The sequence below is a fragment of the Chaetodon trifascialis genome, chromosome 18 (assembly GCF_039877785.1).
Source record: "Chaetodon trifascialis isolate fChaTrf1 chromosome 18, fChaTrf1.hap1, whole genome shotgun sequence".
In the NCBI taxonomy this organism is placed as follows: domain Eukaryota; kingdom Metazoa; phylum Chordata; class Actinopteri; order Chaetodontiformes; family Chaetodontidae; genus Chaetodon; species Chaetodon trifascialis.
Window position 1 is genome coordinate 9878990 of NC_092073.1, and position 119613 is coordinate 9998602.

At 44.6% G+C, this 119613-nt stretch overlaps 3 protein-coding genes across 6 annotated transcripts; all 3 read left to right on the plus strand.

Annotated features, from left to right (window-relative positions):
• Window positions 1-9524: 9524 nt before the first annotated feature.
• nrp1a (neuropilin 1a) lies at window positions 9525-70098 on the plus strand. 4 transcript variants are annotated; one of them, XM_070986151.1, is made up of 18 exons: window positions 9525-10056; window positions 11341-11770; window positions 13136-13310; window positions 30383-30564; window positions 37711-37938; window positions 40925-41080; window positions 43623-43789; window positions 53025-53180; window positions 55166-55310; window positions 58984-59315; window positions 60627-60771; window positions 62989-63078; window positions 63818-63868; window positions 65779-65922; window positions 66038-66315; window positions 66437-66533; window positions 66662-66715; window positions 66834-70098. In XM_070986151.1, the coding sequence occupies exons 2-18, from the start codon at window positions 11704-11706 to the stop codon at window positions 67118-67120; spliced, it is 2754 nt and encodes a 917-aa protein (XP_070842252.1). In that variant the 5' UTR covers window positions 9525-10056; window positions 11341-11703; the 3' UTR covers window positions 67121-70098. The 4 variants fall into 4 exon arrangements, with proteins under 4 accessions (XP_070842252.1, XP_070842248.1, XP_070842249.1 ...); XM_070986147.1 differs by having other exon boundaries at window positions 9556-10056; window positions 62989-63099; XM_070986148.1 differs by lacking the exon at window positions 9525-10056 and having other exon boundaries at window positions 11084-11770; window positions 62989-63099.
• A 4467-nt stretch (window positions 70099-74565) lies between these two features.
• Window positions 74566-97901, plus strand: itgb1a (integrin, beta 1a). The gene is made up of 16 exons (XM_070986001.1): window positions 74566-74962; window positions 88058-88124; window positions 88505-88590; window positions 89291-89510; window positions 89602-89772; window positions 90536-90774; window positions 91098-91253; window positions 91369-91464; window positions 92025-92114; window positions 92343-92483; window positions 92830-93032; window positions 93159-93397; window positions 93477-93699; window positions 94572-94807; window positions 95003-95169; window positions 96664-97901. The coding sequence occupies exons 2-16, from the start codon at window positions 88058-88060 to the stop codon at window positions 96727-96729; spliced, it is 2400 nt and encodes a 799-aa protein (XP_070842102.1). The 5' UTR covers window positions 74566-74962; the 3' UTR covers window positions 96730-97901.
• A 734-nt stretch (window positions 97902-98635) lies between these two features.
• On the plus strand, window positions 98636-108705 carry LOC139346935 (ras-related protein Rab-18). The gene is made up of 7 exons (XM_070986312.1): window positions 98636-98845; window positions 101180-101235; window positions 104053-104114; window positions 104416-104488; window positions 105329-105447; window positions 105964-106030; window positions 106766-108705. Exons 1-7 carry the CDS (start codon window positions 98778-98780, stop codon window positions 106933-106935), a joined length of 615 nt encoding a protein of 204 aa, XP_070842413.1. The 5' UTR covers window positions 98636-98777; the 3' UTR covers window positions 106936-108705.
• Window positions 108706-119613: the final 10908 nt, after the last annotated feature.

The following is a 119613-nucleotide window of genomic DNA, read 5'->3' on the forward strand; positions in this document are numbered from 1 at the left end:
TAGTGAGTATTTGCAGCAGCGGGATGTGTGTGTGGGATTCATTCAAAACAAACTGCAGTGTGTGTTCGCCCAGCGCAGCACTTCGGCTCACTGATGTCTCGTTAAAGCAATGCAGCTCTGTGGCTCAGAGATACGTGGGATTTGTTGACAATAAGGCAAAATGTAGACTATCACCAGTCTTTTCCTTTTTAGATTTAATAGCGCTGAATATTCTGCAGCATCATTTTGTTTAGTTGATATGCATCTTACACAAAGATGTGTTTACAGTATCCTCTTCTGATATGTGACTCCCCTGCTCTGTTTCTCTGTCTGCATCCAATTACATTTTTCCCCTCTCCCTGTCAACCTCCATTTCTCTCTCTCTCTCTTTCTGTCTGCATTCAACTCCAAATCTCTCTATTTCTCTCTCCCTTGCTTTCTGTTTCTCTGCCTCTGCTGAGCTCCACCTCTCCCTCTACACCCAATTCCATTTCTCACTCTTGATGTATAGAAATTCCTCACTCACTGTCCCCTCTGCTGCATCTGACTCCAAATATTTCCATCCCTTTCTCTTTCTCGCCCTGCCACTATTTGTCTGCGCCTGTCTCTTCCTCCTCGCAGTCTCTTTCCTGCTGCATCTCTTTCTCTCGCTGTCTGTCTCTATTTGTCTCAGTGGACAGGTTGGTTTCTCCGAGGGCTGCACTCTGACATGGTGAAATGGAGTTAGTTTGTTCCTGCAGTGATGGCGGCACTTTGCAGTCAGGATAACAACTCCAGATATTGACGGAGAGGAGGGGGAGGACTTCAGGGGTCACCGTGAGCTGGCAGGAAGGAGAGGTGAAGCTTCAAAGCGCTGCACACATCAGACGTAGACACAGTGGCATATACGTGAGCCTGAGATGAACTCCTTTTTCCTTACTTTATATCAGGTATGATAACGTGGTACTCATCACATTCATTGCTGGAATATGGAACATGGCAGCATCACTGTAATAGCCTGAAGGGCCAGAGAGAGTTTAGCCAGATCATCTGAACCACTTTCTTTGGAGGTAAAAATTGTGCTTTCTCCTAACATTCCCTGACACCTAAAGTGATTGTTGAGGGTTAACACAGCATGAAGCCAGTTGAAAATCCAGTTATCTTCTCCCTTTCAGTCACACGCATCCAGCAAGGCCATCTGCATTGCAGACCTTCAACCCAGTGAATGAAACCTTGGAAATGCTGCAGTCACACAGCAGTGGTCTGCTATTCACTAATAGCACAACGCTACATGGAAGTCTGCAAGTGACACCAGATTGTAAATGATACATCCAGTTAAATTCCAACAATGAAGTGTAAATCACACCTACGCCGTAGGTATCTGTAGCAGGACTGTTGTGTTGAAGTTTAGATCCAGCTTTATAATGTACAAACAGTCTAATGTTGCCAAATAGTATGTTTAGTTACCTTGGCGCTCACTCAGATACCCCACCGACATTTGCATCTGTCTCACTGAAGATGTAATTTGAAACATCTTCCAATAACTGACCTGTCAGACAGTTGACAATCTGAATGTGGCAGACATAAACCCATAGGAAGTGAGGAAGTACCAAACTGAACGATTCTCTCTCTGCCACTATCAGAAAGTAATTAAATACATTTAGTCAAGCACTACACTTTATATAACAGTTGACACTACTTTATAGTTTGACTCTACAGTTCAGAGGGAAATATTGTACTTTTTGCTCCACTACATTTACCTGTCAGCTATCATTAGTAGTGACTCTTCTATTACAATTTTTATACAAAGGAAAATATGATGAGTTAAAATGTTGTTTTAGAAGAAACACGTGTTTTGAAACCTTTTTGGCTTGTGCAAAGCAAGAAGTGTGTTGTATGGGCTCCTTCTCGTGTTTCAGATGTTGTTATCAGTTTACCCCAGACATTTCTCCTTGAAACTCTCACTTCTTTTTTTAATTTAATAGTAATGATTCAATATTTCATGAAAAAGGAAGAAAGCAAAAAAAACAAAACAAAACAAAAAACCTGAAAACAGAATTTGGCATCACAACTTTATTTTTTCTTCTTCACTCTCCCATTAATCATCTCACACTTTATTGTGACCTCTTGGAGGAGCGCGGCCCTATGGGACTTAACTAGATAATTGTATATAAAGTAGTTAAAACAAAGTGATAATGTCAGATATAATAAGTATCAGTCACAGGGACAAAGACTCATACTTCTATTTTGATACTTTAAATACATTTCACTGCTAATACTTCTGTACTTTTTATGAATCAGGATTTTCCATGCACTGTTACTCATAATAGAGTATTTTTACATGTTGCTTTGGCACTTTTTCATAAGCAAAGGCTCTGAATACTTCCTCCATCACTGCTCTCAGCTACCATGAAGAGCGCTTCGGCATCACCTCCAAGTAGCTGCTCTGAAACCAGCTTTGGGCCAGTGTTGGATCAGGAATCAGACCGCCAAATGTCAGCCCGACATTTTGGATTTTTCTCTGCCATTCTGACCACACAGGAGACACTGAAAATAAAAACTGCAGAGCCAAGTCAAAGTACACAAGCCAGAATGCTCATTTTAAAAACAAAAACATGTCACATCACACAAGTAGAGAGGAAGTAACCTTATCCATAACTGAACAATATATTCCACAATGTAGCCACACCTTAAAGTCCCAGTCAGCTGTGCTGAGGAGAACAGAGAGCCTTTTAGCTTCTCAGGGTGATTTGGACAAATTCATTTGAAGAAGTCTTGCCCATGCACAGCCTGAGGATGATGATGATGATGCATCCCGCTGCATGTGATGTGACATGTGCAACCGTATGTGTGTCTTGTCGAGCTCTGCAACATAAATACATCTGATATGAAAGTTCCTCTCAGTCGTTCTGCTTTCTTTTTTTACTGATTGCTACCATTGTGCAACTACTCACTTCCAAGTTAGGTCTGAATCAAACATTTTGGTCTCCTCAGTGAATTCCAGCCTCTTAAGTCACATCCTGTCTTCGGTCACATCCTGTCAGCCCTCTGTAAACAATCCAAGACGAGATCACCAGTCCCGTCACATGATGCAGCGTTTAGTCAGCGGCAGCTTCTCGACCGCAGTCGGACGTTGTGTCAAAGACACAAACAAAGGCATTAAAATAGCCTCATGAAAAATCAAATCTAGATCTCAGCATGACAGCGCACATACTGTACGAGTGCTCGGTGTCCACTCACACAAACAGAGATCAGATACCTCCCACCCCTGCAGCAACACACCCTCACATATAAATGCCAGTGTCTCATGTTCCTCAGCAGCCCATCTCACCGTTTCAGCTAATCTTTACCATCACAGGCCAGGCCGCCATTGTTGAGGTTTCCTCCTCTTAATTACTAGGACACTATGCTTTGTGCTTACTGTGCCGGTGTTTCTGGCTCCATTTCTAACCCTGTTGTGTGTACCTTTAATCCCATGTGAGGTTGGAGGGCCAGAGGGGCAGCCAGGTTTACCACCTGTTGTGGCAATTACTGACGGAACAAAGCATGGAAGACAGGGAGGGGCCTTATCTCACCTGTCAGGGCTTTGTATTTGACCAAGAAGGAGGAAAACTACCATATCGGCATTAAAGCTGTCATAGATTTCTAGAAATCTCTATAAATATCTCATCACGAAGTGAGAAGAGCACTTCTCCATCCACAAAAAGTGATGTTTCAGCCCTTCAGAGAGGAAAAACAGCTTTAACAATGACTCCGTGTGTTCCACCACCTCCACCCTCACCCAGGACTTCTGTGTCTGAGGACATGCAGTTTAATGGTTTCATGTTACATGATTTCTGAACAGGAGCAATGTGAACAGCATAATAAGCCTTTATTAGTCGAACAGCGTGTCCATGAGATGATCTTGAAAACAGTTTCAACCTCCATAGATGTGCGTCTGGGTTGAAAGCAGAAGAGAATTAAAGCAGTTCAAAGAGAAAAATTCATGGAGATTTCTTTTTTATACACAATATTCTGAGGGCTGATAAGCATTTTTTAATGCTGCTCATTGTTTGAAAAGAATTGCTTTCTGTTGCTCTTGAGGAAGAGCAACTTGTTGAATGACACTCATCACCATGCACCTGTCGTCCCAATTATCCAATCTTCCTTGAATGATTGTAGAAAAATGGAACAGATGCACTTTTATCAAGTGTAACCATTAGCACAGACTCATGCAAGCAATGTGTGGTTTTGTACTTTTTTTTTAACAGGTAATTCCCGCAGACAGCTGTTTCAATCACACACACCTCCTGTAGTTTATATGATGTGAACGGTATCTATAATGATTGATCAAAGCCCCATGTTTCGCTCTGAGCTGCTGCTACTCGCCACTCACGTCTTACTTTTGATGTGATATTTCGATTGCACAAATTCCAAATGACATCTTCCCACCGCATTAGCTCTGAAGAATTACATTTGCATTGTACGAATATTGTGCACCTCACCATCTGCAGGAAGTAGCGTCCTTTCTGTAGAGAATCTCCAGATTTAAGTTTGTGTCTCCTCCTTTTTTTAATCCACCACAAGCTTGACCATACAGTACATCAGCAGCCTTGCGAAGATATTGAGGTTTTTGGAGAATTGTCCAATATCAATGCGAGGTTTGCTCTTGCTGTGATTTGCTATTTAATATACACACAGTAGGAAATTATGTCAGCGCCAACAATGTGGAAGTGGAGCTTATATGTGAAGGACACACCTTAATATAGAAACTGTACGAGTAAGGCTTCTTTGAAAAACTTGGACTGACTTTAAGTGTATATATTGGCCAATATACTGTATAGATCTGTACCGTATAGATCCCCCTGAGAGCAGAGGGTTTCTGCTGCAGTCCCCAAGGTGATTTTAGGGAGGGTAATCTCTCATAATTCAAGTCGGATGGATTCACCGGAAATCAAATCAGCTTCCCAGACTGTGAGCTGAGAAGGCAATATCCCAGTGCAATTCTTCATTGACCTACATAGCATTTCTCCCTGACAGTTCCCTCCTGCTCTGCTCCTCCCTCCCTCCCCTCCATTGCCCTGATCTCAGGGGCTTCTCCCTGTGCGTTTGATGATGAGCAGCACAATATTCATCATCTCAGCCTCCGAACTGGAGGGGGAAAAAAGCAAGTGGAGAAAAGAACATTAACCAAGCCAAAAAAAATTATATATATATATATATATATATATCTCGACACCAAAAATTGGAAGTTGCCGTGCGGTTTGCTCCCTGGCTTTCCAGAAATGTGATTAAGCATCAGAGACAATCGTGAATCTGTGTGTCTCCAAAAAATGTTCGCTTGATTAGGTATCGAGGATTGGGTAATTTCCATCAGTGATGATGTGAAATTGGGGTGCTGCAAGAGTGAGTTGGATATGCGAGTGTGTGCGAGCTCTCACACACACCCATTTGCAGTTAAATGCTGTCACATGTGCAGACACTCATGCAGACCCACATGCACACCCAGAGACAGACAGTAGGCTCCCTCATCATTAATTCAGGAGCCATCACTCTCACCCCTCCTTCTGCCCCTGAGAAGCTCTCGATGCTTCCCGGCAACATTATGCATATTTATTCATACATCCCTGCTTCACTAAATGTCACTGTAAATGTTTCTACTTCTAATGAAGCCATTTCTTTATGTTTTTGTTCTACTCCCTCTGCCCCGCCCTCCTCCTCCTTCCTCTGTGTTTCCTGTTTGAGTGAGGATATCCCTGAAAATGTTTCAGCTTGGTTGTGCTTTCTTTATTACCATAATGTCTCGAAACTTCAGAGGCGCTTGATTCAGCCCTCTGCTAATTCCATTCACACTTAGTTTCACCTCGCTCCAAACGCCTCAGAGGAGAAATGCTGCCTTTGTAGCAATTACTCCAGACCTTGATCTGACTCAGCCCCCCCCTCCCATCGCCACCTCCGCCCCTTAAGAGACAGCAGTGCAGGGATTTTTCAGGGTTCTCCTCTGTTTCCCATGTCTTCACCCAGAGTCTCAGAAAGCGAATGTACTTTAAAGCCAGCTCAATTTTGCCACTGTTTGTCTCACTCCTCTTTGTTTTCGAATCCATTCCCCCCTCTCTTTCCCCATCTCCTCTCACAACCACACTCATTCCACATTCCTGTGAATGAAAAAGAGTATGTGAAGCATTCTTTGGCTGGTAATTAACAGCCGCAGAAATTGTGAAACAGGTACAGCAGCTTCTATACTGTGAGGGCTATATGGTCCCTATTCATGTGCACGATAACCTTTCAGCCTGTAGCTGTCTCACTGCGGTTGTCATGGAAGAGAAACTGGAACACAGTGTGATTTGTAGGTAACAAGGTCTTTTAAAAAGTTCATGGTCCGCACCTCTAATCCACTTTGTAATGCAGTGGAACAGGAACATGCATTTAAATATTCCTGCTGGTGGAATAAATGCCATATCTGTCATCTCATACCAAACTCATAAGTTCAGAGAATGTGCCACAGTAATGTCCCTGATGCACTCTGTTGCAGACAGAGTACTTGTTGTTTTTACAGAGGAAACACTGCCAAGATGGATATGGTGTAGATCATATCAAAGGTTGGGGTTTTCGGTGCATAAATCCAATGGATTAAATGGTCCATATGACACAGCAGCAAGCAAGCCCCAGTGTCTGACTGAGATCAGTGCAACATGCATTGGATGATATGACATCAGGACTGGCATCCTGCACCCAGTCATTTGGGGCAGCAGGGCTGAAAATATCAGGTCTTTGCCTTGCAGCTGCAGTCGGAAAAAGGGCAAAATCTCTGAATGGGTGGCCCAGCGTGTTCTCCCGAGGCAGCTAGCTGGTTTGATTCTCCTCTTTAGGGCGTTTTCCAACCTATAGATTGTTTGCTGTGGTTCAGATTAGAGGATAAGTTGGTAAACATGAAGCGTTTTCCCCTCAGTTCGGTTTCTTTTCATACAGAAAAAAAGTCAAACGAACCAAAATGCATCACTGAAAGCCACGTGAGTGTTTGCTCTGCTCGTTGTGCTTAAACGTGGTGTGGGAGTAAGAAGGTAAATATAGGGAGATGGTCCTGAAGAAGGTTCTGAAAAGGATCCTATCTGCCCAAATATCAAGAGGGCAACATATTTCACTGCTAGTCCAGGTCAGACCTCCATTGGTTCTACAGTTAGCTGCTAGCAAATGTTAATATTGCTCATGGCTGTGGGAGCAGTTTAGCTCAGGTTGCAGAGTATGGCTTCGAGCTGGGTTTGATTGAGGCCACTTCAAAATTTGTTTCTGAAGTTCAGAACTGAAGAAGCCTTTTAGGCGAAACGTCTTCTACGTCGCCTTTCTGTAACCTCTAACCCCTAATAGCACAAAAATTGTTACATCACCGCCAAAGAGAGACTTTTCAATCAGAACCTGAGGAGGACTGCTCACGCTGACTTAGTGCCAAATGGTTTGAACCTGCACATTTCACTCTGACTCACTCACTTTGGTGAATAAAGGCCAGGATAATGAAATCAAGTGCACTGCTCACAGGAGCCATAAAATGTCCGCTTTGTACCAGAACTAATTATTCATCGGGGCTGCACTAAAGATTAGTGTGGATATATATGAAGAAGCAAATCCTTAAATGGTTCTCTCATTGTTCCCCTACAATCCCGCCCCACGTTTAAGATATGGCACAGACAGGCACCCTTGTGAAATGACTCTAAGCCATTGTTCCTCCTGTTATCCGAAAGACACGAAAGGCTAGTTAGTGCTTCCTTTGATAGAGATGCCCGCCACCATTTTAACATTTGTGTTATCAGCAAGGCAGAGAATTACCGAGGCTTGGATGGGAATAAAGCCACTCGATCCTCTGTCTCCCTCTCTCCCTCTCTAGGAATAAAATAATAATAATGTGCAGGGATTGTAGGCTTATCTTGCTCCATTGTGTCACAGAACTTTTTAAAAAGGGGACATCTCAATATGCTATGTGCATAAAGCATGTCAACCTCCTGAACTGACAGCGCTGCTTGCATTCCTCACAGGACAACACAGTGATTTGCCAGTTCTTTCTGAGCACAAGCAGATGACATCACTCATGAAATTCTAATTTCACCACTGACTGAATGCTGTTAATGCTGATGCATGGGAGGTCTGGCTAAAATGCATATCGAATATATCGATTAAGTCTGCAAAAAACTTTAATTGGCACACTTGTTTATAAACCCAGCTGTGCAATCTCAAAGGCGTTACAGTAAGGTGAGGCTGAGGAGCAATGGCTGGCTCTCACTGAGCTGCTCACCAGCTCTGATGCCCCCAACAGGACAGAAGGCTCCTAAGCACAGAGACCTGCTGCTGGAAGCCTCTGGTTATTGCAGTCAATTGAGCTAAAACAGCAGAGAACTCAGGCATCTTGTGCCAGGCTTAACCCTTGAGGCCCAGTGATGGTGGTTAGAGGAACTTCCCGCTGTACGAGAAGTAGGCTGAATTTTAGTTTCTGTTCCCCTCCCATGGAGAGTTGCACAATGACAAAAAATATGAATGGATGTGTTCATCAGACGTTTTGCTCTCTCCACTGGAGCTGTCCTGTTTTATAATCAGTCGCGTCTAACGGCAAACATTTGCTGTGGCATTTCCTGGAATCAGTGTTTTCAAATGAGGATTTGCACCAATTTGGAGGGTCATTCTTGATTCAAACTGGGGTACTCCTGCCCCAAAAGTCAGATGTATTTTTTGTAGATCCTGAACCTTTCCTGTCACCTCTCGTGCAAATTCAACACGTCAGCAAACATTTTCACTTGACTACCATCAATCCTGAATCATCAATAATGACCAAGATTTAGTTATTTGCTTATGTTTACATGGTTTAGTGGCTTGACACCTCTGGTTGGTGTCACATATCACATCTATAATGTCGCAGGTGACAGGTTTATGGTCACATTGGCACATGCTGTAATTCAAGTCAGAGTGTGTGTATTTTTGCAGGCTGAAGTGTGTGACAGACAGGCAGACAGATTGTCCGTACACCAACAGAGAACAGCTTCTTTGTTCACTGCCACAGTACTGCGCATTCAGTGCGCTCCTTGGGCCGCTATAGGCTCCCAGACAGCAGGGCATCAGCTCACAGCCACAGCACCTTTTATGATATTGGTATGATATTTCTATAGGAACTGGTGCTCAGGTGTTCAGCAGTGTTGTGGGGTTTTTTTTTAAACCTAAGATATCACTTCAGTAATCCAATATTAGGGAAACATTTATTGTGATGTTGGTGTTGAACCCTTATATAACGTATAGACGTGCTATACTTTCTCTTTATGTCCAGATACAGCTAAGAAAAATTATCTGTGCGCGATCCAAAATAAAAAAAAACTGATCTCATTCAAGATGGCTCACAGACGCCATCAGGTTAGCGCATTTTATGTGTAATGTGACTTTGTGACGAGCGGCCACAGGCTGGTAAAGAGAGAGAGGCAGCTGGGTGAAATCTGCATCTCGACTGCAGACACACCCCCTCCACACACTCACACACACACATGCACGCTGACAATCACGCGCACCCGCGTACTCATCCCTCGTAAAGGGGCGTGTGGGGCTGGCACGGACTCAAACCTTCTGCATTTGCATCTGTGACGGAGCCGAGAGCGGCGGCGTACGGAGAGACGGACCGAGAGGGAAAACTTATATTAGACCAACCAGGACTTTTCTGTTTATTCAGTCCATCCCTTTGATATTTTTGGGACCTTCTGTTTTCCCCTCACACGAGCCGGATTTCACTTGTGACAGCGCTGAACGAAAGGGAGCGAAACAGGGAGAGACACTAGGACAGATCAGCGGAGAGGAGACCGGTCTGTACGCGGAGAGGAGAGCGAGTCTCCGGGCATCGGCTGTGCGTCTTTGCGCGGTGGGGACCCCGGAGGGAGCAGGACTGCGCTGTGGTTCTACCCCGGCGTAAATAAAAAGGGGATTTGGGGAAAAACAACTTGACTCGCTTCTGTTGGGCTCTGGAGAAGATCAGCTGTCATTTTAACAGAATCCGAGGGAGCCTATCGGATCGTATCCAGCTCTCTGCTCCGCGCATGCTGGAATTGGAGAGAGGAGGGCTGGATGCCTGCGGGTTTGCGAGTCCTCAAGACGCAGGTGAATGCAGCTGTTTTTATTGTTCATCACCATAAGCACAGGGGTGAAAGAAATGCTGCTGAAGTGCACTGAAATTCAAATTCCCCATCATCACCCCATGCTTTCCCGTGCACTTTTACAAATTTGGCTGCTATGATCCCATCATTGTTTCCCCAGTCCTTTTATTTTAACGGTTTTAAGATGCAGACATTGCAATTGAATATCACAAATAATATTTCGTAACCATGTATTGCCATGCCATGCCGTGTTTGTGCAGAGTTTTGTATGTGCCGATGGATTTTTGCTCAACACAAGCCGGCTCCGTTCTTTTTTGTGCAGTGTGACCCAGTAAGGGCGGCCTTAAGTAAATGTCTCGAGGCTACTATAATTTACGCTTTAATTGATTTCCCCTAAATTTCAGAGTGCCAGCTTCGTGCTGTCACTGTTGTGGGGCAGGCTTTAACAATCGGCGCATCTGGATAGCTACTGGTGCATAAAAGAAATCCACAAGGACTGAAGGGGGAAAAAAGCCCCACTTTCTATTATTTAGCTCCTGAGAGAGAGAGAAATGGGCCTATAATAAGCACTGCAGTACAGATGTGCTTCCATTTGAACTGGAGGATCAGTGTTGAGAGGGACAGATGGATTGGAAGACGCAAAAGGGAACTTCTGTTGATTAGGTAGTTCAGTGTGTCACAAGAAATGATCGGTTCCAGATAGAAGCGGAAGAGGACATCCTGAGGAAATCCTCCTACAGTACTCTTCATCATCCAGACTTAAAAATGTTGAAATTCAGAATGATTTTTGGCGGCATATTTCCATAAAATATATTTGGTGTGGTGCCATCCCAGATAATGTTTTTAGATGTCAGTATCCATGTGTTACTACAGCTTCCATTAATGCCGAACTACTTTTTGTAAGAGATGAGAGAGGAGGGAGGGAGAGAGGGTGAGTGAGTGAGTAAAAGAGAGAGAGGGGAAGAAGAGAGAGAGTCATGTCACTTAACGGACTGCTGGTGCTCTGTGACTCAGTGTGCAGCCTCGCTTACATATGAAGACACTGGGCTTTTCCCACATAGGTTGGCTATTTGTAATCAAGCCAATCATCAACCTCTCCGACTCCCCACTCTGAGCCTATAGAAGCAAAGTGGTCACAATTTGGGGAAGGGGTGTACCCGTGCCTTTATAGGCTTGTTTGTATCAGCAACAGCGCGTTTAGACAGATTGGGGAAACGTCGAGAGCGCACGACCGCAGCACGCCTTCCTAACCTGCTCACATCCCCGTCTATCTCTTTTCGCTCCACAGCCGAGGATTACCTCCTGCCTTGTCATTTGACGAAGTAAGAACGCCAAAAAGGAGTGGGTCGTTTCTTCATATATCTCGCGCTTTGGCGTCTTTGGAGAGGATATGGCACGGGCGGCGCTGGAGAGAGGAGCGCAGCCGGCACAGGCGAGAGGAAACAGGAGCTGAATGACAGGATGCCAGCGACCTGAGCCCGCTCTCAGATCAGTTCCAGCTTCGTTAAAGGGGACACTTCTGCTTTATTTGTCGGGTTAAGAGGAGGAGAGGAGAATACTTGCCAAAAAATCTGTTGGAGGAGTTTAATTTCGGAGGTTTTTTTTTTTCTTTTTGTATGCGTAATTTTATTTTTTTGGTGAGAAAACAAGGATGCATTGTGGATTAGTCTTTATCCTGTTCATGGGAATCCTTTTGGTGGTCAAGGCTTTCAAAAACGGTAAGTGAGACATCTGATATCTATATAAACAAAGCTTTTGTGTACTCTGCAAAGCTACTAATCCCAATATTTCTTTTAAAGATTAGCCTTCTCTGTTCTCCGCTGATCTTTTGGCAAACTCGCAGGGCGCTCACCTGCCTACTCTGCCAACACCTAGAGAAAACACGGCCAATGCTATTTCTACAGAGACTTAAACATTATTGCTCAATAAAGACTTTAGAGACTATATCAGAGCCCTCTTTAATCTTTATTATATATCTTTTATTTATGATATTCCTCTTATATTCACGTCATGCACTGTATGATCATGAGTAGAGATTTTTGTTACCTCATTGCTGTTAAAGGCACTTTTATCTCCCATCATATCATTAAAATAATCCTAAATATGCCCTTATTTGTATTAACTCAATTGCAGTTCCTTGAGCGACTTGTTACATGTGATAAACTCTTTTTAGAACACTTGATTAAGTTTGATTTCAACTCCTTTTTGTTGGAGCAGCTATCGGTTAAAAGGTCTGTGTTTTTGAGCGGTGAAGTTCAAAAAGTCAGCCCCAATGCTCCACTTACCCAAACTTCCCCATGCTCCATTCTTACAGCATTAGTTTCGTTTCTACTTTCTGCTCTTGCTCCTTATTCTTTTCTTCTTTTTTTCTAATTTAACTGATTTTCAAGAGGTGGATGCGTTGGTTAGAGCAGCAGCTGGTTTATAGTAAAAGGATTGATACAAGAAAATAAAGATAAATGTGTAAGCGGACGTCTGTAAACTCCAGGATTATTCCTTTTAATGATGAAATTCATAGTCTTTCAGGAGGTTTCAGGGAACAGAATGTAGATGCCCGTGACTTCTGGCTTCGGCAAAACAAAACTTCTTTTGAAGCTTCTCCATGCAGACTTTTAATTTGGATCGCGTCCACAGCTCTACCAGAACTGACCTGAGAGCTGCTCCTTTTTATTTTAAGGCGAGGAACTATTCCTTTTGACATCTGACATGAGATTAAACAACTGTCTGCCTCATAAGAGCTCAACATAAACAACATTATATTCTATTAGACTTAATATTAATCTTATCACTAATAATGACACTTAATTCCAATAATAAATAAGTTCATGCAGTAACACTGGGATATTTTGGTGCAATTAACTCTTTCACATTTTTTTGTCTGGACCACTTAAATTCTGTGAAATGATGTTTTGGGATAAATTGCTAGAAGTTTGTATTATAGCTGTGATAGAGGTCTCTCAGCCTGGTGTAGTCCAGCTGCTCCCTCTCTATAAACTGCTATAATATCAGCTAAAAGGCCACATGTGAAACGCCACTTTCGCTTGTTTCCGCCATATAAGACCTCTCTCCGCTTCCCTCCGCAGATAAATGTGGAGGCAACATCAGAATCTCAACCGCCAACTACCTCACGTCGCCCGGATACCCCATGTCTTATCCCCCTTCTCAGAGATGTGCGTGGGTGATATCTGCGCCTGGTCCTCACCAGCGGATCCTCATCAACTTCAACCCGCATTTCGATCTGGAGGACCGGGAGTGCAAGTAAGCGCACCGAAAGTTAGAGAGCTTGTGCTGGAGAAATAGATGTACTTTTGATCCCAGAAAAACTTGATTTTGTCCCCGGGGGGTCCCGATCTAATCGAAAATTTATCCAAATAGTCTTTATTCCTTTATTTTGCAAAAAGAGAAAATGATGAATGAAATGACAGAACTGTCTGGGAAACTTTTTAAGATACCGATTTGGCCCCCAGCCATAACTTTAGGAACCACAACACTATGAGAGGCTGCACACACCTGTATGATATTATAACTGATAGCTTGAATTTATGTGTGTTTTCCTGTGAGTATGATATAGCTCGTGTGTGACACTGATCCCCCCCGTTCCCTCATGTACTGCATATTGCACATGAAACTGCGCCATCTAGTGTCCGCAGGCTCCCTGCAACGGTGTCAGTGCAGAGCTGCTCTGGCACCGCTCAGGGCAGCAGGAATGTCCCACCCCTGCCATGTGGTTTTGGAATGTCCTCGCTTCTCGTCTTTGTGGAGTGAAGTCAGCAGGGTATACTTTGAATCCATCTGATTTGATCTGGAGGCCTGCTTTTGCCGAGGGCGCTGAGGAAGAGCTGTGGGTCTTCCTCACCAGAGGCCATTAACTGTGGCTCCTTTATACACTGCAAGAAAAAAAATGTCCATCTTAACAAGTCATTTACTTTCATAATTCCTCTTAAAACCCCATTACTCTCAAAGCGAGTGAGGAATTCCAAGAATTGGTTCAAAAGAACAAGTCTCGGCTTATTTTAATTAGGCAGTGAGTCTGTTAGTGGCAGAGCTGGAATCAAGTGAAATTATCTCCCTCATCTGGGTTCTTTCATGCGCTTTGATTTCAAAACTAGTTGAAATTTCCCTTTCAAGGTGAATCTCCCAGTGACAGTTAGTTACTGATCCTTATTTGCCTTGTAAGCTGCGAGCTGTCGCATCCAACAAAAGGCTGAGCAGCTAACCTGTTGTCAGATAGATAGTTTAAGCCGATGAAACCGGAGACAGACAGTAATGTGATGAGCCTGTGTCAGGGTGGGTGCCCCGAGGTGAGCCTTGCCTGGGCAGACTGCCTCTCTCTGATTGCCTGTCTGTGTGTGATTGTGTGTGGTTTTTGTGCGTGTGTCGGTGCCTCTGCCGGCTCTGTCTCAGCTGTTTGTTTACGCTGCAGGGCTCGGGAGAGAACAGGGCTTTGCTGGATCCTGTTACTGTATCCCCGCTCCACCCAAATTCTGGACCTGCGCTTCTTTTGTGTTCCCTCAGTGGCTGCTGTATATGTTTGCAGGGTTTGGTCTTTTAATCCCGGATTTCAATCCCACTTTAACCTTTTTCTTTACTGCTGTCGGGGATTTATGGCAGGCTGAATGCCGCTGTCTTTTAAAGGCTGGATGCGTCTTGTCACTTCTTTAGGGTCCGATTTCAGCACCAGAGGGACTATTAAACTGTCCACGATTCTGAGTGAGAAAGAAAGAGTGAGGACGGAAGAGGGGGGTTACCAGCAACAATGCTTGTGCTAATCAAATTAGTCAGGAATGAATTTCCTGTGTCTAACCACATGCAGCAAAGACAGAAAAAAGAAATTTGGTCCCTCCAGGCTCACGGAAGGCCGTTTCCTTCCAGGTTGAAGTGAGGGCGGGCTTCGAGTTAGCGATCCATCAGAGTATAATTTACAAATTAGCTCTGCTCTTTCATTTTAACAGCCACTGAATTGGCAGATTGTGGATTGCCAGTTAATTGGCTGTTCATAAATTTGTTAGCAGATGAAGTTTGTGGGGTGGATGTGTGCTTGCATCTGTCAGGGTCCCTCCCTCTCTCCCCTGCACGCGCTTTTCTTTTCTTTTGCTTCTAGCTTGCTTGCCTCAGTCGTTACGCTGGGAGCCGACACAACCTTTGTAATATAATTAGGATGGTCAGAAGGTTGGAAAGAGCTCATCTAGAGGATTTGCTATCTAATGGCACCAAGATGGCTGTGAAACATTAGTCTCCGGTTCATGTGGGTCACACAGAGATCGCACTGGAAAACGGGGCTGCCCTGACCTACAGCTTTGTCCTATTTTTAACTTGGTGCACCGTTTCATTTTTAATGTTTTTAATGGAGTGGTTTTCATGGGACTTTAGCTCCACTTCACAACGTATTCCACCTTGTGCAGCTTATTTCGGCTTGAGCCAGCAAAGACAAGCCATGAAGGGAAGTCCGTGTTCCTGTTTCTTTCTTAAATCCAAATCATGGCACGATGTAACATGAGGGCAGGTTATTGTGCTAATCGCTGACAAAGCATGTCACAGGTAACTCGATTACGGGAGGCGGAATAGTTGCTTGTGTATCTGCAGACAGGAGTTGGGTGTGATTTGTGTTGGAACCATCGGGCTCTCTTTCGCAAACTCCACTCACCAAGTCAGCCCTTACATAATGGAAACTGATGAGAGCTAGAATGGCTTCCTTATCTGATGGACTGGCAGAGTGGGTGGAGGTGGAGGGGGCGGGGGCTACAATGCATGCTTCAGTGCACTGCCTTGCAATCTAATTAGTGGGTAAATGGAACACACATGCACCACATGTTCCCCCAACATGGCTGTTATCAGCAAACCAAACAAGAAGCACTCAAAGTGGTGCTCATAAAAAGAAAAACAGCCTTTGCTGAGTGGAGCTTGGCCGCGGTGGTGTTGTTGCACGTGTGTCCTACCCTTGGCAGGTTTGTTTGGGGAAGTGCAGAGGCCTGTATCCTGAGAGCTGGAGGAGGAAAACACTTCATCACAGAGATAAGGAGACTAAGTGAGCCCTGCGATTCTGAATGCAGAACGTGTTTACCTTTCACGCACCATTGTAGACTTTCACAGAGTGGAGTTTCAGGGGCCGCCCTCGCCGCTCCCGCAGCTAATGAAGTTTGAGGCGAAGGCAGAGCCCGCATCAAGGCAAATATTTGAAGTCAGTTCAGCTCTGAATGGCAGTGGAATGAGCAAGCTAAGCTCTAGTGAAAAAAGTGAAGTAAATAGATATGCTTTTGCTCCGCTCCCTCCCCGCGTATGCCTTCTCTGTTTCTCTGTGATCTGATAACGCTTGTCAGGCAGCTCTGCCGTCTGAATGGAAAAGGTTTCAGTGGATTTAAATCTAAACAAGTGACAGACAGGTTTCATGTAAGGCAAATTGAAGGACAATTAATTTAATTTCTAAGACAGATGATAGTTTCTGACTGCTCAAGTGACTTTCTGTTTAGAAATCTGATAAAGTTCCAGTTTCCAGTATTGAACAGAGAATATTTCATCCTGAGCTGCGGGCTGTTCTTGCTATCTCTTCCTCTCCTGCTGACTCGAAGAGGAGAGCTGACTTTCTGTAGCTATGATGCACTCCTTGACAACATTATGAATCATTGATGGCATTGGATTTGCTGACCAAACCAAAAAACAGTTACTTCTTCGGCACATTGAAAACCCTCGCAGCCAGTCAAGGCTGCACTGTTTGTTTAGGAGGAGCAGAAGAGAGGGCTTAAAAACAGAGGGGGTCTCCTCTCTCTCTCTCAGCCCTCCCTCATTTCTTTGCTTTTCTCTCTGTCTGGATGGTATTTTTCTGGACCCCACAGAAATTCCAGTGTGACAGCCTGCACAGTAGATGGAGGGGGGCTCAGATTGGATGTATGGCATGGTGGTACTAGGCAGCACAGATATTTGAGGAATGCCTTCTCAAGCAGCCCTTTGTGGAGGAGATGGAGGGGAAAGTCAGCAAAAGCCTCCCGCCTTGCTGCGCTTCAAAAAGTCTGCAAGAGCCCCCCTGCGTCCAGGTGGCTGTAACTCAAAGCTTGGAGAAGCACTCTTTCCTCTTTTTAATTGTAGTCCTCCTCTTTCTGTGTCCCCCTGCCCGCTCCACTCCGACCCCTCGCTGTGCTGCCCCTGTGGAGCTGCTTGGCCTGCTGGGAAGGCAAACATTCTCTGCTGTGTACCCTCTACAATAGACATCCTGCCCCTCCTGGCATTCCTGACCAGGCCTGGACTCCACAGATGACTAACAGGAGCTTGGGGAAGGGGGAGCGGGGTATCACCCTGCCCTGGATCTATAGTTGGCTCTTTCTTTGTCATGTGGAATCCCACTAACTCCACTCATGGTGTCAGACAAAGAGCGCCACCTGTTTCTAGGAAGTGAGAGTAGAGGACAGAAGGGGCTTTAGGGAAAAGATCCACACTTGGCCACTTTCCCTAATTCCCTGTTAACCTTCCACCTGGATAGCATGCAGCAGCTCCATGATAAAAAGCAGGGGAGCTTCACAGCTGGAGAGTGAGGAGCCATAACTTCTGGCTGGATCTGAAAGCAGCTCCCCCGTCAATCCTCTCTCACGCTCCTCGGCAAGGCAACCATGGGCGAATAAGGAGAAGTGAGCTGTGTGACCGCCTATCAGCCGTTGTCATGGAGGAAAATAAATAAGGCAGGAGCGCAACAGGACCCCTTTCTTAACTGGCCTGTGGCGGTGGAGGCTTTTAAAAACCGGGAAGTGCTGTGACCTCCATGGCTGAGAAGATGGGGGTTTGGAGTGACAAGGATTGTTGGAGATACTTATGGCCTGTTAGCGGACATGCTTTTTCTGCTGTTGATGTGTGCTTCTTTTCAAAGTACATGTCAGAGAAGCATCTGCGCTGGTGGAGTTCAAAGCGGCGCTGCAAAATAGGCACAGCAAAATAAAGAGTGCGTAGGGCGGCACAGCTTCTTTTAACTACCAGGTTTGACAAAAGCAGCTGAAATTATGCACCTGGTATTTTCCACAGCAATAGACTCCCACAGCTCATAACAATGGAAATCAAATTACACCTAAAATTACATTGAAACAGTGTGCCTCGAAAAGCTAGCTTGTCAGCGGCATATCAAAAGCAATCCACTTTGAATGTATCTTGTTTGCACTTCACAGCAATTATACCAAACCTTATTTTGTCAGCATGGTAAAACTTCCACAGACAAGCACTCTGCATTTTCAATCTCTATTTACAATACATCATCCCATTGTTACCTGCAAAAACATAGCCGTTAATGAGGCAGGTGAGCCATGCAAACCAAATGAAATCGGCGGCGCTGATGAATGTTAAGTGTTCACCTTGTTAATTAAGCAGAGGGCAGAAAAGAGAGGACAGCAGACAGAGATGTTGCATCAGAAAGCAGTTGACCTTCACTCTCATTACTCTCGTTCCTCTTCTTCACCTCTTTTAAACATAAAGGGTTACTCCCTGGCTAATGAGCAGGATAAAAGTAGGTCTGTGCACATGAGGGCTTGCATGCATGCAGTATGTGTGTGTGCGTGTGTGTGTGTGACCGTGGGGTTGAGGGTCTTTTTTTCTTTTTTTTTTTATCCATCCACCGGTGAAGTGTTTCACCTTGGCCGCGGCTTGGAAGGGCAGCCTGATTGAAAAGCTTTCTGGCCGTGGCATCTGCCATCCTCCCCGCTGCTCTGTCACCACTTTGATTCATGCACAACCTGACCACAACCGGGAGGCGAGCCACTCTGCCTCACAGCGGGAGGGAGGTCCACTTCACAGCAGAGGAGTAGGAAAAGGAGGGACGAGGGAGGGAGAGGAAGAGAGACGAGACAAGGCCCGTGCTCATAAATAACCCAGTGGATTTCAAGCCTCAGTCACATATCTGCGACAGCACAAAAGCATCATACGGTCTCACATGTCTGCTTGTTTTTGTTTTTCATCCCGGCGCGGGGGTTAGCGACTCGTGTTTGCTCGGGATTGTGTCACTAAGCTGATTCTGGCTAACGGCTGGTGAATTCTCTTTTCTTCTCCCTTTTCTTTTTCTTTCCAGCCCCAAACCAAAACAAGCTTCCCTATATGGAAGTTTCTTGTGGAATGGAGCCGCGGCCCACACAGCTTAGAGATGTCAGTCTCTTTTTACTTTTTATCCAAAGCAGATTGCTCGAAAAGGAGCTGTGTGGAGATAATCATGATTAGAGGAGTACATTTGGTAATCTCAGCTCTCTATCTGGACACACATCTATTGATTGTAAGCAAATTCATACTCATTTTCCTTCCAGCGCCGATGAAAAAGCATTAAACACTGAGGCTATGATTCAATTATGCGTTTCTGTTTCCAAAGGACAGTTGGCAATCTCCCCCTCTCTCTGTCTCACATAATATAATTAGCAACAGGTTTTCGTCTCTCGCCTTTTCCTTTTTTCTTTCCATCAAATGCTGATTTCTCAGTTCACAAGACTGTATGGAAAACAACAAGTGACAAGGAGGGTGAGCGAACAAGGAATAATGTGAGTTCATGATGTGTGGGTGGCAGAGCAGTAGTCAGGGGTGGATTGCTTATCCCAATGTCTTACTTATCCACCCGTCCCCTGTGGACAAAGGCAAGAGAAGAGGCTGTTTAGTTGAATTGATGAGGGAGTTCTGGACACTTTAATACGGCGTGTCCAGGCTTGTCAGACATGTTTCGTTCAGTGGTCCAACCTTGAATGGGGCTCATGATTTTGATTGATGCGGCCATGGTCCTGCGCGGCCTGTTTGTTGCCCTAACGCCCTGGTGCTTACAGATCCTCGAGGGGTGGCAGGTTGGGCGGGGGACTCAGCCACCACATGGTTCTTTAGTCAAACAATCAAGCGAGTCCCCAGAGGGGCTCCGGGTGACGCAAAGTTTGTTTGCAGTGGGTAAGAGGAGGCAGGTAGCAAGTCAAGCCGAGGACCCTGCTGTCCCAGTTCCAGATCCCCGGGGTCATTTTCGGTCAGCGCGTTTGCGCACAGCAGGCTGTCGGCTCACTGTTTCTCCACCACTCAGCTCGCCGTGATTCGACCAGGGCGGCAAACAGACAGTGATTGATGGGGCGGTACCCCACTGCTCTCTGATTGAGTTAGAGCCACTCACAATTCCTCGCTTTGTTTGCTCTTTGCTTGATCCCTCCTCACTAAATTGCTGACATTAGTTGTGGTCTTTCTTTTTCATTACAACCACCACTGCATTTTTTTTTTTCTCACGGCTTTATTTCTTTTGTTAGAAGGCAGTAATTGTCAGAAAGAATTGTAAATTCTACCTCACAGCAACCTTTTGTGGCATTATCACAGTAGGGTAGCGCTCAAAGTGTTATTAGTAGTCCGTACCTCTGGCGCCTGTCCAGCCTCTCTGGGATGACCCCTACCTGCACAGGGATAAGTGACAAAGCCCCTCTCTTCCATGCATACTTAGACAATGGAGAGGGAAATGATACTACTGGACAGGCAGCCTCAAGTTGGCAGGAAAGTTTGATTACAGGGCCAGTGAATGGAAGAGTCACCTTGCCCTCCGAATGCTGGCAAGGGCTGACTGGCCATCAGCACTTAGATCAGCCCTGCAATGCCAAGCATTCAGCCTCTCTGCCCAGCACCACGGAAGAGATGCACCACTTGGCATGAGGCCCTCACAGCACGTCCTATTTGGCTTTCAAAGTGCTGCATCATTGGAAAATCTGAGTTCTTTGCGCACAGTGAGAACAATGCCGCCTTGAATGAAATAAAGGATGTGGTTTGAAACGGTAGATATTGTGTCCAAGGACTGATCCGCATTCAAAGGAAATCTGGCAATAACTGATCAACTGGCCATGCTAGCAAATATGTGCCTGTTTAAAAAAACTTCCCTTATTTATTTTTTATCACCATCCTTTTTCCTCTTCCTGTTCAGAACCAGAAAAAATAGTCTCGTCTCACAGTTATTGTGTGGTTTAAGGTCAGGTGTCGTTGCTGCTGGCTGTTTGTGCATTTTGTATATACACTCAAGAGGACAATCCCAGTCCTCCACAACACTCTCTCAGGGCCTCTTCACAGTCTCCCCTGCCCCCAGCCAATTGGCTGCATGTACAGCCAGATGACCGGGTCATGGAGTAGCCAGCCCAGACTGCTCTCTGACCCCCCCCAACCCTCCAGCCACTTCCACAGACTGCAGGGAGGACAGAGAAAAGAAAGAGGAGAGAGAACGCTAGGGGGGACGGATGGGGCGTTAAATTGAATAATTCCCAGTGCAGTTATTACTGCCATTGCCCTCGAGCTTCCTAGCCATTGTGGAGCCATGTAAAAGAATCTTAGAGAGAGAGCGAGCATGCTTTTGCTGGATTCATGCTGGCACCTGTTTGCCAACTACCTCTATCAGTTATTTGCACAATTTCTCTCTTCTGTTTCTGCTCCTGTCCTCCCTCTGTCAACCACTCCGCTTACATTCCTTCACGCTCTTTCTCTATCTCCCTCACCAGTCTGTTTCCTTTTAACCCACCAGCACCACAACCCCACCTACTACACTCTTTCTCTCTTCCTTCCCATTGTGGAGATGAGAGTTTTGAGCTGCACCCAAAAGCCTTACCTCTAGATGACCTCAGCCTCAACTCCCCTCCTCCCTTCCCTTCCTCTTTCTCCTCTGCTCCTCTTTCCTCCTTTGAATGCGGAGTGCTCCTCGCGCACACAGCTCATTACCCGGCAGGGAGCTCCGCTAGCTTCCCACAGCATCAGAAACAGATAGATGATTGCCATTGAGTATGCTGCTCCATTTTGGGGGAGTGACATTGTTTTTTCTGTCATCAGCCTATGAAATGTAAAGTTATGTCGCGTTCCTGGCTAATTTTAGTTCCATGTAAAGTTCAGTAGGTCACTAGTTCAAGGTTGTTGACAATTATCTCCATGTTTCCTCATGTTTCTTCTTGCCACATGGTTTCAGCATGCCGGACGCTAATCATGGACATCCTACACATGTACTCATGGACAGGATATACAGCAATAGTCTGTCCCCTAACAAGCACCCCTTTTTGTGACATACTCAAAATAAATGGGATACTGTTCTTGGACCCTTCTGGACTAGTGTCATCCTGGTTCTTCTGAAAGTTAACTCTTTGGAGTTTCTGATCAAATTACACAGAGGCATTTTATTTATTGATCAGCGACAGATACAATGGCACCATGGGAACTAATTCTGCTCCAAATGTGGTATTTAATGCACCAGAATTGAGCATTGTTCTCTCTGGGTTATGGTCTATGGTTTACACAGATTGATTCATGGGGCTTTGCGCTGATGTAAGCAGACAAGTAATCTAACAACCTTCTCTGACAACCCTCATATTTGGACCTCTGCTTAAGGGTTGTAATGCAAAGAGATATTTTTTTGAATTCCTGCGTTGTTTAGTTTAGGGTTATGGATCTTTGAGTTCAAAACTTTCATTATACAGTAGGTAAGATGAAGCTGCCCTGAGCCTGAGCTCTCTCCTTCCCTGCAGGGTGTGTATGTATCCATGCCACTGAGTCTCATAGGTGCCCCGGGAGGGGGGTAGGCGACAAGAGCAGTGCGGGCCAGTGCAGTTAACAAAGACAGTATACGTGTCGGCCCTGCTGTGCCACATCGCCCCCTTCCTCCCAGTGCCCTGTTATTTTTACCCTTGACTTCTCATTGTTGTAACGACGGCATATCATCTGAGCCGTGCCACAGACCCCTGTGGAGGACTCTCTCTTCGCTCACCTCTGCCTGCCCCTCTCTCCTGTGTAATCAGAGATCCTCTCAAATGTCAAGGTGGGACAAATGGGAGCCATTCCCTCCTGTAATGGTCCCAGAAATGGGCTGGAGTGCTTCTCTCTCCCTCCCTCCTTCTCCTTCTCTCTTCCCTCTTTGAGAAAAAACACAGGCCTTTTCATCCTTTCTATCTTATTGGCTTGCTTTCTTTCCTTGTATTTTTCAGACTTCTATACCAGTTTCCTGCTTTTCTTTTTTGACGCTTTGTAAGTTGTATCACAGAGTTTCTGGCTTTGTTGTGTCGATATGTTGACGCAACAAAGGGTGTTTGACTGCCATTGTATAATAGCACTGAGTCCAAATGATCATATAATAAGGCCATTAATACACTGTGGCTTTACTTCTATGAAGCATTTCTTAGAAATATACCTAAAGGGTTGGTTGCCTCATTTGCAAAGCATACATTCACATGTGAATATTCATATCTGCACACAAAGATGCATATAGAGCGCCGTACGCTAAGCATTTTCATTTCCGAAGCTCACTTAGCACAGAAAAAAATGTTGAATGTGTATTTCCATTTTGCCACGGGCAGCTTTCTAATGAACTGTACTTATTCACTCACTGTATGTATGATCACAATATGTGTGGTAGAAAAAGAAATGTGGCTAGATGGATATTTTCAACCCTGCTCACAACTGCAGCTATTACATACAGCTTTGATATAATCTTGAACTTAACACATCGGAAATATGCTGCATATTGATATACTGTCACTCACTGAGAACTCAATGATGGTAATAATAAACTGGACTAATTTAAAAATTGATCACATTTTACACTGAATATTTATAAAAAAATATACTGTTTACAACATGAGGAGAATCTTCAGTAAGCAGATATCTTGGTGAAAATCCCGTTTTAGAAATACACCTTGCAGTGCATCAACCATAAATTGTTTCATTAGTTAGGTTTAGGTATAATCAGCAGTTCATTTATCCACATTTTAGGCTTCACTTCCTATTAGCGGAAGCATTTTCTGAGCTCAGCAAGAAGGCCGTCTTCACCGTGAAATGCACTGAACATTATCTTCTTGGAGCAGGAATCACAGTAACTTTTGGATGCAAGTTTTAAACCAATGAAAAGCAATTTTAAGAAATACATGTATATTTGATTGATGATAACTTAAAACACTAAGACATTTGATTCTTATATCCTCAGTGTCAGTGAGATCAGTGGTGTTTGGCCACAAAGTATAATGATAAGGTAATGGTGCAACTAACTCCTGACTATACTCTATATTCACATTGTCATGCTTCTAATCATACGTTTAATAACGAGGGAAAAAGGTCAAGTGTGCATAACAGGATGGCTGAAAATATGCGCAGCTCTGCCCTGTAGACAAGTCAGCTGAATATATTTCAGCATGGCCAGGGTTCAAAGTTCATTAGGCCTTGCATGTGAGGTGAACATGGGGGATTTAGACAGCCTGCTAACAGTGGCAGCTTTGTGGCAACCCCCTCCCGACTCCCCCTCTAAGGCCTGAATATACGTCTATACTCCTGTGTACAGACACATGCGCAGACAGCTGAGAGCACCGAGGACACACAGAAGTTCTGTTGACGCTAATTTCTGGAGCCCACTTGGAGGACATGTTCCACACATGCACAGACATATTCCATACAGCATATTGGAGGTATGCAGAGGTCCATGCAGACCCTGCGCGTACACCCTCTGACAAAATTTACATCACGAGAACCCTCGCGGATGTGGAAAGTACAATTTCAGCTTTTGTCTGAGCAGAAAGGATCCCCCCCCGGGGCGGAATGCTCCCTCTGTCAATCGGTGCTCATACTTCCAAATAAAGGATTATTGTGCATGTTGCAAAGGGAGGGGGACGCAATAATTGAGTCTAAATAGCCAAATTCATTAATTTGATTGTTGGCGACAGCAGATCTCTCGACAGTGTAATTAGGAAAGCTAATGGATGGAGGCATGCTAAATCCATCAATGCTAATGATAATTGCCGTTCAGGAAAGCGAGCATGCTTTACAAACGTGTGGCCGAGGCCGCCGCAAAATCAGAAGCAGCCAGGGAATCTAAAAATATGACAGCCGAGTCTAACCGTGTGGGGGGTGACACCCACAGAGGCCAGTTGGACGGGTGCAGCTGAGCTGTCTGGGTGGGGATCATCCATCTTTTCAACCATCTTTTTAATATCTTCCCTCCGTCCATGTGGCAGGGTGGTGTTGAGCAAAGCAATCATGCCCTTCTCCCCCTCACTGACAAGGAGCCACTTCTGAACCCATCAGCTCTGATTGGTTGGTGGTTTGTCCCACTGGGTGGGTTGCCACGTTCTGAGGCCTTCAACTCCTGCAACAATTTTCTGCAGATTCAGAAGTGGAGACACATCAGTGGAGAGGATGATCTCTTAAAAAAACTTGCCTGATTATTTTCACGCTCCGTGGTTCAAGCTTCTGCTTTAACGATGAGATCTCGACCTTCAATGAAAATCTTAATGTTAGCAAGTCAATTTGGGTTAGTGTTTCCAGCTGAAAAAATTAAGATGTAGACCCGGTTTACTGCCTGGGTTTTACTTCCTTGTCTGTCCAGGCAAGCTGACGTTGGGGTCATTACAGCGGGTCTGGGCCCAGGGAGAGAGGGAACCTGTTATTCTAGTGCGGGTTAATGAATGTCACATGCAAGCGGGAGGCAGTACGGAAGGGAAAGTAGAGAAAGAGAGACCATTTTATTTCAGTAAGGTATGTCCCCTCCAGGCTCGTAAAAAGTAAGTCAGCTTGTCTCGTGCCCCCTTGCACATACGTTAATGGAGCCTCAAGTGACAGTTTGTTAGCTGCGACTCGTTAACACATGAAATCTGCGCGCCGGAGTTTTCTGACAGTCGACAACAAAGTCCTTTTTCCTGCTAAGTCCCCTGGGCCTCACAGAGCTGTCCCAAGTCCGTTGCTTAGGCCTTTTCACTTTGGTTACCCTGAGATGTTTTGACATGTTGTGGGTGACATGTTTTCGTGCGATAGCAAGTTAAACTGTGACAGCCGCAGAAAGAGAAATGCCAGAGAAAAGTGGCGGGCATTTGTTCGATACACAGCTGAAGCAAAGGGAGTAATAGCAAAGAAAGCGCTCTTGTTCTGGGGCTTTCCACAGCATGCTTGAGCTTATAAACGGTCTGATTAAGAAATCTAACCAATTGTATGAGGCTTATACAGTCTGTCATAGCATTATTCCATTGCCTCAGATTGTATTGCTTTTGTAGAACCATATCAAGTGGACATTTATAGAGGGAGGACAGATTATTTCCATGGGAAAGCTTCAGGCAATATAACTGTTATATTGTTAGGCTGGTGGTTTGTCGCCTTCTCTTTGGCTTTGCGAGGAGGGCTAATGTTCTTGTTTGACACTAGCGGATTGCTTTTTCTCTGTGCCTGAAGAAAGAAGGCAGGCTAATACATTTGAGTCGGTGAAGCGAAGGTCGTTGAGAATTACATTCAGCGGCCCCCCTACCCCTCTCTTTTTTCCCTTTAATTTCCCCACTGGATTGGCAAACCGTTTTCACTATTAGCACTGTGGTAGGCAGCTCACTGTGTGTGTGTGTGTGTGTGTGTGTGTGTGTGTGTGTGTGTGTGTGTGTGTGTGTGTGTGTGTGTGTGTGTGTGTGTGTGTGTGTGTGTGTGTGTGTGTGTGTGTAATTGTCTGTGTGTGTGTTGTGGTGTGCTGCCAGGCCCACCCAGACCCAAGGCAGACTAGATGGATAAATAGGTGCATGGCTCAACTGGATTGTATTGTCATGAGGAATAAGAAGAACAACAACGGCAGCGATTAAAAAATCACCATAAAGGCCCTCGAGAGGAGGAATCTAAGTTTAACTTGGCAGGTCAGGAGGACATAGATGAGAGGCAGACCCCAAATCTTTTGGACTATCCGGGGCTTAAAAGTAGGTCATGTTAATGTTCTATTTTATGATGCGACAAAGAGGTTGTTAACTGTCCCCTGTCTTCTCTAAGTATCGCTACCTTACAATGCGAGTCCCCACAGGTGTCCACACCAATTGATTAGAGGTACATTTAACACGGCTGGCAACAGGAGACCCTCTCTGAGGCGTCAAACTGCCCCGCCAAGCGTTTCCCATAATGTCTTCCAGATGATAAGGGCCTGGATAGATATGTGTTAGCAGAGCAGAGTGTGTGGACCCACTGGCGCAGAACCGCTGGAGGTCTGGCTGACACACCAGCCATTTAGGCACAAATAGAGACATTTTCGAGAAGGAGGTCTCTTCTTTCTTTCCTTCCTCGCACAGAGAGCACAGCGAGGACCCCCAGGGCGTATTCTCTCTTCCATCTGCATCCTCTCTCCTGCTGCACTGCCTTTATGAGGGCCATCCAAGCTGATGGTGTGCGATGCAGGCTAAAAATGCAATAAACAGCTTTTCTGGAGGTGTGAGTCGTCGAAAATAAGAATATTTTTAGAGAGAATATTCCTCTTGTTTGGGTGGTGAAAGGGGAGTCCATGAGCACAAGTGATATGAAAACATTGGTTGACTGGCATCTGTTAAAATCACGCTGTACTGTACATAATATGCATCATGCTCTGCGTGTACACACTCGGTTGCACACATATGGTTCGTATGCACACACAAACAACAACCGAGCACACACGCACACACTTGCTCCTTCAGCTGCCTTCAGCCGTACTGCAGCACGCTCTTCTCTCCGTCTTCATCTCAGTGATGCATCTCAGCATCAATTTTTTAGGCGTCTGGCAATGCTCAGCTTTTGGCAGTTAGATAGCTGCAGAGACAGAGGCTCTGAGGTGAATTATAAGTCTGCTGATAGAACAGAGCGGGAACATGAAAAGATTGATGCTCTCTGTTGTGAGCTGGGAACCCAAAGATGGAGAGGAGAGGAGAGGAGAGGAGAGGAGAGGAGAGGAGAGGAGAGGAGAGGAGAGGAGAGGAGAGGAGAGGAATCAGGAGAGGTGGGAGCCTCTAAGCAGAGAAATTGATTGCACAAACATTAACAATTGGGGAAGAAATCTGACTGCTGCATCTTCCTGGAATATTCTTTCACTTTATGTGGATGAACACCGTCCATTTGACTACAGGCAGAAACATGTAAGACTTCAACTGAAATTTAAAGTTCATTTGAATTAAGAAAACACCTATACTGTACCAGTATATACTGCAGGCCTTCCTTTCAGTGAGAAAATAAAATCAACAGCGCAGTAACTCACATTTTTTACTGTAAAATAAAATGTTTTTGTAGCTTTGGTTAGACTTTAAATTCATTTATAAATATTTCCTTTGTGATGAAACTAAACAATGACATCATTATAACAGAAAACCTGGTCCCGGCTTCAGGGCAGCCCTTTAAACTAAATAATGAGAGTCATTTAGCTGCAAAGTTGGGAGGCGGGAACATTGTAAACACCATGTGAAACTAGTATTTTTTACTGTGCTGGAGCTGATAAAGTAGCTCTAACAAAGTGCTGCTTGTCTAAGCCGAGCTGGGCTGTTGCCACAGCTGGTGTCCCGGTGTGGAGAAAGAGAGAAGACCTGGTCCGAAATCACAACACAGAGAAATGAAGAGCGGCCAAATAGCTCGAGCAGGGGATTTAACAGAGGAAGCAGCAGAAAAGAGAGGACTGTATGGGTGTGGATCCTGAAAGGAAGCCTATCAAGGCCTACTAGTTTATAGTTTACAGACAGCAGCTTTAAGTCCAGGTACCAAACCTTTAACCTGAGACACTGAAAGTTTAAAGCAGAGAAAAAGAACAAGAGAAGGCACTTGATGCATGCTGACAGCTCCATACCACCTCAGATCACTCCATCCAGGCAGAAAGACCAGTGAAGTCATCCATCCACCGCACCTCCTCAGGGGACCAAATTTCAAGGAGTACCACTTCTGTCCATTTCTACATTCAGCTACTCTCTGCCCCTCACGCTCACTAGCCGAGTCCTACTACTTTCTGTAATATTCTGCTTATGAAAACCCAGCAGACAGCCATCTCCTCCTCCCCCAGCTCACCTCTGGTAACTCAATTTTCTGGTTTACGAATGCATTTTTAAAAAATTTGAGGCAGGGGGAGGAAACCGTTTTTCTCGAAAAAGGTGGCAAAGGGTGCATGTGGATACAAGTCAGGCCCCACCTGAGGGACCCAGCCCACCCTGAGCCATCATTCAAAGTGTAAAACGCCTTTTTGTGTGAAATCCTGTGCATTAAGTGAATTCAGAATCTCTGAGGAGACGTGATGTTTTGACAGTAATTTGGGAATCAAGCAGGACTATGAAAATAGGCCCCTTTGCCCAGAAGGCACATATTTTCTGAGGAAGAGAAAGAACATGTGTGTGACTGAATGTGCCTGCACACCTGCTGTACATTATGCTTACATACAACATAATTTATTGCTGTATTTACAGTGTGTGAAGAGCATTTTTTTCACCTGGTCTCTGATGAAGATGGAGGGCCATCGCAGCAGTTCATCAGGGTTTGGGCAGGAATATGTTCTCTAAGTGGCCCGCAGAGCTGAAAACTTGGCGGGAAGGGGCGTTATGGGCAATTAGGAGCTGTGGAAACCTGAACCGAAATCTGCTTTTTGGAGCGATGCTCGGCCCGTCTCTCCCAGTCAAAACACAGCACGGAAAAGTCATCTGAACCATCATGCAAACTCGCACACATTCACACATACAGGCACTGGAGTGAAAACCACAACTCAAATGCGTTTAATGTACACTCTTAACAAGATTCTGAAAATACACACACACACACACACACACACACACACACACACACACACACACACTGATAACCAGAGGCTGTTTAGACCACCCTCGTTGGCCAGTCACTCTAATTTGGCCTCCACCAGCTTAAGTTTCACATGCCAGAATTCCTTGCGTGTGCGCATCATGGCTCCTGTTCCCAGTCCTATTTCAAAGATGTTTTCCTCCTCTGCTCTTAAACTCTGCACCGACCCAATTAGGCGGCTGCTCCCTTCAATAGCCCTGGGTCTGAAATTCCATTTGAATGTAATGTTTGAGTGTGTGTGCGTGTGTGTTTAACAGCTTTAACACCTGCTTTCTCCGCACACCACCCGCAGCCAAAGGCCAAGATATTAACACTTTCAATTCCCATCCTCTCTTATACATCAGGTACGCACGCACACACAGTCAGTGTTCGGTTAAAGAGGAGATAAACAACTGTTCAGATGAAGTTCAGTAGTCAAAGCGTTTACCTAAACCTGACCTCAGTGCTGCTGGGAGCGCAAAGCCTGTGCAGTGTGTGCGTGTGAGTGTGTGTGTGTGTGTGTGTGTCCAGGTCGATATAATGAAAGCATAGCCTGCCCACCTGTTCTCAGAGTTTTAACCTGAGACCTCATTAGTACACAGTGTTTCATTTCCACTACATTACCTGCACAATATGCTGTGTTGCTCTGCGTTCATGTGGTCCTCTGAGTATCAATGTATGTGTGTGTGTGTTAACAGTTACAAATCCAATTTACTTCTGCAGGAAGAGAGCAAGAGCAACTAAGAATGACTCAATGAGAACTAAATCTGAAGGAAAGAACAATGTTTTCCAAAGCGTGGTGTGACTAACACTGCTTCCCGCTCTCTTGGCTTGTTCAGGTATGACTATGTGGAGGTGCGAGATGGCGTGGATGAGAGCGGTCAGCTTGTGGGGAAGTACTGTGGGAAGATCGCTCCCTCTCCTGTCGTCTCCTCCGGAAACCAGCTCTTCATTAAGTTTGTGTCCGATTACGAGACGCATGGAGCGGGTTTCTCCATCCGATATGAGATCTTCAAGACAGGTGGGTGGCCCGACACAGCTGTAGCTTCACTGTTTGAAACACAGCTGAAAATACAGACCTACAACCTGGGTATTATAGAATTTCCATCATTACTGTGTGTTTATTAAATTAAGCGTGCCATTATTATTCGCAGATCAAAACGCTGCAGACACGTTTGGTGGTGTCAAGGTATTGTTCATGCTACTACTGTATCTGTCAGGTTTAGGACCAGGTTTCTTGTTAACCTGTATATTAAAAATAACAGCAGGCTGACAAACCTCTCCACACTCCACTTAGTAGCTGTTCTGGAGCTTTCTGTCGTCACCCTCAGCAGAAAGCCTTTGTAAAGTTGTCATGAGCTTGTAGATTTGAGAGCTTTAAAGGCTTCTGAACAGCCACTAAACAGACCTGAGGTGAGTTTCTTTTCCACTACTGTTCCCAAGATCAAGAATGGATTTTCATCCTCAGATATTTGAAGTTGTTTTCCTGTAGATCTTTTACTCCTTCTACCATCTGCCGTTCCAGAAAACGCTTTAGTAATCTGCACTTGAAGACCAGTGCCCTTCTCCTGCTGTGTGCCAGCACACAGACCCATTTTATTTAATCAATTCCACTAACATCCCAAAATGAAAATGTTAATGATTTATTGATATTTAAATGTTTGACCTGACCTCTTAAAGTAGCTGTTCACTATTTGGTTTAAGGTTAGGAAAAACTGTTAAAAGCACCACAGCACAAACGATTTCAGTCTGATTTATCTTTCGCTGAAACTATCACACATGATGATACAGTATGAAAGCCGGAGGAATAATTCATATAATGGGACAAAAAAAAGAGCCTCTCCATCTAATTTCATGGTTTGTTTGTGATTTAGTCGAGGCACCAGAGCGTCAAATTATGCAATCACAATATGGCACGCAATATGCTCAATTCAAAACCAATGAATCATAGTCCCATATGTTCCATAAATGTAGCAGTTTTATCTGGTGTGAATTACTGTACAATAAGCAAGGGCATAATTTGCCAAGCATTGATTCAACAAATGTTTTATCTGTTTGGTTTATTGTCAGATCGCAATCCACAGCAGGAGTATGAACCTGCCATTATAACCACTGATTAGCTGGTTGTGGAGAAAGCGAGTTATAGCCACTGAAGTGTGGCTAAGAACGGCTCTCACCTCCTTTTGTTTCTGAGTGGTGTCCAATCAGTTTGAGGCTCCTTTCCTCCTACTAAAAATAAGACCTTTGGGTAATTTTAGTCAGGAATCAGGTATGATAAACCGCAAATATCCTCAGGGGATGTCTGTGTTATCAGAACACAGCGTAACAAGAGGGAGAATTTCCTGTTGGTTAGCTGCCTTCCTTTGTTTGGACAGGAAGGAGGAGGAGGAGGACAGCACATATCTGGAGTGTGACTCGTAGGCAGACAGGTGCTACAGGCTCCACTTTCATTAATTAACCTTAACAGCAGTCTATAGGACGCCCCCCACCAGTGACCTCCGAGACATGATGAATGGCCCTGCAAGGTCCCTCCTTCCTTTTAATCTGGCCGAGTGTGTGTTTGTGTTTGTGTGTCTGGGCTTGTGCGTGTCGCCATCACGGCAGGGCATCTGGTGGAGTGTGGGTCCATTTACAAGATCAAAGTGACACTCCGCCCTGACATATGCAAGCTCATCCGCACATGCTGCCTCATCCCTCTTGATAGACCAGTTAAATCTACTACATTCTTCCCGTGATTAGCTAGGTATTTCCCAGTCTCATCCGTGAGCCAGGCCTGATTATAAATGAGGCGTGTTAGGGGCCCAGTGGCGATAAGAAATGAAACTGCTGAGCAAACTCTGCAAGGCGCTGAGATATGAGGAAATATGGATCTATACAGATGATAGTGTGGATAGAAAAGAGAGTCAGGACTAGAGAGCTGGCTGCTAGAGGAGCTAGATGAGAATCTAGAAAGAGTTTTTGCTCATGAAATCCAAAGTGGAATCAGGACTGAGGGACGCTTCTATAGATTAAACCCAGCACAGAGCGTCTTCGTCTGGGACTTTCTGCGCCTCCGTCCCCCTGCAGACAGCAGCACCATGGGTGTGCCGTCGCTTGGATCCAGACCCTCGTTATGCTTCGAATTTACTCTGTGTTTTGACTACTGCGGTGCTGGCCGCCGCCAGGAACAGGGCTCTGAGATCAATTAACAGCCCTGTTTGTTAGAGTGAGAGAGAGAACCAAGCAGAGAGAGATTCAAAGCTAGCTGATTAGTACAGCTTATCAACAAGCAGGGTATTAGCTGGGAAAACATTGTGTTGGCTAACACATGTAACGTTAATGATGATACACAGATGCTCTGATAACGGATGGAGGAATGGGAGGCTCGCACTTGTGCATGCCAATGAAGGGAAAAGCGAAGAATGCAGGCTGTTTATCATTGTGACGATAGCCCTGGAGATCACCAGCAGTCAGCCTCAGGGATTGGTGCCGCCTTTCATCCGGGGTTGAATATAAGCAAAGGTCACATAGAAAGTAAATATACCCACAAAGAAGACATGTGCAAACACGCTGTCCCCTCAGGAATCATATGCTAACTTATACGACTATGTTAACATGTGCAGGTTTACCCACTTAAGCTATGAAGTATGTAAATGCACTTTCACACACACGTCAACATGCTGGCATTTGTAGCCCTGGCTTTCATCAACGGCTGCCTGCGAAGTGTCTAATTGGAAGAGAACAGGTTGTTGTGCGGCTCAGTCTCTACTCCTCTCCACTCCTCAATCCCATCCAACCATCTTAATTAGCATGGGCTATTTATTTTATAGCCTGCAAATTGGCAGCCTCGCTCCACTGGCTGAAGTCTGGCAAGTGACAGGAAGAGCAAGATGGTGCGGGAGAAAGAGATAGAGAGGAGGGATAAGTCGGGGGAGAGAGGAATATGTGAGCTGAAGGGAGCAGATTAGCAAGATGGTTGTGTTTGTGTATGTCTCTATGGAGGCGAGGCGGTGAATAAAAAAAGCCGGGCCTTTACTTGACAACAAAAATCAGTAATGTCAGCCCCGAAAAAGTTAAGTAAACCGAGATGAGGTGGGGCTACCCTCCACCAAAACCCTGCTGCCTTTGTAGAACACTGAAGGCTGTGTTTATCCTGTCATCCGACGGTATCTCGCTCTTGGAAGATCCATCCTCTGAAGTATACGTACATGCGCACAGCATATGTTTTCTCTTAACAGCTCTGCAGTTTGCTTAGAGCCACATCAATGCTGGCCATAGGCCCGTTGAAGTGGGCGAGGAGGCGGATACAGTGTCACTGTTAGCGCCCCCCCTCCTCCTCCCACTCGCACGCACACACAAGCTCATCTCCGTCTCCTCACAGTTACTCAGCAGAATGATTAAGTCTATTGGATGGAGGCCTATCATGGTTGTGTTCACGCTGAAAAGCCCTGTTTATCAGGTTTTACCCTGAGCACACACCTGTGAAAACACTTTTAAGGTGTGTGTGTGTGTGTGTTGGGCCTAATGGGGGGCACGTTCTGCTTTCATGGACAGCACGCCCTGATGACATAGGTCACATCTGGCATGGAGACGCACTGTCATCACACATACGGCCCTCATGGAAACTTAAGACAACAAATCTCTTTAAGGGGAGTCAAAGGTAGACTGTGACCCTGCCCCCCACCCATCAACACTGCGTCATTGGATGGGGGAGAAGTGACGTCACAGGCACAGTCAATGCGTTAAATACCATGTCAGCAGTGCAGTGCCTCAGGGCGTGTGTGTGTGTGTGTGTGTGTGTGTGTGTGTGTGTGTGTGTGTGTGTGTGTGTGTGTGTGTGTGTGTGTGTGTGTGTAAGGTTAAATGCAAACCTGCCTTTCCATCTGTTTCATTGACTGACACCCCACAGGCTTCAGGTTAATGTTTGATTTAGTGAAAGAGTTCATTCTCCACCGCCAATTAAACCCTCAGTCAGCGTGGCACAGGACAGACTGAAGGGGACGGGAGGTATGACGGGGGGGTGGAGGCTTGTGAACTGGGCTAATGATTAGCCGGAGAGCAGGACGGAACATAAACAATCCTGATTTACTTAGCAGTCCAAGAACAACACCTTCAGCCCCCACGGCTCCGGCCACGAAAAACCCCAACTAAGGAGAAATGAATAGATGGAAAAAAAAGAGAGAGAATGGATATGTGAAAAGGGAGAGAGAGAGAGATTTGAAAATTAAAATAGCAAGAGGCTGACACATTTAACGCCTTCCTTGGCACAATGTTGTTCTAGTGATTAACGTTCAGTCTCTGGTCTGCTTTCAGCACTTAGAGCAACAGCTTAATAGAGACATAGAGGACAAGTCATCAGGGAGACTAAGAGTTGAAAGGCGCCCTGCTCCCTTAATGCTGAAACCATATTTGTTTAATATTTATTATAGATCGCTAACACTTGCAAAGTTGAAATCAGACCTCCATTAAATATTGTCCTGTTAAACAAACTCGAATCACTCAGTGAGTGAGTCAGACTGACATTTGTTTACTCCCCAGTCCAGAGGAGAAGGGCTCAGTGTAAACCGGAGTTAAAGGAATCCATTACTGCCAGCAGTAAATGTTTGAGCGCCTGGTTGGAGGTTGCTGGCAAATGTTGTGCGTTCAAGGTTACTTCTTTTGCTCTCTCCTAACTTCCTGTCGTAAATTCAGCTGTTTGTTCAAAAGCAGCGATTGGACGACTGGCTGCACTGTTTTTTCTCAGATGACATCAAACAATCAAAGCGTTTGTTTCCTGTCAGTCTTACCTGCATCAAATATCTCATATTTACAAATTCCTTTCCGCTCCACGTTTTAATCTCTTTTCCCTTTGAGCCGATAAATCTGCCAGGAAAGACACCAACAACCGTGGCGACAGAACAAGGCAGAGACAGAGCGCGAGTAAGTGGCAGGGAGTTCACATTCGGCTGACGACGGGATGTATTTGTCTCCTGGAGCTCCTTGTCAGCGCAGATGCATTCACACGCGCCTGTACGTAGGGACGCCGCCACAGAAAAGCGTGACCGCTATCGCTGAATGCCTCTCACGCAGGCATCAGCAGAAAGTATCCTGGGTGTAGCGAGGGGATCTGGGGACGGAAGGCCTCTCGCGTGTCGGCACTAGATAAAAGAGATCTGTTGGATGGTTATCTCGCCGATGGGACCAACCAGAGCGCTCTGTCTTCTACTTTGTTGTGATGTTGTCGCTCTCTCCTTTATTGAGGGGCCAACGTAGCCGGTCACACAAAAGCAAGCTGAGAATAGGAGAGTTCGTCCTTGGCCTGGCCTCAGTCATGATCAGAGAAAACAGAAACAGGACGACCGACTGTTTCTGATGGGTTTTGTAAAGTGGAGTACATACTGTTACATTTTACCCCACATTTCTCAAATGCATTTATTTAAAAAAAAAAAAAAAACATTGAGGAAACTTTGCATCAGCCCAGGCAGCACACTCTTTTGACAGGTTTTCAGCGCGAACCATCCCCGACGACTAAATCTGTTCTGGTCAACCGCTATGCTGAGATATGGGTCATGGTGGAGGCTGATGAAATGAACGGAGAGTGGAGTTTTGAGCCAGTATCCGCAGATATTCAACACACTGAACTGAATTGCACTTCGCCTATGTTGCAGCTGTCCAGAGCACTCAGGGACCATGGGCGCTCTTTTTCAAAGAAATGCCTTGCATCAATACTTTTCCTCCCCAAAATTGTCTGAAATTTCTCCCAAACACGGCGAGGTAAAGTGCAGAACGGCAGCATCCAGCGACCCTCTCATCCTGGGGAACACTCCCTCTCTCAACAAAATCTCTCCATTTTCTGGGAGTAAATACAAGGGGAAGCTGTGAAATTAATGGCGCCCACTGTTCTCAAAAGCCACACTTTAGCTGCTGCACTAAATGTCAGCCCTCTTTAGAGTTAAAACGCTGTTCGTCGTCAGATTTCAGCTTAGAAAATCAACATGGCTCTCCCTCCCTTCACTCACTCCGCTGGTGGACAGGCTGAAGTGGGCCTGATGGTCTTGAATTAGGGGCCCAGCAAGACATTTAACAGTGGAAAAAGCAGTTTGCCACATTCATTTAAGCTACAATGACTGCAGCACAGAGGCTCTACCTACCGATAACTCCCTGCAATTTTGGTTTCGATCAGCTCCATCTGCGCCCATCATGCCAGCTGTCAGACTAGCATGAAAATGACATTATCCTGTGCACATTTCTGCCACTAATGGCTTCAAATAATTACCCTAAATGACAGTGGTCCTCGTTTTCCCGATGTTGCACATGTGCGTGTGTTTGTGTGAAGCCAGGCTTGGTGAAAATCTCAGCGTCTCAAGCATAGTGAAACATATCTTAACGTCACTTTCTGTCACTCTTTTAGATATTTCCCTGCAGCTGTTGGTGTTTTTTTTTTTACCATGTCACTCATTCTTAAATCATAATCTTGTAGCTCTTGATGCCCTGAGAAGTGGCTAACATGGGGAACGTGTTAATGCTCCTCATCAGCTGAAAGGCAGCTCTCTGGGGAGCGTTGGATAAATATTTTGACTTTCCCGTCTGGAAAATTGCGTGTTGAAGTGTGGGTGTGCGTTGATGTATGCGCAGTCGTTGCCCTCTCCTTCCATCACTGACACCGTAATTTTGCCTGAGCACCTCTCATATGCTTCACAGACGTGTCCTGATGTGTGTGTGTGCGTGTATGACAGAGAGAAGATGAGAGAGAGACAGGCTTTTGCAGAGTGAATAAAGCTGTTTATTCATCATTCCTCGATTCTAGTGATTGAGGCCTTTGACTAATGATTACATTCACAGTCCAGATGTTCCAGGAGTTCCAGATTTGACGCATACACACGCATAGTGATGAAGGAGTGCGATGTCTGTGACCAGAGGGAAATCAAAAAAAGGCACAGAACCACACAGAGGGGAGTTAAGAGACCCAGATGCAGCCTCTCATGAATAGAGCTGTCAAGGTGGTCTCTCGTCCATGGGCCATAAAGTGTCCTCCATCAATAGACCAGCTGGGAGGCAGAGCGTCTCAATACAATACAACACAAAGACACCCACAACAGATCACTTAACCAATAGCTACTCAAAAGACTCATGCCCGCCCTTCCTTTGTCCCTCTTTCTTCTCATCTTCTCACCTCCGATCTCGTTTCCTCCCGCCATCCTTCCTGCAGGTCCCGAATGCTCCAGGAACTTCACCTCCAACAGCGGTGTCATAAAATCACCCGGTTTCCCGGAGAAATACCCCAACAACCTGGACTGCACGTTCATGATCTTCGCCCCCAAGATGTCCGAGATCATTCTGGAGTTTGAGAGCTTCGAGCTGGAGCCGGACCCGACGCCCCCTGCTGGTGTTTTCTGCCGCTACGACAGACTGGAGATCTGGGATGGCTTCCCCGGAGGTGAGCGAGCAGCACCAGCCTGCTGGTGAAGACTGAAATGTGCATGTTTGACCTGTAATTTACAGACAAAGAAGAAGGGAAACAATCTTTCTACTATTGATGACAAGTTGAATGAGCAGCAAAATACTGCCTTTCATAATTCAATACACTCATGGGTTTTTCTCTTACAGCCTTACTGTGGTTGCAAGCATTATATGAGTATTGTTAGTCTGCAGATATTATGACTCTTTCCTACATGTGCTACTGTTACACTACCTTTTAGCATATAATCAGTATTTCACAACTCAGCAGGAGGCAGAGACTCTATCCTAATCATTCACTGGTGCTCTCGTTTTTAGTATTGCTACTGTGTCCTTTCTCATTTCTTAAACAGAAAATATCACTGCTATAAAAAACTAATAGTCGCCATTAGAAGAGTCATTGTTTTGATGCTTGTATGGGAAAAACAAGGAAATGTGCATAATCTCACTGCTTAGAAAGTAGTGGAAAAAGGATAAGGGGGGCTTCGGCGTCACCTCTCGCTGCTTTTTTTGACAGGAAATGAACAACAATATGATGGCATTATCGGGGCCAGTGGGCTAACTGCCGTCACCAGACTTGGCAAGGGTCCAAGGCTCGTCATGAGCGTAATGCTCCGTCATCTCTCAGTGTCAAACACTTCCTGATTACAAGGCCCTTCCTTTTTCTGTCACAGGCTGCATTGTGCCGCAGGATTTGTTAGTGTTTGGGAATTAGAGCTCCAATCTAGGATGTTATGTTTAAGCTGTAGCATCTCTGCCCTGACGCACTGAAAGCACATTTTGATCCTGCAGGAAGTGACTCGAAAAGGAATTTCCTTTGGAAGTTTCCTTGTGTTTCCCACCAGAGAGAAATTTGAGGCAACGTCTCCCGGTCGCAGGGTTGAGCAAATGCTGCAGAACTCGCGGAGATTCACACACACAAGGAAATATTGACGTAAAATAGCATCTAAAACATCAGCAGGTGAGAGACGGAGCGAGAGAGGGAGAGCAGTGCTCAAAGCAATGCTTCCATGGCCCGAGATGAGGCTTTGAAGTGAGCGAGCGAAATCACCTCTTGAAGTTTTTGAGTTTTTCTCCTGGCTATTCCAACACAGGGTGCAGACAAGATGAAAGCGCTTCTCACCCATCAGTGGCTGAAAATTGAAAAAATTTGATCTAGTAGCATTCAACCTGGTGCACATCAGTAATCTCTGCTCTGGCGTTCCGAGTGATAAGGTTGAAGTGTAAATCACGGCGCCTTTTCAAGTGAGTTTGCTAAAAGTTCAATATTCTCTGAGCGCACATCTCTGTAGATTTGAGCTGTGCGGAGTTGACCTTTGATTTCACAGAGTGCTTCCGTAGCTCATTTGTACGTTGAGGTGGGACATGTTTCATTTTCAAGATCTGTGTTAATTAAGACCTGCAAAGGCTTGGGGGGCTGCGAATATGTCACATTATTATCACCTTTTAATACACGTTTTTAACAAAAAGGTACCTCGGTCATGTGGAAAGAAAAAGTTTCCTGTGCTACTTCCGACTTATTAAAATTCAGAGATTTCTCAGTTCTTTCGGCTGGGAGTGTGGCACAAAAGAAGCAGAATAGGATACATCTGAATCTTTTTTTGGCCTATGTGAGCCTACTCATGGCAGAAATTGGACACTGCCACTTTGGACTGACGTAGCATCCCACCCTTCAAGTGTCGCTGTATGTGACAGACGGCCTTGTATAAAAATAAGCCATGGGAGGAAAATTGCATGTTGACTTTTGCCAGGCGGTTCCCGTGGTGCCTGCTGGATCGATAGTGCATTAGCACAGAAGGCTGGGGGCATGTTAGACGTTGGGGTATGCAGAGGTGGGTGATGTCTGGGCAAATGCAGGCTCTGTGAATCACCGGGGGAATCACGCCTCCCCGTCTTTCCACCTCTCAAAGCACACCCCGCTGGACAGGCGCTGCGGAAGACGAGCCTCCACTCCCTCGTCCCTCTTCCCTGAGGAATACTGAGGCAGGCAGGACGCACACTTCATAGAGAGGCTCTTTAAAGTTTCATAGAGCTGGGGAGTCATGCAGATAATCCGGGAGATGGTGTTTTTTTTGTTTTTTTTTTGCTCAGCCCGAGCCTGAGCTGGTTTAAAAGCGCACATAGATTCTCACGCACATCCACCAGACACCTGGGTGATGAAGATTAATTTGAGCCATCGCACCCCTGCCCTGAAAGTCCCTGCGGTCTGGCCTTTGCCTTTCATGTAGGAGCTGGGCTGGAAGGGGCATGTTTTGGATGACAGGAGGCTGCAGGGAGGCAGGACTGTCACTCGCCACTGATCACTGCATTACTAATCAGAGATAAGCTGCAGGTCCCTGCACACCAGCATGAACACACACTCACAAAGGTGCATGGATCATAGCACACATCAGAGACACAGGGCAAGGTCATTGTGCTCTCTCGCTCTCCCGCTCCCTCGTCACCCCACCACTCTTTCCCATATTCTCCTGCTTCCACTCTGCTCAGCGGAACATGTCCATCTCGTGCTTTTATTGCTCCCTCATTTAATGCTCCCCTATTGTCTCTGCCCCGTCTTTACGTGTTTGGTCTCCTTCACAAAACTCACTCACTCATGGCTGTGTCCACCTCAAGTCTGAAAAAAAAAAGGCAAGACGGGAAGTCTTAGGAATTTACTGCCAGCAAATAGACAGAGACCGTGACCTGCCCACACCACAGGTCCCTCTTCCACACTGCTGTTTTTGTGTCCAGCTGGCCAGCAGGCGAGGAATGTTGGGAGTCTTTTCTCTTTTTATGAGGTCGGGTAAAAAAATGCAGCCGGTGCCATGCCTCACTGACACACTAGTTTTCACACCTCCATGGGGGGGAGTTGGTAGTTAAACCCAAGTGTGACATGGCTGTGGCAAACAAACAAATATTGAGTTAACCCAAGTCTAACCCAAGTAACAATGTTTGTGCTTTTCTCTCCTGTTGCTTTGTGCCTGCAGTCGGTCCATACATTGGGAGGTACTGTGGGCAGAACACCCCAGGCAGGATCATCTCCTACACAGGCATCCTGGCACTGACAATCAACACTGACAGCGCCATCGCTAAGGAAGGCTTTTCTGCCAACTTCACTGTCATCGAAAGGACCGTTCCAGAGGGTGAGCTGGCATAAAAACACTGAAAATCAGACATATTGGGGATGGCAGCCAAAGAACATAAGTGTATATTGAGGTGGAAATCAAAATGAAATCACAATCCAGAGAGATTTGTTCAGTGGAAGAAAATTGGGATTGGATGAGCCTGAATAGAAGCTGGGTAGTTGCAAGAATTAGAGGGCAATAAATTAACCCCAGGAGGAATATTACTAAAAGTAAGAAGCAGATGTTGTCTGCAACTGAAGCCACGCATGGTCCTATTATGACAAATTCCCACACGTTTAAAAGAGCTTAAGAGTTATTAAATAAACACCTCCTGCTTCTTCATTTCGTCTGCCCCCCGTGGTTTACAAGACTCTTACACACTGTGAGCCCAGACGGGCTCCAAAAGGCATCTTCCCCACCAGTAACCACCCTGGACACACACTCACATGCACCCTTAGACCTTTTACATGCAGCAACGTCGTCACAGGGCTTGACCCCGCAACCCCATTTTGCAAAACGCTCTGACTAAACATTTCATTAAGGAAGACGAGTGCTGGTAGGAGTCATAAATCTGTCCAGGGGCTAGACCACCCCAAACACACACAGTCAGTCTTTGAACAGTAACAGAGAAGAATGACATTCAACAAATCCACTAATCGTTTCCAGAAAGGATTTTCTCTCGCCCGAAGGGAAGACAAATGTTAACAAACAGACACACAGACACACACAAAACAACTGAAACGACCCCTCCGTCGCAGTAACGGGCACACGATGACTGGTGATGTCATTAACTCTCCGAGTTATTTGAGCCACTTCAATCACATATCTCAGTTCAGATTACGCTAATCAACTTTTAACATTCACCATTCAGAGGCATGGTGAAATATCTGACCTGAGATCAGTAAATACCTCAATTTACATGAGTTGCTCGCTCTTACATCACCGACCGAGAGGTATCCGAGATAGGAAAAGAATCTCCAAACTTTGTCTGCGCTGCTCCAGACTTGTACCACTTGAATCATTCATAATCCCCTTATGTATAATACACGGTGGATTTTCTCGCTTCTACAAGGGGAAGAGTACACTCTAGCTGAAAGCTACTGATGAGATGTGATAAGGGGATGAAAGGAGGCCTTGTCTTTTGTTCTTACCCCATTTCTCTCGCTCACTCTGTATCGCTCTCCTCACCCATCCGCCCTCACCCTATCTTCTCGGCTATCAACCCCGCTTTGGTCAGTAACCCACACGATCAGATACCATCCTTAGTGGCAGACAAACGCCTCTTTGTGTTTGTGTTGACCGTGATACAGTAATCTCGATGGTGTCGGGCTGAGTACAAAAGTTTGACAAGAACGGGCAGTCTTCTCAAAGAGAGCCGACGATGAGAGCGGAGAGGTGCGAGACAGTTTCCTCAGGCTCACACTGAGATGTTGACACACTGGCGTGCGAGCACATACATATGCAACCGCGCGCTGACACTGTAAAGCACAAACACACACACACTGACCCAGTGACTGAGGAGTGTTAGCAGTGTGGCAGATGGGGAGACCATCTGTGTTAGCTCATAGGCAGCAGCCACATAGCCGTTCCACACTGCTCTTCATCCTGTGCCCTCTGAGTGTGTGTGTGTATTAATGTACACACAAGCGCAGGACTGTTTTTGGGCGATAGACCATATGTTTATGGCAGTGGCTGAGAAACAGGCTTGTGACTGAAGGGTTAACGGTTTGGAACTGTGTCAAGGTGCTTTATGACCAAATTCAGCCTCGGACAAAGACAAAGTAAATAAACAATAAGGAGAATGCGGGTCCACATGAATGTGTGAAAGTGTGCCTTCACATGCCTTTGTGTTGTTGTGGTGATGTTATACGACTCCTACCCAGATGAAAAGGTCATATCGTTCGTCCTAACCGTTGTTCCGTGCACAGCGGTGTCAGCTTGTCTGACCTCCAGGGGTTAGAGAGGCCGACCCCAATCTCACCCAGCTGAGGCTTCAGCCCAGCCTACCTCACAACGGCTGCCCCATGTCCACACAAACAAGGGAAGTCACCTCCTACCATTGGTAGCTGGGCCAGTGAGTGTGATATATGGCCCCAAACTACAGATACTAAACTCCCCCAGGAGACCACATTGGGAAAAATAGTGAGTGTGTGCAGCAAAGATAAACTGCCCACAGGGATGAGGGAAACAGATCCAGTCAGTGGAAGAAATAACCAGAGTTAAAGTCACTTTAATGCCTAATATTGGCGTTAACTTAGCCCACACTGAATGTTTTATGAAGACATTTTAATGTGGAGGACTTCCATCCTGCCTCCATTAAAAGCTAAAGAGAGAGAAACAGAAAGGATTTACTGAGGCGTCGCTGATGTGCTGTTCTTTCCCAGCCGGCAGTGCTAAGTGCCTACCGTGTGGCGTCCTCGTCCCCAGAGACGAGCTCTGATTCTGGGGGACACTGAAAGCACATGCTGGGTACATTCTAGTGCTTTCTGCGCTCAGACTTCAGCTAAGCATCCTTTACTCTCCCTTTTCATTCTTCTCTTCCTCTTCCTTCCCCCCGCAGACTTCGACTGCAGCGACCCTTTGGGAATGGAATCGGGAGAGATAACATCGGACCAAATCATGGCGTCATCCCAGTACAACCCCAGCTGGTCCCCAGAGCGCTCCAGACTCAACTACTATGAAAATGCATGGACGCCGGCAGAGGACTCAAACAAAGAATGGATACAGGTACCACTTTGCTTCTCATGTCATAGAGAGGAAGTGATTCATTACATTGATTCACATGTCACAGATAATTGTTTTAAAGGCAGTTTCAGTTACTTAGCAAAGCTAGACAATATCTGAAAAGGGAACCATGGCAACATAGAGAAATTCGCCAACTGCCTGCAGTATGTTGTTGGAGGTGAGTCACAGTCTGAGGGTGAAGTGACTACTGCCTGCTTGAACACAGTAGGAGTGCTCTGTGTTTGTCCTTCACTCTCTGGAGGTGCAGTTTCTCCATAACGCTTTGACGAGACCCCACAATTTCGATGATGAATGTCAGCCGTCCCGATGGACCTCCGGGTGGTTGAGTCCACGCCTCACAAAAATTGCCTGTGTCCACTCTCTCTGTCACTGTCTCCCTATCTGTCTGTGTCTGTTCTCTCCCTCTGTCTTCCTGTCCTACCTGATAACTTTCCCTTTCCTTGATAACTGCGGCTGCCTCCGGGGATGCTGGGATTTAGTCCAGGCATCCTGCCCAGACTCACACTCACACACACACACGCCCAAACACACAAGCAAGGCTATGTCATATTTTTCTGTCTGTCAGCTTATCTGCACAAAGCGATCATCACCCACCGGGGGAACTTTATGTGGAAAGATTAAGGATTTAGTTCTCCCATCCCCAGATGGGGATAAGTCACATTTCCCAAGTCCACTCACAGCACAAACCCCCCAGTGACACAACTGTAGCAGCGCTACCTAGATGCATTTGGAGCATGTTTGATTTATTAACCGAAAACCTCCGGGCCTTGTAAATGCCCAGACTGTTTTTCTTTTTCTGCTGTTTTTTTCTACAGCCTTTCCTTCATTGCTGAAAGTTTGGCCCCTATATATTCCTCAGGGGATGAATAATAGTGCTGACCCAAAGCCAAGTATTTGCTCGGGGAGGGCCATAAGCAAGCTTTTCCTTTATTATTGCAATGAAAATATTGTCCTAAGGGCCTCCGTTGCTCCTTTAGACTAATTTAATCAGTGTTTGAGTATGTATGCGTTCAGGTTTGGGTGCATTCTCCCATGCATGTGTGTCCGTGTGCATTCTTGGCGTTGTGAGTGAGTAGGAGGGTCTGGTGGGGTCCATATTGTCCTGCAGGGGAACTCAGCATGTATCTGAGTGGATTAGGAAGAAACACGGCCTTCCTTACGACTTCCTCTAGCAGTTGGACAGTCTGTTGCATCAAAGGTCTGTTTCCCTGAAAGGAAAGTCTATTGTTCATTGTCAGATATGTGTATTAAGTATAATATAACTGAAAGCTACTCCACCTTTTCCTTTTTGTCAGCGGATATTACAAGTTATCACAATGATTTGTTACCACTCAAGACTATTCCTGCTATTAGTATTGATCATATTGAGGATTTGATCTGGCAGTAAAAGCTGGATTTTAAAGGGATGTGCTGTAATGGGCATGCTGATTTCCCAATACTAATCAGATCAAAACACTGAATGGGGCTTTTCTAATTTCTCATTTCAAACGCAGCGAAGGAGCCAAGTCTGTGGTTGCCACATAATTTATGTTTTCTAAGAAGTGCGATGCACTTGTGCTGAGCACTCTGAGCAGAAGCCCAATTATCACAAGTGGTATTAAAAGAGTAGAATTCTTCATTCCTCTTTCATTAAGCCTGTCCGTGGTGCTGCAACAAGCTCAGGCCCCCTCGCGGCACGTTCAAATCATCTCAGCGCGCCGTCAGATGCATAGTAATCAATTCATTATTTATTTCAATATCATTCCCTGACTGCAGTTTGAGGCCGACAGTTTTATTATTCATGACAGACGGCCTTTTGATTCCTGGGCATTTTCCTTTGCTCTGCTTTCCTTCTTTTTTTGCTGAACATAATCCAGATTTGTCGTCCATTTTAATGCTGCCTCATTCTGATGCATGGAGAGAAGGAGGGCAAGATGCTAGAGTCTGTGTGCTCTTTTCTGGGTAATTAGATTGGTGTGATGTGGTTCAGTATTGAGTGCTGGGTTAGCCAGGCCATTAATCTGGCCTTTGGTGTACACAGAGATGGACATATGTCCTTTGAGGGGGTTTGTGGCCTGAGGAGGGAGTAAAGAAAGTGGCAATAATCCCTCAAAACAGGCCTTCATTTTGTTTCTTCCTCGCGCCCTTCAGATCGGTTCTTTTTCAGTCCTCTCAGCTTTCTTTTTTCTCCTCCGTCCTGTTGAAAATTCAGGTCTAGAGATCTACATCAAGGCAAAGGGAGATTTCTGCATATTATCTGCTTGTGTGAGCCGTGGCTTTCTTTGAAGCTTAAGAAGATGAACAGCGGGGGTCTCTGCTGCAGGTTGCAGCAAGAAATAAATGAGGGTACACCCGCTGACTACCCAGCTTATAACCTGATCCTTGCTTTATGAATTCAGACTGGTTCCACAAGGAAAGCCTGAATGATACGTAACATTGGTGAGGAAATGCCTGCCTCGGCACAATGCGTTCATCTCTGAGGGGAAGGTATACGTTTTCAGACTGGTGCGTCATCATAGCCTGACGGATCCTCGGCAACCATGACAGGGGAAATTGCTAAGAAGCTGGCACAGTGTAGAGGTGTTTTGTCAAGTATGTCGGAAAAAGGGTCTGATGGCCACGGAGAGTCACCGCATCATCTGAATTGGTGCAATAAAAGCAAGACTTGATCTGTGTCAGGCGGCTGCCATTGATCGCACATACACACATCATGAATAATTTACACTGTCTTGGAGAGAACCCAACTGTCAATACCTGAAAGCCTCTTTATTGAGCATCTCATAATGCCAATATCCAGTACATATACATCCTGTACACTATGTTTTTTGACCTTATGAGCTTGAATTGATCTTTCTCTCCATATCTGTAAATCGGCTGCTATGACTCTTCAATTGTCTTGCCAGGATGCATTATCCCTGATTACTTTATTGGTATTTATGTATTCATCAGCCTCTATATGTCTCTGACCTCTAACCTAAATTGTTTAATCATAACAGGAGATAATGGGTCTCTTTACTCTTGTCACATGCGAAACGCTTTAATCTTGCTTGTTTGATGGATGAAAGCACTAAACACGGGAGGCATATCAGTGTTTGTTTGCACAATATGCTGCTTTATCTCCAGCATGTGATACTAATCTCAAGGTAAAGTCAACCATTTACAGACAAACTTGTCACAGGTTTACATTGGAGTGTAAAACTTTGGGTTTCCTCATGCGAGGCGGCAAAGCAAACAGCACCGTGAAACTTCGGCCGCTCTTTGCAAAGATAACAGACTTCCACCGCCTGACCAACCAAACCACCGCTAATTGCACGCCGTAGTGTTTATCTTTTCTGCAGCCCAGAGTGCAGAGTCTAACATCAGACGCTGAACCAGCATACTCCACCATATCCTGTGTTGCTTCTCATCCAAATGTGCGTTCAATTACCGCAAGTCAATGAGTTCCAGAAAAGCCCCCTTCACTGCCATTGTCTCTCCCCTCACTTCTGTCCCCGTTCCTGGGCTTACCGCCGTGCCGAGTGATGAGTAATTAGAATATGGACTGGTAATTAACAGCAGCTTCTCAGTTGATGAAGTCTAGCGCAGAGCAGAGGAGCGGAGGCTGGCATGCGGCTGCCAGTGAGATCATCATCGTATCATACAAATGGAAACAATGGATGCTGTCTGTGCCTCGTTGCTCCCAGGCCCCGCTCTCAATTGGAAAATCAATGCGAGGATAGAGACCCATACTCGAGTGGAGTAGCCCAAAAGTGGGACTAGAAATCGAAACATGAAAGATGGCATGATGTAATGAAACGAAACGGCGCTGCATAAGTACCCAGAGACAAAAAACTCAGCTCAGCCATAATCAGTGTCATTTTCAGTGTCTGCACCACAGACAAGGAAAATGCCTGAGAGCGCTCTACTCAGTCGTCATCACTAAGCGGTCATCCACCGCTGTATATCCTGATCCTGGGATAGTATCATCAAGCAGCTTCCAGACATGACATACCTTCAGGTCGCACTCTTTTCCTTCCTGATGACTGTTTCTTAGTTTCAGAACCATTACTCAGAGCGTTAGTCATGTGTGTGTTGCAAGGATGGGAATGACCCTGGAGTTAGAGTCTTAAAGATGATTCAGAAGGAAGGAAACCTTAAAACATAACTGTTAAACTGCTTCCTCCAACAGCTGAGACTGAACCCTTTAATCAGGCAACAGGACATAGCCGAGCCTGAGCGCACTTCACACACAACAAACCAGACAACCTTTTATTTCACTAGAGTTGTTGCTCGACCCATAGATCCCTCTTTGCCAGGGAAACAGATGATCGGCGCATGGGAAGACATGCATAATTTAATGCCACCAAAGAGGTGTCGGGGGCTAAAAATAAACTGTAATTCTGTCAGGTGAATATTGTGATAAATGGAAGGTCGCGCAAGGAGCTCATAGGTCCTGCAGCATTTGAGTAATACAATTTTCATGAAAGGAGAATTAATTACACTTTCAGGTAATGGAGCTCTTCCCAAAAGCTTCCGCTACCGAAGCACTGCAGGTGAAATTAGTGAACAGATTGCTGAAAACTGGTTTAGAAACCCTGCATCTGAGGCTACAAACGCATCTGTGTCAGTTCTCAAAAATGTCAGCGTTCTCTCATTACCATACAAAGGACATTATAATCAGATTTAGTATGCAAAAAAACCCCAAAAAACAGGTGACTAGAGGCTCTGCATCTCTGTGATGGCACGGAATGATCCCAGGCTATCTTCCTTCTGACGATGCCATCCTTTGAGACACACAAAGCATTTCCAGATTGTTTCCTGTTTCCGGGGTCTGTGTCTGTGTCTACCAGCTGCTCTTTGACTTTGGAACACAGAGGAGCGCTCCGTCTTTTCTCACACTCGGCATTTCTCTTGTTGTTTTTGGTGAGGGAAAACGAATAAACCCATTCCCCAGAGGCCTCGGTTATTCAGTCAACAGCCCACACACACACAGATGGGAGGCTGCCCCCCCCACCCCCCCCCCCCCCCCCGTCGGAGAAGCACAGAAATGGATTTAAAAGAAAGTATCCGGTAAACTTCTCCCAGAGTCCGGATTGCTGCATACAACTTCTTGGCAACTCAATTATAAGCCAATCAAGCAGTGAGAGATAAAGCTGTTGAGACTTTTTCTTGAACCCCCCGTCCTTATAAACCGCATGTCTCCTCACTGCGCCCACACAACAATGACGAGGCTTCAGCCTCAAACACATATCATGTGGCCTTACTGCACATCTGAGTCATACAGCACAGAGACAATACACTGAGTATTGGATAGACCTAATGATCACGCCCACAGCTGCCACTGCTGTTGAGGGATAATTGGAAAATTATCTCTTCAAACTTGTACAAACACACATAAATACACAAATACACTGCCTGTCTGTCATGCCCCATCATTTATTCCCGCACTTACACCCATACACATGCCTCATTCAAATGCCTGATGTGGATTTCAGTGTGTTGATCTAATTGCATGCACACCAGGCTTTAACTGGCTGATGTTACAAGCCCGAGCACGACTAATTCTTTTTCTGCCTCTCTGGTTTCATTAGTGTGTGAAACGACTGGAGTCGTGTACACTGGCTGTTGTTAGGCAAGAGGCTTTTGAGTCATCAGTTTGCCTCACAACAGGAAGGTAGAACAAGCCTGAAACGCACATATACAGGGAGTCAAACATATTTTGGACCATGCCGGAGCAGGAAGAATTTCTGGGAGACAAGGACATGTTGAAGTCCTGCCTACGTATCAGCCTGCTGTTGCTTTATGGAAAGACTGTGAGAAGTCTGGGTGATTTCTTACCCTGTCTGGCATGTTTATGGCTCAGTATGTGTGTCTCCTCAGATATGAGTTACTGTGCACCAGCATGCCCAGAATGTATAGTGTCATTTGTCTATAGGTGGGCTTCAGTCCAAACACGCACTTTCATAGTAGAAATAATATGGTGAATGTAGAACAGACACAAGTTTCATTGTGTTAGATCAGCAAAGTCTGAAAATGCAGCACATCCCTGTAGAGGCTAAATTAGGAGTCATAATTCACACCTTTCTGCGCAGTGATTAAATCAGCCATTAAGCATGATTCAGCCTTTCAGGGCTCAGTGACAAATTGTTTATCATCTGAGAGTGATTTATTTTCCCAAGATCCACTGTGCACTGCTTGTGATTTCTAAATGTTGGTTGTTGGTTTACTCGTATAGGTCAGCGAGTGCTGTCCGTGGCTCTGGGATAAAAGCACTCCCACTAGTAATCATTATCTGGGCCTGTTTGTTTTCACTGCGGTCTCTGTGGTGTGGGACGGACTGTGCTTTACATCCAAGCGTCCTGGCAGCTCGTCTTCTCTCCCTGACCCGTGTAACCCCGATGTGTTAGCGCAGTCTCTGCCTCGATCCTCTGCCTCCAACAAGCAGCCATTAATAAATCATGCTTTGCTCATTACCCAGGCCCTGTTATCAGCTCGTGTCTGTGAAATTGATCTAGTCTGTGCACTTCTTCACCAGAGACCCCATGCTTCTGTCCTTCACATCTTCCAAGGCATCACTGTCAGAGCCTGGCTTGTTTACCCTCCTGACCTTCTCCTCTTCAGTCTCCTCTTCAGCCTCCTCTTCTTCTTTCCTCTTTTCCATTCCTCCCAAACTCTTTCATCATTTTTCCCCTTGTCACACGCCATCACAACTTGCCCTGATGCCAGTTTTGGACTTAAGTCGCATATATTCAGTATCATTAAATTTGAGATTTTGTGCCAAAAACTTTCAAAAATTACAATAATTCTGTTTGCCCCAGCATCCCTGAGGTTTGTGTGGCCCTAAAACTATTGAACCACAAGTGATGAAAATATGTTAAAGTTAGAGCACCACACCCAATGGCAGAGAACCCCCTCAAGAAATTGCTACCCTTTAAATAAAAACATTAATTTGCAAAAAAAAAAAAAAAAACCCTTTCCAGCTGGCCCAGAATATTGATTAAAGTCATATATCAGGCCAACCCTCTTCAAACCACCCATATTTCAGCATACTCAGGTTCTGAGATTGTTTGAGTCTGAGCACCCATGAGTGTTCCCAATTAGCCCCGCCACTCATTTCATTCCCAGAGGCTCTTCTCCATTACACCTAATGAGATCCGTTCAGAGAAAACATCCTACGGCCAAGTCTTCCTATTAGACCTTTTTCATGTGAGCCTTTTCAGTAAGCCGCTTTGCCATTGGTCCAGAGTGGAAATGAATCAGGCTGGCCATTTGAACACAGACGTTAAAGACCCGCCTGGGCTAATACACGCCGGAACAGGCCTCACTGCCATCCGCTATGCTTTCTGCATCTAGCGCTGGCACATATGGCCGTTTACCCTGCAGAGGAGAATTCAGCTCCTGCGTTATTAAATGGGAACCATCTGAAGCTGAAAGGATTTGATTTTGTCTCTATTTGTGGACCCAAAAGAAATCTGGGACTTACTGTATAAGCCCCTTGAGCCTGTAGACAGGAACAAAAGTATTCTGTCTCTGTATGTGACTGTCTTTTTTGTTAGGCTCCATCCATCCAAATCCTTTGAGTAGCCAAGAGAGGGTGAGAGAATAGCTTGGTGGAACCTCATTTATTGCTCCCATCTGTTTATGTCTTTTTACTTCTGGAAGTGAATTCGAGGGGCAGGAATGACCAGCTTTCTGTGGCATGCAGATGTTCCTTTCCTGCTCTTTGCTGCGAGTCATTAAGTGTGCCACAGCGTTTTATATAAGGTTGGCAGACAAAGCTGGCTGGCTCTCCGTGTGTGGAGCTCAATGGAGAATTCTGGAGGCAGATCACCCTGGATTTAATTTTCTAAAATATGTGCACGCTTCTGTTTCTGTCTGCTCACGCTCACATAAAGGATTTCACTGTTGTCGCTCTCTCTTGCACACCCTTGCACATGCACATACCGATGATCTCCTCTGCGTCAACTCAGTAATCCACTCAAGACTCTGGTCGGCATCCATCAGAACCCGACCCCATCTCACGTCAACATCAAAGGGCTTGTCTCTCATCGTGATCTGGAAACCTGCTCCACCAACGCCCCGGCTTGCTGCATCCCTCCCGCGTTTTAGTGGCGTCTGCACGCAACGCCATTACTCCTCATTAACGTCAGCTCAGCCTGTCAAAGACGGTGTGATCGCCTGTTAAAATTAAGCATGCCGCTTCATACACTGAGGACTTAGCGTTCCTTTTAAAGCCTTTCAGTTTCACACCACTCACACACTTTTCCTGTGTTATGGATGAAGGGATGGCGTTGCGGGGTTAAGTAGCCACTACAGAGGTCAAAGGGAGTCAATTTGTCTTCACTGGTGGTTCAAAAAATTCCATGTGTGTCCCAGAGCTAGCAATAGCTGATCTCACCTCCAGGCCCTTACAGTCTTAATGAAGTTAGGCAACAGACAGCAGCATTAACATCGTCAAAAGTCAGTTTGAGGCTGTTCTTATCACAGAAACAAAAGCCAGAAGATTGTGTCTGTGTGTGTTTTCCCGTCCCTGGCAGCGATGGTCGTGGTTGTGAACAGGCATGGTGGTTGGCAGTGCTGTCTGCCCAGCATCAGCTCTTAATGCAGCACACACAAGAAAATATATAAATGCTACAGACCACAGAACACCCAGACGCTCACTCACGTGCCTCTCTGACCCCACCGCCCCTGGTTGTCTCCTTGTGAAAATATAATAGCCCCCAGTAATGTACCGCAGTTCATGATTACTTTATAAAGCCCTGCATATTTTAAAGGCACAATATTTGATATTCAATCTGTATCTCTCTTTCCTCCTGGCCAGTTTTGATAATGTGATTGCAGACCCCGCTCTATTCAACATTCACTTTTATCCAATAAGCTCTTGTCTCCCATCTCAGGAAATTAAGTTGTCATCCTGTGTCTCTTTCATTAATGTGAATATCATTTCATTGCTGTTTATTAAATTCCAGGTAGCAGCTGATGAGACTATAGCCAGGGGTGATTCTAATAGTGGGGTTATATTTTTAACTCTCCAGCTTGTCAGTGTATTATTAATACCAACCAAGCACTGAAAGCCTTTTCTGCAAACATTATTCATGCATTTGAGCAGGCAAAGAGCACTATGTTTCAGCTCTATCAGCTCCAGTTAATCAGCATTCTCTCAATCTTGTCATTCTTCCAGCTCTTGTGGCATTTTCTCATGATAAATCGTTTTCAGCAGCCTTTTCTCAGTTGTCTCCACTCTCTCTACCCTCCACAGGTGGACCTCGGGTTCCTGCGCTTCGTCTCTGCCATCGGCACCCAGGGCGCCATTTCCCAGGAGACCCGGAGGATTTACTTTGTCAAGTCCTACAAAGTGGATGTCAGCTCTAACGGAGAGGACTGGATCACTTTGAAGGAAGGCTCCAAGCAAAAGGTAGGAGACTCTATTCCTCAACTTTTGTTTGATGAACAAAGTGGTGGTCTAATGATATCATCTCTAGGTGCTATATTATGAGGTTAACTTGCTTAACAGTGAAAAAGGTGAATTTATGTGTTTCTAAATGCTTTTGCAGCCCCTAACTCTACAACTCTCCTATCAAAGCAGACGAGATAATAAAAATAGTTTATTTTTGCATCTGCCCGACCAGTGACTGGTAATAAAAGCCACCCCCGAACTTGCACTGCACTTGGAATATCCCATCTCGGTAAAGCAGCCAGCTGACTTGAATTGTGGTCTGATACAAGTCGCCTTTGAGCTCTACAAAAGGGGGAATACCCAGTTATATGTACTCGAGTCTCTGTCTCCTAGCGTGCAATTATACTCTTTCCTTGGTATGGTAATACACCCAGCGTCTGTGTAAGTGGATGGCATTTTGAGCACAGACTGCGGTGCTAATACAGCACTTCAGTCATATAGGGAGGATTATATAAGGAATGTAGCCCCTGTTCTATGTCATGTACCCGTCAACTTGCCATAAAAGAAACAGGGATGACAAAAGACTTGACAAACAACAGTTAAAGGGGAGCGAAAGAAACATGTCATGTTTGAGCAGCTGGTAGAGGTGGGTCCAGAAGAGAGGGAAAAGAAGGGAAAGGAAGGGAGGGGTGGCATGCTTGACCGGAGCATGACAGGCTGTAACCATTGACTGCTGATCAGCCTGTCAAACAGACCAGGTTTTGTCCATCTGGAGGCAAACACGCCCTCCACTCTGGGTGTCCGGAGAATCACAGAGACATGTGTGTGTCTGACAGCTCTGAGTGTGTGACATGTAAATACCACAAAGCGAGGCCGCAAGTGGAACAAAAAAGTTCTCGACAACAACAGAGCATCCAAACAAGCGTGTTTGTGATATATTGTACACATGCCCCTGGGCTTGACTATTTTATGGTCTGTGTGTACACAAGTACACAGTCCCTTCTGTAAAGTGGGGGCTTTGGTAAGCCTGGCCTGTGTTTTTCCAGACTCTAAAGTGCTTTTTGTGCAGGGACACCATTTGCTACATGCTGAGCCTGCAGTTTAGCAGCCTTGCGCAGCTCTGGAAAAAGCCACTTTACAGTTAGCGAGTAAAGAGAAGACCTGGCGTGACATTTAAGAGAGTGGATGACTTGGTTGCAGGGTCCCTTAGTGAGGCGGTTGACAGGTATTGCTCAGGGACTGGGTTGCAGAGGGGTAGGCAGGCTGTATGGACTAATGGGTCAGCCTTGGTGGTGTTTTAGTAAAATTGTTATTTTTCTGTCTGTCCATCGTGCTCCTCTCAGCTGGGTTCCTCTCTGCCCCATAGCTGCTCTGTCAGGGGGGTTAGGAGGTCATATGGTCACTGGTGTGATTCAGTTACACAGAATGAACTGTGAGGGACTGTGGGAAGTTGTTTTGCTGGGTGGCCAGCCGCTTCGTATGGTGCTAGTAAACTGTCAACTGACCCCAGGGGAGAACAGTGACATCTCTGACCTTTAAACAAGACACTGCAGTAAAACCTGGAACTAGAGGACAGAAAAAGGCCACCTTGAGCAAGTCTGGTCTTGTCAGTGTTGCACATACTGACTCGGGTTTCACAGTCGCAGGCCACGGCCTGCATGTGTCGCTACATGTGGCACAAGAGGAAGTGCAAGGGCAGTTTCAGGGTGACAGGGAAATCAGTCTAATCAGTCTTAAAGTGTGTGACCTTTGTCTAATGTGTAAAAGTTACACAGCATATCAGCACAGATTTCCAACGCTGCCTGTCTACCCTAACTCAGTGCACAATAAGACCAATCGCTGAGCTCCTTGCAGCATCGTAATCTCACTGAATGCGAATCTTCCCCTTCCTTGGCTCTCTGTTTCTCGATTCAATGCGGCCAAGGTTTCACAGAGATTTCCACCACGCTTCACAGCTCAATATGTTCCGTCAATAATTTACTTTTCTTCTGCCTCTATCACAGGTTTTTCAAGGCAACACCAACCCAACAGACGTTGCCAAGACGATGCTGCCCAAAGCCACACTGACGCGCTTCATCCGGATCCGTCCCGTTACCTGGGAAACAGGCATCGCTCTGCGCTTCGAGGTGTATGGATGTAAGATATCAGGTTGGTACTGCCTGGGATCGTTTCTGATCCGTATGCATACATACACGCACATCTCAGCTCTATTCTTTGCTCCCAGCTACCACTGAACGCACACACAACTTTTTTAAATTGGTTATATTCAAGCTAAATACTGAATAGTTTCAATAAAACAATCAGATTATGCCGCTGGCTCTACTTCTGATTTCTGCATATGGCCCGGTGTTGGTTAAGCTCCCTTCTTGTTACGATATAAGGTATTTGGTATTTCCCATCCTGACCCCAGTAGCCGAACGCCTCACTTCTGCCAGGTGTGGGATGATGCTGTATTTCTTTTAAGCCCTGCTGTAATGCTCAAGCAAGCTGCTGCATAAGAGGAGTGGCATATGAAGGAGGATTACCTATTTATGTTACCCCATGTTTAGATGTACCTCATTTAATATGGATGGAGCCAACAGCTGGCAGGCAGAGAGAGCTGGAACTGGGTGGGATCTATATGGTCCCATCCCTCCAGCTGATCTGGTCTCAGCCGCCTCTTTTGCCACAGTCTGTCTTTTGCTTACAGAGCTTTGATTTTGGAAAAGCTCCTCTCATCTTTGGCTTTTTGTCGAAGTTATTTTAATGAGTGGTGTGTGTATGTGTGTGACTCACTTTCATATGGGTTTAGCACATCTGTTTGCATCTCTATGGGTTTATGAGCATGTGTATTGAATGTTAATTAGTGCTTGCTTGTGTGTTTTGTTCTTCTGCACTTGGATAGAATATCTTACAAGGACAGGGGGGAAAAAAATCAGTGTTGTTAGTGCAGGATTAAGCTTTGGATTAAAGTTAGGGTCAGGATTAGTTTTAGCCAGCCAAATGTGCTCTTATGCAAAGTGTACAAGTGTTGTTGCTGTGCGTGCATGGAGTTATGCAGTTATGTATTACATATGCGTGGTTATTCATGTAATAGCAGAGACAAGGCACTGTGGGTACATCAGGGTTACAGCTGGGGCGTGTGTTTCGGGCCCGGGACCAGACCGCTGCACAGAGTGTAAACACATCACAGGATCGAAGTCACCGCAGGGCCTCCATAAGGACGTCAGCGCTCCTGGGTGCTCTGAAGACACTGCCAGTTCCGCTGCATGCTAGCAGTGCAGTCGGAGAAAAAGAGAAATCGCGAGGCCCTTGAGGGCTGCATAAACTCGGTGACTCACTCCGTTCTACCTTGAGTTCTGAATCCCTGATACCAGAACTTTTCTGAAAAAACTTTTTCAGGAAAAAATATGGAGGGCTTTTATGTACAGCTCCACTCTTCCTGAAAAGCGCTGCCATAGTAGCACCCTAAACAGTGCACCAAAACATGACAGAAACTAGGGGTGTCGAGCTATGAGCTAGAGCAGAATGTTGCAAGGTGTTTTTCCCTAAATCATCATGGTCGCGTGCCGATGCTTACTTACTCATTAATAAAAAGATCCACCGCCCTGTTGTTTGTAAATATGCCATGGTATATAAATATCCCCGATGAACCACTGAGGCTCCACCCAAAGCCTGAATGTGGCCCTTACAGCCATGTATCACCATCGACACACTTACAGTCCACAAACACACATGCACATACGTACACACATGTTTGTCCCTCTGGGTGTGTCATTGCGTGCGTGCCATCTCTGAAGCTTCTGTGATTGCAGCTGAATTCGATTAAGAGCTCCAGATGAGCCGGGGAGTTCACCCAAGTGTCTAAAGTCAGATCAGACACACACACATACACTCTCAATCACACACATGTACCTTTCATATCCTCCCACTTCAAAGGCGGTCAGTGTGCAGTGCCTTGGCTTTGCTCTACCAGAGGCGAGCTCCTATGATCGTTCTTAAACTGATCTTGGCGAAAAATGAAAGAAAGCAAGAAGGAAAACCCTGAAAACAGTCAAGAGGCTTCCACACCGCCAGCGTTTGTTCCTTGAGCTCTGATTTTCTAGAATGCAGGACCAGAGATGCATCTCATTCCTCAAACTGCATAGGAGCCGCTTAAGATAATGAGGGAGAGAAAGACGAGTCTGAATGCGGCCTTGTTCTCCAAGTCTTTGCTCCCTTTTCCCAGCTACACTCTTGAGTCCAGCAGCGGTACAGTGCACACTTTGTCTCATACAGACACAGAAGATGTCCGAATTTAGCTCTCCGTGGGAACCAGATAGCAAATATGTTATTGCTTACCACAGATTCCTGACTCAGTGTCTTGAGATTAAGTGTTGGAGGAAGGTTGGGAAGAGACAGACAGGAAGATTAATCCCAAATTCAAGCTGCTGTCAGACTTCTGCAACATTGAGGAAACTTCTGCGAGTTCCAGTGTTTTATACTTGATTTGACAAACCGCAGAAGTGTGTCCGCAGAAATACACGGCACCAGCGTCGGCATATTTTACTCCTTGAGGTGTTTCAGAAGTGTAGAATATTTATTGATGATATGCTCTTTGAGCTGAAGCAAAAATGTGCCATTAACCTTTTAGCACTCACTGTTACACCCACTGCGCACAAGAACCGTGAAAAAATTTCACAGACTGCAAGCAGCATAAATGTTCCCTTAATATGAACTAATAATATATGTATGTATAGATGGGACTCCTTTTCAGCCGTTGTGGTCACTTTCAAGAAGAAAAATATGTCAAGAAAAATAGACCAGATTCAATTCACAGAGGGTAATGCAACTGAAATCTTCAGAAATATACTGTATCCCTACCTTCAGTGCAGTCTGACAGTATAATAGATCCTTGAAAATGTAATGTCCTAAATCAATGTAAGACCGACACGTCTGTTTGTTTTCTCTTTTATGTGGACCACCTGCTAAAAGGGGGTTGATTAAACACAAAAACTGCCACTGGTGCCCAACAATTTGTACTTTGCGAATTAGAAACTTCATCATTTTGTGGGGTTAGGTCTGAAAAGTTACAAAAGATCAGGTTTAAAAGGCTTCCAAGCTGTAGCAACAAGTTGCCTTCCTGTTCAGCTCTTGATATGGAGGGCTGGCATCAAAAAGAAAAGAAAAAGAAAACAGCTGTCTTCTCTTGGAAATGAATGGGAAACACATCCAAAGATGGTGAAATGTACAGAGTTAGGATAGGGTAAGATCAGAGAAGTGGAATGAAAGGAGAAGAAAGTTTGAAAATGTGGACAGGAAACAACGAGGTGTTAAAAGACACAGTCCCACAGATGTTGACAGCTGTGAAGCAGAAGGTAGATGAGTGCAGCAGCAGATAAAACACAAAGAGAATGTGTTTTTGTGTGCGAGTATATGTGAGTCTATAGAGGGAGGAGGGGGTGGATAAGGGAGATGAAAAGAAAAAGCGCTCCCAGAATGCAGGACGTGGAAGCACCAACCGAGAGGAGGGTTTTAATTGGCTGCCTGGAGACAACCGCTTCAGGCAGAGGAATTAGTATGCATGAGATCTGCAGACAGTGAGAGAAAGAGAATAGAGGGAGAGATCAGAGTAACATCACAAAGAGTTTGGGGAATTGTCCTCCTCACTTTGACTTTCACTCCCCCTGTTGCCCCTATATGAACCTGAAACTCACCAAACTAGACTTGTGGCATGGTAAACGATGTTGAACATCAAGCCTTTGGATACAGATCAAGTCGTTTTGTACCCATCATCTCTGCAGGTTTTCATCAGCTTGTATCAAAAAGCTAAGTGCCTTTTGCTGTGCCTTTTGTCTCTCAGAGTACCCGTGCTCGGGCATGCTGGGCATGGTATCAGGTTTGATCACTGACAACCAGATCACTGCATCCTCCCACACGGACCGCAGCTGGGTACCAGAGAATGCTCGCCTGCTCACCAGTAGGACAGGGTGGACCCTGCTGCCCCAGCCCCAGCCCTTTACCAGCGAATGGCTACAGGTGGATCTTGGTGAGGAGAAGCTGGTGAAAGGGTTGATCATCCAGGGAGGAAAGCATCGTGAGAACAAAGTGTTCATGAAGAAGTTCCGCCTCGGCTACAGCAACAATGGCTCCGACTGGAGGATGGTGTTGGACACCAACGGGAACAAGCCAAAGGTGAGAGGTTTTCTCTGCATGTCTTTTGTTAATCATATGCTGCAGTGCCCTTGAACACTGCTGAAGGATGTCCAGAAACATTGTTCTGCTCTGCTAACAGAAGCATAACCTTAACCAAAGGACCCTGCATGCTTTCTTTATATTAAGGCTCTCATCATATTTAGGTCGTTCTTTCAAGGAAATGGTTTGGAATTGATGGTTTGACTTCTGACACAAACCAAAAGATTTGATTTGAAAATGATTTGGATACGTACTTCTGAAAACCTTTTAGTCAATTTTCACCAGAGCATTGTGCCTGGCAGTTGTGAGCCATTAAGCAGTCATTGCGAGTCAATTTCAGCAGTGTTTTGAATCACATTAGGATAAGCATCTCAAGTCTCTCAGAGTCCTTTCCCACTTCTCTCCTCCTGCTTTGTATTCTGCACCACACGCACCGTTCAACCCTTTCAGTGGATAGTGAAACCTCTCCGGAGAGGAAGGAGGAGTGAAGGGAGTCAGGAGAAACAGAGGAGGAAAGACGAGACAGGAAAGAATACGCAACATAGTGAAGTGACCCACGATTTATCTGCCAGTGTCACAAGAAGACGCACGCCGACACTCCGCTCAGTGCATGCACACGCTTACACACAAAGAATGTATATATACAAGCACATACACAACCTGCAACAGCCCGTCCCCAATTACAAGCGTCCCTGACAGGGCATAAATCTGATCCAGATGGGCTGATGGTTGATTTATGAAGGGAGTAAGGAGGATCCATATCCCCCTTGTCCTAGTTAGCCGCCTCTCTCCCCTCGCCTGAGAGGTTCCCAGCATCTAAGCTGTACCAAGCTCCTTCACGTGATCATACCCATTAGTCCACTTCCATCAATCCTCTATCTCCTCCTTTGCTTGCATCTCTTGCACCCTCATTTTTCGTTCCTTTATTCTTTTGTTTGCAGAGGATCTGAGGCAGGGTTGAAGGAGTCCAAAGTTGCTTTTGACAGAGTAGTGTGTCATGCTGTCTTTGCCACTGGCCCCCTGCATCACTTGCCTAAGCTGTGCTTTAGAAGTCAGCGAGATGAGAGCGATCTCGGTCATCTTCTGTTCTTTCCTGATATCTTTCCACCTACCCAGCACATGCCATCCCTCTACCCCATTTCTCTTTGTTAAAAGGCAGGAATAAGTCTGCCTCAGGGTATCTGCGTTTGGAGAGCTTCATCGGTCAGACTTCTTGCAGTGACATTACCAGCAATATTGTGCTCTGTCTTTCTTCACTCACTCTTTCCTTCTGTTCCTCTTCCTTCCACTGTCTCTTCTTTTCCCTGCAAGATATTTGAAGGGAATAGCAACTACGACACTCCTGAGCTGAGGACGGTGGAGCCCCTCCTGACCCGTTTCATCAGAATTTACCCAGAGAGGGCCACTCCTGCTGGCATGGGCCTTCGACTTGAGCTCCTTGGCTGCGAGATTGAAGGTAAATCGCAATTCCAGTTACAACTATTACAATCTATTGCATAGTCTGTGCTCTATCATCAATGACATTTCTACCTATGGTGGTGACATTTCTGCCTGTGGTGCTTTCAACCAGTAATGGTGTTTCTACCAGTCGTGGCAAAGTTACTACCCAGGGTGAAACCTTTTTTCCCACTTTGATGACATTTCCAGCTGTGGTGATGCTTTAAACCAGAGCAATGAAATGTTCTCTTCCTGTTGTTGATATCACTAAACTCGGCCATTAAGTCTAACATTTTTAGTCAGAATATCAATTTTCTACCCACACTGACAGCCATACTGGGCACACCTTGACTCAGTGCAGTGCATTTACATGACACACAGGTGAGCCATCTATCACCCCAATTAATAGCACGGCTGTACTGTAAGTAGCTTGCTTCATGTCTTTGCCATTGTTGGGGTTATTTAAAGATGTGCGTGAGGGCTCCCTGTGTTGAGCCCACAGCTGTCCAGCTCCTACCTTTTATCCCTACAAGGGACAGTTGTCTTGTCTCCCTGTTACATCAAAGCTGCCCCCATAGATAGCCATTTGGAGAGGGGATCAAATGAAAACCCACCTGGTCCAGTAGGATTATTGCAGCCTGGCCCCCATCACACTCTTCCCAACCCCTGCATTGCTTTCTTCTGTCAAAGGGCTGCACACACTTTGCTATCTTTAAAATTGCCCCTATTTTCTTTTTTTTCAAACTCTTTATCTCTCTCTCAAAGCTGATGTTGCACAGAAACAGCTCAGCGATATAAGAGTGTGTAGCACTAGCCCTAAGTGGATTTACATATTGGATTTCAGGGAGGCCCATTCTGTTGTAAGCCTCATGGACTCCCATCGGGAGCTTTAGTCAGACGATAATGCTTGTTTTCGGTGTTAATGCCAAACACACACACAGACATATACACACAGAGCAACCGCAATCACCCTGCCAAACATGTGGTTACAGGCATGTGAACACAATCACACACATACTCAGGTGCTTGTACAAGTGTGTACAAGCGCGCGTGTGCGTGTGTGCATGGTGAGCCATAGCGGGAGGGCTAAATCCTCATTTCTGTGAGAGGCTCCCCTAACGCAGCGCTGACCCCGTCGCTGACCTTCCCCACCCTGAATCTGACGGGGGCTGATCTGCCTCATATTTCATCTGGCAGAGGGAGAGAACAAGAGCCTTGGCTCACACACATGCACATACATTCGCAATCTCACACACTGTACACATACATTTTTCAGGCCGGTTGCCTCTATCTGTCTATGTCTGCCTCTCCACATCTGTCCTCTTCCTTTTTCTTCCCTCTGCATTGGGGAAGCCCGATCATTACTCAATCAGTGTAAACACACACAAATGCACACACACCGCAGGACGGCTGTGCGGCAGTGGAGCGTGGAGCAGATCTAGGGCCGTGCCCACATCCAAGTGCAGCGGGCCATAATGATAGGGCACTGTGGCAGCCAGGGGCCCTGCCTATAGCCAATCCCAAGCCCTGTTTATGCATCTTTGAGTTTCTGCTGCCCAAGCTCAAAGCACCATGCTCTAGCTTCAATTCTATTTATACACCCACACCTCCACATCATGATAAAAGGAGGGATGCTAATAGCTCAGGCCTAGATTGAAGCCCAGTGTGTAAGTGTGGGCAGAACATGCTGCGCTTATGTATGCATATTTCAGTGTTTTTTTTATTTTAACCGTAAAGCATGCAGAAAACTTCTTCTACACCCCATGCTAGCACTCCTTACATCTTCTTTCATAATAAAAAAAACTCAAAGTACGTTTACTCTAGCACTCTGAACACACTGAGCGTTTGTTTATTTGAAGGTTATTCACTTCAGATTATGATGACAGCTAGCTTTTGTCCCTATCATGTTTAAATGCAATTAGTGTGAGTCACTGCCAAGTGAATGTAATGTGATTTTAAACCCTGCAGACCCTCTAAATCTCTCATATGTCATATGAGGGGAGAGCATGATCAGACGATGAGTGGACTAAACATCAGGGATGTAATGTTACGCTAATATTAATAGCTGATGATCCACATGAGCTCACCTTCTCTAAACAGTAAAATAAAGCATAAAAAATGATGGTTCTTCACAAGGCCATTAAAGCTCCCCCCCCCCCCCATCACTGCATTTCCATGTTCAGCTCGAAATCTAATCTATGTTGTCTCCTGTCTCTCTTCTTCCTAACCTTTACAGCTCCTACACTCCCGCCGACCACACTAGTGCCGAGCACTACTCCGTCGGACGAGTGTGACGACGACCAGGCGAGCTGCCACAGCGGCACAGGTGATGACTACGACGTGACAGGTGCTAACATCGCCCTCATGAGACTGCAAGCAAACCCCTTCTCCCCCTCTTGCTCTTCCTTCTGCTATGGCTCACACTCAATCCGCTCCACTTTCCCAGCTCCACCGCTCTCTGTCACGCTTCGACTTGATGCCGTAGTTAATCTGCCATCTACTGTGCTCACTTGCACACACGCTTGCATGCACCCATGTCCGTGCTGGCATGAAAGATCTAATTAGCTGCACCTGTAGCTCCCACCCCTCAGTCAGTCCCCTTCTTACCTCCACCTCTGCAAACCCACAAGAGAGGATTGTTACACTCGCACCCGAGATCGCCAAATGTGCACATCCACACACACCTGCCTCTAAACCTACCAGCAGCCTCTCTTTATCCTTTCATCTCTCACCTGCCTTGTCCTCCTGCGCCTTCTTTTCCACTCACTCCTCTTGGCCTCGTTTCCCACTAACCCCGTAACTCTCTGAGCCTACACTGCTGCCTGCACTCCCCATTAACCAGCAGTCTCCAATGATGAGCATGGCACCGTCTCAGTCACGTGTTTTGAAAGTATTACATAAGTGTTTCATGGTGGATATACTGAAACAGGGCACTGAGAAGGAAGGGAAATACAAAGCATGTGTTCATTTGCTAAATTTGGCCAGCATGGAGAGATTTAGTGCATGAGTTACTTGAAAAGAAACTCTTGCCAGGGTAGCCTAACCAGTGTGTTGTTTTGTGACAGGTGGTACCACAATGCCAGAGACCACTACCACTGAAGTGGATACCATCCCAGGTGAGCAGGAAATGAATATATGTTTCTTTCCCAAGTGCTGAATGCAGTGTCTTCAACTGTAAAAAAATGTTGTTTGTTTTGTATTAATTACCATAGATTTATCAAGAAACGTACCTTAGCTAATGATGGCCAGCTCAAGGCGGCCTCCCCTCCTCTGATGTGTGTCTGTTATTAAAGCTGATGATATGGCCCTGAGAGGCTCCTGCTGACAGGGTGAGGGAGGTTGTGTGATGCAGGGCTAGCTGATGATTAGCACTGGTGCTCTGTTGCTGCCATCTCAGCATAATCACTAATCACTGGGCCGACAGTGACACACACTACACACACACTAAACAGGCACATATGCACACACACGCACACAAAATGCAAAATGCAAATGACCACAGGAAATGAGGTGTGCTTCGGGGTCATGTGAGCAGACGCACACATAGTGCTGTCTCCTATAGCGGGTTGATGAGGCAGCCGCCAGCTGAGAGACTGTGCCCCAGTCTGACCTTGGCTAATGGGCCATAGGCTCCACCCAGCTCCCTTCATTCTATCAGCTGACTCTGTGGTCTGTCTGCAGTCTGCTGGGGCACCAGCTATGGTAACAGATGAGAGCTGAGGTGCAGGTGTATGCTTGTGTATGCATATTTGTGTGTGTATGAACATAACGAAATGCCTGTGTGTAAACACTTATCTGTCTGACTTTTCATTTCTAGAGTCTCAAACCATGCATGCTAATCAGTTCTGTGTATTTGTGTGTGTGTGTGTCTGCTCCGGTGTGTGTGTGCGCGCCATGCAGTCTAATCTCAATGGATGTAGTTTCTGTTGGCATTTGGCTCAAAAAAGTCTTTTTTTTTTTCTTTTCATCAAATGGCCAAGTGAGTCATGTGGCTGTTCTTCTTATCCAGAGTTTGTTGGGAGACTCAGTCAAAGGCTCCCAAGAATGGAAAAAAAGCCAAAGCCATTTTAATTGGGAATGGGATGTCTCGACAAAAAAAGTGGCTTGGCGTCTGAAATGTGGTTCCACATGGGAATTCCATCCTTTGTGTTTAATGGGTAAATAGAGTTGTTGCCTGCAGAAGCTAGTCAAAATCGTTCCCATTATTAAAGTGAATATTGGCTCATATATTCTGTCATTTGGAGAGCCGCCTTGTTGTATCTCTAAAGGCATCTCATGCCGGAGTTTAAGGCCATGGCTAACGTCCCAAACATCTCACTTCCTTGGAAGTATTTCTTTACCCAATTTGAAAAACACTGAAGCCTGAGCTCCCACACATTTTCTTGCCTCTACTGAGGCTTCTTCAGCGCGGCATGTGTCCATGGGGGAATGTATTGTTGGAATGGGGCCCCGGCACTGTTACCATAGCTGTCTTCAAACCTCAAGTCTCTGCTCTCATTAAAATCCTGAACTCTCTGTGGGTTGCTATGAATGTTGCTTTCTCAACTGGACACCATGTCCAGACCCCATCCTCTTTTTCCCTTGTCCCTGTCTTTGTGCTGTGTCTGTTCTTGGTCTTCCTCTGTACCTTTCTTTATATGCCCTGTTAGGTTCATTAAAAGAGATCATTAACTGCAGCCAAGAAATGAGGTCTACATGAGGTCTTTGCTGTCGGTTCACTCTTTTTCTCATATTGGAGCCATAGCTTGCCTTCTGTCCCGGTCTGTGTCCCTCCTGGTTTATCTCCTCCAGCTGTGGGACTCCCAGCTTATGTCCCACAGTTCTTTGCTGCCCTCTAGTGCTTGGAGCTTGTCAGGAGTGGATAAACCTCCAAAGTGTAGCCCGCAGTCATTCCGTGACAGGCCCCCAGGTCATTGTTCACCAAAGCCCAGAGCTGTTGGCAATTTCTCCTTTTGTAACAAGGAGGATGATGAAATTTGATTTCCTCTGATGCATCATCTTGACCTTTCTTCATCGCATTTTGCAGCTTTTCTGTGGTTTGCCTGTGACTTCGGCTGGGCCAATGACCCGTCCTTCTGCAGTTGGACATCAGAGGACACTGGCTCCAGGTGGCAGATCCAGTCCAGCGGCACCCCCACCCTCAACACTGGACCCAACATGGACCACACAGGTAAGGCCCCTGTAGGGTACCTCTGATTGGGCCGTATAAAAAATGTGCGATCTCACATTTCCTTTCAGCCCCAGAGTTTTTATTTGTCAATGATACAAGTTATTTCATCCAACAGGTGGATCAGGGAATTTCATCTACACCTTAGCAACAGGTCCACAAGAGACCGAGGTGGCTCGGCTGGTCAGCCCCGTGGTCAGCTCCCCGGACTCAGACCTGTGCATTTCCTTTTGGTACCACATGTTCGGGTCACACATTGGCACACTGCATATCAAACAACGCAAGCAGACAGTTGACGGGCCGGCTGACATCCTGCTGTGGACGGTCAGTGGTCACCAAGGTAACCGCTGGAGGGAAGGTCGAGTCCTTGTGCCACGCACCAACAAACCCTATCAGGTAAGTCAAAGTTTATTATCATTCAGCCTGTGACTTGTTTGGGCGTTTACAACTATATCTGTGCTTTTTTTATTGTGGGGTTCAAGAAAAGGTTGGCAATAACTCACTGTTCTTTTTCAAGGTGGTGATCGAAGGTCTGGTGGACAGAAAGAGCTGGGGAGACATTGCTGTGGATGACATTAAAGTCCTCAATGGACTCAGCATGACGGAATGTAAAGGTGAGGCTTTCACTGTTCATAGTTAAAATGCCGGCATTCAGTTCCTGATCTGAAATATGCCAACACAGATTTGATTGCAGCTTGTTTTCTTTCACCATTGGATATAAATCGAATATCTGTTCGAACAGATCCTGACGTTCCCACTGAGCCAATGCTGCCAGACGATCCTCTCAATGAAATCCGTAAGTCAGTTCACATGGATTGTTTATTTAACAGTATCCCTTTTTAGGAAAGATTTGAAAGAGTTTATGATACACCTCGCATCTCATGCTCCTCTTCTGCTTCTGCCTCCCCCTCCAGTTGAAGAGATCACTGAATATCCAGACTTTGTGGAGACCAACCAGATCAGCGGAGCAGGCAACATGCTGAAGACGCTCGACCCCATCCTCATCACCATCATCGCCATGTCCGCCCTGGGGGTCTTCCTGGGTGCCATCTGCGGTGTGGTCTTGTATTGCGCCTGCTCACACGGAGGCATGTCGGACAGGAACTTATCAGCCCTGGAGAACTACAACTTTGAACTAGTGGACGGTGTCAAGCTAAAGAAGGACAAACTCAATGTACAGAGTTCATACTCGGAGGCGTGAGATGGGACTGAGTGCATTTGTGTGACTTTATGATGTGCAGAGCTCGCAGAGCGTGCACAAGACTGGCTGTAGGCACATCCTCTCGTATATCTGCGAGTAGGCAGGCTAAAAGGACTGCCAGCACCCTCAACTCGCTGGATGAGGGACAGGTTCAGGAACCAATGGGAGGTTTGGACTGATCTACGCTTTTCTCAGGAGCTGCAGTAAAAAGAACCTACCAGTAGGGGACACTGTGTACAAATAAAATACAGAAAAAATATGTACAGATGATTTAGATGATATTTTAATTTTCTATTTTGATTTTCATTCATTTTTACAATCGGATGCTGGTGTTGAGACCAATTTATTAATAATGTTTAAAGTATTTATCGTTTTCTGGGAAAGAAATGTTTTTTTAATTATCAGTTCATGAAGGCTGTTGTTTATTTTCACGTTTTGAAAGAGACGTATCAAAATCGTAAATGAACCATATCCGGCAAAACTGTAGATTTGCCCCATGGTGAGGCATACAGGGTGTGCCCATAACACATGACCCTGAAACATGTACCCTTTCCCCTTTGACCTCTATCACTCTAAAGTGAGGGTCCCATTCATGGCAATGTATGGTTCTGACAGTGCCTTTAGTACATTTTGGTTGGCCTCCTCTGTTGATCTGGGTGTTTTTTACTGTACATGACTTAAGTTATGATGACAGGAAACAGGGGCACATTATCTTAGAGAAATACCTGCAAAAGAGGAAAACAATCTATCACAGCGCTTTGTTTTGTTTTTTTGTTGCTTTCTGTCCAAAACTCACACAGTGTAAATAAGTTTTAATATATTTTATTGCCCTTTTTAAAGAAAGTAAAAAGGAAAAAAGCTGCAGTATCCCTTTTTTCATGGGTTTGTGTGTGTGTAAATACAATCTCCTGACTGTTTTGTGGAAGGTGCAGTGTTATTGTTTTTAATTTTAGATTATTTGCGTGATGCTGATATTACAGCGATTTTCAATGTGCATTCAAGCCATCTGTCACTGAAACAACCACTTCATGAAAAACGACCGAAGGACAATTGAGTCAAAAGGTAACAAAAAACAAAAAAAAAACAGCTGATATGATGAACTCTTCGCTGTCTTTTCTCAACTACTCTTTCATTTCTCCATCACCAGATTGTTTTCACATGGCTTCAGACGCGCTCATGTCGATGGCAGAGGAGGTGGTAAAATATAGAAAATGTCTGCCAGCATACCAAAAAACCAACAATCATCATTGCTTTGCTCCAGCTAAACTCTAGATTAGCCTGTCACCTCCAAACGTCACTGTGGATTGTTCACTGAAGAAGTGCTATCTGGACAATGCAGCTTGAATGCACTTTGTTACTGATTCCCTCAATGATAGGAGCCTATTAAAAGAGGGGTAGACACACTAACTGAGGAATGGTGCTATCATTAATATAACCAGACGGATTTATCTCTTGATAAACTCAGTTTGTATTGTTCACATGCTGTATTGTAGCTTCAGGCCTGTCGGGCCGCAAAGAGTTTTACGTGTTTCACGTGTAGCAGCCATAACGTTGTGATGTCAGAGCTGATGTCATTAGGACGGGACACTGGTACAGCGGGGGTTCGAGTGGCGTCACCTGAATCAGGTCACCTGGCCTCCCCTCGGTGGCTTTACCAAAGGATGGTTGCCCCCTTCTTGATCGCTGGGGGTTCTCACCAACACACAACATACTATAAGACCACAGCTCACCAATGGTCTTCACTCACAGAAGATTTGACTACTTGCTTTGCCCTGTCAGAGCCCCCCCCCCAAGAGGAAATCAAGAGGGGGAATGCAAGGACGCTTGTGGAGAAGAGCGATGTGTGACGACCTGTTTTTCTATCTCTTTTTAAGCTCAAAAGAAGTGCAAATGTCACCTCTATGTAAACTCTTCAAATCTCTATTGGGGCTCTTGTTTGCAGATGGACGGATGGGACAATCCCACCACTACAAGGGGAAGGGACCCTGTGTGAACTCTGTGGTAGATCAAGAGTATCAGGACACGGGGGCCCCACGGGACCGGAAGTCGGTGGTTTTTCCGCCCCACGATCACACAATCAAAAACTTGATCCTGAGAAGGGTGACGTCTTTTACATCCGTGTGCTTTGTCTGTCGTGCCGTGGTGAACACATTCTCAGCTTGTCCATTTCAGATTTGACCTCCCACTCCTCTCAACCTCTGCACCGTAGGGTCTGCGCTTTCATAGAGGACTGTAGCTCCAGCGACATCTGCTAAATTAGAGAAAAAGGATACTGTAGCGTGGACTCGAAACAAACAATGTTGCACTGATAAATATATTTAAGAGGTTTATGTGTTTATAGCGTTCATTTGCAAAAAAAAACAAAAAACAGAAGAAAGTGAAAAACACAAAAAAACACGTGTTCATTTCTTTCATCTTTTATATATATATAGTTTCAGATTATGTGATATAATTCTGAAATGTAAAAATATTGAGATGTTTTCATTATTGAAAAAGGCAAAATAGATTTTCCAACAGTAATGTCCCGCCCCCCACACAAACCATTTACATGGCATATTAACGCTTCGTTTTGTACTGTCATTCAAATTTTGTGCAGATTTGTTTTTTTTGTTTTTTTTACAAGAACAAGAAAATAAGACTTTTATTTTCAATACTGCTTCTGTAATTTGCTGTTGTAGGGAAAAAAATGAATAAACAGCAAGGCCTTAAAAAGAAAAGGGAATATTTGTGTTGTGATCCAGAATCTGAAACTCTAACTTTTTTTTTTTTTTCCTGTTCCACTCAGATCTACATCACAGCCGTGCTGTAAAGGGTAAACCAGCAGCCTCACAGGCAGCTCTTTGAAGCAACATCTGTTTTTTGCATCAAAGTAACGTGAAAGCACTGTTACAGCAGGACAGTGATGTACACAGTGATGTCTAGTTTTTGTCTCACGGCCATCGCTTTCCAAAGATATAAATAAAAGGCGTCTTCATATGAAGGACACTTGATCAGTTATTTGGTTATTTATCTATTACAGTTTGGTTACAGTTTGGTCAATTTGATAGCAGAGAAAAAGGAACGGATGAACTCATTTATTCTGACACCAAGTAATAAATGGTGAATATGCTATGCCAGATATCAGAGCAGATGGAAACAACTCCAGTGAAGTCTCTAATGTGAGGACTCTCCACCTATCAGAGTAGTAAACAGTGGTGGAAATCATGGCACAGAGCGAAGGGCGGGTACTGACCACTAACGAGAAGCTGATGTGAGCTACACTCAGTCACTCCACTGGTTTTCTTGTTGGTCTATCATTAGCTGAAATTAGACTAAGTCTTCATATCCACCGAAGGATGTGGGTCTTATTTTGGCAGGACATTGACAGGAAATGAGCTTGAATATAGGCAAATATGAATGGGAATTAGCTTTATAGTTTAATTCATATTCAACTTCAGAACCAAAAGTAAGAATATTAGCAATTATTTGTGATGAGTCCTGTCTTTAAACATTGGCACGTCTTAGATGAATAGCAGCAATGCTTCATCCCCATTATCATAAACAAGCAAATTAGGCTGGTAAGATCATTTGTCTGCATATCCTTCACACACAATTAACTGCGAGAGATTTGTAACCAGGCAACCCCACTAGATCCTTTTCATCCCTTCTAAAACTACTTCAACCAATAATCTTGCACAGCGATACTTAGCATTAATGAATTAATCAGTGAAACAAGCAACAGACAACGCTTCATCAATCATTTATTTGTGCTGCACACTGGATGGAGACTTGGAGCTCGTAGTGATCTACAGAAGAGTCATAGACTTTAAACATAACATGACACATTATACACTGAAACAGTTTAATAATCTGCTTAATTATTGTCAGTGGTGTATGTCTGGATACATATTTTTTCCATTTAATCGTATCCCTTTCTAGTAAGTAGTCCTTTATAGAGGCTTTGTACTGAAAATAGGCTCCCTGTCATGTTTCAAATGAGACATTCCCCCTCAGTTGTATTAGTACAAATCATGTCTTCACAGGAGAAGTTACAATTGTTGACAAATACTGTACATTAATAAACACTTTAAAATGTTTGTATAGCTGCCTACAATTACATTATAGTGTGTCATGAACCATTTATTAAAGTCTTTATACTGCTTATAAATGCTAGATAGGGGGACGTCAAGTTTGATCCATATTTGTGTGTCAGAGCTTTGTTTTCTTTCCCTTTAATCATCTCACAAACCCTCAGATTCATCCTATGAGCAATGAGCTAAACTCGTTGTTCAAACTAGCTCCATTTCTAGCAGTTACAAAAGTGCATCAGTGTTAACGATATGATAATGTTATATACAAAAATGTATCAGTCACGGGGGACGTGTTCTGCAGAGTAGACTTTTGCTGTTGGTATTTAAAGTACATTTTGCTGAAATTTCTTTGACTTGCTGAACACAGTCACTTTGCAGCAGGAGAAGCCTCTTTTGAAGCGCACACTCTATTTGTAGTTCTCTGTTTCGCCACTGGGTGGCTCAGTGGAGTAATCTTACTGAGCGTCTCCTGGATATGTAGTTGAAATATGACCACACTTAAACACAAGAGAGGTTCTACATAACCTCAAACCAGGCACATACTTTGTTAGACAGCAGACAGTTATCATGAAACAAATGGAAGTGCATGTCGCCATCAAGCTGTTCATTCTTCTCCATCTTAAATCCATCCATCCATCCATTATCTATACCGCCTATCCCTTTCGGGGTTGCGGGGGGCTGGAGCCTATCCCAGCTACAATGGGCGAGAGGCGGGGTACACCCTGAACTGGTCGCCAGCCGATTGCAGGGCCACATTCAAGGACAAACAACCATTCACACTCACACTCACACCTACGGACAATTTAGAGTCATCAATTAACCTAATGAGCATGTTTTTGGTCTGTGGGAGGAAGCCGGAGTACCCGGAGAGAACCCACGCATGCACGGGAAGAACATGCAAACTTCACACAGAAAGGCCCCGCCTGACCCGGGGATCGAACCGGCAACCTTCTTGCTGTGAGGCACGCGCACTACCTGCTGCACCACCGTGCAGCCCATCTTAAATCATTCATAGAAATTATGACAATTTTTTTGCAAGCATGTATTAGACTGCACATAATCACCAAAGTATAGTTCATCATACAAACACAGTAAACAGCCACATGGGCCTTTTTTTTTTCTTTTTCTTTTTCTTTTTTTTTTTTTTTACAGAAGACGTGACAGCAGGAGAAGCACAGGTGGAAGTAGTAAAGTTAATGATGGCTGAATTCCATTTCAGCTACAGGGTCTTGGCGTTGTGCATGCTGGCTCACTGTCACACTGTCCTGACTTACTCTTAAACAGAACAGAGCCGTGTTACTGTTATTAGTAACATCTGTGCTTTTTCTACTGTGACACGTCAAAATGTCTGCATGACAGTATCAGTTTGTTCTAAATGTGATGTGTTTTGTCAGGAATTTTGGATGTGAAAGGAAAAAGAGGAGAATGTCAGCAAACTCTGAGAGCGTGTTTTGGGCATTTGTCCCTGTTTCCATGCAGTAACCGAAACAGACCACAGAGAGGCTCCAGAGGTCGTGTTCAGCATACTGTATGCACATCACCACATGGACACTGAATCACACAATCATTTTGACGATTGATTATACACTTCAGAAAGGTTTCATCTCTTAAATCCTAAGAAGAAATACAAACACGCACTTTTAACAAGATTATACAACTTCTGACCTTCAGCAGCCTTAAATCTGTAATCTGTGTCATGTGGGCCTCAACCATTGATTCACTTCCTTGCTGCGAGTGATGTGACATGCCTCTCTCTCAGTTTTTACATTTGACCAATCTGAGCATTTTCAGTTAGAGAGGATCAGATGGTGAAGCCACACGTCCGATTCCATGAAGTCTGCTACATCTGGGTCACTTACGGTCTGTCTAAGCCTCTGCTCTGCTCCATATCTCTTCCAACAGAATACGCTGTGTCAAACATTTGGCTTACTGTGATGTGATTCATGCACTTTCAGCAATGTCTGTGCCCTTCATTCTTGAGTAGGATTCATATTAGTGGAATCACTGCTTCATCCAGATCTGCTATAAGGAATTCTTGGCTCTCTGCAATGAGAGGAGGCCTTCCCTGAGCTCTATTGCAATGCTTAAGTGTGATTTCTGCCTAAAAGAAATAGATTTCAGATGGGACAACTAGCGCAGAAGAGAGTGAACTAAATGGAGAGTTTCCATCCAGTTGGAAGCAGATTAAACTTCTCACCCATCTCGGGGGGCAGGGAGGGAGATAAAGAGCTGCTGCGTTCCCTGGTAAACACTCCCCAGAGACTAAACAGGATTCAAGGATCTTCCGGATGCGATAGTTTGTTTTCGTTCACATTTTTCCACTACGTCCCCAATGCTGAGGCAGGAATAACTTTCCACTAAGTTTAAACAAATATATAACTGGCTGGGTTGATTATTTTGACTGCAACCAGTCCAAAAACTGTGCAGTCTGCAGCTCTGCTGTAAAGAAGGGAAAAAAAACTCAAACTGTTATTAGAAATGCTGTATGTGTGTGTTGTGATAGTTAGGGCTTTAATGCATTTGATAATCCCAGTGTAAAATGGTTTTCATGTGGCTTTCTCTCTGAGGGTTGCACTAAATTGCCTGGTAATGTTTTTGTGGTAATTATTGACACATCCGCCAATCACAAGGGGAGAAAGCACAGTCAGAGATGCTTAAACAATGTCATTTTTAGATTGTTTGTTTGTTTGTTTCATTGTAAAGACAAACATCAGCACAGATATATTCTAGTGCTTTACACTGGTGATGATGATGATGATGATGATGATGATGATGATGATGATGACAAAAAATATCCCTTTTGATGAACTTACACATTGATGTTACGTTGAATAGGCATGTTGGCATCATCTGTATAAATAGGCAATTATGTGAGCGAGGGGGTGTACTCCAGCAGTGACGTCAGCGGGAGAGTCAGATTGGAGCTGTATTAAGATCGCCAATTTAAGCGAGCAAGAAACAGGAAAAGAGGAGTAGCTGCCTTCAAAATAAAAATAGTCAAACTGTGATGCAGTTCAAAGCATTTGAAGACAGTGTGTGTGTGTGTGTGTGTGTGTGTGTGTGTGTGTGTGTGTTCTCCATGCAGTGGTTGTATACCAAAGTAGGCTTTACACATGGTATAATTTTAGTCTACATATTTTAGCAACGTAAAGCCATGCGTAACAGTGTTTCAGTGGAACTGATTTCTCTGATGTGTGTCCTCTGGTTGTCAGTAAGCCAATACCACTGATTTGTGAAAGTTAGGCAACACGCAAACCTCGCGTATTTATATTAAAAGTCAGGCATAATGTCTTTATTTTGACCACTGTGAGGAACTGGCGCGCAACTGTGTTTTATGTTGAAGGTCATAACCGGAAATGCACTGTGTTACACAGTGTTTCTTCACCGGTGGGGTTTGGGCAGGAGGAGCGGAGCCCTCCCTGCGGGCCCGCCTCTCCGCTTTCCCCTGATTGAGAGCGAGGGGAAGGGGGTCCACACGGGAGCCTCAGGGATTTTGTTACCTTTTCCAGCTATCGAGCTGTTGCCGCATTTGGGTTTAATAAAAACTGTGTACATTTTCTCTGTGGAGGGAAGCTGAGGGGAATGAGTAGCAGGGGAAATCTACCGTGACTTTTTCGGAGGAGAAAGTGGCTCCCGGTGCCAACAGGGCAGACAGTTGCTGCCGCTGTGCGTCTGTGCTGCTGCTAGCGGATCATCCCTGGAGCTGGAAAGAAAAGCTAGCTCAACGTTATTCCTCTGTATGTTTCCTCCGAAATAACACCACAGCACCAAGGTAAGGATGCTCATAATGTTCCTCGTGCTATATTATGTTTATCACAACCTTTTTATATCATTTGTCGGTAATTTTTGGTTCCTACATGATTGGCAGTTGCTTATGGAGCCGAAAAGTGACTTGAGTTTACTGCTTACACATGAAGGCATCACTGTCATAACTGTATAGCGTTCCTGTTTCAAGGCGCCACCTTCAATGAATGCTGTTTTATTTTTATTATTTTTAAAGTAATCTATTATTATGGGATGTAGTCGTGGCTTGTACAGTTTTAAAAAGTGGTATTAATGATGGTGATATCATTTGTGTGTGTGTGTGTGTGTGTGTGTGTGTGTGTGTGTGTGTGTGTGTGTGTGTGTGTGTGTGTCTGCGTCTGCTATTATGGTGTCCTGTACTCTCTCGGTATTGCACTGTACAGTTATTATTAGCTCCTGTGCTCTGGACATTGTGAATTTTGCTATCCACCTATCCATCTTCTCTGGATCATGTGCAACAGGCTGTCGCTGCACCCCCTCCTCATTTCATGGGGATGATCATATGAGAGGGCTTCGACAAGTAATCTCACATGATCTGTTTAAATTGCTCAGGGATCACTTCACATGAGATGCTGACAGCCCAGAGGGAGACGGTAGGAGTCAAAAGTGCTGAAAGTCAGTGAGGTACCAGAGAGGCAGAGAGAAGAACATCCTGAAGCCTTCTGTGGCAAACAGGAAATGGAGGTATGAAGATGTTGAGTAGAGATTAAAGCTAAGGACAGGATGCACTACAAAGACATCAGTAGCTTTCTGACAGAACATGCTGCTTATTATTGCCCATGCAGTGCATGATTGGCGGGCATCCATTGATTGGATCAAGCAGAGTTGTCTATTCCATCTGAATGAGAGCAGGCGGATGAAGGCCTTATAGATGCAGCTGACCGTGCTGGCTCCATCGTGTAGTTTAATCAAGGAAATGGAGACAGGAAGGGAGGCAAGGGTGGAGGATAAGAGGGGGCGTAGGAAGGAGATATGGAACGTGAAGGGGGTGGGGAGAGGACAGTAAGGAGGGAGGGGGAGGAAGGCTAATTGAGGAGGAGCGTAAATGTAGGACAGTGGGGGAGCTGAAAGACGGCAGCGGAGCCGGTAGCTATCACTGAATGGATGTGACCTCAGACCCCCCTGGGAACAGCTGCAGCAGCAGCAGCAGGGGCCGGGCTCCCACCTGATTTACGAGGCCACTTAGTGCACAGCGGGCCACACCCAGGCCCTTCCTCTGGACATGTGTTTGTCGTGTGTGTTGGTTTCTTTGTCAGCGACTGACGTACACCTTATGTGCGTGCTTGTCCCCTGAAGACGGAAGTGATGAATATGCACTTTGTTATTTTCCCTGTGTGTGTGTGTGTGTGTGTGTGTGTGTGTGTGTGTGTGTGTGTGTGTGTGTGTGTGTATGTGTGTGTGTGTTCCTATGGGACAGAAGTGATGAATGTGTACGATTGACCTCCGCGACGCATGCTTTGTGCCGCAGGGGCACATCTCAGGCTCAGAGGCGTAAAGTGGTACAAATAATCGCCTGTTACAGCCATTTACCTCCACCACACACACACACACACACACACACACACACACACACGCACGCACACAGTTTGAAAGCAGGTCTCCAACTGATGATCCCACAAGAGCCGTTATCTGTGATTTGTTCGGCAGTGAATCACACGCCTGTCCAACAAGCACAAACCTCTGCAGTCTTTCCTACATTCTGAAGGTTTCTCAACCCATGTGGCGTTTTATGGTGCAGTTAGATAAAAACAGCTCATTTTAAACTCTCAGCTATTTTGTGCACTCGCACAATACTGTGCTTTGCTGCTTTTGTGCTCTCCCATTCTTCTGAAAATCATTTTTGGCGTACATTTGTCTATTTTTGCATCTAGATTGCGGGGTGGGCCTGCCTCTTGGTTTTGGTTTGTGACCTCCGGAGCCGCTTTGAGCCAAAACGTTTGCCTTTGCCTTTCTGTAGCCACTCTGCCTCTCCACTCTGTGCTCACACTTGTGGGCCTTTTTTGTTGGGGGGGGGGTTCTTGCTTCTAAAAACAGCCTCCGGAACATCGGTGAGGAATGGCGTGGTTAAAGCTGACCTCTGCTTGCCAAAGTCTGCGGAGAAAATGAGGCTAAACATGTTATGTTGGTAGTAAATAGCAGCAGACTTTTGCTCTGTCGCACTGTGTTTATTATTGTGACAGCGTGAGGGTTCAAGTGCAAGGGCCTGTGAGCTGGAAAAGAAATGTTTATGTGCCTTTCATTCACAGAGTGACTCAGTTCGAGGATCTAAAAAGTTTGTGTTTTGGAAATGTGGCTTTATTCGCTAACATGAACGTTGGCTTGTCTTTCACCAACACTCACAATAACACCGCTGTAAACACAGAAATACTCATTATACTCGGGTGGAAAATTGGGGCTGAGTATCAGACCTCAGTGCTTTGGTGGTACCAGTCAGACACTGAGTATTGACCACTGTTTTTTATGTATTTTGGGGCTTTTTTGCCTTCATTAGAGAGGAGACAGTAGAGGTAATGGGAAATGAATGGAAAGGGACCAGAGACGAAATGCAACGAAGGTCCTCAACAAGACTTGATGGTTTGGTCCATAAAATGAAAATAGTGAAAACATTCATCACAGTGGTGTCTTTAATTGTCTGACCAACAGTCCAAAACCGAAATATATTTGGTGTGCTGTCACATAAGACAAAGAAAACCATCAAATCCTCACAGTTTAGAAGCACAGAATAAGAAATATTTGAAATTTTTCTTGGTAAATGACTTAAAATGTATAAATGACAGCTGCCTGTTCTTTTTCTGTGGACTGACTAATACTCTTTGCAGCTCTAACGTGCATATTCCCCCAAAAAACATATGGAAAGAGAACTTGAGAACTGTAACAGCAGTAGCATTGAAAAACAAAGGAAATGATACCCAGCCTGTATTTAATACTTGATGTGTGTAACGTAAAATTGTCTTGATATGTGTCCTGAAATATGACAGCATTGTCAGGCAGTTCATTGAGCTGATTTGTAAGTAAAATACAGATTGTGCTGTGTCACACTTTTGATCGTTTACTGACTGCTGATCAGTTCCTATGGGCCTCCCCTCGGTGCCCTATATACATGAACACATAGAACCAACACAATGCCAGCACTGTTCTCTGTTTTAGTGGACGTGGTCTGTTCGACGCTGACATCTCAGGGGAGTTAAGTGAGTCACCAGCAGTCCGCCAGTTCACAGACAGAAACACACTGCAGCACTGTGGCCTCATAGATGATCTGTTCTTTAAAGCCGCTCGTTAGAAATTCCCATAGCTGCAGATGTGCATATCTGATATAGCTTGATCACAGGAGTTGATTGTTCTGAGCGAACCGGCCAATATTTAATTAAACTGAGGCGACGTAATTCCCTCCACAAGTTGCTGAGCATGAAACAGTAACGTTGAGCATCCAAAGGCATAAACACTGCATACATAAACCAACAATACACACATATTTAGCTTAATAGACGTCTAACAGTTAAAAGAAACGACTGTTCCCATCAGAGCTCTGCTGCTGCTTTAAAATGGAAATGAACTGATGTGCCGCGGCGTTTGAGCAACTCTCCAGAAACAAGTGTAAGTATCTTACGTTTAGGCAGACTAATGAGGCAAATCACTAGCAGCGTGTCAGGGAAATGATACCGCACTCGAAACGAAGAACAACTTGATATTTAATTCACTGCTTTATATTCAGCACCAGCTGTGGCGCTCAGGGACGTCAAGCTTGAAAGTTGTGCGGCAAGAAGGTGCTCTAAAGGACAAGCCTCTCGCTCAGGCTCTGATTAAGCGTGAGAGCAGAGCTTGAATGCAGCTTTCGAGCATGATGTTCAGTCAGTGGCCCCTAAGAGCACCTTGAGAATTAAACATGACAGATACTCCTCTGCTGTTCCTCAGAGAAATCCCTGTAACTGTGGAGAGCTCACTGTTTTAACAGCGCAGTCTTCACTCTCCCATGGCAGCGGAAACGGAGGCCCTCCAGTTCAAGTGTCAGGTCTGGGGCCCTAATGAAAGACATGTGAGTGTCATTAATGTGCCAATTTTCGAGCAGCAGAAAGACGGCGGAGGTGTCCACAGCTGGCCTGCTGCTGGCTTAAAATTGGATTAAGTCCAAGCTTTGACATATCTGTCTGTGCAGCGAAAAACAGAACAGCCGAGACTTACCGCCGCAGCTTCCTCATGGTCTTTGTGACTCGTTAGCTTCTGTTGGACAGCTCGTTTACTGCAGCTCGCTCTCTGTGCTGCTGGTCCCCCTTAAGATCCTGCAGTGGCACCACGAAACTCACACATGCGGATCAGGTGAAATGCTTCAGCTGATCGCCACAGACAGCTGTGCTGCTAATTAGCGAGTTGTAAGGTAAACATTAAACCTGCCGAACGTTAGCATGTTAGCATTGTCCCCAGATGTCTCCCAGTAGCAGCGGCTGCTCTAGTAGACTGACTTGGAACATTAGCTCTGGAGAAAAGGTTCATCCTCCCAGACTGATGAATAATGGCCTCACTTGTGTAAATATTTGTCTGAGGCTGCAGACGGCTGTCATGGATTGAAATTATTCCTCTCACCGTCTCCGCCGTGCAGGTGCTGCTCTGATTTCTGTACATCGTCCCAGAGAATTAATATCCGTGACAGGCATTTATTAATTTCCAGTGAGGTCTTTTGGCTGCACTGCTCGCATTGTCTGAAGCATTTTCCAAGCTTGTTTATCTTTTCCCAGAGCTTAGATTACAGTGATGGCCTGGTTTAGGTTTAAGAATCAGACACGCTTGATTCACAAAGACAATACGCTGCCGTTTTGGCAGCTCCCAGCGTTTTCAGCTCTCTGTAAAAAGGCCCTTCTCGCTGTCTCTGTTTTCTCTTTGTCTTTCTTTCTCTTCCTTTCTCCCTTGAATGCCAAATATGTCATCTCCACGGCTTCAAGAGGGAGCCGCAGCTGGTTTCCAGGCACCGTGATGCAGGCTTCCTGTGTGATCCAGTTGAGCTTCCTGTGTTTCAGCAAAGGAAGGGCCGACTCAGCAAAGGCTGGGAGTTTGGGGAGGCTTATTGTACAGCAGATCGCAGCTCCACAGGCTGAGCCCTGAGCTCACACAGTCACAGCCAGGCAACCCCACAAGATCCCCTAAAAGTAGCCTACATTGTGGCTTTCTGGTGAGAATCGCATACACCGCCCTTCTCTAGATCCCCTTTCAGACGATCAGCGTAAACGGTTAAACAGATGGTTTCCTAAAAATGTCAAATTTTACAGATGCTCGAGCAAAGCTTGTTTCCTGTCAAGTTTTTGTCCTTTACTCCAAAAATGCAACCGGACGTACAACAGAATTGGAACTGTTTAATTATGTGGAGCATATTTTCCTGTCAGAGTCTGACAGATTGGGCTGGCGTTTCACCATTTTTATCAACTCAGAGCTCGTTGTAGGTTTTCAGATGTGTCTGCGGGGCAGAGGCACATTTGTCTTTGCGCCTCATGTGATTTCGTCCACCTTTTGGAGTGATTGCAGAGGCCAGGTGGGGAGTCAGAAATAACTTGTTAGCAGTGCGCAGCTATTTTCAACGCAGAGATGGAGCCGTGAATAGTGATATGGACTTGGCTGTCCTCCAGAGGTTGTGGTTTTGCCTCCATTGTTTCTAGTGCACAGCCGTGGGAGGACGTGCTGTGATGAGACGTGAATCCCGTTCGATATGAATATATTTTATGCGCCGAGCAGAAACCAGAACTGCTTAAGTGTTATTGATTTTCTAACAGGAAAAGTCAGGAAGTCCTTCCAAGGCAGTATCCCCCCAGAAGTGTATCTTTAGCCTCCTTCATACGCATGGGGAATGTTGGCAGGCGTCACGCCAGCATGTGTGGCGAAGTGTTTTGTGTGAGAAGCAGAGCTGAATTTTCAAGACAAGCAACAAGCTGTGTGTTGAGCTGCTCATAAAGCCAGGCTGGAGCTACTGCCTCAATTATTCAGTTAGTATTACAGAGTGGATAATTAGGAGTCTCCACTTTGGAAACCTCAAAATACCTGATGAACTTTTTTCACAGTGTATGTTCTGACTACGTGTACCACCAACATTTTCAATGCGATGACATCTCTCGCTAATTGAGCGCACAGTTATTCACCAGCCTTAAAGGACATTTCCATTTTTTTTCAGCCCGGTACATTTCCCATGAACGTGGCTGTTGTGGCTCCACAGCTTGTTCTTACTTGCGCTTGCAACTTCTGTTTTAGAGATTCAGAGAAGCGAGGACGTGCACAAACAAAGTATGCCAGGGAAGGTGCCACCCTCCTGCAGCTTTTCAAGTAAACATGTTTTCACATGAATTATTGCATTCCTCATCTCTGAGTTACACTGAACACAGATGTCTCATGGTGGTTAATGTTGGCAAACTTTGTATTGCAATGCTGTGGACATTGCTGCATTCACTTTGTCGCCCTTATGACTCCTCTGCTTGTGCTTCTGTTAACATTAAACATGTCATTGATGAACATTTTAATGAATGGATGATATTTGCCACTTTTGGACTCCTGTGGCTGCTGATCAGCAAATGTTACACAGTCCCACTCAATGCAACGCCTCATTCAGTGTGCGACTTTAAAGCTACCTGGAGGATATTACACTCCACGTCTCACCTGTGGTAGAAATAGTGAGTAGAAGCTGATGCCGTTAAAGCTAGCCGACGTGATGGAAACGTGGCATTGCTTCTCCTCACTCACAAGTTCCAACTCCAGCTCTCGCTGTTTAATATTTTCACTTTTCTTTCTATCTGACAGAACTTCTTCTATTGAGGAATAGTTCAAAAACCGGAATGCTCATGTAATGTGGAAACTATGATGACATTTTTCTCCTCGTTTGTGCTTTCATTCCTCTTTTTTTTTTTCTTCTGCGGAAAGATCTCAGTGGATTGTCTGGCCATATCAGTGTCCTGCAAGCAAAAGATTAAAGACATTAACATGTACCTCATTGGCTTTATTTATCACACAGAGGCTCTTCTGGCAAAGAGGGGACGATGAGTGGGAACACTTGAAGGATCAGACCTTCTGTCATGGTCTCAGAGGGTAGTCTGATTCATTGCTTTTGTCTGCTATGAGAGGGTCCTCCGGGTGGTGGTGGGAGGTAATAGTGGGGGGTGGACAGAGACACAGACGGACACTGTTTGGTATTCTCCTTCAGTCCTGTCCGGCGGCTTGTGCGTCTCAGAGCTCAGACATGTTCCCCGCTCAGCGCTGTTTGAAGGGTATGTGAAGTCAGGGGGCCACTGGTTTGGCTTGGCTCACAGTGGAGGGAGTGAACTGAGCAATTGTGTGGGTGGTATGATGGAGGGAGGGAGGCACAGAACGGGAGAGAGGAAGGAAACAAGGGAGCGAAAGGGGGAGGGTGGGAGTGTAGGATGCCAAAGATACAGTGCTGACAGTGGAGTGACTGGACACATCTTGGAATGTTTTAATTAGATATTAACTAAACTCAGTATCCTCAAAGTCTGTAGAGATGCTTTAGCCATGTTCAGTTTCACTTAGTTGCTTTTAGCTTAATGAACTCATAGATATTCTGTTGACCTTAAAAAGGCCTGAACAACCAGACAAATACTGTACAATTGCAGGAGGGCGGATAAGGCGAGGCGAGGAAAGCCTGCAACTTCCTTTTTCTTCAAGCTTGAGGCAACCCCTTTCCCCTCCGAGCTGCACACCGCCCTTTCCTGTTTTTCCTTCTTTTCCATTCCTTACGTTCACGGCTGGAGAAGAACAGCCATTCTGAGTGAGTGAAGCCCAGGCCTTCTCCTGAACAGCGCTGCACTGATCCACCACCTCTTCTTTACCGCCGCTGTGTCTCCTTTACTGTCTCTTGCTCTTTCTCTCCCCGACTCTGCTGGTCATTATTCACGGCAGTGCTCGCTGAAGTAAGTACTTCTAAGCACTTGCAAATGCGGCTCAGTTTAAAGGAAAGTAAATCCACTCATTCACAGCTAAGGTTTGTGTGGCTTAATTAAGCTGGGTTTTCTTCACCAGCGGTTTTCACACAGCGCCTCAGGACCCCAAAGGAGGTTCCTGGGAAGTTAAATAAGAAGTTTTATGAGTTAATTATAATGTAGGGCTGGGTGATGCATCGAATGTGAGATGTGTGAGCAGTTACACTCTACGTGCACCTGCCACAGTTCATGAACTGTCTTGTCCGCTGATGACAGGTGGTTGGGTGTCTCCAACTTGTTGTGAATTTAATAGTCACATCTACAAGAGGGACGGACTCTTGGTTCTTGGTTTGTGTGGGTCACGAGAGGTGATTCTGTGTTACTCAGTCTGCAGGTTGCTAACACTAGCTAGCAGGCCGTCTGTAAGTATCAGACTGATGTGAAGACACAAACGGCAAGAGCAGACGAATCAGTGTGCAGCTTTTCTTTAAAGCTCATTATTAAAGTGGATGTCTGTGCTGTGCTCAGCTGAAGCATCCAGGACTGACAGGCTGACTGTTTTTTTGTTTTTTTTTGAATATGCATGACTATGACAGCTCTGCAGGCAGCGCAGGTCTTTTTAATTCTTGCTGGAGGAAAATCTATTGCACAGAATAGAGCGTGTACTCAATTATTAAATTAGTTAGTTAATTATAGGCCTGGAGTTAATGATTGTTTCCATTATTAATTCATCTGCTGATTTTCTTGGTCTGCTAAATTGATAGTCTATTTTTCTAATTTCCTTTGCGATAATTGAATTTGTAATGATGTAAAACAGAAGGATATAAAAATTCTCACATTTCTGAATCTGTAATTAGTTAACGTTTGGCATTTTTGCTTGATAAATGATTAAAACAGTAATGGAATATCAACATTTTTGATTGATATGATTAATTGAATATTTTGATTAATCGTTTAGTTAAAGAATTAATAGCCACAAACTGAGGAAAGGGGATTGTGGGAATCAGGGCGTCGCAAATGCAGCATCCCTTCGTCATGGCTCTCATAGCTCACATTTCTCCAAAGTGCAGTAACGCTGTTGCAGGTTACTATCCTGGTCAGTCCCTCAGGAATGCCTGAGAAGCTCGGTCCGTTTTAGTCACGCACCACAGTGTCTGCCATGCATCACCTTCTCCTGCCAACTGACAGAGCTCTGGAAAGCCCGTAAAACACTGGGATTCGATTAGTCACAGCTCAGGTGTGTGTGACAAGTGGACGGGCGCTGAGGAGTAAAATGTGCGTGCGTGCTGGTGTCTGACTGAGACAGGAAGGAAGAGCGTGGGAGCTACTTAAACTACTTCAGTCTTAGAGAATAACCAGCGCTGCTCTGTCTTGCGACAGTCAGGAAACTGTCTGGAATTGATCATTTTTATGCTTTCCCACAGAGATATACGTTTGAGCATTGTGATTGTTACGCAGACGTCTCTTAATAGTCCTCATCCTTCCCTTCTGCACATGAACAAGTTTGATTCATATCCGTGTCACAACTGAAGTATTCACAGCGTTCGTGAAAGTGCGCTTTTCGAAGCTCATAACTCAAACTGACTGTATTTATAATAATGTTACTCAGTGAAACAAGGCTGAGTTTTCTTGGCATTATCTTGCTTGTTCGAAAGACAAAGTGGGAAATTCTGTGAAGTGCAGTCAGGAATTATTTCGGGTCCGATTATTCAGTGGCCTTTTATATGGCATTGGGTTTTAAGTGTTTCATTTTCCATCAAACTCTTGTGCATTGTTACATTGTTAACGTGGCTCATATGATTCAAATCTCAAATTGCACTTCATCAAATTGCAGGTCATCAAGGATATGTTCACTGCTTTATTTTTGAACATGAGTAAGACTCCACAGCAGCAGTAGCAGCTTTGTGGGGCTGTACTTAGCACAGCATGTTGATTTGAGCTCAGTGCTAATGTCAGCATGCTAACATGCTAACATTAAGCAGGCATTATGTTTACTGTGTCCGTCATCTCGGTTTAGCAGTAAACACAAAGCACAGCCCAGGGTCCAGTATCTCCTGATAAAAAGCATGTTGCAAACTACAGTTTTATTAGCTTTGCCTCTGTTGGGTATATCTGCACAGCTGCTCCCTGTACAGATATGACAAAGAGCCTTCATGCGAAAAAATCAGTCATACGTGATAGAAAGCGTGTCTTTGGGCGACTTGTGGACTAATGAAGGCTTAGACACATTACTGCATATCAAGACATGCCTGGCTTTACTGTGAGCTTCCTAGTTTTGAAAGCACGCTTTCAAAGGCTAAACAGTTGTTCCATTGAGCATTCATTTACCCCAAAAGAAGATGCAGTGGAGTGGTAAATTTTCTCCAAAATGAACAGAAAGGTGGGAAACAAATGTCATTTTGAATGACTTTTTGTGTAATGTGTTGACTGTGCTTAATGGCCATTTAAGGCAATTAATATGTACAATACGAGTCTTGACCTTAGAATAGTACTTTGACCACCAATAGCAAGAACAAAAGCAAAAGCGTAATCATCCACTTCCAGTCTTCATCAACAAAGGGTTTTTAACCTTTTTTGGCAGTGTACCTGATTCTGCACTAATAGATAAACTTAATTTCCATGCTTGATTTGGGGTTTTCATCTTTATTCTGCCTCTTTACTTCTGAACTGGTACACACAAAGAGTGCATTTATTTTAGTGCCATGTTAACCAAAACCACCTTGAAATGCTGATAAGCTGTATGCAGGACTTCTGAACTTCTGACCTGAGCTTTAGAGGTGTACTTGAAGGCAGCGTCAGATCCTTCTCATAGGCCTTTCATGGTCTGCTCTCCGTCCTCTGCTATATTTCACTGCACTTTTTTTACTGAGCATTCCTCTGCGCAGCTGCTAAGCTTCGCGGGATTGAAGACAACACGGTTATTTTTCTAACTTGACACCTCGCTGGCGTTTTATAGACGCAGTAGTTTGCATTTGAATGATTCCTCGGAGCTGAAGTCGAAACCCCAGCAAAAGCGCGTGGCTTTGTTATAAGAGGAATGTGAGTCTACTTTCCTTCATTTTAAGCAGTTTTCAGTTTTATTTTAGGTCATCGCATACACATTGTTATTCTTTTGACAGTGTGTTAGCTTCAGTATGCTGTGGTGTTGGTGTAACAGTGGCAGAGCCAGGTTAAATGTGGTATTCATCGTACATGGAAACACACACACACACCACCACCCATCTACAGCAGGGGAGTTTCAAGCCAGCTGATCTAATCTGGGGGGCTGTAGACAGGCCGTCTGCCCCTCTGTGTCTATATAAACGGACACACACACGCGCGCACACACACAAGGACTCAGGAATGCATCGCTCAACACTGCGCACACTGAACGTCAGAGCTTCCTTTACCACACTGTGAGGGAATGCAGTCTTTTAATGTACCCTCTATGAATAGCCAGCAACAGGCACTGGTCTGACTGAGAAGAGAAAAAGGCTTGTCACTGTATCGCTGTCTATCTGGCTCTAATTTGAACCTCATGCTTTAATATCCAGTGTGGTAGACAGTAGCCATTGTGCAGATTCCCATAGAAATGACTTCCATGAGTTTGTGATTTACGGTCAAGCCAGATATTGGTTTTACAGTAAATTCCACATGTTAATGAGATTCGGCACATGCTGATCCCACGCTGGCCGCCGCACCTGAACACAACGTCGTGCCATTGATTCGGTGCCTCTGCGAAGGAGCTTTCCCAGCTGTCGCTTATTAGAACTGCCAATAAAAGGCGGTGAGAATCCCAGAAGTGTCAGTGCTAGCTAAATCTTTTGAGGCAGCGGCAGTGATGTGGAATTTATGAGAGTGAGGGGGTCACTGAAAAACCCCATCTTCTTCATTGACAGTACAGAGTCCAAATATAACCTCAACTCTGTTCTCATGATGTTTTCTCAGGCATTTTTAGCCATGCTAGCAGCGTGGCTCTTGGGATTGCAGTATTAGTTGAGTGGTCACAGGGAGACTCAAATATCTCTGCAGCTATTGGATGGTTTTCAGTGAGATTATGCGCAGACATTCGTGGTCTCCAGAGGGTGTATCCTACTGACTTTTGTGATCAGCACTATCATGAGCTTGGGTGGTTTTGTTCTCGCAACGCCAGCAGAACAATGTTTTCTATTCATCTTGCAAATATCCCTGCACAAACTTTGGCTCAGATGTTTATGTTTCCCAGAGGATGGCTCCTACTTACTGTCTCCGTCGCACCACTATGAGGTTGAAAATTGTGGATTTAGTGAAACTGAGTAGGTTGATTGGTTAGTGGATGGATTGCCACGACATTTGGAAATGATGACATTCACACCGGACTTAGCTGTAATTTTTTGTGTTGTGTTTTGTGTTTTGTGCTAATTAGCAAATGTTAGCATGCTAACACATTAACCCAAGATGGTCAACATGATAAACATTATACCTGTTAAACACCAGCATGTTAGCACTGTCATTCTAAGTGTGTTGGCAAGCCTTTGATCACAGCTCTGCCATGCTAAAACACAGTCTCAGCGAGCCGCTAGCAGGCCTGTGGACTGTTCACAAATCAGCCTTTAAGTGCAGAGAAAGGTCCTTCAGTTCCCTTATGCTTATTAACTCATGAGCTGTGCATTTAAGAGTGGGACAAGATGCATCAATATGGCTGAGCAGAGAGCCTGCACACAGACAAGGAATCAATATATATGACAAGAGAGGGGTTGACTCTTGGGAGCTGATGCTATTTACAGTAAAAGGGATTGTGGGGAAGAAGGAGGCAGCAGTCCAAGCCGGGAGCAAACTAGTGCGGCTGTCTGTGTATGTCTGGACGTGAAAATGTGTATACAAGTTTGTGTGTGTGAAAGCAGTCTGAATTGAATTATCCTCCCTTTACCCTTTGACCGACTGAGCACAGCCGAGCCCCTGCCGCTGGATAATTTATTATCTCCAGTTATAGCCAAACCATTTACAGATTCAATCTGTCATCTCCCGGAGGCCGCCTCTCGCTCCTCTGGGCCCTTTTGTCCTGGAAATTTGGAATTCAAGCGTTCAGGCCACCAAGCTGTTATTGTTAACAAAAGAAATGGCTTATTGCTTTTCAGAATTACAATAACTTTTTGCTGAAACCACCACACGTCAAAGATTTTTTCTTCTGTGTGTTTCAGATGGACCTCAAGCTGCTCTTGATATCTATGTTGTTAGGAGTCTTTTGTTACAGTAGCGCTCAGAAAGGTAAGCTTTCTCAGTCACATCTCATTTTATTAAATTGGACTGTGCACTGTATTACTGCAACATCATTATTCTGTAAAATGATGTCATTTCGTTGATGTCAGCTTGCGTACGGTTGATAATGATGACTGCCTCCCCAGAGAGAGAGGATGGCTGCTTGGTCTTAATGATGTCATCTACCTTTAGCATGGTGGAGCATAGAGGATAATGGAAAAGATGGAATATTCCGCCTCTGTCTCCAATTACTGTCGAGCCGCACAGTGTTCCACATGAACTGATGTGTAAACACGGGGGGCTTAACGGGCTGCTTACTTTGCAGGGACTGTGCTGCACCCCTGCTCCGTCTGACTCTGCCTCCTCTTCTCTCTTTGTTTTCCATCCAGAGGGGAACGAGTGCATCAATGCCAACGCCAAATACTGCGGGGAATGCATCCAGGCCGGAGCCAAATGTGGCTGGTGTAAAGACCCAGTATGTGAATTGAAGCTGTCAGCTATAATCACTGCTGAGAAATGCAGTTTGATGCCTTCATGATGCCATTAGTCATATAGCAATAGTAAGCATGTAGCTGAGGCTCGTGCCAAATGTCGGGCGGCTTCTAATGATCATTTCTGATCATTTTTGACAGTAATGGATTGTTTAGTCTTTGAAATGTCAAAAAAATAACCAAAACAGCCATCTTGAATAACTAAAGCAATTAATTAACTAGACTATTATGAACCAGTGAAGTCCCCATCATTGATCATTGATGTTGCAGACACAATCTGTGACATGTCAGCTCCTGTCTGGCCTGTCTGAACTTAAAAGGCAGCATTCACAAAGTTGTAGGACTTTCAAAGGGAGATATTAAAGATGGTGAAAACAGCTAAAAGCTCCTACGAGATCCTACATTTTCCATAATGCAGCTCAATAGTATCTTTTGTTCAATCCTCTCTGCCTAGTAAGCGGCCAGGTCTCGCCCACAGTGCCCCCAGTTTGTAACGTAGGCCTTACATTTTAAATGTGTATTTTCCAAGGCAAAGCCAAGAGTCTGAGAGTGTAACCATGATGAAAGCTCCTCCAGAGGACATTATGCAGTTTTCAGAGTGATGCACCTTATGACAAATAAACCGATTCTCTCTTGTAAAATTGCTGGATTGTCCTTTAATTCACCCTGTGCTACTGCTCGCAGAACTTCCTGAAACAGGGTGAGACTGTGTCGACCCGTTGCGACGAGCTGCAGTCTCTGATAAAAAGGGGCTGTGCGGAAGCAATGATCGAAAACCCCCACGGCAAGCAGGATACCCTCAGGAACAAAACGGTGACAAATCGCAAAAAGGGAGCAGAGAAACTGAGGCCGGAGGACATCACTCAGATCCAACCCCAGAAACTCAGCCTCACCCTCCGATCTGGTGAGAATGCGTGTTCCTGAAGCTTTCTCTGAAGCTGTTCATACCTTTCTTACATTACCTGAGAATTTCTGTATCCGTTAACTTCTTGTAGGTGAGCCCCAGTCTTTCGACCTGAAGTTCAAACGAGCAGAAGATTATCCCATCGACCTGTACTACTTGATGGACCTGTCCTTCTCAATGAAGGACGATCTGGAGAACGTCAAGAATCTGGGAACCAGTCTGATGCTGGAGATGTCAAAGATCACCTCTGACTTCAGGATAGGTGAGGATTGTCATTATGCATGCAGTGTGATCATCTCTCTGTCCAGGACCACTAAACATCCAGAAATCTGCTTAGAAATCGTAGAACAAAAGATGTTCCTTATAACCCCAGAATTTGCCTGAGAATCATCAGTTTTTAAGTTTTGTTTCGTGCCAAAGCGATTCAGTGACAGTTGTCTGTATATCCATGGGTACGTTGCAAAAAGGAACTGCTAATAGCTAATTAGAGATACTTTTTATGGTGCCAATTTGTCAAAATGTTGGCAAATATAAGTACACCACAGCTGACTCCATGGCCCCCAAATTATTGGAACTGTTGTTTAAAACTTTGAGAATCATTATTCCCCAAAATAAAACTAAAGCAAAAAAATAATGACAGTGTATTAGCAAGACATTAATATGATTTTTTTCATGTTGCACTGTCTATGTATTTGTTGACATTATATTTTTTTGTGCTATCTGCATGGTCCATCCACATAGAAAACCTGTGTGCATACAGACAGACAGAGTTGGAGAGGGGGGTTGCACGGTATTTTCAGGTGTCCTGTTGAGTACATTAAATGCCACCCAAGTTTGAATGACCTTTTTCTGACCTGCACAAACAAACCAAAGAAGTAAACAGTTGAGAGGTCGCTGACCTCCTCTGAATTCATTTGGTGTTAGCTTACCTTAGAGTCTCAAACCAACATCTTGTTAAGCTGTCTAAATAAATCTCTTTATACTTAACGTGTTTACAATTCAATTCTGAATCCTGTCCTCCAAAGGCTTTGGTTCCTTCGTGGAAAAGACGGTCATGCCATACATCAGCACCACCCCAGCCAAGCTGCTGAACCCGTGCACAGGCGACCAGAACTGCACCAGCCCTTTCAGCTACAAGAACGTCCTGAAGCTGACCAGTGATGGGAAGAAGTTCAACACCCTGGTGGGCCAGCAGCACATCTCTGGAAACCTGGACTCTCCTGAGGGGGGCTTTGATGCCATCATGCAAGTGGCTGTGTGTGGGGTAAGCAAAGGGGAAAAAAAGAGAAAATTCCTGTTTCCCTTCTGTGTTGCTGTGGGAAATAATCCCACTCAGGTTCTCAATTCCCGCTAATTTTCCCACAATTACAGCACTTGCTCGGAGGGATACAGCGGCAGTAAATGCGTTTATGTGCTGATGTGTGAAAAGGTATTTTATGACTCCTTGGTGTTTACAAGGAGATTTTTTGGGATGCCGTGATAATGAACGGTGAGTGTGTCATAGCCTGCTCAAACTCTCCTGAAGCCTTTACAGAGAAGATAAATCGCTGTTAACGGTTTTTACTCTCTTTCTTTCTCCTTCCTCAGGAGCACATTGGTTGGAGGAATGTGACTCGTCTGCTGGTCTTCTCTACTGATGCCGGCTTCCACTTCGCTGGCGATGGCAAGCTGGGCGGCATTGTTCTGCCCAATGATGGAAAGTGTCACCTGGAGAACAACATGTACACCATGAGCCACTACTATGTAAGTCGCTTAATGTTGTTTGGTCTGTTCTGAAAGGTTTCTACTTGTGGGACATACACCGCCTCTGGTGTTGGCTTTGAGTTGCATTGTAAATCGGACCTTTCTGTTTTTAAAGGACTATCCCTCCATTGCTCACCTGGTTCAGAAGCTGAGCGACAACAACATTCAGACCATCTTTGCAGTCACAGAGGAGTTCCAGCCTGTTTACCAAGTGAGTTCTCGTCTTTTCTCTATCTGATACACCTTGACTTCACTTTTACTTCGTTTGGTGCACACTCTTCATCATTCCTTTGTGTGTGTGTGTGTGTGTGTGTGTGTGTGTGTGTGTGTGTGTGTGTGTGTGTGTGTGTGTGTGTGTGTGTGTGTGTGTGTGTGTGTGTGTGTGTGTGTGTGTGTGTGTTTGGAAGATGCCCAGTGCATAAAAATATCCACTTGGGCTGATACATGTGCTGCGAGTTATAGTAGCATCCCCTTGAAGCTCTGATTATTTCCTTCTGCCATGCTGTTGCTTTTCTGGCCAATTCAGCCCATTTCCATCTGAGCTTGATAAAAGTTCATTACGTAGCCTCACAGTAGCTTCAAAGCAATAATGATTTCACCATATCAAGATCGGAATCAAGGCTGTGTCCATCAACCTGGAATGAAATAGTTACAGTCTATAAAAGCTCATAGAAAAGTATTATTGATGTGTTGTTGCTGAAAGATCCCAGGGATCACATGATTGACAGAACCTTGATAAAGCTTTATTCTAAACTTTTCCTCTCTTCTCAGGAGCTGAAAAACCTCATACCAAAGTCTGCAGTGGGCACTCTGTCTGCCAACTCAAGCAACGTAATCAACCTTATTATAGATGCTTACAATGTAAGTACACTGTTGAGATTGTTCTTTGATGAAAAATGATGAAGTTTTGATTAAAGCATTCAACAGTCTGACTGAGTTTGGGCCATCAGAGCTTTTTCCAAACACATATTCTCATTTAAATGTCTGCTAAGGCTTTGTGTATCATTCGCTGTCCAAACAAAGCTACCAGACGACATTCCAGAGCAGGAAATACCAACATTCATGTTGTTATCTCTTGGTTTTTGGCAGTCTCTCTCGTCCGAGGTTATTCTGGAGAACAGCAAGCTTCCAGAGGGAGTGACCATAGCTTACACCTCCCGCTGTAAGAACGGGGTGGTGAGTGAGGGCGAAAATGGACGGAAGTGCTCCAACATCTCCATCGGAGATGAGGTGAGGTTTAGAAAATTGCTCTTTTTGCCATATTTCACCTGTAGATGATTAAACCTGTCAGTTATCAGAACACACACCGCCATTCAGGTCGTGAAGATAGAATTCAATTTAACTTTTTATCACCAGCCGATCCATGTTTTGAGCAGACTTGTCTTTCTTTGTTGTTGTCTTAGACTTGGCTGGGCACGTTTGTGTACTTTGCTTGGCAGGAAACACACAGGCACAAAGCCGTGACCTTTAGCTAGCTAACATGACACATGGAAAATGATGAATGCACGGCACAGACGTGCGAGAAACCCAGTATTTCACTCTCTGAATCAGGCTTTCTTTATGCCTTCACCCCTAGGTCACTTTTAGCATCAGTGTGACATCTAAGGGTTGTCCCAAACAAGGCAAGCCTGAGACCATCAAAATAAAACCCCTGGGATTTACAGAGGAGGTGGAGATTACCCTCAACTTCATCTGTGAGTGTGAATGCCACAAGGACGGAGTCAAGAGCAGTGAATTCTGCCATTTTGGGAACGGGACCTATGAGTGTGGAGCCTGCAAGTAAGTCAACATTTCCACAATCTGTATTGTAACATACACAAAATATCCAAAACCAGCAAGTCTCATATTCAGTTCAGTCTGTTTTAGTGATCTGAAATCAGAATCACAACCTTCCCCTCGTCTCAGGTGTAATGAAGGACGTGTGGGCAGACAGTGCGAATGCAGCAGCAACGATGTAGCCACAGAGGACATGGACCGGACTTGCCGTAAAGACAACGGTACGGACATCTGCAGCAACAATGGAGACTGTGTGTGCGGCACATGTGAGTGCAAGAAGAGAGACAACCCCGAGGAGAGGTACAGCGGCCCGTACTGCGAGTGTGACAACTTCAACTGTGACCGCTCTGGAAACAAACTGTGTGGAGGTGAATATGGCAGAGAATGACATGAATACCAGACAAGGCTCGTTAAAGCTTCCGTACTCAGACCGCTTTTTGTCCTCAGGGCACGGACGCTGTGAGTGCCGAGTGTGTATTTGTGACCCCATGTGGACCGGAAGTGCCTGCGATTGCTCTCTGGACAACAGCACGTGCATGGCCAGCAACAAGCAGACCTGTAACGGCAGAGGAGATTGTGTATGTGGCACCTGCAAGTGCAACGACCCCAAATTCCAGGGTCCCACCTGTGAGACTTGCCCTACATGTCCAGGAGTCTGTGCTGAACACAAGTAGGTCTGAAATGAAGATGTATGAATGTAGAAATACTTTTGTGTATTACATATTTTGATGTACCTTAAACAAAGTGTGGGTTCTCCCCTACTTAAAGGTCATGAAGTGATACTTTCGCTGAGCAACTGTATTATAAGGAATGGAGGAGGGTATCCAGAGGTCCAGTTTGGCTAATGTGAGCCTTCATCAGTGTGCTTTAGCCCAATCAAGTGGTTATCTTTCAAAGTTAAGGTCTTGAAAAATGTTTCCTTGCTGAAGCAGAGGGATATTTATCAGTAGTCACATGGGGCTTTGTTGCACGGACACACTTTCAGAACAAACCTGCATGTGACTGCAAGGTCAAAAAAAAACATAGGCTGATAAAGTCTCATATTTGCTTTGGCTTATCGTAGGAATGTGTTTTTGCATGAAACAAGAACTGTGGAATATGTCCTCCATCTTTCATGATCCGGTGCAGTTTTTCTACAAAGGTGCTTCAAGGTCATTATGGAGAGGAGGAATTAAGCCCTGTGACTGTAAATGTGCATGTGGTGTTTTAGTGTTGCAGATAGACCTGAAAAAAGTCATTAACGCCTTAATGAATGTCATGCAATTTTTCAATAAGTTTTGCAGTTTCTTTGCGTGTACAAATAGAAAATATACAAAAGCAGGTTAAAGGGAGAGATTTGAGACATTAGGGATCAAAAGTCAAAATGTTCAAGTCGGGTAAAGACCAGTAATTTCAGTTCAAAAAGGTTAAGACAAATCCAAGATTTTACAAAAGTGCTTCAAAAGGTCAAAATACAGTGTAGTGATTTCTAGAGTTTTTACCCCTTAATAATCAAGCAAACCTCACTGCTCATCACTAACAACCACACCTTGTTCCCTCCAGAGAGTGCGTCCAGTGCCGGGCGTTTGGCACCGGTGACAAGAAGGACACATGCAAGGAGGAATGCGACTACTTCAACCTGATCAAAGTGAGGGACAGGGACAAGCTGCCCCAGCCCAACGACGCCTCTTACCCCGTGATGCACTGCAAGGAGAGGGACGCCAACGACTGCTGGTTCTACTACACCTACGCTGTCAACAACAACACGAAGAAGGAGGTCCATGTGGTCGACATGCTGGGTAAGCAGAAAGCTGGGCCAACATGGACCAGGGTGTGGAAGCTTTCTGTTACAGAGCACGCTAATTACAGGGGCGGCGGTGGTTGGGTTGTAAAAATAGGTCATTTGTTTATTCACATACAGCCATGTGATGGTATGATTTCACATGGCCTTATTATTTTAAGCTCCCTAAGCACTCTGCTGCCCCTTGTTTCAGACTGCCCCGCCGGTCCTGACATCATCCCCATCGTGGCGGGCGTGGTCGCCGGCATAGTCCTGATTGGCTTAGCCCTGCTGCTCATCTGGAAGCTGCTGATGATCATCCACGACAGAAGAGAATTCGCCAAGTTTGAGAAGGAGAAGATGAACGCCAAATGGGATACGGTGAGTGTTTGGAGCTTCGAGCGACTCTGCGAAAGACGAGCTGGATAAATATTTTTGATTTTTTGGAGGACGTTCGGTCAAGTAATTTAAATGTGGAAAACAGGTGTTCGGCTGCCCTGCAACGCCGGCCTCTGCCAGGGAATTGACTTGTGAAGATCATTCGTTGTTCTTAGCGGCAGATGGTATTTGCAGACTTACTGATATTATTACGAAGTGTCTTGTTCACATTCTGTTCATTCTCGCAGCTGCAGAAACAGATTGAATATGTTGCTTTTGAGTGCCGCTCAAAATAAAGAGGGAAAATGTCGGGGCCCAGGCGGACTTTTTTGGAAATGTTATGCACTGTGAGCATAGCTGGACTTTTTCCAGGGAGTGGCCACAGCTCCTCCCCTCGCTGCTTCCTCCCCTCTGTAGCATCATCAGCCAACATCAATATGACAGAAGACTGGAGCTCAGCAGCTTCATGAGCAGTAATATACCTCCACCTAGTGGTGGAATTGTGTCATAACCACAGCACGTGTCAGTTAGGTGATGCAGATGTTCCCAATCAGCGCTGTGACCACTCTGGATGTTCTTACGTAGGGTCTTTCTTGGGCAGGGCAACCTAGGGCTCCAGATCCCTTTAATTTTGAGAAATGAGAGATTGTTAGTGAAGCGCTGACTACCCTGGGTGTCCTGACATCACAATCTCATGGTATCTGTTGTTGATGATTTCAAGGCTTGTGGCTTTTAACTAGTTAACTCACTAGTTTTAGACCGAATCTTCAACTGCTGCTTTAAATAGAATTGCAATCCAGCTGAAACGTCAGCCCCTATCTCTTATCTCTTATAATCTGTTTCTCACATTTCATTGCTGTCAGTGGACTTTATTCATACTTTGCTTCCTTTATACTGCCTCTTTTATTCTTTTTTTCCTGTGTTGTTCTGTTTCTTTCCTGCTAAACTCTGTTCTGCCCTCATTCTCTACCTGTAGCAAGAAAACCCCATATACAAGAGTCCTATCAATCAGTTCCAGAACCCAAACTATGGACGTAAAGCTGCTGTCCTTTAAGTTTGTATTTCTTTTTCTTTCCACTTCATTTTCCTGCATGGGCTGATTATGTGTGTCTTGATTTCACTCGGTTGCTACTTTTCCTCTACTTCTCCTGTCTTTTAAAACTATCAAGTAAACTTACAGACAAGTGCAGACAATGTTTTGTTCATAGTTAGTAAAAAGGAGTGCATGAGTGTGCTGTGACAAACACTACAGCTGAGAAACCTGTTCAGGGTTCAACGATATTAAGTGTCTTCAGGGCAGAAATACCAAAACCTGTCGGGTAAGTATGTTGTGTATTTAAATTCGATCCTAACCTGAGCCTCCTGATATTTGCTATGTTGTCACAAAAGCATGGCTGTGTGCTCAGTGTGATGATGATGAACGATGACGCCTCGTGCACATTACTTGATGACTTGAGCAATAACAACGTGATTGTAACTCTCATGTTTGTTTTGCAGGGTGAAAATCCAATCTACAAAAGTGCTGTCACGACTGTGGTCAATCCCAAATACGAGGGAAAATGATGGCCTCATACTTGTCAATGAACTCTGCTATCAAGTATCTGACAGCTTCAGCATTTGCCGTGGGTTTGGGCTCTGAGGAGAACTTGAGGGTGGAATTAATGTCATTTTCTTCCTGTCGCTTTACCATTATAATGTACCATACGGCCACTGCATCTGTATTTTACTAACAACTACGATTTATATGCATTTGTTGTGTTTTAGATGTACAGTATACAGTCTGTGTATATACTTTTAAGTTGCATATTTGCAGAAATGATGACATGGAGGTGCTTTTTTCCTGCCACAGGACTGGTATGGGTGGAGGATTTAGCTTTTTTAACAACACGATGTGGACACTATGGATAAACGATATATGTGCAAGAATTCGTCAGCTTCTGTCTCTCCCTCAGACACTTTTCAGTCTTTCACGCCGTCTTCTTGTCTCTCTGTGCACTGACTTCCTGTGTGTTTCCGTGTGTTCCAGACAGGACCTGAGTTTAATATGTAAATTGTCAGCCATAGAAGCACATTATGTCGATATGTGTGTATATATAGAAAACAACTCCCAATAGGAAATACTGAGTACTGTTTCTTATTCAACTTAGATTGGACAGTTATGTTGAATCACCGTAGATGATGGAGTACTTGTAAATGTAGTTTTGAACTGCAGCTTTGAAACATCCAGTGTTTGAGATTTTATTGCACTCTTATCGAGTACTAAAAGATGGAGAGTAATATCAACTATCGTTATTTGAATTGTTGATATGCTGTCACAAAGGGACTGTATACCACTTGTTGAAATTATGAAATTGTGGCAATGTTGAACAATCGAAGCATTTCTATAGTTATGATACAAGTTGCAATTAACCAATGGAATATTATTGTGTTTGCTAACTGCAGTAACTTTATTACTCATTCTCAGGTCCTTTCCTGTGTTTATCAAGTACGCCAAAAATATGTTTTCTGTTGTTCAGTGATGTGAGTCAATTTTTTTTTTTTGAGATTGTAAGACTGAAACAGAAGTATTTGTTCAGACGTTGTATGAATCACCTATGAAATGCTTTCACACCCAAATGCCTCCGAGGTAACACACACAAGCCTTTACAGTATTGTTTTCAAAGTGCCTTTTATTTCAATATCACATTCTCTCCCAATGCTGTTCATGAGTTATTTATTAAATAAAGTACAAAAACTGTCTGTGTTTTGGTGTGGCTAACTATAAGATGACCCATTGTGATCTAAAAAAAAAAACTTACATTTTTTTAAATTGTTTTTTCATATACTCGGCCAGGAACACGAGCAACGACACATCATTTCTATAGAAACAAAGCTCCAGTTCGATCAAATTCGCTACGAGTACATAGACAATCCAAGTATAGCTGTGTACAATAGCAATACTTGGATTGTCAAGGCACTGTAAGACTCTGCTGTCAGTACACAGCCTACTTCTACTGAAACATATGGAGCATAAGATCCATTCCATATCCTGCCTGGTTTGGTGGTCACAAGTGTTTTTCCTACTAAAAGGTTTATTGACAGGGCTCATTCACAGGAGGCGGGGTTTTGAGCTTGAACATACATGATCATTATACACAGCATTTATGTTAGAGTAGCAGCAAGATGTATTGAAATGTGTGAAAAAACAAAGTAAAAAGCACGTGAAAAGAACCAATGAGAATCAATATAATCATTCTACTCTTATTTTGTACCATAAAACGTGATGGATTCCAATTTTTTCACACAAAGAAGTGAATCACCCACATTTGAGTTACTTTTATAGTCTGCAATACAACTTCAGAAGTCAACGATAACTAAATAACGTCACACATGAATCACATGTTGCAAAAGTGTCGGCTTAGTTGCGTAATCAGAAAGATAAACTCGTGTACATATACCAACCGGAAGTGCCAAACAGTCATACCGGATATGGTTGGAGTGAGGCTTCTTACCAAGACGCTGTCAAACTATCTCTGCCGTAAGCTGTAAACAGGAACGCAAGTTAGGAGCGTCGTTTTAAACAGACTGTTGTAGCTATTTGTCTCCAGCAACCCAGCTCGCTGTAAAGCAAAATGGAAGAAGATATACTAACGACGCTGAAAATATTGATAATAGGAGAAAGTGGTGTTGGGAAGTCCAGGTAAGCTGACATTATCTCCAAGAAAATGATGTCGTGGCTGACTGCTAACGTTAGCTAGCGTTAGCATAGCAGCGAACCAAATATTGTGAGGTTCAAAGATGATGCAGCGTTTTAAAATTATGTAGATGAGTCAGCTGTGTTTGTCCTTCTTTTTTGATAATAAAAAAAGGCCACACCGTCTGTCTGTTAAAAGATAATGTGGCCTGTGTGTGCTAGGTAACGTAAGCTAGCCGATAGTCGCTGTATGTGACATCATCTTTGTTCACGTCTGACACAGCTGTTTGAAGATGTTGCAATCGAGACGACGATCCTCATGGCTTTACAGCCATAGGCGAGGACAGTTAGCTAAGCTGTAGCTGAAACTGTGAGTAGTTTTAAGTGAAGACGTGATGAGTAGTCAGTCACTAATTTTGTTGTAGATAATTGTGATGGCTATGCCTAAAGCAATCTCCGTTTCTAATTTTCTATGCTGTATTTGTAGGGCTAGCTTCAAGATACAATGTTCACACATCCTTATGAACACAACGGCAAATATCTACATGGGATAGTTTAATTTCAGAGGTCATGCTTGAGTAGGCTTGGCTTCTCCACAGGGAGTCAAAGGCTGTATAGCTTTTACTACACAGTTGATTTATCCATTATGTGGAAATCAGCGGTCCCTGTTAACAACCACAAATCAGCCTAATATTCAAAGCAGGGTATAATGTTTTTACCAACATAAGCCTGGCAGTTTGTATTGTGTAGTATGCCAACAGAGAGCTGTGTCAGATTTGCTGATCTCCGTGACTGTGGTCCAGACTGCATGAAAGAATCCTGATAGTCAGCCTGAGCCATCAACCAACCATCAAATTGCAAACTCTGGTATCGAGTGCAGCGTGCGTTCCATAGTCATAGCATGGTGCATAAGTAATGAGTGGCCCAAAGCTTGTTGTAAGCCTTTTCACAAGCGAACTGTCTGGCCAATAAATCATCTTTCAGCGCAGACTGATGACCAGGCCTCAGGTTCTCAAAATAACAAACCGTAACATGAACCACAAAAGGGGATTGGGCTTTTTGTGTAGTACTCACAAAATCTTCTGTCTGATCAACAAAGGAGCGAATGTAAAAGGGATTTGGGAGTACCCCTGATTCTGGATCAGTTAAGTTTTAGCCCAGAAGGTCGTAAATAATCTCAACTGTTTGTAGTAATTCTTGCTCTTTACGTCAGAGAATGAGCAGTTGTGTTTGCAGAGTGTTTGTAGTAAGAGTCTATTGTCTGGTCTCTCTTACCGTATTCACTTTTTTCACATTATCCTATGTAGATAATTTATTGACGACAACACACAGCTATAAATTGACTCTAGGGTTGGTGTCTGTTTTAGTTTTTATGTTAGAAATGTCCTCTTTTTCTATTTCACATTTTCTCCAGGTGTACCGGTAGTTTGCTTACTGCGATGGCGGTGCTGCATTGACCGAGCACAGAGGAGAGACTGAGTTTATACCAACACCATAACATAGACCTAGGTTTGCATATATTTCCAGAAAACAGAAGAGTTTGGTTGCCAGCTGTGCACTGCCCGCTAGTGCATCATTGAGACCAAGGGCGGTTTCCAGAAAGCAATTTTGTATTATTATAAAATAGGCTTTTGCTTAATACAATAAACTAATTCAGACACTGATTAGTTTCAAATGTCATTATTTGAATTATCCTGAGCCAGTTGTGCTATTGTCAAGTAGCTGCACTGACTGGACTCATTTTTGAGTAGCATTCAGATATGTCATTTGTTTCCCTGCAATCTGTAGAGGCCCTTAAATCATCAGGGAGATGTCTGCCTGGCAAGGAATACACAAGTTTCATTTTACCTGAACAAATGACCTACACAGAACACATTTCTAACTTGGCCGCCGTCAAGCATTGCTCATCAGCTCATTGCTCCAGCATCTTTCCTGATGGTCCATGAGGAAAAATAAGAGAATTGCACTTGGGTCAGGAGAAAGGATTGAGCTTATCCCCATCATCAGCATTGTGATTAAGGCCTGTGCACTTGATTAGTCATTGTTCAGAAATGAACCCTGTCCTCCTGACTGCAATCTAGCAGTGATATCATTTGGAACTTGTTCGTGGAATGCAAGCGAAGGAGAAAGCGATCAATAGAAAGCGATTGTGATACAGAATTTGATAAGTCTGGTGCTGCAGGACAGGATATGTGAACAGAGCAAATGGAAAACTGATCCCAGACCAAATGCTCACTCAACATGTGTGGAATAGAGTGACTGAAAAAAAGCCATTCAGCTGTGTTTGTTAGTGATTCATAACAAGCCTTAAACTAATTATTTTGTCCATCCTGTCAACAGCCTCCTTTTGAGATTCACGGATGACACATTTGACCCCGAACAATCAGCTACAATAGGTGAGTAACACATCTGAGCTCAGTTAATGAAAGAGTGAAATAAAAATAAGGTTCTGTGTGTAAGAAGCTTGGTGGCAACTATCCAGTAAGTACCAATGCATACAGACATACAGAGTGGCCACTCTATTAGGTACACCTTTAAAATCTAATCCAATACAACAGCTCGGCCATTAATTCAACCTTTAAAAACAGATGGTAGTATTCACTCTCAAATAGTTATTTATTTTACTATGTATTGTTTATTACTGAGGTTGTAGTCGTGTTAAACTGGACTGCACCATATTGAGAAGTGGTGCAAATGTTTTGCCCGCCACATTTACAAACGTAAAGGAGCCAGAATATTAGAAACACATTTCAGCGCACTGCACTGCAGGCCACTATAAGGTAGAGCTGTTGTTCTGCATTGCATTAGATTGCACAGGCGTGCCTAATAAAGTGGCCTAGGAGTGTACATTAAAGAAAGAATAACATCATAGTTATGTGCATTGTAAATTTTGTTTATTTGTAAACATTATTTCTGTAGCTCTATGAATATTACAGTAACTTGCCAGTGAAGTTGGAGACACCAGTGGTCAGACTGCACGCCAAATGCTAGTGCTATTAATTCAGAGAAAGCTCATTAGGTCTGTCAGAATATTTATGCTGTCCAGTACACTGTCTGGCGTTAGAGTTTTTAAGAGCTATAAATGACTACTGCAGACAACAATGGCCACCACATTGAGTAAAGTGGACGTAAATTGTTCTTCATCCTGCCTCCTGGTCTGTAGTCCCTGCTGAGGCTGTTGGCAGATACTGCACATTGTACTGAACTGAACAGTCCAGAAAACCTTTGTTATCTGCTCCAGGACCAGATTTGGCTCAGTCACCACACTCGCTTCTTGTGTCACTTGCACACCCGGTGTTTGCTGCAGATGATTTGAAACAGAAATTGAGAGTCTTTTTGTTCTGGAATCAAAAATCAAGCCAAGGTCACTGTACGGAAGTGTGGCCTGTTGGATGCCTGCTGGATGAGCTGGAAGTCAAACCACTGTACCACACACCGACAGCCAGAGCACCATTTGATTTATTTCAGACTTAATGATGAGTTTGAAAAGCAAATCCTGCAACAGACCAGACGATTCATCTTTTCTGGCAAACTTAGTGGTACATTATTTTTACAAGTGAAGGTTTTTCAAATTCTGGTGGATCTGCAGAGGATATCAGCTTCTTTTAACAGTCTAAATCATTTGATTCACCAAGGACACACCTGCCATATTTTCAGGTGGCCTTGAGGCTGTAACAACCTTAATGCATTTATATTCATTAAAACATTCAACAACTCAATATTTATTATGTAATTGATGAGTATGAATGTAGATTTGTTTTCGATCCTAGCTAATATTAATTTCTGAAGAGCTTGTAGCTCACAATGCTGTCTTTGTTAAAAAAAAAAAAAAAAGAAAAACAAAACTCAAGGTCAGGGCTTGGATCTCTTCTGCTTTGCTTGGCCAGCTGGGACTCTTTGCCAAACAGATGTCTTTATTGGAGTTAAGCCTCCCTCATTGACTCCAGTTTCTTCAGATTCAGACAGAAGTCACTTTTAATCTGGTGTTACTTGATTTTAATTCACGATCACCCTCACCACCACAACTCTAATTGCTTTAAATGTAGTGTGGTGTCTTGTGATGCTCAGGCTATTTATATGACTCAATGAAGGGCTGTTGGGTTGGCTCGCAGAGGATCAGCGCAGCCTTGACTCGCAGCAGTAGTGGCATCTTGTTGTGATGTGATACAATAAACAGATGCTTTACAGTTTGTTCTCAGGCCTGTCTGACTTTTTACTGAATTAAAGCACGAGAGACTGGCCCAGGATCAGGGAAATATTATGTGTAAACTTCTCTCCACATGCGGGCGGCAGCAGCATCTGAGCAACCCTGCGAGACTGAAGGAAGAGCTCGTTGTTGTGATTGACTGTGTGAGCAGAATGTATGTTTGTGTGTAAGTGTGCGTGTGTGTGTGTGTGTGTGTGTGTGTGTGTGTGTGTGTGTGTGTGTGTGTGTGTGTGTGTGTGTGTGTGTGTGTGTGTGTGTGTGTGTGTGTGTGTGTGTGTGTGTGTGTGTGTGTGTGTGTGTGTGTGTGTGTGTGTGTGTGTGGTACACATCCTATATGTCATATATCCTTGGCCTGTCTTCACATCCTTTTTTTTATTTCTGTTTGGCTCCTAAACCTCTCCTGTCCCAGATGTAAAAACAAGCCCATCACAAGTGTACATTTCCCCAGTAAATCTGTCAGTGGGTGTTAAAACTCCAGTAGATATGTCATCTAGACACTGCACACTGAGACACTGCACAAAGGCAAAAGAGGAGATTTACTTGTTGAGGGTAAGGGGGGGGCAACATTGTTATTTTCATGTAAATGTCTGTTCCTTTGGGACCTGGCAGGATTTTTCGGGGTGAATCATGCTCCCTGAGCCATTTCGCAGGTGGTGGATTTTATGATTTCTTTTTTTTGTAATACAGACCTGTATTGGTTTCAGTTCAGGACATTAAACCACACCATCCCTTTGTGGTGCATATGAGTACACTGTCATAACCATAATTTAAATATAGGACATGGGATGGGCGTAATGCCAGTCTGAAAAGCTGGGGTTAGCAAAAGTTCAGAGACATAGTGTGGTGTGTATGTTTTTACAATTCATCATTGATAATTATGGCCTGTCATCGTGATATAATATTCTTGGCAGTAATTGGCCAAACTTGTAAGAGTTGCCATATTGGGACTGGAGCAGGATGAGGTAATCATGACAGCATGATGATAGACTGGCTTTTCATTGTCTAGGTGTTGACTTCAAGGTGAAGACCATTACTGTGGATGGTAACAAGGCAAAGCTGGCAATATGGGTAAGTGACAAACTGTTCACTCTTTTCAGTAACGCTCATTAAACAAATTGTGGCTCTTGTCCGTCAGTCAGAGCAGAGGGATTTATTATTAAGCTCCTCTCTGACTCCAGTCTGTCTATTCCCTCATGTGGCCAGAAGATGGCGCTTGCGTAACACAAGATCTGCCCTCACGCTCCTTGAGGGACACAGAGGAGTCAGACTTGTTGTTTATGTCCGTCTGCCCTGGTTTTCCTTCTGTTTGAACCACCACGCTTTTTCCTGCCAGTGTGTCCAGTAGTGCTGAGTTGGTTGTGTTTTGCAGGACACTGCAGGACAGGAGCGCTTCCGAACCCTGACGCCGAGTTACTACCGCGGCGCCCAGGGAGTCATCCTGGGTAAGTCAAGCTGTTGACGCCATCATTGCTCGAGCACCTGCGTGTGTCTGTGTGTGTGCGCCCTTTTCACTTCAGAGTCAGGTCTCCGCTTGTAAAAAAGAAAGAAAACGTGATGGTTTTTCATCCTGTGACACTCACACACACACACACACACGCTTCCCTTCTCTCTCTGGAAGTTAGTTTATACCCTTTAAGTCTGACTCCGCATATGGGCACGCATGTATATGTATATGAACACACACACAGGAACTAAGTTAAACCTCTTAAGCAGACTTCCTCTGCAGCCGATGGTTTCTGACCACTCTAATGAAGTATAGAAACACAAGGCGCCTTGCTGTAGCACCGGGATTATGAAAGCTCCCCATGTGATACTGTCAGAGGACTTCAGGCCCTTGAACCACGTGTTTTTAGTTGATACCATCTTATTTGTTTTATCTCTGTTGTATTATTTTCTCTCCAGATTATGGGAAGTTAAGTTTTATTAGCTCTGTGCTTTTCATTAAAAGCATCAGATATGTTTTTAAGTTCAAGGCCTGTTAGACTTAATCACTCTTGAAAACATTGTTTTAAAGTTAATTTCATAGTATTTCTAGTATGTATGCGCAAATAAAATATTACTTTTGCATGATAGTGTAATGTATGTAGATACATATAATGTAATAATAGAATTATTCCAATGTCACAAAATTGTCCTATTGATGTATCATGGATCCAGAAGCAATGCGTATCACCTCGTCTTTCTTAACACCTTAAGTTTGACCTGCTTGTCTAGGAAATGTGTAGAGTATGTGTGTATTTGCCTTCATTCTGAGGACATCTTGTTCATTTGGTTTGCCACAGTGTACGATGTCACACGACGGGAGACCTTTACCAAGCTTGACAACTGGCTCAACGAGCTCGAGACGTACTGTACAAGGAACGACCTCGTGAAGATGCTTGTGGGAAATAAAATCGATAGGGTGAGGAGTGTGTTTGTGCTTCTGTATGAAACCGTCGTGTTCTCACTAGTTTGAGTTCTTCTTGCCTTGGCTTGAGCTGTCATGACCAAAGAAACCCACAATTTTTAATAGACTTAATGTCTTCTTTTTGGACTAATTGTAAAATCTGTATCTAGAGAAGCAGAAACAGGAAGATGCAGTGGCTTTGTATAAACAGAAATTCCACAAAACAGGAAAAAATATTGCCAAAAATAAGTATCTTTGAATAAAACAATCATTTGACAGCCAGTTGACAAAGTATAGAGCTAAATGACGGTGGCAGACCCACTTTCGTAATTTTGGCAGCTGGTCCTGCGCCAGGACACCAGAGTCAGTCAGTGGGGATAAAAATGCCCACTAAGTAGAGCATTATGAATTTATTGTGTCCTGTTCTTTGTCTGTGAAAATCACTTTTCCTCTCTGCCCCGTGACGACCGCAGTAGCTGACAGCTCCGCCCGGCAGACCTCAAATAAGCCATTACCTCTCCTTTGTTTTAGGAAAACCACGAGCTAGACAGGGCAGAAGGGCTGAAGTTTGCAAGAAAACATTCCATGCTTTTTATAGGTAAGTCAGGAGGATTCCCTTCTCCACAAAGACCTGCTGGGCATGAGTTACAGCAGACTGTTACACAGGGGAAGCAGCTTTTGAAATAACTATCATACTTGCTGAGGAATTCTTGCATAGTTCTATATATAAAACAGACTTCATGTATCATCTTCAGTGCGGCCTCGTTTTTCCCCTCTATTTTCCAGAAGGACTTAAAAGAGAGATACGCCTCGCTTTTATCTTCATCAAGTGCTGAAAAGTGTTATTGGTATTTATTGTTTGTGTAATAAAAATGAGATTTTATTTTGAGCTTTCCGAGTCGTTTCCTAACACATTCATCCTGGTTTGACTGATTCAGATTTATCTCTTTATCCTTCAGTTATTACTCTCCTAATGTTTCTGGATATCGTCATGTTGTGAAGCGGGTGTTGACTATATCGCCTAATAACCTCCTAAGGTTCACTATTAGTGTCTGGGGTTGACAGTTATTGTTCAGACATTTTCCACCTCGAGCCCGTCAGCAGATGATGACATTAAGATGCAGATGTTAACTGTTGCTCTGTCTGTATCTCATCTTCTTTTCTCCCCTCGTTCCACCCTTCTTCTCTTTGAATCCACCTCTCATCTTCATTTTTCTTTTCCTCTTGTTTTTCTCTTCTTTCTCCTCTCCTCTGTATCTATCCCCGTCCCTTCACTCCTCCTCCTCCTCCTTCTCCTTATCCTCCTCCCTTTATTTTCCCTCTGTTCGTGCAGAGGCGAGTGCTAAGACCAGGGACGGTGTTCAGTGCGCGTTCGAGGAGCTGGTGGAGAAGATCATCCAGACTCCCGGCTTATGGCAGAGTGAGAGCCACGGCCGAGGAGTCCAGCTGACCGATGAAGACGCTGGAGGCGGAAGCTGCGGTGGCTACTGCTCCCTGCTCTAGACAACACACACACAAGCAAACACATTTGCACACGACGTTCAGACATAAACACATGAATACCACACATGATGTCGCACACTCAAACACAAGCATAGACACAAACACACCCCCCCTCCCACTGTGCTGTCCTGAGCTGAGATCCCTCCTCAGACATGAAGGCAGTGGAGGTCTGACCGTCTCCCCTCCGCTGAGCTGTAAGGGTTGACCGTCCGTCCACACACTCTCTGCCTGTGTTCACACAGACACTACTTTTTGCACACTTTCTAATAATAACGCTGCGCTAGAATGCAAATGCAGCCCAGCCTTCCTCTTAATGGAATTTGAGTGAGTTTTTCTCTCCTCTGTTTTGTTTTGAGTTCCAGTTTTGTGCAGTTTTGGGACCCTGGTCGAAATAAGAATCATTCTCGCATCATGCATATGAATTAGTGATAGCAGTCAAATGAGCCTGGAAGCATAAACCAAAGTTAGCCAGGCTTGTGGCTAAATCTCTGATGTATGATAATGAGAATGGAAAGCAGTTTTGACCGAGGGTTCCTCTTGCCTCTCGCATGCTTATTGTCCTCGGAGCGCCTTGCCTTAGCGAGCACATCTGTACCAAAGCAGGGCCGACTTTTCTCCGGTGTTTGTCTTGCCTCTGCTCTGTTCTGCGCTTAATCCTGCTCCTGCCCCTCAGACTCTATGGACTTTATGCTGCTTATGGAGAAGCTTATCAAGGCAAGCCATCTTGTATTCCGTCTCACCAGTCTCAGTCGAAGGTTTGGATCACATGTCTCTGTTGTCCACACAACTGCCTCATTTCTTCAGAATATAATAGCGTTACCAAGCGTCTGGAATGATGTTTTACTACTTTTATTGACTTGGACTTCAAACCTTTGGTGTGTTTTGAAGAGTGCATAAATCAAAGCGATTGGCACCAGCAAGCTTTCCACTGGGTGCAGAAGAAGAGGGAACCTCTTAAAATTGCCCGCCTTGGTTGTAACGAGTTGCTTTAATGGAGTGCGACTTACTGGCAGTCCCTCACTCAGACAGATAATATCAGTAATATCACGAGCACTGCTCTGCTCTTTCATACACATCCCTTTGACTGGACAGAGACAAAGGAAAAGTGTTCAATATTAGGGCAGTGAGTCATAAGGGTGTTTCCACTGAATTTGGAAAATCAAAGAAAAAGCTGTGCGCTCCACATTGTTAATGGCTTTCACAGTACTCCTATCTGTGTTTGTATCTCAGAAGCAGTTGAAAATGTACTGTACCCCTGACCTCTGGCCATGTTTGTAGTATTCGAGTGCTGGTGTTTGTTCTGGGAAATGTAGTGCTGAGAGCTTGATCTTGTACCAGAGATGGTGAAAACGACATGGGTTCAAGCATGTCTTGTCACAAATCTATTTTTTGTTTTTAATCTCTTTTTAATTGCATGGGAAACTGCGTGCCATTCTTTTGTTTGTTTGTCCAGTGAACGGCCTTCAGAGGCTGTTCTACTATAAACACTTTAACTTATATTTAGCTGAAGATAAAACATTGCATACAGGGTTACCATTTGGATTTAATGGTATCGTTAAACAAAAAGGAAGTAGGCTTTTACTTATTAAACTGGTATAGCTGTCTTTTTTGTGTTCAGAAATATACTGAAACATGTATACCTTGTAAATTGTGTGTATTTTAGGAATTCAGTGGGGTAATTCCTGTATGGACTGTAAAGCTGAATGTATACATATTTCACTACAAACCGCCCTATGTATTAAAACTAAATAAAAATCTTTTTTAAGTGAATCTGGTGGTGTTAATGCAACTCCAAGCTGTGGTGTGGAGCCGTTGACATCTGTTACTCAAAGAGCCAAATGAAGAATTCAATGAATAAGTCTTTTCAGTAATCGCTCCAATGTCCAAGTGTTGAGCAGAGATGACCAATAGGCCCGCTGTCATCGTTGCCATGTTGGAAATGTCACTGTTAGGTGATGGGTTTTTCACTCAGCGCCCCTCACATTCCTCCGTCCTCAGAATAAAGACTTGTGTTTAAACAGTGTCCGAGGAACCCACAGACCCCAGACGTGTGATCTATCTAAATCATCTTTTTGGCAGACCTCTCAGGAAACGCCACCACAGCCATAACTCACTCTACCAGTGCTTTAACTGGGATGTGCATAATTCCTGGGCGATTATGAAAGGGTCGGGCCTGGCAGCGAGAGCGAGGACTCTTCCCTTGTAGCATATCCCTCATCTCCTGCCGCAGTCCAGGCAGCCGTCTGGAAATATGTCTCAGTCAAACAACAACGGAGGCATACGGCATAATAATGCCTTCATGTGGTCCAACCATGTGCTGAGCTGTAGCGCTGCTGCTTCCTCATGCCTACCCTGGAAAAACATCAGCTCCACAAGGGGCTGAGCTGACAGATTCTATATTTTCTGAGAATAATTTACAAAGCCGGTCATTCACATTCCTTTTATTGCCACATCATAAGAAGTTGGCGTGTGTGTAGTGGCCTTCCTCAAACTCCCCTTCACTCCTTTTAAAACTGAACAATGCTTCTTATTTGGAAATGCTAGTTCTGCCATTTAATGCACAATTGACTCGAAAAGATGGATTGCTTGATATGCCGACCAACAATCCTAAACCCACAAATAAAGAGAAACATTTCCAACACAAAACTGCGAAAAGAAGGAGGAAATCATCCCATTTGAGGGTGTCGTCTGCGAATGTTTGATATTTTTGCATGATGGATGATTTAAATGATCCCGTTTCGGATCAGTTTTCAGCATTGTTGCAGAGACTTTTTTCATCGCTCATTAATCACCTAAAGGTTTTAGCTCTACTACCTCTGCAGCAAAATAATTGAGAGTTCTTAATATTAAAGACGTGTCTCCGTTCAATATGTTGTTTCAGAAAATATAGACCAATGCTTCCCAGCTAGAGGGTCCCATCCACACAGAGGTTGTAAAATGCATCTGAGAGCTGAAGAATATTACCAGGAAAGAGTGCATTAAATGAACACACAGTGTATGCTCGAATGTTTTTCTCTCCTTGTAAATTACTGCTGAGTTAGACCTCTTCAGGCCTCTAAAACTAGTCCACCGCCAACATACTTACTGATGCTCAGTGTGGTCTCTAGGCCACAGACAAACTGTGGCTGCACCGCAATAACAAGAAGAAGTGAGGCTGTTGTGGAGATGGAAGGGAGGACTAAACACTCTTTTGCACATCCAGACTTAGCAACATGCCAAACTCCCAGAACACTCCTGTGTCCTGCCCCACCTTGCTGCCTCAGAGGCCTGCAAGCAGCTCCGCAGGGGCAGCTTGATGGACTGCCTTCCGTCTTGCTGTCTGTGTCTGAGCGTGCGGCCAGACGCTAAGCTAACAGAGCAGATCTGGCTCTCATTAACACAGTCTTGTCTCCCTGCTCCTCCTCTGCCTGCAGCAGTGGCGGGCCGTATGGATTAGCGCTCAGACGAGCCCCTCAGGAGAGCAGTCATGCTGTCATGTGTAAAAATGTTACGAGACGTCGGGCATCGTTTCATAAGGTGTTGGGTTCCCAGACGTCACTCACTTTGTCATGCTCATTGCCGGTTTGCTATCAGGTAATTGTTTTGCCATGCTGACTTATAAGAGCGAGGAGAAGAGTGAGAGGGTGATTGGAAAGATCATCCTCTGCCACAAGCACCTGAATTGTATATTGTAGTGAGGAACTAATATGTTCGCCATAAGGTCAGCCGTGTGATAATGAGAATGTGATAGTGCTGGGGGACACTGAGAGGTGCAGCAGGCCTCCTCTGAGTTCACTTTAACAGAGTTCTTGGAGCAGAGTACAGCGCCACAGGTCTTGGGGTTTGAACCTTCACAAACATGACCAAACTTCTCTTTCCCTTCTCTCCAGACGACCTTCCTTGTTCCTGGGCAGAAAGACTCGGAGGCACCTGCAGGTCTGCAGACTGTTTCACTGTTTATGTTCTGAGGTGAGGTAGAGGAAAATGCCCCTTTGCTCCTGCACGTTCCTTCCTCCAAAGTCAGCCAAAGCCCAGCTCTGGCCTCTCTTAGGTTACCCTCTGAGCACCAGAAGACTGTGAGGTAATGACCGGCACGCTCAGAACTGATGGCTCTGTCACTGCAGGTGGAAACACTTTGATTATGTGGAACCTTGTGTTTACATATTTGCACCCGTTTACATTTAGACCCTTTGACATTTCATCAGGCAATGGAAGCGTCCTGTTTCAGGACTCTGATCTGTTTTGAGCTGTGTGACCTGCTGCAGGCCTCAGTGTCCTCAGGGTTACAGAGAAGTCAGTCAACCAGTCTTGACTCTCTACAACAGTCCTTGAACCTTCTTGTGTGGGCCTGGCTAATGTATTTTTATACTAAATAATATTTAAGCTAATGGGACCACCTGAATGGTGATAGCGGTAAATGTAAAGATTAAAAACATCTTTGGGAAGAAGTCCTGTCAGGACTCAGGGGTTTACCTACATCCTCAGAAGCAGCAGGCCTGTGTGTGTACCCATCAATCACACCAGGCCCCTATAACTTAATAAGAATGGGCCTCAGGTAAGCAGGAAACCTCTATCCTTGTTTGGTGTGAACCCCTGGCCTTGGATCCATGTAAGTCAATTCAGCAAGTAATAGAGCTGTAATTCAGTTTCCTCATATTTGATACCCTGTCAATCTAATTTAAAGCTAAATGATAGTATTGTAACCTACTCTTGTTATTTTCAAAAACATGCCGCCATGTGTACAGGCCCAAAAGAAAGCAGGAGGAAGGGACTTCTCACCCTGGAAGAGAAAACTCCTCTCGCCGTGGGGGTTGCTTTCATCCTGGCCTCAGGTTACTGTGCCAATAAGCACAAGGGCCGAAGACAGACCAGCAGTGGGGGGGGGGGGCGGGGGGGCTGCAAAATGTAGAAACAAAATGGAAGGATGAGTAAGTTCATTCATCATCTCACCACCCATAATTCCCCTTGTTCTCACTGCTCCAGTCCCGTGTGGCCACACTCTGACCACACGCCGCCTCTCCTTCTCAGATCCTGCCGCCTCCTCGTCACTCAGTGTGTCAGGACGCCCGGACGGATCTCACTCATGCTACCGCTGCAACATGGGAGCAAATAGCCATGTACTCAGGCCATCGGCTTCTATAATAAACTAATCACTTTGTATCAACACGGCCGGGTGTAAGCTTTCCACATGCCTCAAACGTTTTCGTGGACTGGCTGCATGCCTCTACTGCTGTGCTTTGCTCCCAGTGAAAAAAAAAAAATCCACATTAATAAACTCCCTTTTTGGGTGACATGATTGGCATGTATAGAAACAAATTCATTATTTTGTATAAATAATCTGTCCTCTGTGTTGTAATTGCACTGCTTGTTTTTCTTTGCCAAGCTGATCTCGATTTTGGGGTCGGACCAGAGAATTTGTTGTAAACCACATCGACTAAAGACCCCGATTTCACTGACTTTGAAGAGACAAGGAGGTCTGGAAGATCCGCTGTTTCCTCCCAGAGGCTGTTTTTCCACCAGGCCAGACCTCAGCCTGGCAGAGCTTAGGGACAGAGTTCAGAGGTTGAACTTTTTGGCACTTTCTCTCAGTCTTCCAGGGTCGTGGAGCTTGAGGCCGTAACCTTATAACAGGTCCTCATTACTGTGTTTTTTCCCTCACCATTTGCAGTGTTTTGTGCCTTAGATGTAACCCGAGTTTGGGTTTATTACTGCAAACCACAGGAAGCTCGGGCTCTTTGACTGTATGGTGGACAATTGAATTTGAAAACACAAAGCCTCTCCCACCCTCCCACCAGCAAGCTTCAGTCAAATAAAGCTCTCTCCAAGGAAATTGCACCCGGGTCACACAAACACAAGATACTTCACATGTACGTGGGCTTCATTTCGTTCAGACTGTGTGTATCCACTATCCACTTTGTCGCAGGATTTCTTTCAATCAGATTATGCAGAATAACAGAGGCGTGACAAGTGTTTTGTAATCACATAGCTTGCAAGAGTCATTTAGTGGGGTTCAAGCACAGGTAGTTCGGTCTAATGGCCTGAAAGAGGATATTGTTTCCTCTCTGGTTACTCAAAGCCGCTTAGAGATCAAGAAATGAGGAGGAGGGTCTTTTTGTCAAGCACACAGCAGTTCAGCTTTGTTGTCGTGTGCTGGAGAGATAAAACAGAAAGGATCAGATAATATAAATCAAATTGGAAATTTATAGATTTTTCCTATTCCACATAAAACTCCACAAAACTGCTGCCTGCTTCATACGATTCTGCAGCCGCAGAAAGACATTTGCAGCATCTACAAATAATGTATTGCTCCAGCTTTCTTGTGTCTCTTGTTAAGAAATTCATCCATGACACATACAACTGTGTAGTTTAAATATATCTTAACTGCGCCTAACTGAATGAGATCTACCAGACCCAGAGGCTAAAGTAAGCTGGGTAAATGCAGCTTTATTTAAGGCGAGCTGAGGTCATCTCACCAGCTATCTTAACAGAGTTCTTGGACGAGCGTTCAGGTCCCTGAAGAAGAGTGAAGTAACTGCCGATTTGCACATTTTACAAACCCATTTTCTCGCATTTATACACACATTTGGCAGTCATTTTTATACGATAAAGAAATGCCAGATTAAGGTTGTAACTCACTTTTGACTAAATATATAGGCCCTCTTTAGAGTGTTTTGGCTTCGTAGGACGATGCTGTTCCTGGAACTGTCCTTGACTGTTTGTTTCAGATGTCAGAGGAAACTGACACCTTCACATGATCACACTTGCTGACCAGATGTGCATGCATGTGGGCATTCCTGCCTGCATGCAGCGTCTTTGTGACTGCGTATGTGTGAGAGTAGTGGGGTGTACTAGTAGCTGCAGCACTGGAGCGGCTATTTTGTCTACTCCTCACCACCTCCAGCTGCAATATGGCTCACGTTATTAGCCTGCTGAGCACCAGCTTGTCTTAACGCCGAGCGGCACCGACTGCAGAGCTCTCTTCTTTCCTGTCTTGCTTTACATCAGCTTTCACAAATACTGTGCCCAGAGTGGGTTTGTAATAAAAGACCAACACCCCACACACACAAACACCTCCACCCCACTGCTGCTTTGTGCCCTCCTGGGGGTGTGGACAGATAGTGTAACAATGGTGTGTGGATGTAGCATGACTCTGCTTCCCCACAGGTCCAACCTTGGCTTCTCGCTTGCAGGGCCCGGAGCGGCTCCCAAATTCACTTACGGTGCTGGATGCCTGGGCTCAGCTTCCCAGCAGGCAGCAGTGCTGCTCTCAAATGTTTACATTCAACCAATCAGGCAGCAGACAGTAGCACATATATATTTCAGTGAGGTCACAAGCTGCCATCCATTACCACCTCCACTGTGTGGAGATCAAGGACTGGCTCCTGTCTCCAGAATAGAACAGAAAGGTGAGTATTGGTTTGTGGATGTTCCTCCCTGTTTCATTCCTCTTCTGTTGCTTCAAGCCTGACTTCAAAAGTTGGGACTCTGTATAAAACCCAAGTAAACAGAAACAGAATACAGTCCAATCATTTGCAAACAAACTGTGTTTACCGACAACAGTTTCACAAATTGTCCCTGAGCTCGTGTAGTAACATCCTTTCTACAGTCATGTGTTCACAAAGTGGTGAGCTCACTCCATCCTCGCTTGTGAACCACTGATCCTTTCCCGGATGCCCCTTTCATACACAATCATGATACTATCACCTGTCACCAATGAACCTGTTTACCTGTGGAATGTTCCAAACAGCTGTTTGTGGAGCATTCCACAACTTTCCCAGTCTTTAGTTGCTCCTGTCCCAACGTGTTTGAAACTTGTTGCTGCATCTAACTCATGATATAAGCAGATATTTATTACATACATTTGCTATTCATTTATTTTTACTTATCCTATATGACGATGCGCTTTCTTGCTGTATGATGAAGATGTGTGTAGTATAAAGGCTGATATTGGGGGAACAGCAAGCCTGGAAACAAAAGAAATAAGTAATAAGAAATAAGGCAAAAACAACAACCTGTTTTACATTGGATTGTGTCAGAAAAGCCGTATCTTCATTTCAATATATGCTAAGATAAGCTAACCAGCTGTTGTGTTATCAAACTTCTCATTTAAATCGCAGCAAGAAAGCGAGTGGATCAACATGAAATGGGTCAGAAAGACACACCTACCCTGAGCGGTAACAACACATGCATTTCTCTTCCTGTGCTCAATGTACTCTCTCTTGTTTCAGGAACATTTTTGTTTCAGTGCACTTGACTAAACTGATTTGTCTCCCTAAATACAAACCAAATGGGCCATTAGGCTTTCTTTCAGTTGCTATATCTCACTGGTCTCCACGCTAACTCTGGCTCAGCCAAGCTGCAGCGGGTGCAAAAATTATGATTGTCTCAGGTGAATGGTGCAATATTTACTCTGCGTCATGGCAACACTTGACAAGTTTTAAGTTGCACATAGTGTTAGCTGGATGCCTCAAGATCTGACCTGCTACCGCTGGAACAAAATGCAACTCCATGCAGTTTTTGGACTTATTCAGCAGTACGGTCTGTGTCACATGTGAGAGACAAATCAGACATTGCATACTTTCTGCTGTTGTGTGAGTACAACTTGCCATCTCTGCATGCGCCTTGTTAGTAATGCTGATTCACAGAATAGCCTCCTCTCCCTCCTTCCAACAGCCCTGAAATGAAGCCTGCATTGGTCACAGCCAGGCGACTCTGAATGAAAAGGATACTGTATGTGACCATATATGTCCTCATGAGGTGGTCCCACAGCCATCTGTACCCAAAAATGGTATAAAGCATGATGATTAAACTTAGAGGAAGAATTGCACAGTGTGTGCTCTGTAGGCAGTGAAAGGACCATATTTTCCAAAGGCCTCGGGAGGTCTTGTGCGGTCTTTGCCAAACGGTGCTAAAGTCACGCAGCGGGCTGTAAAGCGCTACTGTACACATCGCTGAGGTCTCCTCCGAGGCAGACGAGGCATGGCTGAAGATGAGGCTGCTGTGTGTCCTGCAAGAGCAAACCCTGCAGAGGTCCGCGATAGAAGCTGGACTTCATTTTGGAATTGAGGTGTCCATCGATGAGAACCACATGTATCCAGGATTTGAGAGGAACTGAACAAACGTGATAAAAAAAAGCAACTCCAGAAATCTTAACAAGCTGAAGCCCCTGTCATGATACTAGTTTCTTCTGTCTGGCTCCCAGTCCAGTCAAAACCTAATCCAATCAAATTCTAAGAATAAAAAACATAAAATTAGACCATTTGTTTCCTCCGTAGTCCATTCATTTCAGATTTTATGTTGGTCTTATGTTTAGTTCCAAGCAGCATTAAAGAGGAGACATTAAGGACTTGGGGTAGATCTTGCAGTTGGAGGTGGTCGTGCTGCTGATGCATGAATGTGCTACTCCTCACCAAGTTTTTGACATTGATGAAATGGCATCATTTGAGTCCATTTGGACAACTACCCACTCGCTGCCACGACAGAGAAAATACTGATTTTCAGTGTAACTTTTCAAATCCAGATATTGTTGTCAAGAGACATTGATTTGTTTTGGAAACACAGGGAAACTCAATAATTATTAGTGGAAAAATGTCGCCAATGTGCCTCACAGACATACAGAAGTCATACCAATTCATCAGAGAAATAAGAAAATATTTCCCTGTTTAAACATTCTTTTTGATTGTAAAGAGCAGCCTATATGAACAACATGCTTAAGATAAATTAGCAATACAGTAACAGTAAAAGTAGTCAGTTCAACATTTACTTGTGCATTCATGTTAGGATTTTATGTAGTCGCTGGTCCAAGTGGAGATATTTTAACCTACTTAATACTCTGTGGACTACTATCATCTATAGCAAGGCGTTATATTTTAGAAATTGATATAATGTTCAGTTAAGTGAATTCCTTATTTCTAAAGAAACTGCTAATTGCAGCTGTCAGGTAAATGTGGTCAAGTAAAAGGTGAAATATTTTCCCTTGCAAATGTGGAGCAGAATGAAACAGCATAAATACTCAATAATTAAAATTGGTAAATACACTTAGTGACTTTCCAGCACTGGTGACAGGTTACTGTATTCAACTATACTGAAATAGATAACTTAAAGCATGGGACAGTACATTCTGAATTGCAGTAAAAAGATCATATCACTTTCATTCATCTTTACTGGATTTGAGGCAACTTCTAACAAATTACTACACAGTAACTGCACGATAAGTGTGTTTCTTGTCTATCAATATGTTGCCTATTTGTATTTTATGTAATTTATCATTTGATATTGTTTTTAAATGTGGAATTACTGTATTTTGCTGCCTTGCCATCTAATGGGTTTGGTGTACACACAAACAAACATGCAAAAGTACAAAAATTTTATTCTTTAGTTTCTGTAACTCCACCTTGTACATTTATTACCGAACCAGAAATGTCCCAAAAAAAGGGTTTGACAGTAAACACACCACCACTATTAAGCTCTAACATCTGACTCAGCTGATGATCAATAACAGTTGCTTTCCATTATGGTTTACACACCGTGAAAACACAACACTGCTCTGAGTGCAGATGGCTTAAAAATGTGACTAATAGTTGGCTCGTTAAACGCATGAAATTTGGTAATTTTTCAAATCACAGCCAGTGAATGAAGATAAATGGGTCACATGGAGGCAGCATAAATACAGATGAGACAAAGTCAGGTAATATTTCTAAAGTGTTGTATTCCAATAGAGGCGTAATTTCAGACAAATAATCTCTCCTCCCAACTTTAATGGGCTGCGTGTGAAGAACGATGAAGTGTCTGATTCAGTAGGTAGTCAAACCAGCCCTCCTGATCTGTACCCAGCAGCCCTGTACCCACACTTTCTGCTGAGGATTAGATGTCTGATAAATGTCAGTCCGCTACAGCAGAATAGCTGCAGTGAGGAAAGTCATAACCTGACTTCATCAAACTGCGAATCACCCATGACGGGATTGTGAATCCAGACAGCTCCAGTCGGCGATTTTACGCCTAACATGTGTATATATTTTTCTGACGGGGGGAGGGGGAAAAAAAAAAGAGAGTTCCATAACTAACATCTGGAGGAATGGGCTCCTGCGTTGGCCGAGTGTGCCCCTTCGATTCCAGATTTATGGTAACATTACAGTTTTGGCTCCTGCTGTATGCTTGAGCAATGTGAGGCCTATTTATTTGTTGGCCTTCGAAACTGGCTGCCACACTGATGCCATGCTGCCTGCCAGGCCGACAGCCTCTCACTCTGTCTCTGTGTCTCTCTCCCTCCACCTCCCTGCATGTTTAAATATCACAATATGCTCTTATAAAATGCTCAAATGTGTGTGCACGTTTGTGTTTAACACCGTTTAAATGGCACTCCGCTCTGCAGTGCCATCCTTTTAAAATACGTCCTGGGAGTTTCACTGGGTCTGGACACACGGAGGCCCGCTTTGTGTGGGATTTTTCCATATGACGATGAAGGAGACTGGACCCACCACCCTGTCCCTCTCACACATATGTACGTATACACACAGGGCACGAGCAGACATGCGTTTGAATCCCGCTCGGTCCGTCAACAATGTATCTTTATGTTCCCAAACACACAGTGTTAACGTGAGAGGACCTTGCAGGCTCTCTCCAGGCCTCGCTCACTGCCAAACCGCATTCCTCCGGCAGCTGCCATTTCTTACATCTGCTGCATTGACGTGGTTTCACTTGACTGTAGTGAGGAATTTATTTAGCTTTTCTGTGATGAAATATTACACAGAGACACCAGACCCTGCTCTCCTCTATGTCTTATTTGTGATCCCCCGGCTGTCATTATGTTTTGAGTGGTTGTGGCTTCTGTTTCACTCTGTAGTGCTGCTGCTGCTACAACTCATGACGGCTGGTGGAAACACTCCCTGCCCTCATAAGACTTCCAACAGCGTCCTGATGTGGGCATTGGCTCCAAAATACTGCGTGAAAGGAGACTGATCGTAGAGCCCCTCAGAAATGCAACTGCCTGCTTTAACCCCCAGCATAAGTATTTATTGCTCAGTAAGATTTATTGAAACTGAAGTTTTGAACAAAAGTCACATATTGAAAGGCGCAAGAACAACAAAACAGAATTAATTAAAAATGACTACATACAATGTGAAAGGGGTCATTTGATGAACCCACAGAGATTTCTTGCCCAGTTCTGCAGTTCCGCTCAGCTCTACAGCAGTTTAGTTTCTTGTTATTCAGTGTTTTGGTTTTCCGGGCCACAATTTTGAATTCTGATTTGGTCTCACTGCTCTCACCATGCAGCAGACAGCTGCTTTCAGTGAAAAAGCTCAAAGTTTGACACCCAAGAAATGTCCTGAACACAGCAAAATAAGAAACAATAGGCTGAGAGCAGGGTCTCTGCAGACACAGATACCAGCGCACACTCATAGTTTAGCATGAGGAAAATCCTACTCATTCTGCCTTTGAGTCAAGCAAAACAAGAGCAACGTGTTTTATTGCTACTGGATTAGATTCTAATAATATTTCTTAGTATCATTATTAACATTTAATTTAATACCGTTTTATAAAGCATGTATCAATAGTTTACAGGACATGCATGTGCTTAAGGGGTTTGAATGGTGTAAAATGAATATATTGATAAGAGTGTTCTTATATGTGTATACATGTATAACATGTTTTATACATACGTAAGTATAAAACCTGAGATGCAGTTGGAAGCTGCAAAAA

Excerpts from the sequence above, each read along its gene's own strand:
- nrp1a (XM_070986147.1), top strand. The coding sequence starts at position 11,704 with ATGCATTGTGGATTAGTCTTTATCCTGTTCATGGGAATCCTTTTGGTG. Across the intron at positions 43,790-53,024 it reads CAAACAAAGAATGGATACAG|GTGGACCTCGGGTTCCTGCG; the intron begins GTACCACTTTGC and ends TACCCTCCACAG. Across the intron at positions 66,716-66,833 it reads CGATCCTCTCAATGAAATCC|TTGAAGAGATCACTGAATAT; the intron begins GTAAGTCAGTTC and ends CTCCCCCTCCAG.
- itgb1a (XM_070986001.1), top strand. The coding sequence starts at position 88,058 with ATGGACCTCAAGCTGCTCTTGATATCTATGTTGTTAGGAGTCTTTTGT. Across the intron at positions 90,775-91,097 it reads TGCAAGTGGCTGTGTGTGGG|GAGCACATTGGTTGGAGGAA; the intron begins GTAAGCAAAGGG and ends CTCCTTCCTCAG. Across the intron at positions 91,254-91,368 it reads ACACCATGAGCCACTACTAT|GACTATCCCTCCATTGCTCA; the intron begins GTAAGTCGCTTA and ends CTGTTTTTAAAG.
- LOC139346935 (XM_070986312.1), top strand. The coding sequence starts at position 98,778 with ATGGAAGAAGATATACTAACGACGCTGAAAATATTGATAATAGGAGAA. Across the intron at positions 101,236-104,052 it reads CGAACAATCAGCTACAATAG|GTGTTGACTTCAAGGTGAAG; the intron begins GTGAGTAACACA and ends TTCATTGTCTAG. Across the intron at positions 106,031-106,765 it reads ACATTCCATGCTTTTTATAG|AGGCGAGTGCTAAGACCAGG; the intron begins GTAAGTCAGGAG and ends CTGTTCGTGCAG.